Genomic DNA, 121,896 nt, shown 5'->3' on the forward strand with positions numbered 1-121,896 from the left:
GAAAAATAGGAAGAAACCTCAGGGGAGCAACAGAGGAGGGATCCCTTTCCAGGACAGACAGGCGTTCAATGGATGTTGTAAAAATGCCATTTTTAATTTTCCTAAACATTTAAGTAACTTTATTATGATTGAGTGATGGATTGATTGATTGATTGATTGATTTTGAAAATTGGAATTGAATAATAATGATCATAATGCTATTATTAGGCTACTGCTAAGAACTAGCATGCCCTTTAAAGGAACACTGTTATTTTATTATGTTTTGCAGCTGTTGTTGTCCACGTCTGTACACAGACTCAATTATAAGTTTAGTACTATTTCCTTTATCATAGTTAGGCAGTATTTTTGTACCACAACACAATTCATGTTAGCACATAAATTTAGAAAGTTAGAAATTCTTATAAGAGCAGCAAGGCGTACCAAGTCACGCAACAGCCATAGGAAGCAAGGCAAACATGCATTAGCCTACATGCTATGTGTCAATGTGTGTGAAAGTCATAATGGTCACACAGGTTGAGCATGATAGTGGTTGAGACTGAGGGTGTGTCTTGCTAACCGCTAAGGGTATCTTAGCAGCACAAATGTAATACCTGGTCATTAGTTCCACAGATATGATTAGTTCACTATGATAACATACCGTTTGAAATATGTGTGTGTGTGTGTGTTGCTTGCTAACACTAGATGCTGAAGACCAGCACTGTCCAATGTAGGAGTGACCGTGACATCAGCCTGGCTATGTGTGTCCGTTGGGGAGCAAGGGGGGTGGGGAGGCAGCCTGGATTCAGACCTCAAAATCTCATATTGTGCCAACAGTGCATTGAAAGATCGATCAACAACACTTGTGAACTCCTGGCGTTGTGTAATGCCCATTTACCCCTTTGAACATGCAAAATATTACATATTATATCTTTAAAGCCATAATAGATACAAATGGTAAATGTAAATATTCAATATCTATTGAAATGAACACTGTAGGGGGTGAACTCTGTAGTCTAATTGGAGCAAGCACCAGACCTTTTTTTTCCCCAGTCCACTAACCTTTAACCTTTAGCATTTTCTGTTATGCCCAGCTTAAAAACAGAAAAGGGTGCAACGTCGGGGGTTACCAACATGAATACTCTAGACCAGCCACATGTGGCTCCAGAGACTGCAACCTTAACTGTTTGACTACCTCTGGACACAATTCCAATTCTTGACTATTAGTTTGTCTATTCTTATATTCTGCTTTGGCTTTCAGTGTGCAACACTTGAGGGATCATATAATCAGGGACCTGGAATAAAATGTTTCCATGTCTGGGTGTTAGAAGTTATGGAAATATTTCACTTCAATTTGACTTAATTTTATTTTTTTTACATCATTATAGGAATTATTATAGGAATCCTGTTGCCTCCAAAACACACCCTTATGCAGTTACACACAGAGATGTTGAGCCATCCCAGAAATATCACTGGTGACACATTGGTCACCTCCCTGAGAGTGTGCCTGGGCCACTCTGACCTATCAGATGTTTTTCCACAGCACCCACAAACTGGAGGGAGACTGGACACAAGCTTTTAATCCCTGTTACTCAATATATGATCAATGAAGGTACACAACAGAGCACTCAGGTGAGCCTGTGCAGGAAAAAAGTGTGTGTAAACATTGCCATCTAGTGGACAATGCTGAATTCAAACTTCAATAAGCTCAAAATGTGTCCAAAGCTGTGTGCTGTGTTATAGAGCACATATGCCAAGTTTGATGAGATCCAAATTAATGGATCAGTTTTTCTAATTTGTGGCACCAACAACAGTTTCAAAAAACCTTGTCAGACATGTTGAAGGGACACCACATACACCACTTCTCATGATGACTGGACAAATGATGCTGGAGCTATGCAGCATTCTGTAACAGATCAGGCCATGTGTTCGTCATTCATAGTGGCAAATTATGTTTATATCTTTGGAATATACAGATATGCTTGTATCACATGTAACCTTTGTGGGTGTCAAATTTTAATAAATTAAAACTTCAAAAATAAGTCCATTTTCATACATAAATGATAACTGTACATTTGGACAAAAGCAGTAGGGTTTCAGTGCTATGGTCTTGAATCTACTATTAATAATAAACCAGGTGCAAATACAGATGGGTTAAAGACCCCAGAGGACTTGAACTTCTAAATATAACTTCAAAGTCCAAGTGAGGTTTAAACCAAATGGGAATGTTAAAGACTGAAAACTACCAGGGTCAAAAGTTCAATGGACATGTTCAAAGATTAGGATTTGATAAAATTTTAATAGTAGGAGACAGGTTCCAAATCTTGCATTCGTGAAAAACTGCTGTCCATATGTTAAAAATGCAACCGTAGATAGGCCCTGTTGGCATGCACCAATCACTGCTTAACTTTTGATTAATGTGGAGGATTTGTGCAGCCTCATATGGGCTGTCACTGCTGAGTGTGTGTGCCTGAATACCAGTGGTGACTAAGGCTGACTGAGGTATCTGATATTGGAGAATGACTGTTCAGGCACACAGATTTTACTTCAGTTTTTATAAGTTGGGTGGCATCTTAATTCTAAAATGCACTATGACTAAATACATATAAACACATTTGATAGTTTTCTTTTATTTAGACAACCCAAATAAAAGGCACATAAAACATTGCGCATGTTTATGTAATAATTTGACAAACATACATTTAAAAAATGTAGGAATGTTTGACCTTTCTGCTAATCAGAAAGCCTAGCCTCTCAATATATACAAAATTACCATTGTTAATGTTCTAATACAAAAGATTTATAAAAAGGTTATTTTATCTTTCACATCTATTGTAACTACCATATCCTTGGAACTAAAATAGTTTTATACAAAGATATACATTCAACTGCCTTCACAAGGGTCCTGGAATTTCCAATCCAAATTATTTTTTCCTTAAAAATAAAGAGATGTTCAATTCCACAAGAAATGTTCAGTTTATCACATTATTAATGTATCAAATTTGGCAAACAGGCTATCATAGTGTATTCTTATGTAAATGCATAAGGACAAAAAAAAGCTACACTAGTATTTTGTTTGAAACAAAACTTGGGAAAACGACAAACATGCATATTGCATTTTTCAGTACACAATGATTCAACTCAAAGAGCTGCAACACTGTCAAGATAACATGGCATTCACTAAAAAAATAGTTATGATTCGACAGCTTCAGTGTTTTGGGGCATGCAACTTTTGTCTCATCCCATTACTGTAATGGGCAAAAACTTGCATGTCATCAATAACTTTTGATGCCGCAATGTCACTGACTGATTCAGGCAGGCCGGAATATCTATTTACTGTGGTATCATCGCATTCATCAGTTGCATTACTTACTAAATATTCATTAGTGTTTTCTCAATACATCCACAAACTCATTGAGATCTCAGCTGCATAACTATCCAGCCTTAGACTCAACTGGACTTGTAATGAAATGTAAAAAGGTACAGTAATGTATATCATTACCGAAAACATAATTTAAATGGACGGCTACTTTTAAAAATCGATAATTCATGGACCCCTAGTCTCTAATGGCCTTCTAGCCAATTGTTTTAACAAAAATGCCAAATGATTTATGACGTATTTACAAAATAACATGGAAAACTCCAGGATCAAGGTACATGGGAAATAGAGTCAATTGAAAAGGAAATTAAACTGTTTGTAATGGACTTTTCTGAGAGTTTCCTGAGTGGAGGGTCCATAGGATCATGTTGGGGTTATCACAGATAAATGATGATAAAACAAAACTGTGTATTGAAGATTCAAACAGATCTATAATCAGTCACCATCATGATGACAATAGTAACCCAAAAACAAGGCCAAGCTATTCTGTCTTTGCGCCGCTAGATGGCCCTCAAGTGTGTGGGCTGGTTATCCTACACACTTCAGTAGACTCCAATTTGATTTTTGATAATACTGCTGTTCACCTATAAGCAGGATATGCTTTCAGTGCAAGACTCATTCCATTTTCACATCATGGAGAAATGAACACTACAAATAGGCATATTAAAAAACCAAAACAAACAACAAAACAGACCTTTGCCATCCCATACAAAAAGAAAAAAGAAAGGTACAAATATTTAATAGTCAACGGGACAGTGGCAAAATATCCACTTAAATGAAAAAAGCACAAATTAAAATGCGGATGTGAAAAAATATTAATATGACAACTGTACAAGTTAGTCACTGTACCTCAAGAGCATAATTTTCTATCTGTAAAAAAAGAGAAAAACTATAGCACTTTGAAAAAATATCCTTCCATGCAAGTGGAAGCTGCTGTCCCTTTTACTAGACTCATCTCCTATGACATTAAATAGTGATTAGCAGGCTATAGTTTAAAAAAGAAAAGAAAAGAAAAAAAGAACAACATACAAGTAACACCCAAAGCTTTGCAAGAGAACTTGTGAAACATTAAAACCAGCAATTCATACTTATTGCTTAAGTTTTCTTTCTCAGCTTACAAAGATAAAGGTGTGTTTTCCTAAGAAGTCCCTCGAGGGACTTGAGGAGGATCTCCTTTCCTTTCATTCATCAAACCCCAACTGTCATGATACAAGAAAGAAACAAACAAAAAAAAAAATCACAGTCTCGTCACCCATTAATTCACTACATCTATGTTTTACAGTTCTCCTGATTAGAAGATAAATCCTACCTGATTTCTACACAACTGCTCTGCCTCTCATGTCAGTGATGTAACATTAGCTGGGATGCAGCTGAGCTGGGACTTGGGGAGCTCCGACCCCGTTCACACAGCTCACGTAAAATGTTCACTTCAGTGTTTCGTGAAGCAAACGGGGCTTTAGGGGGGAGAAAGGGCTGGGCTCGAGGTGCAAATGATGAGGACACAAGTCTTTTACTTCATTTTCCCTTTCTTTCTGACCAGTTCGTAGCAGTCTTCCTCTTTACCAGGGTGGGGAAGAAGGTAAGACCTGGGACAGAAAAGGCATACTTTCCATCGGCCTCATGGCGATGTTGAGGGGCCCGGCTATATTCATAGGCATGGGAGTGGTTATTGCGACGGGGTGGGCGATGTTCATGGGCGCCGTGGCGGGGATGTTGACTGAGGCGATGTTGACGGGCCCGGTGATGGTGACCGGATGCTGGAGGCTGACCGGAGACGTGATGTTGACCGTGTTGGTGGTAATGTTCATTTGCGCTGCTATGGTGACAGGGTTGTTGCTGGAATTGCCCCGGTTCATCGCCGTGGTGACGGGGGCAGAAACGGTCACAGGTGTGGCTGAGGCAGAGTTGCAGACCTCGTTACCATCTAGAAAAACAGCAAACACAAGAGGGAGTGTTACACAGGGTTCACACAGTCTCCCGAGAGTAAAATTTGAGCCCTTTTCAAGCACTTTCAAAGTACCTACACCAAAATATACAGACTCTTTCGGCCTTTATCATCTAAATTGCAACACTGTGAAAAATACAGCTTACAGAATTCCATTATACCCACACCAATCAGTTATTAATTAATTAACATATTAACTTTGAGTGCTTATTTAATGCTACTAATTTCTAAGTATGGGACTGTTTCAAATATTAAAAGATTTTTTATATGAGTAATTATGTAGATGAAACACCAAATTATGTTGAAAATTGAGTATGTTTCAAGGAGTATATCTGAATTCAGGCATATTCTAAACCTTGAAAACATAATGGTTGAAATGAGTGAATTACCAAACTTACAAGATTTTGTATGAACCCAGGTTACAGTTTTGATGTGCTCTCCCAATGCAACTTGGATAACCAACACTCATTTTGGACATAAGGTTATATTTAGTTAACCATAGGAGGGAAGGGAGAAGGATACTGTTTTTACACTGAGGGATTACTTAGGAAAAGATGACAGCTAAATAGACTTTTAAGTTAATTAAATGATCATTCTTACTAGGCTGTAATGCATCTTAAGATTTTTATCACTGCTGGAGGATTGTCTCAAATGTAAGCCAAGACTTGAAAATACAACTTTAAACAGAATTACCAATAGCCAGACATAAAATTTCCTTATTTCAGTTTGATTGTGGGTGTTTTTGTAAGAATCTGCCACTTCAGTGTAGAAGCATTCCTAACATTGATTTTTTTTTTGTTACATAATGTGAGTCATTTTCAGTCTGGACAATTAAAATCCTGCATCCTGCTAATTCTAATGCAAATGCTATTCAATAATTGCCATCTATAGTGTTTTTTTTTCTTCAGGAATACATTAGCACCCTGAGCAAACATGCTGCTTGCCAAACTGACAGATTCCCAAACTGGGCATGGACAAAAGTCAAAATATGCAAATGAAGATGCTCCCTTTTTGTTAAGAGGAAACTCAAAAATAAAGATGCCACAATGAATCACACGATTATTGGAGAAGCCTGTTAAAACCCCGAAAAGATGGTAGAACATTCAACTTGCAGACAAAACCAGATTCAGGGTTTAAGGCAGGATATGATATCAGGCTTTTGCTTATGTGGTCATTTATGGCAAGTGCAACTACAGATTCTCTACAGTCAAACAGTGCCATACAGACCTAATAAATCAGCAGTATATATGAATGTGATCAGCTGCATCATGCTGTATTCATATCATAAGGGAATAGCCACAGGATGGACATGACATTCACTTAGTGATATATTTGAGTTCCTTTGTCACCATGAACCTTATGTAAACTACAGACAAAATAACCGAGCAGGTAACTTGTGTTGTACCATGACATATAATCAAAACTTCATGACATGAAGTTTTGATTATATACATTAATGTTGTGATATGACAGGTCTAACCTACCTTTGTTACAGGAGCTGAAGTTGTTCTGTCCATGAGTCTTTAAATGGCTGGTGATGTAGGCTGCACTGAGCATCTTCCCGCAGATGCTACAGGTGACCTTCCCTTCATGTCTGATCATGTGGGAACGAAGTCTGTCTTTGGTGGCAAAAGCAGAGGTACAGGCCTGCAGAGACAAAGCAGGAAAAAAAAAGGTCTTGATACTACAATTTCTAGGGCCACCAACCAGTGTGTTTATGCAGAAGCTGTTGAAGGCAGAGTGTGAATTAAAAGCTGAAGAGTTAGTGTTAAGTGAAATGATGTGTTGTCAGCGATGAGTCTGACAATTGGCAGTACTGACAGTCACTTACCGTTACTTGACATTTGAACGGTCTTTCTGAGGAATGCACATGCTTCACGTGGCAACTCAGGTGGTCAGGCCTGCATGGACAAAAGGGGAAAAAAAAGAAAAGTTTTAATTTTATGACACTGAGCAAAACTACCAAGGAACACTGCTTTCTGTACACCTCAGGGTACAAAAGGCAGCTGGAGAGATTCTATTTGTTAGTGCAGCCATTTTTCAAATTTTATTGTCATTTCTTTCTTTTTTTGTGAGAAGAGCACAGCAAGGGTAATTAGAGATGGATAAACTTTGCTGGGAAATTGGGAAACTCCACACATGATGCATACATCTCTCACTTTCTCTCTCCACCTGGAAAGTCAATCTTTGTACTGTTTTTGTGCAATTCCAGTACTTCTTTAATTAACTGAGAGTGGCACTGGACGATCCTGGTAGAATCATACTAAATTAAGATCAGTGGCCCCCACTACTGCAAAACAGATCATCACTGTTGGTCTGTCTCCCCCTGCTGTTATGCTTATCTTACGTCTTCTATGTCCTATTGCAGGCTATAGCCTAATTTGCAGACTGGACACACCTGGGCCCGGTGCCCCTGCCCTCTATAAGAATATGACTGGCAGTTTCTTTGTTCTCTCTTCTCTTTCTCTGTTCTATTTGCATTCCACAACACATTCAGTCCATCCATTCACTTACTGACTTACTCTGTCACTGATATTTTGCCAATCGTTCCACATGCCCTTATTCTTTGTAGTTTTATTAACCGAATACCCTTAACTCATGCACTGGTGTCCATTTTTTGTCCATGTCTTCCGTTTATGTCGGTTAAATTACACTTATGGTTGCATACTGACATGCTCTCCTTGCATTACTAGTGAGAGGATATGCCGAGGGGTAAAAAGGGTCCGTGGTGGGTTGATTCTTCATGCTCAATTGTGTGTGAATTTGAACTGGTTTTACTTACATGTAGAATACCACGCTTGGTACATTTTCCCACTTTTTTTTCTCAATATTTAGCATTACACTTTTTTTTACTGGGTCCTCACAATGACTGGGAATTGGGAACTGGGAATTTCTAGAATTCTGGTAATCAATGTTAATTGCTACTTAAATCTCATGAAAAACGTATGCATATAAACATAAGCAGACTGAGCCTGTGAACCACAAACTTAATTCAACTGATATGACTAATCTCATGAAGGCAACTAAATTACGGGCAAAGAGCACATCCGCCATCAGTCAAAAAAAAAAATTATTAATTAATTAAAAAAAAAAAAAAAAAAAATTATATATATATATGTACAAGTATGCTGTGCATAGCTAATGATAATGAGACAAAGTAAATAATGGTGTTAGTTATCAACCCATCTTCAAACAGTCATAGTCCTGATATTGTGCTTCAAGTAGGGCTGTCAAAACCATCAATACCTAGATAAATATCGATACTAAACATCTGAAACGGTTCCAGTACTTTTCTCCAACAGTATCAATAACAGTGTTTTCTCTATATGAAGGGTAAACCTTTCCACTCTGCCTGTGCCCCTTCATTAATATGCAATTTCCCCCCTGTGGTATCATAAAGTAATATCGAATAATGACATTTTCTCAGGTATTGTATCAAAGTTAGAAATTCTAGTATTCTGCCAACCCTTGCTTTAAGGTAAAAATGACTTCAATTATATTTTTTTAAAATCCCACGTATATTCCCATGGACCTCTCCACTTTGTAGCAGGTTTGATACCTGAGTTTCCTGTTTTCTTGTACTAATTTATGATCAAAATGTAGCTTACATGCACACTAAAATGCACGAAGGCTGGAAGAGGACCCTGACAGCAGCAGCCAGGTGATGTTTATGTGTGACAGATAGTTATGTCATTGCACATTCTGATTTTATTTTATTACTTCGGGGAAAAAAAAAAAATTTTTTTTTTGGTGTTCTAATATTAAAGCTGATGTTCAGCACTTGATCCAAGAAGTCTCTATGTCATACCACAGTCAAAGTAAATAGATTACAGAGGAAAACACACACTGTTCCTACAAATATCCATATACCAGTTATGGAGTTGTTTGTATAGCGATGGTTACAGAACACAGATGAACACAGCTACTCCCCTTTTGACCTTTACAGTGAAACTCCGGCATTCACAAATCCTGCTTGGCACAGATCCCTGTATGTCAGCTTGTTAGTTCTAGTGACGCTGTGAGCTGAATCATGTTAGAAACGCCATAATGGAATGAGTAAGGGCAACAGCACTGGCAGCTGCTCCTGAACCGGAAAGTTTCACGCTGCCGTTTTTTCCCCTTTTCATTTTTTTTCTTTCTTTCTTTTTTCACATAAATGAGAAGTGTCAAGTAGAATCTTCTCAGTGGTGCCACGAACCGGAATGTCTTTTTTTTTCTGGCCCACTGAGGAGAAGGACAGACTCCAGACAGTGCCTGCCTGCAGAACTGACTGAGAGGCAGTGACTCAGTGCCCTGTTATTCAGTCCCCATTCTCACTTTCCAGTATGCTGATGAATCTCTACCCCACGTCACCGTGTTGGAAGCCTGCCTAAAACGACCGAAACAGCAAAGTGCTAATGTTAGGGCTTGGCCAGAGTTCACCCAGTTTACTTCTGTATGAGCAACAGCAATGCCAGTAAACTCCCCACAATGTCATATTCCAGTGAACTAACTGTCTACACAAAGAACCCAATGTTAATGTGTGGACTATTTTTTCTTTATTCATCCCGCAAGTGAATGCCCTGACTAATCACACGTACCTGAAGAGGTGAGTAGATCATACAGTAGTGTAAAAGCTGGAAAAATCATGTCTATGGTGCTACGCTGTGACTGAATGAGTCAACACCAGGCGTGGAACCATTCACTTAAGTGGTGGGCTGGAAAATACCCCAGTATTGGAGGGTCACGGTTAGGTATGCTTTTGGTGCAACACGTTACAAGCTTCAGTGCTGGTTGTTGCATTCTTCATTTGATTACATAAATAAATGAATAGCTCCATAAAGAAATAAACAAACAAACAAACAAAAATTACCTCTGACTTAACATACCAAAAAATAGAAAATACATGTTGATGAATAATTATCAGCATGGTTACACACTATATTATAAAATAAATTTGAAACATTATGACACCCTAACCCTAATCCTGATTTGCCTCTGAGTCAATGATGGTAGATTGGTAGAAGGCCATACAGTCACCATCATATTTTATGTTAAGGCACTTTAATACTATAATACATTTAAGAATGACAAGAGGATTTTCTCTTAAGAAATGATGATGAGTTACGCCAAGATTTCAGTGAGCACGTTTACATGCACACCATATTCCTGTATTATTCAGAACATCTGCAATATTCTGGTTGCGCACGTGTCATGTAAACACGCACCGAACCCGATTAAGGTCATATTCCAGTAGGAGAGAATTCCGAATAAGACTCCTGGAATATGCCTGTTCCAACCGGAATATTGTGCCATGTAAACACTTTAATTGGAAAATGCCCCGCACTGGAATATTCAGTTACGTCTGCGCATGCGCGATTCACAATGAATCCTGTGGCGTCTTTGTTGCTATGGTTACTGCAAGCGGGGGGAACGTCATGGCGAACAGCAGCAAGAGCCAGGAGACTGCAGTCTGCCTTCAGCTAATGAAAGACTTAAATATCATGGAGTACAGTTGTCCCTCGCTATAACGCGGTTCACCTTTCGCAGCCTTGCAGTTTCGCGGATTTTTTTTAGTGCAATTTTGCTTTTTTTTTTTACTGGACTTATTTTTCTACGAAGGTTTGAACTTTGAGAGTGTTTATACACTTTTCTCAGACAGGCATTAACATTTTCTCACTTTTCTCTCTTGTTTAAAGTGTGTAGTGAGGGGTTTTACAGCCTTAAAACAACTATAATAATTGTAAAAAATAAAGATGACTACTTCGCGGATTTCACCTATTGCGGGTTATTTTTAGAACGTAACTCCTGAGATTAACGAGGGACCACTGTATATCGATGGGAGAAAACACAGAAATAGCAACAGAAGAAGAAGAAGACTTCTTCTTCTGTATTTCTGGCAGACCAGACGCCTATATGCGTACTGCTGCCCCCCGCAGCTGAGTGTCGCATTACGTAAGAGAGTGGAATACGCCGAAACACGGGAATATGCCAAGTAACTTATAAATGGAATATTCCAGTTGCCGCAGCGCAGTTATCTTAACCAGAATAATTGACCCGAATCGGAATTTGGTGTGCATGTAAACGTAGTCAGTATCACACTTCGTGTGTACGGCAGCCTGCATGAATTGAGCTTTGCAAATGTCACCGCTTGTTAGTTAATCATTGACTGAACAGTGTAGAACCAGTCCAATTGTAACAACAAAAAATATTCTGAAACAACTGCTAGTTTACATCTAATGAGGAAAGTTTTAGATTTAGAGATTGAAACTACATTTCAAATGCCTGGAGGGGCAGTCAGTGTGATGTTAAATAGGTAGACTAAGTTTTGTGCAAAATGTATTGGGCAATGCTAAGGACAACAAGAAGGGGCACAATGGATTTATACCACCATCTCAATAGTTATATGAACACTGGACAGTGGAGAAATATGAAAACTCTGTTGCCAGCAATCAAAAAGCTATTTACTCTTTTGCAAGCTAAATTCCCAACAACAAATTTTCCCAGCACCAAAAAGGCATAAGATTGGCACAATCAAGATATTAAAGGATTTTCATTTTTGCCCTCATCCAGTACTGATAATTCAAATTCTGTACAGTCCTGAATTTAAGCAAGTGAGCAAAGACCAATACGTTCTCAATGGATTGATATATTAGTTGCACCACCTGCAGAACAGGTACTTGTGTTAAATGTTGAGCTTACCTGGAAAAGCCTTTCCCACACACAGAGCACACGTAGGGCTTGTGGACTCCCCCATCATGAGAGCGAACATGGTAGGTCATACGGTCCTTCCTTTTAAAACGCTGCTGGCAGATGGGGCACTCGAAGGGCTTCTCATCTGAATGGGACAGCTTATGTCTGTTCAGGTGGTAGACATCACGAAAGGCCTTGCCGCACATCTCACAGCCGTGGTTTTTCTTGACGGGTTTGGCTGGCTTCTTGGCAGCGTTTGGCTGCGGCACATTGCCCATCGCGGACGGGGTCATGATACTTGTGCCTGAGGAGATGGAAGTGGTTGCTGTGGTGAGAATACCTGTGACCGTGGAGACGTAGGAGGGGTTGGCGCTGTTTTCTCGCGGCATGGTGGAGATCATGGGCACCATGGTGGGGGCTGTCTGAGCAGTCTTCTTGGGCCGTGACACCATCTTGATGCCCGTGTGGCAGGACTCATGGCGTCGCAAGTGGTAGCTATCACGGAAGGCCTTGTTGCAGTAGCCGCAGATGAAGGGAGTTTTGCTCTTGTGTTCCTTCTTTATCACAGGCACTGGTGGCCGCACACCCCCTCCGCTCGCCACATTGTCTTTAAGGAGATCGGCAGCACTTACAGGGGGCTTCTGGTCCACGGGAATGGGCAGGACTGGCTTCTGATCAACTTGCTCAGTTCCTGCGTTAAGGAGTGGCAGCAGACTGTTCTGAGCCACCTGGTGCTGGTGGTGGAGGGCTTCATTGGCCTGCTGCTGACACACACACACACACACACACACACACACACACACACACACACACACACGCACAAATGTTTTGGTGGGTCAAAAGTTATATCTCATTTAAGTGCAACTTATCCACTCATAATATATTAAGTGAAAAAAACTCATATTATTCTTATTCAGTCTCATTAGATTGCTTAAACAGATATGGATACATACAGAGGATTGCATGGTGACTGGACTTCTATGTAGTCTGCACACAGGCTAGTTATAGTGCACATATCACCAATGTAGGGGAAAGATTGGAGAAAAAGCAATGAAGACACTGATTTAAACAACAGTCAGTGTCCATTTTCAAACTATTGTGACCTGATAAAATCTGATCCCCTGAATGATTTCAAAAATCATGTCAAACAGTCAAGTCTTATGATAGCCATGTTAACAATAATGTTATTTAGCTAAATGATTTTCAGACTACTAAAAAGACAAAGTGGATGAGGGAGAAGGGAAAATACGTTCTAGTGTTGAAAGTTGCATAAACTAGGCTGTTTCCCAAACAAAGGTGATTCATGAACCTGAACACATAACACTCTTAGCCTACTTGCTCTTTATTATTACAAAAATCCAATAGCATGAGCTAAGATATACTGCAGAAACGTGCAACTTGACTAACAATACTGATTTAATGCGAGCGATAAGACATTACTGCATCCATGACAATGAAGGGTGAACATTTATTAATGTTGCATAAATGTCAGTCCAAAATAGGCCTGGATTAGTATATAGTATAGTATATAGGGAAGTATAGTGTACACCAAATATTGGGTGGTAGAAAAAAAAATTAATTTCAACCTAAGACAGCATGAATCCTTCACTTTGCATGAGGCTGTCAAATCCAATCCCTGTAAAAGGATTAACCTTCTGCAAAAATGTTAATGACACCTGTGTCAGTGGTTGAAAAGTTAGTCTGGAGTTCACTCCATACTGAATCACAGTGATGTCTGGGTAGCAACCTATTTGAAGTTTCATAAGAACAAGAAGCGTTATTGGTTAGTAACAGCAGGAGAAATTGACACCGGATATTTCATTAATGAGGTAAATGCATGGCGTGCCACTGATGCAGAAGAATCAAAATCTGCTGGATGAAAAATGATCCCATCATGATAGTGCTGATTCATCATGTGACTGCAAAGCATGCTTGCCAAATTAAAGGCAGGGTAGAGTGCAGTTCAAGTCTGAACAGCAGGGCACAAGCTCAGTTAAACAGGAGGAGGCAAGGTGTTTTCCACTGCAGTTCAGTAAAACACTTAAGTCCACACAGGCACCACAAAAAAACACACACACACACACACACACACACACACACACACACACACACACACACACACACACACACACACACACACACACACACACACACACACACAGCATGACTAGACAACAAGGATCAGAAATTAGCTTTTCTGTCGTGATTACATTGCCTCCAACATGCACAATTATCTGGTCTTTTGCTGGTTCAAACCACAGCCCACTATCACCACAACACAATGGGGAAGACGTGGTTTGGTACAATTAGTAGTAGCAACCGCAGGAAATCGCTGAGTGGGGTTTCACTCACATATGCTCATCTAGCTGTGTGACTAGGGACGTCAAATGCAATTTGTATGTCTTGCCACAGCCATGATCCAAAACAAAATCAGGAAATATTTCCAAGAGTGCTTGCTAAAATAATTTGGCAGTTTCAACTGAAAATCACTCATGGCGTTGCCAAGCAGTCAGACTGGGCAGGTTCCCTGCTGAGGGAGAAGGTTAGTGACGTCAAACTGTCAAGCAACCCACATTCATTGACATAAGGAGATAAGCACACGCAGAGCTGCAAATACTGTGTCTGCAGGGATGGATATTAATAGGAACTGATCAATTCAGATTAATTCAGATTCCTCAGTGATTTTGGCTGGACTTACAGCTTGAAACTAAGGTAACATGAGGAAAGAAATCTGCTTATAGGCTAACAATATATTTCTTAAGCACTCTTTTTGAAAAGTCCAACATAGTTTGTGAAAATGAACACACCCAACTGTTCTAAATGTGCAGTCCATGTACTGATACAGATAGAAGGCTCTGAAGCTATTCAATCTTAAAATCCCACCCCAATATTACAAGTGAGATCACATTTACAACTATTCATTCCCTGATAAAGTGGACACAGTTAAGACAACTGTGTTGTCTTCCACAAGCACAAAAGGGTAAGGTGAAATGGTTGACCTTTCCCTTTGAGGTTCAATCATCCATCCAAGAGGGCAAGCCAAGAAAAGAGTTGCAAGACGAGGAGGCAGAGGAGAGAGAAGAAAAATGAACCACACAATGTCCTCCTTATGTCATCTACCCTATTGTGAGAGACACAAATCCGAGCAGTGATGCACTCGGGACTCAGCAGGGGATCTTTGTATACACATCTTCACTGATTTGGCTCATCTATTCATGGGAAAGAGACATTGTTTATCCACACACCAGTCAGCTAAACTAGCTGTCATTCCCTCGTACCCGATGGGACCTGGGAACTCAATGAGAATGCCACCAAGCCCACCCAGCCATTTGTCTGAGCACCTGCTCGCACTCACCACCTTCCAGGATTAGTCATCATCATGCCAATACAAGCCAGACTGTTGGCACACCAGGGGTGGGGGTGCTCTGTGTTTGGGTGTGTGTGTGGGTGGGGGGGTTCCAGCCAGGAACCCTCTTTGTAAAGCTTGTGTACAGCAGACGTGGCAACTACAGACAGCACGGCCCTATACAGAGGTGCAGGGCCTGAAGGCTGCTGTGCCTTCATGCAGCTCTGACCATTTTGACACAAATGTGCTCTGACAACTGGGGTCGTTCCCTCATAAATAACATCAAAATGGAGGGAGTGGTGTCCTGATGGCTCCACGGGCCATTGTAGATATGAGCTACACTCATGGCCTGTGTCACGGTATGCACTGTCCCTCTTCCATCTTTGCTGTCACTCTCCACTGCTTGGCTAGTAAAGCAAATCCCCAATTGTTACATAAAAGTAAAATAAAAAAAAAAAATTGAAAATCAGAATGGCAGGCAGGAAAGGAGGTAACACTGGTGCCAAAAACAGCAAAACATAGCCTAACAGTCAATGATTTAGATTTTCAATGGAGGGGGAAAAAAATACAATTTCCTTGTTGTGCAAGACACAAACTTGTGCTAGTCAGTTCACCAGTTTTGTTTACCAGCTATCAGTCAACTACTTTTTATACATTTTATTTACCAGTCTGCTGGGTTAACAAGAGTTCTCACAAGTTCTCTTATACAAAGTTAAAAGCCTTTTGACGGTTTCTCACAGCCATCACATAAACACCGCAAGGATCCTGATAATTCACTAGTTGATGCTGTGGAATTTAAGCAGAGGTATTACAAATCTGGCAACAGTGATTAACATTTTGAAAAGAGATGATATTTTTAAAATATTACTCTTGCACATGGGATTCCTGGACAGGGTCATATACAAAGGGGTTATTTTGGCCTTTCCTAAGCTCTTTACCATGCCCTCCTGTTGCCAGCAACATTAAAATCAATGAGCAAAACCCTCCAGAGGTGAGAGGCGTTAAGCATGAGTCATACAGCAACCCACTGCAAGTATTCCTGTCAGGAACAGGGAACTGATACAAACAGTTGGAGATGTACGATTGTTTAAGATCCATAAAAATTATATCCCTACGAGCAAAAACAGCTCTCCTGTTGCAAGGAAACACCTCTGGACTGTAGCCCTAAACTAAGACTGGATTAAGGCAGTTTGTCCAACAAAACATTCAAATGCAATAAAGCCAGTAATGACAGACATTCTTTCCTGTAAACTGCAATCTAGTTGTCATGATATAACAATTCTTATTTTGACACCAAAGCCATGTTTTGTATTGCAATTTCATAAATTTTCCACAATTTATGAGCAATATCTATTTAAAAAAGTAAGTTAAGGACATACTATTGCCATATTTTTTTTTTTTTTTTTTTTTTTTTACATCAATGCTATGTTATCAAATAATTTTTATATAAATATACACCCATGTCATCAGTCTAAATCACAAGGTGGGGCTGTAAAAGAGAAGAGCATCTCATCCCCGTAACTGAGATGTCCTAAATATCCTGTATTTTTGCATCAATGACATCCTGATGTTGGGTATGGATACTACACACTGGCAATCTCCACACGAAGGAAAGGACTAATTTAAACTTAAGCTAAATATAACGCTTGCTTCTAAAAGCAATGAATGCGTGGTCATCCAGACAACGCTGCCCTCTCCAATCACAGACTAGCTGGTTTCCTAGACATAAATGTTGTGTGTGCAGTTTACTGAGATACTGAAATCCTGAAAAATTCAAATGTTTATGTCTTACTGTGATTTACAAAATATCAGATACTAGGACAGTAACATTAACGATAATATTTGGTACCATATTAGCTGATTTTTTAAACACTGCTCTGAAATCCTCTTCTTATATGCAAATGCAATTAGATGACATGACATAGTATGGGAACATACCTCTGTGGTATTCATCTATTAGTTTGTGTGGACTATTGTGACACAGTGATGTATGGTAATAATATAGCTATATTTTTATGCTTCTGAGGACATACTTGGAAACTGTATGATAATTTAACAAAAAATAAACTGCTACAATTGTCCTCACTGAAATATTTGGTAAGCATCTTTGAGAGACTATGAAAGTATGTCAGATTATACACAAATAACATTTTAAGGATCACTGAGAACAAACGATGCATGGCTACAGAAATGAGGGTTCAAAGTGGATTTTCGAAGGCCCAAACAATAATTTAATAATTTTGGAATGAACCTGGTGAAAACATACTTTGTGATGATGTTAGTCATACAAACTGCATCATATTCATACATCGAAGGTGGACGACATTCATTGTACAATTCAATCTGTTACTAAAAGGCCAATATTGGACAAACTGATGTACCAATACCAGTCTAACTTAAGCAGAAATAATGTCAACATCATGCTATTGTAGCTGGCTGCTGAACACACGACATGGGCAAGGGATAGCCACTGACTTGTTTAAACAGGTGTCCTGATAACATACATTCAGAGGTTCCAATAAACACTACTGAACCTTCCAGACCAGGATGTGGTATTGTTGCCGACGTTATTAAAAGAAAAATTGTACTCTTGCAGCCTCCTATGCTCAGCACCATGTGATGTTCAACACATTCCAGGAGTTTTGTGATGAGTGGTTTTACTTTGTTGGTGTTTGATGTTCAATACAGCTCAAACACATTTTGCTATCAAAAACCACTGTAACTGCGCTGGACATTTCAATTTGACTATGTTTGGCCAGTTTATCCACTGAGCTAAGACAAATGGTGCGCCAAATCACAAAAACAGCACAGTTAACAATAGCTATTTTTAAAGAGTGTTGATAAGTTTAAGGGCTGATTCTTCTTTTAAAAAGGTAGGTATTTTCGATATTTAATCTTGGTAAATCTTATCTATCTAAGTATAGCTGGCTAACCTGTTGAATGTCATCTGCTTGTTGTGGTCATCAGGATGCTTGTCAGCCAAACAGTTTGGCAAGTTAGTGTTACCGCCACCTTTATGTTGAAATGTCACATTGAATGCATAATCAACACTGTTTATACAGTTTTTTTGTTTGCTGTTTGGCCATCTTGGCCTGCATAGTGAGCCAGTGAGTCTCTCTTTGGGCTGGTTTTAGAAAAGAAGTGCAGACAGAAAGATTATGTTCTCACTTTTTCACTTCGGTTTTAACCATCTCACATTGCTAATGTAGGCTATTCCTCCACATCCAGAGCCAAATGATGATGATGATGATGATGATGATGATAAGGAAAAAGTAGAAGAAGACAAAGAAGAAGAAGAAACATCTAATATTCAACCATGTTCAATATTAGAGGCAAAAAGTTCTTTGATGCACCTTACTTGTCAGATGAAAAAGTTTGGGTACTTTTCTAAATGTCACAGCTACACTGAAGCAGAAAAATAAAGAAATATTTCAGTTTGACTTTCACTCAAGTTAATGAAAAAGAAATCAACACACATTAGACATATATCTACTAAAAGCAAGCAGACTGATCAGTGACCTAAAAGCATCCATATTCCAAAATTTAAATTAGGCAAACTTTAATGTATCTAAACTTTTGGCTCAGGCTGACTGTTGGTGCAGAATGGAAGCAAGAACCTTACAGTTATGTAAAGGACAATTATGGTTTATGAAGTCTGCCCATATAATTGCACCTCTTATCTGCACTAAACACAGAACTGCACTTCATTTTCCTTCTCTCAGACAAGTATCCATAGAAGACAAAAAAAAATCAGTGCCAGTCTGAATGTGAAAACTCACTACACTAAAGTTTCTCTCCTGTTGTTGTGTTTAAATATATTGTGCCCTTCATCCAAAATAAAAAGGTGTGATGATGCCATCAGCTATAAATACACCAAAACACAGACAATTTGATCAGACTGGTTGATGCAATACTTAACCCTCTAAATAAAAGTCATTAAAAATTAAATTTAAAATAGAGGCCAAGCACAGGACTCCAAACATGCAACAGCTGCAATGACCATGCTGATTTATGGAGAAGACATTACCAAGACTTTTTGCTGCCTACACCAACCAATCAACAGAAGTACAAGCATGCACAATTACATTCTCCTCTGAAATCCGCAAAATACCAAGCAACTAAAAATGTTAAGATGTTTGTGCTGACTCTTTGTGCTTCAGTATACATGGAAAAAAAGAAAAACATATTGCGATTGCCACTCTCACAGCAAAGCATGCCAAATACAGCAAACGACAGCGCCAGTGCAGCTTTTTCAGGAGGGACTGATGCTAAAAGGTGTGATTTCACCATTACAAGCCCCGCAACCAGTGTCACACAATGCTGAAAGAGTTTAAAACAACTGGCTGCTATCAAGGGCCATAAAGAAGTATCCGTAACTTTGTTAGAGATATAAATACCTTGAAGTACCATTCACATTTTTGTCGCTAGTAGTCTGGAGTACTAGTTTTGCCTCAGATACAGAAGTGGCAATGTTAACAACGGAAGATTTATGTTAGTTTCATCTTGTTTTTTTTTCTTTTCACCCCCACGCCTCTTTTCAGCAGCGTCTTAGCTGAGAAACCTCAAACCTCGCTACCATGAATATTCTAATTCCCTCCGACACTTTCACTGACACTAGTCTAACTTCTCCACTGTTTGATCTTCACTGCTTCTCCTGTGACGATTGCTCCAACAGGCGGTAATGACAGGACACAGGAGAAATCCCTCCATTTGTCTCCCCTCCTCATTCCATCTCAATGCTCCCTCTCACCAATAGTCTGACACAATTAATTAGTGCTACCTACTGTATAAACGCTAAGTTAGATTTTATAAGAACTTTTCAACAAACGCTTTGTACCTATGGCCGATCCCTGATACACAGTCCTTCTCTTAACCAATAATACAATCATAGGCTTTTAATGAAAACAGTAGCTATTATATTACGCCTGTGCTTCACTTGATAAAAAAAAAAAAAAAAACTCAGTAAACTTGTAGCTTTTGAACATGTCCGTTTTGATGAATAAAAACTAAAATGGAAATGTCTTTCTGTATGAAAGTATGAGTTATAAAAATACAATACTGCAGTTTTATTTTATTTACACAATGACAATAAAGGGTTCTAATTCTAATTCTAATACGTCTCTAATATGCAACATATAAGTAGCAATTTCTGTCAGAGGAACTTACTACAATAAGTATCTTGAAGGTTTTGGCTTGATGCAGACTGTAAAAGACAAACTTGAATAATGGCAACAACAAATTCAAGACAATTTTAACATCTTAAAGGCGATTTTAAATGTGAATGCTGATGAACAGCTGCAGAGTTCATTCAAAGACGTTCTTTACATGATGCCTAGACTTCACCCATGCACAATAAACTATAACATACTTTTTTCAAATGTGTAGAAATTTAATACATGACAACAACATAACTAAGATATCTTTGTATCCAAAGGGGGGGGAAAAGAGAGAGAGAAAGAGAGAGAGAGACGACCGTTAAAATTTAATTGTTTGGCGGTAAGATTGGGTTAGTATTCTTGCTTTCCAACCCAGTTTTATTTTAGTTTATTTATTTATTTATTTATCATTTTAACAAATGCCAGTGGCTAGGCCATGGCAAAAAAAAAAAAAAAAAAAAATCCCACTTCTTCAACTGAACAGTATTTCCCTCTCAACACATAATGAAACCACTAAACCGTGACAGATGTCGCAGCTAACGTTACATTCTCCACCGGATGAGTCACTTTCTGTCCGGTTTAATAGTTTGGTCAATTGCGTATGAAGCACGTAATCTCGGATTGCGAACAAATCTGTGCCTTTCGTCGCCAGTATTAGCAAACGTTGTGTGCATAGTTTGAATTCCTTTCCACCACGGTCACCAAAGTAAATAGTTGAGAGCTGCTGGCTGGCTGGCGCTGGTTACCAAATCGTGTAGCTCGGGCAGGCTAGCAAACAGAGCCAATTTAGCTGACCAAGTTTGGTTAACGCAGCTAAAACGTCGTTAGCCAAGTTGGCTAGTGAGGGACAAACCGGCTGAGGAAAGCGGAAAGTTCAACGCTGACTTGCGAATTGGCCGTTAGGTTATCAGCTGCTAATATTTACAAGTGGAGAAACAACTAGCATATGTAACATTTACTCCGTGTACATTAGCGGCGATAGCGAGTGTCAGCTATTAAAATGCTAATGTTAGCTAACGTTACATCTCATTATCAGACGACGAATGATCAAGCCTCCCAGTGAGAAAAAAAAACAGGTTTGTCTCGATTGTAACGGTGCAGTCCAGCCTTAACGTTACTTCATCTAATCCCGCATGTTTTGCTGGCTTTGATTTTGGCAAACAAACTTGGAAATCACTAAAAACAACAGAGTTGTCCGATATTAGTCGAAAATGCGTATCGTTCAGTAAAAATCAGCAGTTTCTTTCAGACATCAAGAGAAGAGAATTGATTTTTTTTCTAGCGTCATGCCCAAGCCTCACAGCTGGAAGCCAGGATTCATATACCATTGTTTTGCTTGGTTAGTTGATCAGAGCATTACACATTTAAATACTCGTTTTACCGCTAAGGTAACCGGTGTAATATTTTTTTCATTGTTTGACGAACTGTCCGACTCTTAAGTTCAAACAGGCAACTTACTTGAAAGAGAAACGTACTCCAGCTCGGCTCCATTTCCACACTTATAAAATTCTGTAGGAAACCTAGAAGAAGCCTACAACAAAGCAACCAAACATGGCAGCTGAAACAACTTCCGGTAACCTCAGGACAGAACCATTTCACCTACAATTTTGGGGGTGTGTTTAAATTTATTCTGTTAAAACATGGGTGTAATGTTTTGCACAACTCAAGAAAAAAACTAATGCGTGCCAGATTTATGACTAATACATTAAACGCCTTTTCAGATAATATATGGGGTATTTATACGATAACACACAACAACAGTGATTTATTTGAATTTATGTACACCCCTACAGATGGTTACTCTGGTTCTGCGAGGGGCATTCATTATAATCGACTACTGTCGCATGTGGGTAGAGTGATTGTGTTAAAGCAACACTGCCCCATTCATTTATTTGTCACAGATTTCGGATTCTATATTGCTTTAATCTACGATGAAAACATTTTCTCCTAAAGTTTGAAAAGTGTCCCAATTAAACAGAAATAACAAAAAACAAACAAAAAACATCCCGTGCACTGGATGTAACAGTTCCCCTTTTCATTCAGAACGAAATGGGCAGCAACAGAACAGATGAGTTTACAAGACGGACCTCAGCTGGGCCACAAAAGCACAAATGAAACACACCTGCAGGGGGAGGACTGGAATGCAACCCAGCATGTTCGTCATGTTTTTGCAATACACCCAAACAAACAAACAAACAAACAAAGATATAATAATGACAGCAAAAAATAAAGTTTATCCAAACATGGACAGTATGAACACTTAAAAATGTGTATTTATAATGCAGCATACACATAGTGCTGATATGGTCTATAAGTAATATTCATTATAGGTATGAGAGAGTAAAACCTGCATTCACACACACACACACACACACACACACAGATAGACAGATCGGTAGATAGATATGCGTACACAACTACACAACTCATAGTATCATAGAATACATAGCCTACTAGACGGTCACTATAAACTCACTATTTACGATCACAGACACACTATGTCACGGTATGAATATTACAGTCGTAGTGTTTATTATTATTATTATTATTATTATTATTATTATTATTGGAGGTAATTAGTAATGCAGTATATAGTGTTGAAACCATAAACTACAAAAAATATTCTTTATATGCCATCAGTGTAAATAAAGCTTACATGAAGTTACACTACTGACTGTAAACTTACCAAATCCCCAAATATCAAAGTCAAAATTCAGGACCCTCTCACTGTACATTCATTGCCACCACCTGGGGGCGACAGGACAACTTTTCCATAGATAACCAATGCAACTGCACCTTTTTCCTGACTTTGAGACTTCTTCCCCTTACTCTGTCTGCATGGGAGACACTACATTTGGTCAATCACAAGGGATTATCAGTTAATCTCCTGAGTTACTGGATGAGCCTTGTTTTCCACACTTTTTGAATGCGGAGTAAGAGATTTTTTTTTTTTTTTTTTTTGAAAGGTGACAGGGCAGTATGGAATTATGTTAAACCTTAGTGACTGTACACCTTTCTATGATCTTTCCCTGGCAAAACCTCTTTTTTTTTTTTTTTTTTTTTTCCCAACTTGGCCTTTGTAAGAGATGACATTATAAAGCCTGTTTCACTTTTCAAATGTATAATGCTGCAGTTTAAAATGTTACCAGATCTGGCCACTAATTTAAGTGACTAATTAAAATTTTGCTGTTCATTGTCACAGAGTGCAGGGTCAGTGGCAGGGCAGCACACCTAATTGAGATTTGTCATGCTTAAGGACAATACAGCAGGGTGGAGCCTTGCTAACATGAGGCCTGATGTTTTTGGAAGTTTAGCTAATAAAGTCAATCATTAAAAAAAGTTGGCACTCTAATCTATTTTGTGAAATATCATTGGCTCTACTTCTTACCACAGATGCAGCAAGATGCTAATGTAGGCAATTAGACAATATTAGCAGTGTGCTGGGCGGATAAGATAGCCAGATTGTTTGTAGATAGCCTAACTTAATGGATGCTAAGTAATACATGCTGTCTGTCAGGTCTCAAAGCAATACAGGGGCAGTCTGCTGTGTGGTAAAGTGACACCTCAAATGCCCTGGGCAGCCAAGAAAAAATACAGAGCCTTGGGACAGTTACAAGAACAGCAGGTAATGCCAAGTACCTGCCAGACAATTAAGTAATATGAGGTCAGTGTGCTCTGAAACTAAATATGTTGCAAGTCTCCCATCTGGGCTGTCCTGGTGGTTCACTTGGCTAAGGTTCATACCCATGTAAAAGTGACATCCATGAAGCACATCTGGCCAGTGAACTTTGCCACAATTCCTCTTATCTTAACCTCTAATTTTTTGTCATTGTAATAAAAGCAAAAATCCCAAATTAAAAAACAAAAAACATCTGCAGAGCATTGTGCATGAGTGTAGCAAGATTGCTGGGGCTACCCTAAATGACCTGCCACCCACCTACAAAAACAGAGCCATTAAGAAAGCCAGATCAATCCTAGATGATCCTAGTCACCCCCTACACTCAGAGTTCACACTGCTTCCGTCCGGCCGTAGATTTGTATCAAAAAGATGTAAGACCAACAGACACAAGAACTCTTTTATACCCACTGTCACTAGTTTTTTAAACACTATCACGACTGTTTTTTAACTTGTACGGTTCATTGGTTTGCATTGGTTTTATTGTTTTTTTTGTTTTTTTTTCCTTTATGTTGTATTTATTTATCATGTCCACTGTCTTGATGAGTTGTATGTCCATGTATGTATGGAGGAGTGTTCTCTCTGCTGGCTGCACAACAAATTGCCCCATTGGGGATAATAAAGTTACCTTGACTTGACTTGACTTGACTTAATAAATAAACAAAGAAATAATCGCCTCATGTAGACAAGAATAAACAGCTTGTAGCCATTTAAAAGTATTTGGACACGCAAGATGTCCAAGATGTTCTAAAGTATAAGCAGCTTCTGAGAAACAAAGGAATAGTCCTTAATGCAAGCTTCCAGTCTGCAAAGCAATACAGGGGCCAGATTGCTAGACAGCATGAGATAATGCATATAAAGAGAAAGCAGCATGCCAAAGTCACACCTGGCAACAGTATGAACATACAGTATAGCCAAACAATGTGTTAGATTCACAAAGACAGGATGACCACTCTGCAGGTAGCTAAAAAAAATACGATTAAATTGACAGCACCTACAGAGGCATTATAGCTTAAAAAAAAAAAAAAAAAAAAGATTTTTTTCTGTAAACCTGCATGAAACTACGCAAAATTCCCAAGGATAATAATTTAACTTAACCTTTCGATCTTTGATTTACTGATATAAGCCACATCCTTTTCACATCTGTATATTCAGTGTTATTGTTTTGCCTTTTTGTCACTGTGACCTATTAAACAGTTAGTGAGGTTAACTGTCAAAGGAAAGATTGGGGAGGCATTTTAACATTTCAGTCTTAAGATAGATAGATAGACAAATACAAAATAGCATCTTTGGCTGGTAACAGTGATCAAAAATGGTTTCACAGTTTCAATTCAAATTTCTAGCCAGTGAAAGGTAGGTTCAGGCCCTTGACAAAAGTAAAAATTGCGTATGATTGGTAATAGGTATTTAGGATTCGGACTTCACAGTTTTACATTTGGATTTTTTTTTTTTTTTTTTTTTAATTTGCCTGAGATTTGCAGGCATTTATCTGATCTCAAAAGTGGTCATTTTTGTATTACGGCTGTATGGGGTCTACGCATCAGGTTCTGAAGAACAGTAAAGTGCCTCAACTAAGATCAAATGTCATGAATCTAATTGCTTGAAATACTGGAGCTTTAAAAGTTAAAGTAGGTACAAGTGCATCAATGAATCTGTACTGAGGACACCCTTTCCAGTATGTTCTTTGAACTCTGAGCTTGACTGTGAATGGCTGTGCAGAGAAGGTGCCCCCCATTGTACATTTAAATCTTTGTCTCACTGTACATTGAAAGCCTTTGTTCACATACAGTGCAATGACTTTTTCAGATAGAGTTAGGGAATATGTGTGGTCAGCCCATTCTCCCCTCAACCAGCTCAAAAGACTCTAAAACGTCCAGTAACCGGTTCCACTTGAAAATATAGTTATGCAGATTGCTTCCTTTGATATTTTTCCAGCTTTGGATAGGAAAGAGTCAAATATTCCAAAGGTCGAAAGGTAAGCACCTCCAGAACTTTGAGGAAAACTGATTGATTGCCATCTAGGTTTTTTTTTTTTTCTTTTTTGTTGCATTTTTGAAAATACAGTAATTATTTTCTCAAAGACCTGCTAAATGGTGAGTGAAGGTTACACTGTATAAAACTTTGAGAATGACTTTATTGTTTGTGACCTGTAAATGACAGTTTAAATGAGACAGCATAGCATGACCTGTCACAAACGGGTCATGCTGTCTCATTTTTGTAACAAAAATTTGGCCAATATGAGAAATTTCTGGTTGCTCTCATTTCAGTGCAGTGCCTGCTCTTACATAATTATATATACAACACACAAAACACATAAAAAATACTTGAGAATAACTCTGATGCATTACATGGAAGAGATGGCTTGTACTGTACAGTATGTTACATACACATTCTTAAAAATCTATACTGAAAATATTATGGTGCACATGCTAGCTTTTGAAGATGTGACATATTGAAAAAGTCAAGCAGTGCATGTGGAAAAGTGGACACCCTTTGTATATTTAAAGAAACTATTCAAAACAATATCAGAAACGTCCAGATATGAATCGTTTGTCTTATTGTGACTTATGTGTTAATCCTTACTCTGGGTTCATTTCTGTGTCTTTCTTGATGAAGTGCTAGTGAATTTGAGGCCCTTTTTGTAATTGGTTTTAACAACTGTCTCAGGTGATTCAGTCACAAGTGAATCACAGCCAAGACAGATCGCTGTTCACAGCTGGCATTATCATGTGTCTCAAAAGCGTCTCTATTGGGCTCTTGTGATTGCTTTTGTGATCAACCTTGGATCTGTAAGAAGTACCTTTTTTCTTTCCTTTTTTTACTTTGATTCCCTTGTACCTTACTGCAGCTCCCTCCTGTCCTGGTTTCCCCTCACTTCTATAGTCCATTCTGTCACTATCTTCCCAATATTCCCCACTCACCATGTTATCTTTTTCTGACCCATTCACAAAGTAGCACTGCCCAGTCACTCTATTTTTATTTATTTATTTATTTTTGGGATTACCCGACAAAGACATCACCGCCTCACTACAAAAACAAAGCAGACTAGGTGATCCTACAATTATGACACATTAGTTTTCACACTACAAATGTGATGTTGGTCCATGCATCCTTCTCTACCTCCAAAGGTGGTTTGAGTGATGAGACCTCAATGATTATCCAAGACCTATTAAACTGTGTGCTTTGGCACTGTCCAGTTGTTACTGGATCACCCAAAATAGATGTTAAAACCAAGTGTGACCAGGGTCTGAGATGTGTCCTCAGAACTTGAATAGAGTAGAATGGACACTGAACTGTTTGCTGTAGTCACAGGGTAAGTTCAATATAAAATGGGGATTGTGGTTAGTTGCTACAGTGATGACACATGTATAAGATAGCAGAATGTGTCACACTTTCTTGTGAACTGAGAAGATATGTTGTGCTGTGGCTGCTTGCGGAAAAGTAGTGAATAAATGTTAATAGCTCCCACCAACTGGAACAAGGAAGTTAGCCTGATGTGTTGGCCACAGTTTGTTGCAATGTCAACAATTCACAAAAAAATGGCCACAGCTCATTCTAATTTGGATTGGAAACTATGTTCTACTTCTATTCAAGATCTATCGTTTTGATCATTTTTTATTTGATCGGTTCTGCTCCAAGTTCTGTAGATCCTTGATGGACACTTTGGAATGTGCCTATGGAGTGTTAAGGTCATTCTTCTCGTTTTCATCAACTGGATATGATTCCAGTTGATAATGCAGTTTGATGACAGAAATTGAATGGAGTAGAACGGTCATGGTTTTTGGTTTGGCTGCAAAAGTGACAGCTCACTCATAGGGGAGTACAACGTGTCATGCATTCTTGAGAAATGAGAAGATGTTGTGGTCTGTTTGCTCACTGAAAGTAGTGAATAAACAGTAATACTTTCCAACAACAGGAATGTGCATGTTAGATTGCTACAACGGCCACAGTTCTTTGCAATCGCAATTATTCATATAAAAATGGCGGCTGCTCTGACCATCCTGCTATATTGATTTGAAAAGGAGAATCCATTCCACTTTGATTCAAGTTCTATGAGTTTGATCGTGATTCAGCTCTTAAATGTAATATTCAGTATTGCTACTGTATATACTGTTTTAATTACCCTGTGTTTCCACAGAAATGGGAGACTGGTCCATTCTTGGCCGCTTCCTAACGGAGGTGCAAAATCATTCCACAGTCATTGGCAAGATTTGGCTTACGATGCTGCTTATCTTCCGCATCTTGCTAGTGACCCTGATTGGGGATGCTGTCTACAGTGACGAGCAGTCCAAGTTTATCTGCAACACCCTGCAGCCTGGATGCAACAATGTTTGCTATGACACTTTCGCCCCTGTCTCACATCTGCGCTTTTGGGTCTTTCAAATTGTTCTTGTCTCCACTCCATCCATCTTCTACATTGTCTATGTGTTGCAAAAAATCACCAAAGATGAAAAGATTGAGATTGAGAAAGTTCAAGTAGTGCCCAGGTGCCCACCTGCACTTGAAAGGTCCAAACATTCAGGAGAGAGGGAGGCAGCACTGGAAGCCAGCAGTCCTAAGAACATCCCTAGCAATGAAGAGGACTGGAGTTCACAGGATGGTGAGTGTGAAGAGAGGAGCCAGGTAGAAGAGGATATGACAGAGGTAGGGAAGGACCCAACTCAGCTCTCTAGCCAAGTACTACTCATCTACATTGTACATGTGGTGCTGCGCTCCATCATGGAGCTAATCTTCCTAGTAGGACAGTACTACCTTTTTGGTTTTGAAGTTCCTCACCTTTTCCGATGTGAAACCTACCCCTGTCCAACCCGAACTGACTGCTTTGTGTCTCGTGCCACAGAAAAGACCATCTTCTTAAATTTCATGTTCAGTGTCAGTCTAGGCTGCTTTATCCTGAACATTGTGGAGTTACACTACCTTGGCTGGGTCTACATTTTCCGAGTACTGTGCTTTGCCTGCTCTACATGCTTTGAGCCGGACAGGGACCGTGTGGAGCGGATGGCGATGTATCCGAATGACAACCCACTGCTGCTGCAGCTCAAGCACTCTTTGCGTGGCAGAGTTGTCCTGCAGACACCTCCTCCAGTGTCCCGGGAGAAGAGCAGTGGTGTGCCGACACACACCCCTGCCATCTCCTTTGAGACGGACTCAACACTAGAATGCACTTCGAAGAGAAACCCAGATGAGAAGGAACGTACCAAAACTAAACTGTACAATACGGCAAAAATGGGCAGAGGAAAAAAGTCATGGCTGTAATTCTTTTTAACTGTATTTTTCTTTTCTGTTTTATATTATTTTTTGTTTCCAGCTCTGAATACATTTGTTTATCAAAAGTGGTTTTCATTTTTTTTTAAAAGCAAGACCGTGCAAGCAACAATCCTTTCACGGTGGATCCATTTTCCATAAAGATAGAACTCAAATGTTTTATGTGCACATCACTCTACATTTTTTCCACAACACTAATAATATATGCAAATGTATACAGTATGTGACCATCTCATTTAGCTCTGTACCCTCAAAATAAAAAGGGAGAACAGTATGTCATTAGGACAGTGATTAACAATACAGTAAACAGTACAATGTAGTGCTTATTTGAATTAAGAGATGGCGACAGATTAAAGATTTTTAAAATGTATTTTATTGTGTCATATTGTAACTTTCTGATTTGGAGATCAATAACTTGTGCCGTGATTCCCACTGGTTTCTGACAGATGTCAATAAAGGTCATAAATATAATAATGTAAATCTCCTGTGAGGAGCTGTCAGCGAAATGCTTTTCAGCACTGTTGATTTAAACTAGCAACACACACCAACTGCTGGCGAATGCTAATGACTTCTGCTGCCAGTATCTCAGCAGGGACAATCAGTGATTGGCTTGTGAAATAGATGATACTGTCAAGACTTTTTTTTTCACATTGAGAAAGAACAGATGCGTCCAAAATTTGAGAAATCCTTTCTCCAACATCTTGTTCTTCCGTACATGACCCAGAAACATATGTTCACGCTGCTATGCTGCTATGAAAAGCTCAGAGCACAGATTTGAGTTGAAGGCTGAACTAGCCTTGACATAATGGGGTGCTGATTAGGAGAAAAACACAACTTGTAGATGAATATATATTTATAGTGAATAGGATAGGATAGGATAGGATAGGATAGGATAGGATAGGGTTGTATAGCATACAGGACAGGACAGGACATAAGATATGTCCTGACATGACATGGCATGGTGTGGCATGAAAGGACAGGGCAGGGCAGGGCAGGACAGGACAGGACATGACATGACATGGCATGGCATGGTATGGCATGGCATGGCATGGCATTGCAAGACATGACAGGACATAGTAAGATATGATAGGATATATACTGGATTAGAAACATTTTAGCATAATGACTAGTCATTCCTATTATTGGCTAACTCCTAACTGAAGTACCCATGAAGTCATAGCTTTACAACTGTAATAGCTCAATGATAACAATTTTGGTGACATCCAAGTCAAATTTCAACTGTGTAAGGGTCCTAAGCATGAATAAGAATCATTCTTTAATGTAATGATTCGGAGATGTTGTCATCTGAAGAGTGTGTTTATTTTGTATATATCACAAAAGGCAAGCATCATTGTGAAAACATACTGCAATGTTTTGCAAAACTGATGCATGCAGGTCTGTTATACAGTCAAATCAATGAATTTGCTGTGATTTGCTCATTCCTCCACCTGCTCTTAAATTGAAAGGTCAACACTGCTATTGTGAACAAGTGACATGTTAATCAGCAGGACTTATTTTAACCACCCAGTTCTGATTGGTGCTATGTTATAGGCTACTGAAGATGTGGTTAATATTTATTCTTATGTTTATCTTAATCATTATATTAATGAACTAAAGAATAATTATCAAACAAGCACAACTTGACAACTCTGATAGTTTGAGGTTGAGGGAATTATTCAGTTTTGTTTGTGTATAGAATTACTGATTAGCACTCCATTAATAGTAATTTATAAGCTAGGACAAGACCTAGACCTTCAAACCACATTAAATGTGAGTGGAAATGATAAAGCAGGCATTGTAACCTACAAAAGACTAAAACACAACGAGTGAACTGTAAATTGGTAACTAATTTTGGCTAGCTACATCTAATTCCCAGATATCTTTGTTACATCAATACATATTTTTTCAGTTGCTACTTCAGTATTGACAGCAGAGACAGAATCCTAGAGCTTGTGCCATAGTTCTGTATGTAGGACAAAAAGACGCACAATGAAAGTATAATAACAGTCAAACCCGTCTTATGTTGTTTCTCCCTGTCGTGCCCTGGTTCTTCTGCCTCTGAAAAACCGTTGTGGTTGTGACCCTGTGTCTTCAAGTGTTTTCACTTCAGTGTACAGGCTCTGAGGTGCTTCAGTCCAAACAGGATGTCAAGCGTCAAGTGATGATCTTAGTTATCCTGTTAGTTCTGCTACCAGTCACACATGCCAACGCTCCACATCTTTGTGTACTTCCTCTTTAATGGCCTTAAGCTCACCTGCAAGCAAGGGACACTTTTATTGTGGTAAAATACAAAGTAAAGATAAAAGGACTGGCAGCACTGTGTGTATGTGTGTGTGTGTGTGTGTGTGTGTGTGTGGTGTATGTCTGTTACCAAGTAAGAATGGACTTGGTATAGTGCACCTGATAATTTATTTTGTGGCCTATGTTGTGTTTATTTCCATGCTGATTATTTCACTAAAACGTAATTTAAATCCTTGTAGTTGTGTGATGTGTGCGTCTTTGCTCTTTATTGCTTCAAACTATTTCATTCCATGCTGAAAATTACATTTATTTCATGTTATTTCATATTTCACCCTCAACCCAAGCAGGTACACTTCTCTATTTTGCTAGATTATAAATATTTCAGGGAAATAGTTGGGGAAAAGTTTACCAAACTACCACTTCATAGTAAGAGACAATAAACTGTGATCTAACCATTTTTAACCATTTTGCATTTGCCATAAATTGAACTACATTTTAAAATAATTCCGCTCACAAAACGCTCGATGACTGAGAGTTGAGTCACATGGTGAGTACAGAGAAGTAAAAATTGGGAGAAAATGTAATCATAGCTGCATCCAGACCCCTGCCATGCAATCATGCACCTGCAGCGGCCTCTTGCGGAAAAAGACCACGAGGGGTCACTCCTGTGCGATGCACGCTAATGCAGCCTTCACAGACTGTGGGAAATATTACAATTTAATTTATTTAGCACATGGACGACCCAAATACCTCTGGGAAAGTTTGAATTTTCTAAGGTAGGCAAAGTGCCGAGATGTGACATTTAGGGGTGGACTGCCTGGAGTCATGAAATGGTGGGAAAAATTATATTTTTATCACATAAATTCTTTGGTATTCTGCGCACCTCATTAGAATTAGAGTATACCTCTATTTTAATTTCTTACTGAGATTTCTGATACCATATATTCGGTTTTCTTCTTCGTGTTGAAAGGGTGGCACATGCAATCATCAACAGCTTATATGCATAAAAATACAGATCACTGCACCTGATACAAATTGTGGCTGATTAATTACTCAGAGAATAAATGAGATAACATGATGCATATTTTTCTTAAATACATTTTATTTTATTTTAATAAATTAAAATAAAACAAACCAGTATTTGTGACAGAGCGCACTATTTCCGGCCACAAGCACCTGACCGCGCGCCGAAGTAGGAGCTTCCGAGAAGCACGTGAATGTATCATAACTACATTTCCTCGCACCTACTGTCAACTCCAAGGAAAATGCTGAGAAGCTTCCCAGTTGACACAACAGCCCTTCATCAGAGCAGTCACCCGTGTCCAGAGCTGGCGTCCGCACGGTAAGTCACTTTCTTGATAACTAATAACCTGTGTTGTTTCATATGAATTATATTTTTACACTCTTCATTGAAAGTGTTCACTAAAGCCACTGGTCCTATAAAGAATGAGGGCAAAGCAGCTTAAAGGGAGCGCATTACGGCCAAGCTCTGTAACAGACGCTACAACAACAAGCTTGTACTAGCAGCATGTGTGGGCTACAGTGTGTGACTTCAACCTAAAAAGAAAAAATAAAAATAAACATGTGTTTGCTTGTGTTAAAGGTTATTGAGGGTGTATTCCCTGAGCAGGTGGGTGGAAGGTCAGTTTAGCTGTAATGTTCATGTTTTACTGTAGCCTCTAGCTAAGGGAAGTGATTATGAATGGATTAAGTGTGAATTTGGTGGGTATGGTTCAAAAATACTGAGAGAGAGAGAGAGAGAGAGAGAGAGAGAGAGAGAGAGAGAGAGAGAGAGATGTGTACTTAGAGGCTCTGTTTCCCCTTTCCCTTGACAAGACTATGCAATGCATCTACAGGCTCAAATGTCAATTCAAAAACCTGATGTTTCCCATTTAGTGCCCATACACTACACACACTTTACACACAACTGCCCCTGTGTTACAGTGTTTTGGACTGAAAGATGTTTGTCAGGTTAAAAACTGATGATAACTGCTTACAAAATAATGTAAAAAAGAAAATATGACTCCCTACTTCTGAAATCAAAGGATGAAGAATAAAAGAGTACTCTAAGTGCTTTCATAGCTGTAATAGATTGCAGCCATAACATTGCCATTTGCAAGCTGCAGTAGGAAGAACACTGGCTGTAAATATCAGCAATTATGGACCACTTGAATATCTAGACTCAGTGTTCATCATCTAATCGGGATAAGTCTATGTTTATTATATTGTCCTGCTAAATTACAGGATTGTGTTATTCTCAAGAGAAATGCTTTCTTAATCCTCGCCATAATTTTTACTTTCCTATAGATTATGTTACAAGGTGTCCCCAACTATTGTAGATGGTTTCATGTCCTGTGCTGATTAGTATCTGACAATATGTTGTATGGGACCCTCATTCTGTAGGTGTAAACGATCCAGCCTAGAAAGAATCGCCAGAGAGGGCTCAGCATGTTTCACCTAATAAAGAAAGACAAGGACAAGGACAAGGAAAAGGATTCTGGGAAGAAGGAGAAAAAAGACAAAAAAGAAAAGAAGGAGCGGATGTCCCAGGCAGAGTTGAAGAGCCTGGAGGAAATGAGCATAAGGAGAGGTTTCTTCAACATCCACCGAGGGAGTTCCAAGAGGGAATCTAGGAGCAAGCTTGAGATTTCTAGTCCTATCCCAATTAAAGTAGCTAGTAACACAGAGCTCAGCCTGACAAACGTAGAGGTTGAACGCTTGGACAACTGCAGGACCCTGGGGCATGAGGGTGGGCAAATGAACACACCTACCCCTCGTGAGGATACCCAGGGAACTGAACAGGAGCCCCATCGTGCCTCTGTAAAGGAACGAGCGGCCAAGTTTGGTGATTTGGCCACAGCAAATTCTCTAGTGGGCCAGAGGCGCCTCTCATTTCCCCAGAGGAGCAAAGAAGACAAGCCCTCTGCACCGACTCCCTTGGGACAGAAGTCTTCCACATCTTCTCTTCACACAGAGGCTTCCGACCCACAGAGTAGGCAGGGCTCGCAATCGCAAGGTCCAAACAGGAGAATGGTCCATATTCCAGAGATGGTGGAGAAGACCTTCCCTGGAGCGGACCTACAGCTGCCTCTATTAGCGGCTCCACCTGTGCCAGATCCAAGGGAGTTGGAGGTGCAGCGACGCAACACTGGGGATTTTGGCTTCTCATTGCGCAGGACCGCCATGCTGGAGAGGCGGTCTGATGGCGGGGTGAGCCGACGTCTTGTTCACTTTGCTGAGCCTGGGGCTGGGACCAAAGATCGGGCCCTGGGCCTGGTGCCTGGAGACAGGCTGGTGGAAATCAATGGGATCAATGTGGAGAACAAGAACAGGGATGAGATTGTGGAGATGATCCGTCAGTCTGGAGATTCAGTCCGGCTCAAAGTGCAGCCTATTTTGGAGCTGAGTGAGTTGAACCGCTGCTGGCTGAGGACCATGCAGGACCTGCACAGAGGAGTCTTTGATGTGAGTATCACTGTGTTTGTTTGCGTATAGAATAGTATTCTGTCTGCTAACAGTAATAGGTGCTCATGGTGATCTAATGGGTTCTTTGAAAAAAAATTCAAGATCATGATCTTGAAATAGGCTTTAGATCTGATACTTTACCCAAATGAAAAGCAATACAGATGAAGCTGCCATGAGTGACACTTTTTTACTTTATCAAGTCCATTTTCAGTTATGAGCACCTCATAGTTGTGCCCTTTGTTGTGTTGTTTTCCATTACAGATTTAATGGTTTCAGTCTAAGATGAAAACAGAAAATCCACATTTTGTCTGAGAACATACAGGATGTGCCCAAATCAGAAAATTCATACTGCTTTTGTTGCAGGCTGACCATTGCACTTGTCATGTGTCTCTCTATTTGTTAGCAAAGTGCTGCTTTGCTCCTCAGTGATCTTCTCACAAAATAGGCTATGTTTTAAGGGTAGAATCATCAGCATTTCTGAGGTGCTGACTGGTTGTAGGTCTATCCAATTACATCCAGATGCATTTTGGTCTGCAACCGTTGATAACACCTCTTGGAAATCGAACATGAAAGCAGTAGTGACCAGGGGAAGGTGATTACATGTCAAAGTATGTCTGTTAGTAGTGGCATAACCCAACCTCTTCTGGTTTTTCCAGAAATAAGGTTTAATCAGGTAATGCCAAGTGTTTACATGAGTCACAATGCTACTGGAATATTTCAATGCTCCGGTCAATAACTGGAATACTGCACACATGTAAACATAGTCACTGTTAGCTAGAAAGGAAAGTCTTGAAAACAGGCAAGAGAATCGGATAAATTCAGGAAATTAATTTCAGATATTCTGAAATGAATATCTTCAAACAGAGCAATGTTCACAGTGCGTTGAGAAACAGCGGATGTGTCATTAAGTGCTTGCAGATCTGTGATATGTGGAATTTAAAAACAGTCATCGGCCTTACCTATTGTATGATTTATTCCCATTCCAAAAACTGTGTGTGCCATACATCAGTCTCATATCTGATGTTTCGCTTTCTTCTAAGTTTGTGGCTTTGCAGTCACCTGCTACAGTGGGCGAAGAGTGAAGAGTGTGAAAAACTATAACAATGCTGTATGACAATGATAATTTAGTGTGAGAAAGTGAGAATGTTTGAATAGAATTCATCCACTCCCTGCGATCCTTTGAAGGTGATGAAGGAGTTGCAGGTAATGAAAATTCAATCCTTGTCACTTGGATGATCATGTACACATATCTATATGAACATCATAAAGTTAATTTCTCAACTAGTGGACACAATTTAATCAAAGTTCTGAATTCAGATTCTCTTAATTTTTTTTTTTTTTTTTTAAATCCCTAACAGTTGATGAAGTGAATACTTACACACACACACACACACACACACACACACACACACACAAAAACAAAAACAAAAAACAACTAAAAGGTTACATAAACATGGCAAACATCTTATCCTCCATGAATGATGCACACACTTTGGGGGCCAATCCGTAATAAGATGCATCATCTCATGTGTCTCATTAAGTCCAGGGGTGTAGCAGTTTAAGTTTGACATTTACTTTTAGGTCAGTCAGTAGGTTACATATTAAAAAAATGTGATGAATCCTCCCTTAAAGTCAATCAAAATCATACCAGTGGTGTCCAAAATTTCATCTGAGATATCATTTTTGGGTGGACAGACCAACACGTATGTAGCAAAATGTTTTTTTGTCTGTTTGTTTAGATGCACATTTCTATAAAACCTATTAAAACCTAATTGAAATGACTAATTAAATGAATATAGACACAATCGCTGCACAGTACTCCAGGCTACATGCTAGGCTCAATGAGAAAGAAATTAAATGTATGTTAAATGTATGTTGTATGCTTGCATTAGGCTGTTTGATTAATGTGGTTTATAAGTGTTGCTTGAGGCCCATTATCCTGCAAGCTGAGTATGGTACAGTATGTAAGTATTTCTACAAGATGTGCCCTGAACTTGTATATGTTCCAATAATGTAAATCTTCTCAAATAGAAAATTCAACAATTTTAGTCCATAACTGATCATGTAACTGAATTGTCTTCTCAATATTTGTTTGCATGAGTCATCAGAAATATATTTCTGTTTCCACTACATCAAAGTGGTCAATTCATTTAGTTGCAACAATGCAGCAATTACAGAGTAACAAGTGAGCAATTTTGGCTCTAATTTACCACAGTGCCAACAATTTTCGCTCAGGTATTTTCCTGCCTTTCTTCCTCCATGATGGTCTAGGCTCTTACTGTGCTGGCACTTCTTTCTCACATAAATTTAACTGGGCTCTCAACTGGTCTCATGAATGTGTGCAATTGTAAAGCTTGCTGCTATTTTGATGATAGGTTTTTGGCACATTGTGCAGAGCACAGTGAGAATGTAAGACTCCTGAGAATGTTAAAATATGCACTACAGGGTGACTACAGAGTTAGATCTTGGACTGTTTTACATTCTGTGGCTCTGTTGTTTAATTTGTCTTTTTTTCATTTCATTTAATTGTTAGACAATCCCACTGTTATGTAGTTACATGTTCCAAAAGTCAGTCTTTTTATGTTTTATGGTGTTTGGAATGATACATTGCTTCTTTATTGGTTCATATGAGGCACACAGAGGCAGAGGGTGAAAGACGAGGTCATAGTTTCAATATCAAGAGCAGATTCTTGGGAAAATGTTGACTTTGATAGGAAGCTTTGCTATTAGGGCATTGATTATGCATGAATATGCCCTGCAGGCCAGCTGCAGGATTCTGAACAAGCCACAGTTTGGTAGAAGTAGCTACCGGTCAGATAAAATAACAAAACAGTCATGTAACCAGGAAGATACCAGTACATGTACAACTTATTGTGTATCCTTTTGGACAGATGGTGTTTAACCTTGGGAATGACTTCTTAGAGGCTAATTTTCAAGCCATATGGAGCTTTTCAAGTTTGTCGGGAAATTACTCCCACTTTAGTGTTCTTGATGTCTGCATTAATATTTTTGCAGTCGGTATGTGGCAAGGAGCTGATGACTTGTCTTTTGTTTGCACTATCTGTTTGAGAGAGAATGTAGCATCTAGTGTGTTCTTAAACTCCAAATTACATACATGATACACATGATACAAGAGTAATAAAATGTAATTGGCATTTTAAAAAAGTAAATCCTACCATGGACAATAGACTGTACATATTACTACTTTTACTCTGCAGTGTGTATAATGTATTTAGCAATGTTCTGTAATTGTGTGTATGAGCAGCTTGGTATACATTGTGGCCATGATGGATTACATCAGTGCCCCATGAGGAAATTATACTATGAAGTAACTAAATGGGTGGTGGAGAGCTTACATTCCTGTGGCTAAAAGGTGCAGTACATGCTCACATGTCTTGCTAGTCATTATCAACTCGAACATTAAAACTCCAAATAACCCAAAAAAACAAACAAACAAAAAAAAAACAGTTCTAGCAGAGTTTTCTAGAGTTTTTCTAAGTTTGAGTTGTCAGGACTTCATGGCGTTTAAATCGGTGATGAGGGATCCAGTGGATGGGGAGCTAAACGGGGCGGGTTCCCGGTTCAATCCCCAGCTCCTCCAAAGTGTGTCGAAGTGTCTTTGAGCAAGATACTGAACCCCTCACTACTCCTGATGGACAGCAAGGCACCTTGTATGGTAGCCTCCGCCATCAGTGTGTGAATGCGTGTGTGAATGGGTGAATGTGAGGCAAACATTGTAAAGCGCTTTGAGTGGTCAGTAGACTAGAAAAGTGATACAGAAATGCAGTCCATTTACCATTTATTTATTTAAACGTGAGACCAAAGGTGGGATTGCAACTTGTGAGATGTGATAAGCTTTTGCAAGGAGAAAGTGACCATACCCCTTCAGAGGCTTTATTTAGAGCAACAATGTCATCACAGTTAGTTTCAGTCAACAATAAAATGCCTAGTCTAACTATGCAATCCATCCATCCATCCATCTGTCCATCCATTCATCCAACCATCAGTCCATCCATCCATTCATTTTCCATACCCACTCATTTAAGGTCCTGGTGGCTGGAGCCTCTCTGCATCACATTCTGTTAAGTATAATTTTGTCATGGTACACTGATACTTTATTATATGGCCACACTCTATACCATGCTGCTCAGCATACACAGTACTAGAACACTGCTAAATGTGCACAGTAAATATATACATTCAGTATGTATAGTTTTTTGGCCAAAGCAGTGTGCTGAAGAAGATTGTCCACTGGCATATTTGTTTTTGCTTGATGAAATCCTTAGTTGATGCTACTGACCCAGGAAATTTGAGTATGGATGTGCAGTGTGAAAGGCTGATAAATTGACAGTAAAAAAAAAAAAAAAAAAAAAAAAAATAATAATAATAATAATAAAAAAAACAATGCTGGTCAACATTATGTTGAAACCATGGTCAGATTTGCTCCTTTGTGTGAAAGTTCAGTGTTTATGTGTCAGGCCACACCTTGTTTGGCTTGTTTTCCCTGCACAGGAATGTGACGTAAAAGGTGCACTGTACAAGGGTGGTGTTTACACAGTGAGACACTGCAGCAGCGACAACAGAGAAGCTAGTGATACCTGTGTGAATGCCTTTCCGAGGATTTTGTCTGGCAGTTGAGCAAATTAAATTAGCCTAATGACTTCACAGAACCCTGAGCATAATGCCATGTCATCCACTGTGTTGAACATAGAATATAAATACATGACATGATGACATTATAAGTTGTCAGCCTAATGAAAAGTGACTATGTAGGAGACACATACTGTTCCATGTGCACAAGTATGCATACCGTCATTTTCCTAGGTTGTGTGTGGGAGGGGCAGTTCTGCTCAAAATATTAAATGATAGGATCCGAAATGGTGGCGACTGTGTGCAGCCATCACCATAAAACAGCAGGTGTCTGCTTGATATGCTTATCTGTTGTGTTTGTCTGTCCCTCCATCCACTTCTCTTACCTGGGTAGCCATAGTGGCTGAATTATCTTTTTTAAATTTACTAGGAGTGATGGAGTGAGTGTCTACACAGCCAGAGACTATCTACTTCCCTCCCTAGAGGAGACACTTGTGTCCCTGCTCTACTTTGTCCCAGATACCACTGATTCTGATCATCATCGTTAGACAGGGCATTTGAAAAAGTAGAAAATGTGCATGTGAGAGTGACCTAGAACCAACAGCACTATATATAGTAGGTTATAATAAGATCTGGAGTCTTGGTCTCGATCTGTTCAACTCAGTCTAATGCTAAATGTGCATGCTAAGTATATGGGACTGACTTTAATATAACTGAAATCAGAATGCTGCTTTCTTTACCAACATGATCCATGTATATTCCTTGCATAAGATCAGTTTACTATTTATAATTGCATAACATGACAGTGTGATGAGTGAGCAGAGGAGCCTGTTATTGAGCAAAAACCTGCTATTCAGGTTTGGTTTCAGCAGTAAACCTTCTCCCTGTCTGCTTGTTTGTCTCTCTGTCTGTCTGTCTCCCTCTCTCTCTCTCTCTCTCTCTCTCTATCTTTGTCTCCCTCTGTCTCTTATATTTCATAATTTCAAGATTACCTTAAGATGGCTTGCCTTTAGGTTACACAATAAGCACTTCATATGTTTATTTGCTATCCAAAGAGTCAGTGGAAAGTAAATTCAGAGAAAATATATCAAACTTATCCAGTCTTCAGAATCTGGGTTTAGAAGTGTCTGAGCTATAACACTGGTCAAAAGTAGACTGCATATGGAGAACAGTCATTAGACCTCTTTGATCATCTTAAACTTGTTTGATTGTTCAAACAGACGTGTGATCATGATGTTGCTCATTTGGAGACCATATTGTCTTGATTGACTGTTTTGAGACAGGCAAGTTTACATTATTCAGGCATTTTATGAATTCATGTTGTCCAACCAGTTCACTTATCTTTTCTCAGCTGCATCCAGGACAAACAATTTTTCAATGGACCCCTGCATTAATTCTGGACCAAATTAGATTATATAATGGTTTATTTCTGGGCCGAGGACCAACAGCTTGTACATGGAACCTTTTGTCCATTGGGTGGTGGCCACTGTCCACACTACATGAGGCCAGAACAACTATTCTTCTGTTGTCATCTCTCTGTTGCTGTCTTTCCAAAACTGTCAGTGTGTTTCCTGCTTGGACTGGGAGATTTCTAGCACACATAGGGATGGGAATTTAGAATTGGTTCCAGTTGAGAACCGGAAGCGCAAGTCTCAGAGAATCAGAATTGTATGCATCCGAGCTTATCACTTTCTTTTATCAATGCTGGCATGGAGGTCTTCCGCCTAGGTCAGAACAGTTATCATCCTTTTGGGAATTGGGTTTTAGACCACCGCTGGATTCAGATCAATGATCAGATCATCTTTCCTTCCTGGTCACAAACCCAGCGAGCTTCCACATTCCAACTGTACCTGCATCTCATCTTCATGGTGTCCAGTAACTGTTGGGGCTTGATGCGTAAACGTCTATTGAGTCAATCAGATATTGGTTGAGTGCAGCTACTTTATATTTGAACTTAAACACCACTGAATTCAACTGTTTATTTAATAGTGCCTGTTTTAAAACAAAATTTTAAATCACCAGTTGTAACACACAAGGACTTAAAGACAGTTCTAAAGTTCTCTACTCTGTGGTTTCACCAAACCACTTGAAGGCAATTAGTTGCCCTTCTCTACAGGAAGTCTGCGGTCATAAATAACTGCAGTTGTTTAGTTGAGGTACAGTGCTGAATTACGGCTATTGTTCAAAACCCAGTATATATAATATTATATAACATAGTCTCACTTTTGGAATATTTTCAAAATTTAGACAAATCTTCAAATCTTGTTTAGCTTGTAGACATAAAGGGCAGGGCGATCTTAATATTATCCTTTACAAACAGAAGTGCATTAAAAAGTTAAGTCAGGGTAAATGACACATGTGATGCTTGCTATATGGGTATAATGTGGAGATTACATAATAATGCTAAAGCAACACATGGCATGAGTGAGCACTTACAGTCTATATATGTATGTAATTACACAAAAGCTACAAGCCTCCTACCTCGTTACAAAACTTGTCCACTTTGCTCGAGGATATCTTGCTTTATTCGAATAAGTGGATGAGACTGGTATTCACTGTATGAATGGATCTGTGAATCACCTCTGTCTAACTGGTGTTTTCTCAAACAGTATCTAGAGTTACTTATGGTTTTCAAGGTGGTAAGGTTAGTCACTTGATTGGCCCCTTCAGCTGTTCTGAAGCATCACCATATCAGACTGAGAAATCATATTACAGGGCATTCTCATCTAGTCTGTGGTGCAGATTGAAGCACTGTTGTAGCTTGACAACCATATACTTTATAAACAGATACATGTTGCTTTCTTCTTTATGTGTACCTTTATCTATTTGACAGTTATCTATTTTCCTGGGCCACCTTGTTAAATTCTATGATCAAGGATAATTATAGATGTGGCAAAGCTGAAAAAATATGTCGTAAGAGCTCTCTCATAAGTTTCGCACTGTACAGTTATGACTTAGACCTGTCCAGGGTGCCTATTTGCCTGCCCTCCAATGCATGCTGGGATGATTTCCAGTCACCCATGACCCCTGATTAGGAATAAGTGTGTATGGGAAATGGATGGATGGATGGCATAGGACTTAGTATTGCTGCATCTGTAGTGCATTCACAGTAGCTTGATCTTCAGCTCTTTTGTTGTAGTTCATAGATGGTCAATCAACATCACTTTTTCCATTTTGTAAACCTATCTTACATATCATAGCACATCACAGACAAGTAAAAGCAGGCCAAGACAATATTATCCCAGATTATGCCTTTCAAGAGGTAATTTTGCCTCTATACACTTAACAACACTTGGAAAGCCTGAATGCCAGAGGTAACAATTGATCACCTCAGCAGCTCATGACATTGCCAAAATGTTTTATCTAATAGCTGTTCATCCGTTATCCTCATCTCATGCATTTCCTGTCTTCCTGCAGACCAGACATGGTTTCATCATTAGGAAATTAGCAAATGGTTTAATCTCCTACCCAAGCTGCCCATTTAAATGACATCATCCCCATTTCCAGTGGGGTGATGCTGGCAGAGGGTATTAGCACAGGCCTGGATTAGAAAAAGGCGGGGCCTCTAAGGATAAGTGTAGAGCTGTTTGGTTCATGATAGACGCCATACTTAAGAAGTCATTTTATTCTGCCTGCCTTCCCCACTTCAGATGTGATTTAATGTCATTTTAATAGTAAAACTATGACCAGTTTTGGATGGGGTGTATGAAAATATTGATATACTTGAGTATCACAATATTATGTTTTGTGATACTGTGATTTGTAATTAATAGTTTACATGCAACGATTTGTAGCAGACAGAGGTTCATTTTGTGTTGTGTTTAAACCCCTGACTGCTATATAGCAGTGTCGTTATCTATCTTTAGCCATTTGACTCTTCCACTTCAATGTAACCACATAAAATGATGCAGGAAGAAGTAAGCACATGTGAGTTTTCCTAAAACTACATAAAAAAATAATCACAATATATTGCCTTTCTTACAGTATCACAATATATTGCAATATATTGAATTGAAACCCCTGTATCATGATTTGTATTGCATTGCCAGAGCCCTAGTTCTGGACCTGGTGACCACCCATGTTGGTTCTAATTTTGACAATTGAACTGAGAAAGTAACTGATTTGTTTGCAGTTTGATATGGTAAGGGAGGCACGCTTGCCGTTCTTGGGTGTGTGTCTGACTGACACAAGCTCTGCCAGTAACATGATGTTGACACTCGACAGGCACACCCTTACCTTGACATAAGCAGCAGCTTTTTTAATTGAACATCATTGTTTTTGTAACATCTAGCCATGGCGTGTGTGCATTTCATGCATACCTGTTCATTTAGTAGGGATTAAGAAAATCGGTCCTTCAGGTTAACTGGGCCTGTTTGTTTGTTTTCTCACCCTGTCTGTGTTTCTCCTCATTGTCACTCTCCATAAGTAATTTCTCTATGCTGCCATTCTTGTGTCTACCATAGAGTAAGGTTCTCACTGTGAATAAACAAATAAACAAATACATAAATAAATAAACCTTGTACTTTTGTCTTTCACACTGGTGCAGCATGGCCAGAGAGACTAAGTCCAACTGTGATATTACAGGCTGACAGGTTTTGTGTGTAGCCACCATGTGTCAATAATTAATTAAATGAACATTGCAAACTTCTCTCCCATCAAAGAAAGTTGTATGTTTTAAGTTATATTGCCAGTATTTATTTAGTTTTTTTAAAAGATTATATTTTCGGCATTCCTGCTTTATTTGACAGTCACAGTGGAGATAGACAGGAAAGGCAGAGGAGAGAGAGGGGGTGACAAGCAGCAAAGGACCTGAGGTCAGATTCGAACCGCGGTCGCTGTGATCGGGACTAAGCCTTGGTACATGGCATGTGCTCCTTACCGATGAGCCACCGATGCGCCCATCGCCAATATTTTATATATTGTAAAAATTTGTTTGGACCTTAAACAGAAACAGATGTCCATAAGTGATGATGTCATAAGGTTGGCACCCAATAAATCTTGCTAATTTATACTATGTTTTTCAACCAAAGTCAGTGATAAAATATAGAATATAAAGATATTCAAGTCATTTGACCAGTAAAGTTTCTTAGACCCATAAAAATATATAAAAATACAACAATATGCTGCAGTAGGCATGGGGCCTTTTCAGTCATCATTGGTTGTCACTATCAGGGTTACGACAGGTGCTTATTACCAACACGCATTTAATATTTTATACTGTCACACAATAGAATCCATCATCATTGGCTATAAATGTCAGGGTTACAACCGATGCCTGTCACTGACATCATGAGCATTTAATATTTTATACTTTCAAACAGTAGTTACCATGGAACCATTAAGAGTCAAAAGGGGATTTTGGTGAGAATAGTCTGTATGTGCTGCTAGGCCTGAGACATTTCCCTATTGGCTGTTCCATCCATGTGCCCAAATTTGTGCCCTCTGTTTCTTGGCCATTGCAGTTTTTTCAAGGAAGGTGAAGAAGTGTGTTGACCTCCTTTAACGCCCCCTCTGACAACAAAGCAGGGTTATTAAGTGTCTTAGCACTGTCATTTTCACTTTCTTCTCACCCCAAGTTCAACACATGTGACCCATAGGTGAGGTGACACCTTTGTCAAACTTTGCTGCTCCTAAAGCATGTTCGCATGCCCTACTTTTGGAAGAAGTTCTATGATTTTCAGGCCTATTTTCTGTTGCTGTGTAAAATCTGGGTCGTTCTCAACATCCTGGAATTTCAGAAAGCGGTCAGAGGACTGCAGAGTGTGAAGTCCCATGATTAATTTTTGCTGACTGTCCCCAGAGCATGGACGCTGGTCAGACATTTTCATGATCTCTGCTTGCCTTTATTGGAGTAGGCAGCATAGAGATTTTAATCTTAAAGAGACACTACGCGTAATGCCATTATTGAAATAAACACCTAGAAGTTGTGCTTTAAGTTAATGTTTGTTGTAGAATTTTATAGACGTGTTCTTTCTCTCTCTGTCTGTCCCTCTCTCTATCACCTTTTCTTCCTCGTGTTTTTTTTCCATTATCTATTGCTCAGTTTTTTGAAACTGTCTTGGATGTGTCAAAATACGTTTTTCATCTGAACCAAATTACCCCAGATAAATACGAGTCAGTGAAATGCAAGAAATACAATCAATCGTTGCAGGCAGGTTTTAACTGGGTCAGAGTCATCAGTGTTTAGGGTGTACAGAGTCCTTAATCTTTGGTTTGCCCTAAACATGTGTAGACAAACAACCCACATGGTGTGTCCCACTCACCCACTGTGGGGATTAGCAGACTGTGCTAGATAGAGCAGATAGGCAGTGTGTTTGGACATCCTCTATAGACTGGTGACATGGTAAACCTTAATTATGCTGTACTGCATGACTGTATGATGTTTTATAGTGGTAAGGCTTATGTTTGTATATTACACATTATAAAATAAACACTTACAATAGAAAACAAGCAATATACACCCAGAAAAGCAATGGAAAAACGCTGAATTTACATAGCTGGTTCTGCTGCTTTGGATCTCACCTCTCCTGACTTTTCAGATTAAACTAAACAGGTACCTGATTGCTGTGACATTGCAAATAAGAACTAGCCATTTGAAAATCAACCCACTAATGAGTTTATAAATGTGCCAAAATTGGATTAGCCCAGACTGGCCCTGGTGAGCATGCTGCTACTTTTCCATGTTTTCGTCCAGCGGCTGCACCCCTTGGCACATGCACCCAGTGAACTTGAGTGCCTTCCTTCAGGCACTGACACGTGCATTTGGCCCAACGGATATTATCACAGCATATTTTTCTCAAATTTTTTACTTGATGCTTATATCTTGAAACATGATTTTGATTGAGCAGTTGGTGTGATCTTACTGTTGTGATTCAAGCCATACACAGGCAATATTTTGCTAGTCCATGCCTCATTTTATACATCTTAGTGCACGTTAATTGGGAAATGTTGTTTTTGTGATGTTTCAGGGAAAAGTTTTGAAATAGGTCAGTAGTATGCCTAGAGTCCATACCTTCTCTGAAGTACACAAACCAGTGCATTTGCAGGTTTGTAGCTCCCTCTTGTGGTGTTTTCAGCCTGGTGAAACTGATGATGGTACATTTTCCTCCATTATACTTTGCACAATTACTACAAAGAAACTGTTGTGTAGCCTTTTCACTTAAGAGGTCTGTACTCTGTGGGTGTGAGTGTGTGTTTGAGCATACTTGAGTGTGTGCATGCACTACATAAAGGAAAAGGTTGCACTTTGATAGGTATTCTATGCTTTCTATGAACAGGTTTGTGCTCAATTTTGCAGCCAGTGTGCAGATAATAGTGTTTCCTCTTCACATTCAAGCTACTTCATGATATGCATGGCTTTTCTTACACAAGCTGCCATAGAGGAGGGTAATGGAACATTAAGAGACCCTCCATTTAGGTTCTGCTTTGTCAGGAGTGGGCAATTTTAGCACTTACTTCTGAACCATAGACCTTGGGACCACTTTCCATTCTCTTGATAGCATTAGCATGAATTTTATATCTGCCTCAAGTGGAACGAGAGCTCCCACTGCTTGTTCCACTGGGGAACAAGTTGCCAGAAAGGTAAGAAACTTTGTATTGCAGCTGGTGAGGGAGACTACCTCTCTGATCCCCTCTTACCATCAGATGTGTGGAGTGCCCAGCAGGGGATGAAACTGGCAAACCATGGTGGCAGAGGTAATTGCCCTGGTGCTGCAAGTTCTATTTATAGTGCTTGTGTATCCCAGCAGCTGTCCCCCTTCTATTTCCCCGCCCTGCATCTGGCATGCTTTGCCCACCCAGCTCCTATCACATTACCCCCCTCCTGCACCTCAGACCACAGCTTTACTGTGTTGATGTGACGTCCAGCCCGCGTGGTTGCCCTCCCACTCAACTTGGACTAGGAAATGTGTGCTTTCCCCAGACCCATGTCTAACCCCACCCTGCCCCTGACTGCACAGCACCAGTGAGAGAGGGAAGACTGGAAGGCTAACTAGACCTAGAGAAAAGGTAACAGCCTCTTGCGGTCTGCATGTGTGGCTAGCAGTGCGATCTGTTGGAGGTCTACATGCTTCGCTCGAGCAGTTCCATTAGGGCTCTGATTGCGTCTCAGAATGGCCTCCTTTGCGGGTGAAACTATTTATAGGAGTTGACTCTGATGAAAGCTGGGTCAGGCATGGTGAAACATGTTGCTGCGCAGTTCACTTCAGTATAACTCATTAATCTAGTCAGTCTATGGATCTATTTTTAATGTATCAAACTGAACATAAACATTTAAGAACTTCTATATCTACCAGAGTTCTAGTTTGGAAATTTGTGGAAGAAGCATGATGGTGCTTAATTACAAAGTGATATAATATTTAAGTTAGTATGAAGAATGTTTTTTTTACTCCCATTTATTCAACTGGTCCTTCGTACTATTTGCTGCATGTTGTTTTCTGTGCCTTTCTTTTTGTTATTTGCAATAATTGTATATGTCGTGATTGGCTTTGTGTCATCACTTATTATCATTATCATTATCATTATTATTAAATAAATGTCAGTGAGAACCAGGAAACTGCTAGGCCATTTGTTTAGGAACAACTTTTTGATCACATGAAAACTGAGTTTTCCCATTTTTAAAAAAAAACATCCAGACAAACAATTTCTATTTATAATAATGCCAGTGTGTTGGTAAAGGTAGAGGCTAGTGGTATATGTAAAGTGAAAGTAATTGCTGCTAACAGTATGGCTCATGAATCGGAACAGTGAGCTGAGTTTGTTAATAGATATTTATTAACATTTACCACACTATGATAAACCATAGAAACTACAAGTTAAAAATTTGCTTTGGGTCTTATTTGGAATGTGTCAGCCATGTTTTGTTAGCTCTTCATGTTATCCACATGTTTCTTCTAGTATGACGAAAGAAGGCTATCCATTTCATCCTGTTCTTCATGTCCTCTGTCCGTAGTGCTGCATGGTCCCGCTGTCCTGTTGGTATTTGGCCTATAGTGCACAGAAATCAAGTCCACAGTCCATCATTCACTCCTTAATTCACAATCCTGCCGTCCCTTGTCTCCGTCTCCCTCTCTCTACATCCCTCGCCCTTACTCTCCACACCGCCCAGTTCATCCCATGACTTCTGAGCTATCACCATGGCTTACAAATCACGCTTTTCATTCTGGGAGCATAAGGGAAGTCTTGCTTTATGTTTGTGTGATTTTGGCTTCACAATTCATGTCTGCACATGGTGCTTGATTTTGTTGTGAGATCTTTTCTTATCCACCTATATATGCTATAGTCTAAATCCACAGTTTGATTCCTTGTTTTGCTTTCCCTCATGTAGGTTAAAGTTGAGAGCAAGCCAAATGTAAGTGCCATTTAATCTACATGCCTCTGGGCAGTAATCTACATGATGCCAGCAGTTTTGTGTGCTGTGGTTCTAGACGGACTGCTGCAAGCTAAAGTCAATTTACTTATCAGGGGTTTGAGGATGATAGCTAGCTATCCAGTGAATCAGGGGAGAGGTAATAACAACTGTAGTTTTTAATGAATAATAATAAGCAAGGGCATTGAGGATTGAGGTAAATTTCCTTTGATTTAGTGTTCACTCATCCTCTATTCTGGTTATCATTTGGCTCTCTGTCTAAAACACAGCATCCTTTGATCTTTTCCAGTCATTGTGATTGTAATGGACATCCTGTGCCAATGACACAGACATTTCAAATGGATTTAGTGGGCTGTGTCGCAGTTATTGGTTATGCTTTCTCAAACTTGGACTCCACATGACACCCAACTGAATAAAATAATCTTGTTTCAAATGAATGATGAGGGAAACTTAATTAAATGAATTAAAGGGCGTAACCTACTTTGCAAGCCTCAATATTAAAGAATAGCAACAAATAACAATACATGGCAATACAAAAGCACAGAATGTAGGAGATGATATTAGATAGAAAAGTGATTTATTGACCAAACCAAAATGCGTACTCACATCTTCTCTTTCTTTTCTCATGGGGAATAATAGTTCTTAATGAATGAAGGTTGTAATGTATGCAAGTGGCAGTTGTTTTTATGCATTTCAGAATAATTCTTACTGAGTTTCAAAGTCCAGAATCTGCTGTTGAGTGTACTTATATCAGCCAGGGAAATAATCCTCACTCTGGTCTGCCCCGTTGTGTTTGTATCCAGTCTGATGTCGATAGTAGTCCGCCTCAGCCCATCAGTACAGCTGGTGTAGACACAGGGAGTGGCACACAGCCGACTACATCATCAGCTGAAGAATTCAGTAGTGACAGTGCCATGGGCGGCCCAGACACCCCAGGGGAGGGACAGGGTGCCAGCGGTAAGAAGGTGGTAAAGATTGTGAGAAGGGTTGTCAGGCGTGTGGTTCCTGGTGGGATGGAGGAGCAGAATCAACCCGCCACCTCTGATTCTGCCAAGGGTACCACTGTTAAGAACGCTGCACCCAAACCCACCAAGGCCGCCAACTCTGTGGGCAGTCAGGAGGACAAGGATGACATTTCCACAGGCCTTACCAGTCTCATGGGCAGAGGTCGAACCAAGGAGCACCGACCTCGCACCCGTACACAGGACCGCAAAGAGGAGAAAGATGAGGGGAAGCAGGAGGAGGAGATAAGAAAAATGGAAGAAGAAGAGAAACCTAAGGAAGAAAAAACAGAGGAGAACACATCCACGTCTACATCTACGGCCGCCCCTACACCAGTAAACTCTCCGCCACCAAAGTCCAACCCTCTCACCCCTCCAGCTGGGTTCATACCTGCTCCCAAATCCGACCCTTTGGCTCCTCCTGCTGGCTTCATTCCTGCCCCTAAACAAAATCTGCTGACTCCTCCACCTGGTTTCATTCCTGCCACAAAATCCAACTCCACGTCCCCAAAACAAAATCCCTTGGCGAGACCCACAGGTTTCATCCCTGTCACAAAAACAGACCCTCTGGCCCCCCCTGCAGGGTTCATTCCGAAACCCCGGCCAGTTGCTGTAAAGAAACTGGAGGTACAGAGTGGCAGATGTGCCTGTTTGCTACTAAACAATATTGTACAGCATGCTGTGTGATATTACAGAAAGAGTTCACCCAAACTACAGAATATTCCACTTAGGTCTAGTTCAGTATATCCATTCAGATAGTTTCTGTGTGAACTGCCAAGGTTTCCAGTCTGTTGGATGGATGTTTGTCTGTGGAGCTCAAACTGTCAAAAATCTACTGCTAAAGAACACTGACAAACTGTGTCTGTCCACCCTGAATTCTTACTCCTTCAGGGTAGATAGATACAGTTTGCAGGTGTCAGAAGGAAATAGTTCCAAACTAAACCCTTTTGCCCCAAGGATTGTGGAATATGTCAGGTATCTGTCATTTCTTTTGGAAAGAGCTGTCACTACTGAATTCTTTGCATGTACATTTTTGACAGTCTGAGGTCCTTAAATGAATGCTGATATTATTATATTGGAGTGAAAGGAGACAGCAAAGACTGTGTCTTTTTGTATTTTGGGTGAACCTTTCCCTTAATGTAGATATTACTTGTCTTATACATGCACCCTCCTCAATTATTTTTGCCATGAACAACACTTTCCACTTGAATGAACTTGCTTATGATTATGGATGACCATGACTTTTCTATTATGACTTGTATAATTAGGCCTCTTCTTAACCTTGTTATGAACAGTGTGGATGCTGTGGTGTATAAATTTGCCTCTTCTTACGTTATTTCCAGGTTACAAGTTGTTTCTGGTTTCTGATGAAAAGAGCCTTGATATAATGAAAGCACCCTGAATAACTGAGGGGTGGCAGGGTGTATCTGCCTGCTCACGACCAGGCTTCATCAGTCGGTATAAGGGTGTGCTCATGGTTTGTCCTTTGGGAGTCTGTCAGTTGCAATTGGTCTAAGTGCAGTGAGCCATGACTCATTACAGTCATCCTTTGCAGGTGTAGTCCTCAGGTTTTCTGCTGTAGCTGTAGACTGAACTTGAGGTTTTGGAGTTTATGATTAAGAAATAGGAATCAATATAAGAATTCAATGTTATTCCAAATGTCTTTCTTGTTAGCTGAGCAACCCTTTCGCCAAGCAGGGGCCAGAGAACCACACTCATTTGTGATGTATGAGGTCAAATCTGATGCATGCACAGATTTTGCCTATGACTCAGACAACTATGTTTAGCTGAAAGTAAGTTTTTAATAATTGTCTGAACTTTTACATCCAAAGCAATGCTATTTTATAAAATATTATGCACTGTTACAGACACATCCCCTAATTTTACTTAGCTAAGGTTATATTTTGCCCTGTTATTCAGTTTGTTTTTCTATCTGTCTGTTAGCAGGTTATCTTTAAAACATATGAATAGATATCATTTGGTGGGCAGATTGGTCTTAGGCTCAGGAAGAAGTGATGAGATTTTGGTTGTGATCCAAATTTGAGATTTCCACCATTAGACATGTTTTAGACATTAACAATGAAATGAAGAGATAGAGACTTGATTCCGTATCCTAACTATATTTCTGGGCTGAAGAAAACAATTTAACTTTTCCAAATTTAATTTTAAATTATGCATTTGAATGTTGAAAGAAACTGATTTCTGCTTAATGGCAACAGATGGTGCTTTGCAGAAGGAAAATTTTGCTTCTCCCAGTTGACATGCTCACATTAGGCTGCAATCTTAACTCAAAGATGATCCATGATGTGTCAGACATAATATGGACTTCATAACTATTTGGACAGCAAGACACTGTTCAGTATCTTCCTTTCATACAATTCTTGCTTTGGTATGAATCGACACAATAGCTGTGTTAGGGCATGGATTGCTTAAATTTGAAAGCCTTTTCAGTGTATTTCAACAGAGTAAGACTACATTAAATATTTAAAAATAATATTGCATGTTGTCAAGAACTCTTCATGTGCCATTTCTAGAAATCTGCAACCCATAAACATTATGAAACTTTTAATGTTTCACTTTTATCAGGTGATTCTCCTGGGATTCTTGCATCTGTATGAGGATTTGCTCATGATTATGCATCATAACTTTGTTACTGTCAGGCAATTTGGAACACATAGTTGGTTAAATACGCATAAATAAACAGGAGAGAATCATTTTACTGTAGAGCCTAAAGACAGGTATTTAGTTGCATACAGTGGTTTTGCATAGTTTTACTTACTCATTTCATGAGTGAATTAACTGGAAAATTTGTCATTATCAGTGTTAATGTCTTCCCTGTGTGTGTGTGTGTGTGTTTGTGTGTATTTGTGTGTGAATATTTGCATGTATTGTACAATTTAAAGGAGGCATCTTGTCTTTCTGTGGCCCCCAATGGTAAGCCTGCAACTATTGCACTGTCCCAGGTTCACTCTGCACATAATCGACAGGTGTGTGCTCCATCTTGCAACCACTATGCAAATAAGAGCCACTGTGCAGTTAATAACCACTCTGTAGATAATAGTTTGTGTTTCTCACATTCAGCATAATGCCTGGTATTATTTCAATACAGTGCTTTATTACACAATCTGTTGTAGTGTTTGGGAACAGAAGGTTGAAAAGTTGTCCATTCAGTTTTCTTAAACAGTCATAGCAGTTGTGTCTGAACTGTAGATCTTGCTCAGGGCTGTTTCATCCTATCTTAATTCTTTCCAGTGACCCATTTGCAATTGCTGGTCCTACTGTCCCTACTGTAGGTTCCAGAGCTGATTCCCACTGAGGAAGATCACAAGCGTGTGAAGAGGATCTTCACCATCAGTGGCAATGATGTAACTCGTTTTTCCCTCAGCTCTTTTGATTTTGTACCTGCTCTACCCAGGCTTACCCTGTGAGCTGCCTGCGTCAACCGCTTGCTCCCAACCAAGAAGGAAGTGTGTCCAAAAATGACTAGAGTCCACACGGGGGGGGGCTGGCTCATGCTGCCCAGCTGTTAACAGGCTTCCAATTACAGGGCTGCCCCATGTTGTTTGACACTTGAAATTTGAAGCAATACTGACTGTGCTGTGCTGTTCAGCTTTGAGCCCATGAGTCCAAGTCATAGAGTTACTGCCTTTGACTCAACATGAAGTCTTTGTCAACCCTTTAGCGATAGTAGAACTGGACTTGATATGTTTTCTTTTGAAAGTCACTTTAGGCTGTCTAGGGCGGTATGAGTTGGACTCATGTAGGCGTATCATGTGGGCCTGCTTGTTGATGTGTACGTTATGATGTTGTCATTAGGCATAATCAGTGTGGGTGGTTTGATAAAACTGATTTGCGACTTTTTGATCCGTAAACACTATCTTGAGTGGCATGCTAAGCGATTGGTTGATCGTTTTCTTCTTTTTTCCCTCAGAAACACTGGCATGAAATGATTGAGTGCGGTTGACTTGTACACCCTTTGACAGTATAACAGCTTCAGCTCACTGCCTCTTTGTTGTCTGCCTTTTATTCTTTCAGTAGCATACAGTACACTTCTTTGTTATTAGGTCCAGAGGAGCGCCGGCATTGATGTATTTTACCCTTTGGCTTTGTTTGACTGTTCAGCGTATCTGACTGTTTATTCTCTCAAAGTCTAGTCCACTGACACTTCTTCAAGGCGTCTCTCCTCATTTTCCCCCTTTGCCGTTGTCTCCTGCTGTGTCATGTCCTGTCTTGTGTCTCCCCTTTTGTTTCTCTGTGGTTCGTTGGATCTTGACGTGCTGCTGTCCTCTTTGCTGTTTGCATGGCTAGCCTGCCAGGGGCAAGAAATCCTCTCAGGTACAGCCTGCCTTCTGCCATGCCTTTCCCTTGGCTGGCCTCACTCCTTCGCCCTTGAGGGTGTGACTTTGAGTGATGGAGTGTAAGCTTGTTCTTCTCTACTGACCTCTCTGTGTGCTGCTTGGTCTGTGCCTGCTCGTTGTCTTTGTTCCCTCATCCTTCACGGCGGTTATCTCTGGGGTCATGCAGAGGGTCTGGAAACCTTCTGTAAGATGACATAACCCAGTGGTTCCCTGGCCATGTTGATTAACATGCACTTTTCAATCCCATGGACAGTTTACTGCAGAGCCTTTTGACAGCATAGATGTAGCCGCCATCTGCTTGCCTGTATCTGGATGTATCCCATTCATTACCAGTGAATATTACACTGTATTACAATTGACTGCGTATTACCCTGCATTTAAACCACACTGTGCACCAGTAATTCTATTAAGTGTGACTGCTAATATATGACTGTCAATAATTGAGTTCTATGCACCAGCGCCCATATACCTACATAATGTATTTCCATGCACCTTGTAATCCCTGCTGATTAACACCCTAGTACTATCATTCTGTTGTGCTGAAATACGCAAATGGCTTAGCATCAGTCACTTGCTCTACTGCTGTTTTCTTTCATTGCTTAATATTGTCCCTTTTTCACTCTCAACGCACTATGTCTTACTACTATTGCTGTGCACTGTTGTCATGTGCAGTGTTTAATTTGTGTCTAATTTTTACACTTGTTTGGAATGCACTGTGACCTTTCCTATTTTGTTTTCATGTCTTGTTTCATTGTGCACCAGTGAACGGTAATACAGTTGAGTTGAAGTGAAGTGAATGGGTTTGAGTGTTGAAGCACGTCACTAGTTATTGACTTCTCAGTTGACTCTTGCTCCTTCCCTTTTCCAGTCTAGGCCAGCTGCAGACCCTGTAGCCGTCCTGCAGGCAGCACACGCTGCAGCCACTCAATCTAAGGTCTGGCCATGGCTGTTCCTGACTGTAGTTTTGGTTGCATCTCCCCATGTTTCAAAGTGATATGTATTTGTGAGACAATATCCAGAGTTTTCTCTCTGTGTGTAACAAACCAGTAGCGCAGGTAGCAGGATGACCTCGTACTTAGTGAGGTCATCCTACAGTAGCAGTGCCTGGGTTTAATCCCCTCCTGTAGCCATACCTGTGGAGGTATCTTTGAGCAAAATACTTAACCCCTATCTGCTCCAGAGTCAGTGCACTAGCTGGGTGTCCCTGAATCCCAACCAGAGGGAGAAAAGGCAATTTCTTCCTTGGGTGATTAATAAAGCATATGTACAAAAACAAACAAACAAACAAATAAATAAATAACACTGAGAGCCAGAACAGGGATTGGCAATATATCAATCTTATATCAATATGAGACTAGGTATTGAGTGGGATTTTGGATATCGTAATATCGTGATATGACATAAGTTTTGTTTTTTCCTGGTTTTAAAGGCTGCACTACAGTGACAATTTTCTGAAGATTTTACACCAGTCTAGCTCTCCTACTATTTGCCTCTACCTGCTTGGTCATCATATCCATGTTACAAATAATTGTTAATCAAAAATCTCATGTGTAAATATCTTATGGAAGCACTACTTGCCATCCATACAGTCACTCATATTATTTCTTCACAACATTGATATTGAGTTTTCTGGTCATATCATGATATTTGATTTTGTCCATTTTGCCCTGCCCTAATTAAATGCACTGACCAAAATTTTTATGTCTTTTAACATAGTTATCCAGTGTATCTTTGTTATTCAGTGAGCTTGATTGCATTCCTCTGTGTTGTGACCCGTTGGTTTTGCTTGCTTAGAATGTCTTTTGTGACTTTTTTTTTTAATAGGCTATATGTATTTACTGGGTATTTTTACAATAACATACCTGTTGTGCACATGTCCGCACACCTAACACGCTCCACATGTCTTACTTTACCACACTTTTTACCGTTTCTTTTTGTTATGTATGTAAAGATTTACATGTATTTCCTCAACATCACTCCTAAACTGTGTCTTTTTCTGTCTGTGTGATGTGCTGGTTTTGTGCCAGTGTGGCATACTGGCATAACTTTCTCTACTGCTAGTGTGAGTTGGCTGTGATGACACATCCCTCTCTCTCCCTCCCTTCTGTGCAGCCCAGATATTGAGCAAATGGAATTCACTGATACAGAGGAGCATGCTCACTGACCTCTGGAGAGTGCTATAAACAGTAAAGATAGGCCCTCAAGTACTTTTTGTTTTGGCTGGTGGTTGAAGGACCTGAGTTGACATTAACAGCATGGCAGCACATTGGTTCACAAGCTGATACAGGAGTTCATGTTAGCAGGAACCCTATGCATATATTTGATTTAAGAGGAAATACTAGTCATTCTGCAGTCATCAGTTAACTATTTACCAATCATTAATTTCCAGTACATTACTGTTCTTAATGCAGAATGCTGTTTTCTCCTTGTTTTCAATGTGTTTAGACTTTTTCGTGTTATGAGTAAGTGAGTATTTCTCACCCTGTCTATTCACCAATTCTTACAGGTGAAGACTGAGGAGCAGATAACTGCAGAGAGGGCCTGGTACAATACCGAAAAAGTATGGCTCGTCCACAAGGATGGATTTTCCTTGGGTTTGTAATGACTTCTATTAATCTTAGTGGTATGATTCAAGGTATTTCAATTTAAAGAGTATTTTACAGCAAAGTGCAAACGTACTTTACTGTCTATGTTGGTTTGTCTGTGTCTAGATGACAGGTGAATGTAACTATAGAAAATAACCTAGATTTATTTTAAAGAATAGAAAATCTTTCTGATTCCATATCACAATAAGGCAAACAATAGACTACTTTGTCTTTCCAGAGTCTGTATGCAATTTGACCTACCAAGTTTTCAACACTGAACTCTTGTTTCATTATTATGGAACTTGCTCATTATTGAGGGTGACTCACCTGCCTCAGATTTTCAAGCATGTTTGACATGAGATGCAGGTTTTGCACTCAGGTTGAGATAATATGTCATAATAAATCACCTCTCCCCTGTTGAGGTAGCCACTCTCCTGAAGACGAAGGCAGGCAGTCTGCCAGAGGGGAAGGTGAAAATTCGACTAGAGAGTGATGGATCTCTATTGGATGTGGATGAGGACGATGTGGAGAAGGTAATTAATGTAACTCTGATCTTCATTCATTATCGATGACGAAGGGTGGCTGCTGGGTATGATCTCTTTTGACCTCAAACTACTCTAGGCAAACCCTCCGATGTTTGATCGAGTGGAGGACCTGGCCTCTCTGCAGTACTTGAATGAGTCAAGTGTGATGCACTCACTGCGCCAGCGGTATGGAGGTAACCTGGTCCACACGCATGCTGGGACCAACATGGTGGTCATTAACCCCATTAGTGCCCCCTCCATGTACTCTGAGAAGGTAGGCTGCAGCCTCTACATGTAATAGCACATCTCTTTTCAAATAGCTCATTATGTGGAATGGGAATAAACTTGCAAGGATGGAATATAAAATGGACAACCTCTTTGTCTTTTCCTTCTTTCTTTTGCCGTGTTCCTACCAGGTGATGCACATGTTTAAGGGCTGTAGGAGGGAAGACACTGCCCCACACATTTATAGCATTGCCCAGTGCGCCTACAGGAATCTCCTGACCACTCGTCAGGACCAGTCCATTGTCTTGCTGGGCAAGAGTGGAAGTGGCAAGACTACCAACTGCCAACACCTGGTCCAATACCTGGTCACTATTGCCGGAAGCACCAACAAAACCTTCTCAAGTAGGTTGAAATGGATCCAAACTTTAATTTATGAATTCAGAGCAGGTTGTTTTTAGGAAGTTGGTTGATTTACATAGCAAATGATTCTATTTATGGTTTCCTCCAAATGACTCACCTTTCTTTCCCCTAGCGGAGAAATGGCAGGCAGTCTACACTGTTTTGGAGGCATTTGGGAATGCCTCCACCTCTTTGAATGGGAATGCTAGCCGCTTCTCCCATGTTGTCTCCCTCGACTTTGACCCGGCAGGCCAGGTGACCTCAGCGTCAATCCAGGTACAGCCCAAAATCATCCCTGTGGTTCACCGATGCTGAATTTCCTGTCATCGGAATTTAATAGAGATTTATTATTATGCTAACTCCATTATACCTCAAAATTATACTTTGTCTATAAGAAATGGTATTGAAGATATTTTGGCAATATTCTATTCTGCCCTTTCAGACCATGCTTCTGGAGAAGACAAGAGTGACAAGAAGGCCAGAGGGAGAGTCCACTTTTAATGTCTTTTACTATCTGATGGCTGGAGTAGACAGTTCTCTGAGGTTAGGATGAATACTGTGCTAACATAGTAAAAACAGATTACAGTTCGTATGTGGTCTGTGTCTGCTGACACCACACTGGGGATTGAATTGCTTATTTTACTTTAATACATTGGGATGATGTATTGCTGTTTTTGGGGAATGCTTTGTCCTGGTCAGAATCTCTACCAGATTTCATCCCGAAGTCACAATGGTTTGGTTTTTGGCTGGCATGAGAAATTTGTAAACCCTCTTCCTTGCTGTAATTGTGACTGATCTGTGGTTTCTTCATCAGAACCGAGCTGCACCTCAACCACTTTGCTGAAAACAATGCATTTGGAATCATGCCTCAGGCAAAAGTGAGTACTACTTGCATTTTTTCAAATCATAGTTGCTTAGCAGTGAGAACAAAAGGCACCAATATCATCCAAGCATTTCTGCTAGGTTGTTTGCTATGATGTTGAGAGGTAATTGACTAGCATTATCTCAAAAATGAGAAATTGTAGAATGAATGAATTGTGAAACAAATATTACTTAGGAATGAATGTAGTAGGCCATGTGTACAGCTAAAAATCAGTGCACTATACATAAATACATGCTTGCTCACCTAAAATAACTCCAAAAATGCAGTACCTACTGCTCGGATTAATGATATCTGATTAAATAAAATTGTATGTATTAATTGATTTAGTAATTCCATAAATGCATCCGCAGTTTTCTAGAACTTTTTCTAACTAAAAGATCAGTCTTCTTAGGTTGGATAGTGCTAGTCACCTACTGTTGCTCAAAGTGTTTGCCAAAGAGTGGTACACAACACGAGGCACAGGGGCGGATCATGTACCAGGTACACGTGGATGATTTTTGTGTTTACGTATGTTCTCCTCACTTAAAGTGGCATTAGCTGATCTGTGACCCCTGTCTACCTCTGTCAGCAACCAAGGGATTGCAACAAAGTCGACAGGCCTCTGGCACAGATTATGGTGGCTTGTAACTGGCACAAATAATAAAGTCACCTTTTCATGGTAGTGGCAGTATAGGGTGGAAAGTGAGCTTTGAAAGCCAGTAGTATCAGCAGCTGGAAGAATAATTGTTGAGGTGTTTGTATGAATTAACAATTCTGTCAAACCCCTGGAGATCATTTTGTTTACTTATTGCACCTTTAGCTGGCAAGTTGATCAGTGGGTCAGTCTCCCAAAAACACATATTCCTTTAAGATACTGTATCTTGGGGGGAGATTTTTTTTTTATCCACATCCATTTATTAAGCACAAGCCAATTTTATTTGAATATGTGTATTATCTCCCAGTCTGAGGACAAGCAGCGGGCCTCCCAGCAGTTCTCCAAACTACAAGCAGCCATGAAGGTTCTGGGGATCGGCACTGAGGAGCAGAAAGCCTTCTGGCTCATACTCGGGGCGATCTACCATCTTGGGGCTGCAGGAGCTACCAAGGGTAAGACTGCTTGGCAAACCATTACTTATTCATGTGAGCAATATTCTATAATATAACATGTATATAGCAATAAAATACATATTACTTATTTATGTGAATAATAAAACATGTATATACTACTAATAAAAATACACTCAATAAACATAGTTTCATGTAGATGGATTTTTTGTTTTTTTTACATATAATATAACTGGTATTGTTTTTTTACCGATAAAAAGCCACATATAAATGGTTGCACTCAGTGCTTTATATGTTTAGTTTACATACTTTTACTGACAAAATGACTTATCAAAATCTAGAATATCATAGTAGGACAACAGAGTTCATCTAGCTAATGAGAGGTGCTATTGTCAGCCATTAATATCTCTGTTATTTCAACTTATATTTTAATATCATTTGATAAAATAGAGACTAGTGACCAAAACAAAAAAAAAACAAAAAAAAAAACAACAAAAAACAGATGCAGTCACAAAAACTCCCGTTGTACTGTGATGTATTATTTTCTCTATTTGCTCTAACACAGTCTGTCATGCAACTGCTAAACTGAGTTTGACTATGTATGTGTAAGTTATAGCAATAATTCTTGAGCAATATAACATTAATATTCAATCGCAGTGTCCACACTGTCAATGCAAAGGTAGAAATAACTAAAACGCTGGCTGAAATGCCATTCTCAGAGTCATAAGCTTGCCTGTAAACTCATCAGTGTCAAGCCAAGGTAGGTAACATCTTGTGTGTGATGCAAGACGGCTGTAATCCAGATATCTGAATTATGTATCCTCTACTTAAAAAAAAAAAAAAAAAAGTTTACTGTACAAGCTGTTGGTCGAGAGTAGATGAGTAGACGTTGCGCTGAAGAATAGCATCCGGGATATTTTTTTGGTTATTCAGGTACATTTTGTGGTTTGGAATTTACAGCACATATATCCATCAGACAAATTATATGTTTAATTGGATTTCAATTAGATCTGATCCTCTGGCATAATATATAAACCTTTGAAGAAGTTAATCAGGGTGGAAAGGCCTTTGTACTGTCTGCTATCATATTCATGATGACCTCTTCAGATAATCAAAAGCAGGTTTTGAAACACATGAGTTGCAATTGCAGGCAAAAGTACCTGAGGCTGATTGATAAGAGCAATTGTTTCAGCTCAAGGACAACAAGAGACCGACCAGATTTTAAGCTTAGGCTGTGAAAAAAACATCTTGCCTTGTCATATCAAGGCATCTGGGGACTCATGGAGGCAGCCGTCCTCTTAAATAGCAGGATCTGTTTCAATGTGTTTGAAGATATTTGTATGATGAAACCTAGAGCAAGATGTTTTTTTTGTTTTTTTTGCCCTCAAGTATTAGAAACAACTGTCTCTGCCTCTCACAGCATTTGGATCCTTTTATTCCAAAATAAGATCGCTCCCACTTGAAAACATTGACACTATCACAGAGTGATTGTTGAGTCCTGTGGGGTTACTATTAAAGTCGTGGTTTATCTTTAGCCCCTTGTTTACAAATAGCTCTGCCTTTAAGGGAGGAATAAGCTGGGCTTTTGAAATATTGACTGAAATTTCAGGGGCAAAACCTTTCCAAAATATAGTGTTTTGGAATGAAAGTCTTGAATTATTTATATCTAATGTTGACTTCTCAACACTGAACAGTCATACAGGAGATGAGGTGGGTTTTTTCAACCTCCTGGGTATTTTTATAGACTTCTGAATCTCTGTTTACTATATATTATTAGTACTTGACTCTTATCAGTCTGCTTTGGAAATTGAACATAAGCAAATTAAGGATATATAAAAAGTAAGGCTATATAATTAAGGATATATTTGATTTAAATAGAGCTTCATGATATGTCTTGTCATTATTGTTAGTCTGGAAACCATTAATAATGATGCAGCCCTTCTCCATTTCCAGTTTTTGACCTTGTTAACACATAATGCTACACATTATACAAAAAACTATAAAATACAGCATGAGTATTACCCCCAGCGGGTTACTCTGAATCGGTGGTTTTGGTTCACTCTAACAGGACATGGTAATTACCACTGTTCCCCTTCATTGGGCTGTCAGTCTTCTTGATAGCAGTAGAAAACACCATCTAGAAACTGTTTTAGAATTTTAAGCATTTTGTTTTTTAGTGTTTCATCTAATTAAGTGGCTGCCCTCATAGAGGACAGTTCCTATGAAGAAACAACACATAATAGAATGAAAGTTATGACCCACCATCATTACATTTTGCCCATATGGAATCATTCCATGATAATGCCCGAATCCTGGGTCTTAGCAATACAGAAACCTTCCAGTCGGACTTTATTAGTGTTGTGACTGCCACTTGCAGATGACATGCAGTTTTTTTTTTTTTTTATTGGCACTGCAGCTTCTTCATATAACACAAGAGGGCAGCAAAGATCTCTGTTCCAGCAGAGCCAGTAAAAGGGACCACAGCACATGAAATGAGCTTGTTTTATTTTCTCTTCGCACATCCTGTTAATGTCTTGTAAATGTAGATGTAAGGAAGGCTTACTCCGCGACGAGTGTGAAAACAGACTCAGCTATGTTTACCAGTACTATGGACTTTTTGAAGCAGCGCAGTTTTTCCCTCTTGATGTGCTTTGCTGGCATTTGCACTGTGGTGTCTATCAAAGCAAATATTTTAATGTCTTTTCGTCTGGTTGTCTTCACACCAATCTTGCTTATCATAATGAATAGTATGGGAGGAATTTTCAGAGCTGATGAAACAGACAGAGCCAACAATTTGCCTTTTGAAATCCCCCAGATTCTCTCTTAAAAGATAGCACTCCATGGTGGATTAAAACTGAAACTCAAACTCATATCTGCATGTTTTATTTATTTTTTTTTTATCTCTGTCATGAGATTAAAGTGAGACTTATGTTTCCCAACAGAGGTCTTTATCCAAATTAATTAATTGTGCTCCCTATGGATAGGGCATTGTATTTGATGTCAAGTTGATCAAGGACAGTTATCACTCAAAAATATAACTTCACAAAAGTTTTCTGATCTTTTCAAATATAAAATTTGCAGATACTTTAAAGAGAATATGTTTTTTTTTTCAGCTGCAGTTCTATGTATTGAAGCCACTAACATTGAGAACATGTCTTTAGTGTGTGTCCTATCCAGCTGTGTCACTGTCAGTTTGACCAGAGACATAATTCTACCGTGTTAGAGACAGGATTGTCACAAAGCGACCAGGCTATCCATGCGCCTGGGGTGGCTGGCAGAGGGACTAATGGAGGTTTTCATGCACGTGTCTCAGCTGGCAGGAAACAATTTGCACGTCATGAGTGGGCCCAGAAGGCAGCCTACCTGCTGGGCTGCACCCTGGAGGAGCTCTCCTCCTCCATCTTCAAGCACCAGGCCAAGGGCACCCTGCCCAGAGCCAGCAGCGTCCGCCAGGCTTCTGACGAAAATGGCACAGGAGACACAGGTACTCCACACACAGACCACATGCACAAACACACTCTTCTCTTCACTCCTCTCTTCACTCCTCACTGCCTCATGCTCTCCTTTCCCTCTGTCACTCTTACTCTGTTTGTTACTCCCCCACCCCCATACGTACATACACACACACACGGATGTATACACACACCTCTGCTCATCACCTGAGGGAAATTGCATGCTCTGAAGAAAGTTAAGCTTATCTAAGTGATGAATACTACAGCTTTACAATGGCTATTGACAGATAAGTACACACAATATATCAGGACAAGCAATTTTAGATCAGCTCTTCATTCATTGTCCTTGAACTCATAATTGCCTCACATTGATTTTCACACTTGTGCAGTTCCTCTGACTTTTATCAAGACTGCAGCACACTTTGAAGGACATGGGGATAAAGTCAGAAGTCTATCACAGTAGGGGTAGAGAGCGTTGACCTCTATTTCACCCTTCCTGTATCTGCGCTCAGACACTGACCCATGTGCACACACACAAACATACAGAGACATTCCCTCCGGGGATGTTAAACTCTAACTGTGTCATAGATAGAGAGAATGCATTAGGAAGGCTTAACAGGTGGCTATTGCCATAGGCAGAGATGTGGGTGTGTGCAGTTTGACCTAACCAATTCTGATGTACCTATGTGTGAAAGTCCCAAATTACACTGCTTTACAGGGAGAAAGTCAGAGCTACTTGGATACCTTATGCTTCAGGGCTAAATGTCACAACTGAGATATGCTTGCATTGTGCAGCCGATTCAAGTCAAATGTAGTGACCCTAGTTTAGCTTTTCCAGCTGAAAATTCAGAATTTCACTTAATCCTGTAATACCAGTGGTTCTTATCTGTTTTGATGATATGGATATTGTTGTTAATGAGCTGTTTTCTGTTTCTGTGTCTTACTGCTCCTCACACCAGGATCCAAGGCCTCTGCTATGGAGTGTTTAGAGGCTATAGCATCTGGGCTTTATTCTGAACTCTTCACCATCCTCATTTCCCTCATCAATCGGTTAGTCTGCCTGCTCTGTGCTCACCGGACTACAGCTGCCACATTTCTGCTGCTAGTAGACAATTATTAGTGTTTCTGATTTTGCATACTTGTATGTGAGTAGTTGTGTCCTCACAAGGATGGAAAGATGGTGAAAATTCTTCAAAGTAAGGATATTTTGTTGGTTTTGACTTCTTTAAAGGAACAGTTCCCCCAAAATACAAAAAAGACATTTTCACACTAAGCCCTAGTACAGTCTATTCATCCAGATAATTTCTGTGTGATTTGGTGAGGTTTCCAGTCTGTCAATATCTCCCCTGTCTCCCTTCACATGATGCCATCCAGCATCATGGTATTGGAGGCAAAGCAAGGTAAGGGAAGGCTTTATCTATATAGCACATTTCATATAACACGGCAATTCAATGTGCTTTACAGAGAAACAAAAATACAGAAAATAGATAAATGGGATAGGTATATTTTTATGGAGCTCAAACTGTAAAGACGTCACATTTTTAAAACCCTGTGAAGAACACCAACAAACTTTATCTATGAGTCCCAAATTCATACTCTTTGGCAGGAAACATTTGCCAACGAAACTCTTCGACCCTGAGAACTATTAATTTTGTTGGGCATCTGCCTCATTGTTCTTGGAAAGAGATGATGTCGAGTTTTTCACATGTAAAATGGCTTGAGCTCCACAAATAAATACCCACCCAGTTCCATTATGTTGGTAATGCCAAACGTACACCATATGATATCACCACTGATTCAGGTATCCCAGATGATGCCAGACAAATTTTCAAGATCAGAGCAAAAATGGCACGTCTTTGCTTGCGTAATGTGTGAAGGTCAGCCCGTCACATCCTGATCTCCTGAAGCAGTCTTTGTCCATCTGGGACATCCAGCTCATTTTCCAACATGTTAGAAATTTTTGTTTTTGTTCTTGTGGTGTGAGAGGGAAACAATGAGCTGATTTGTCACATTGGCCGAGAATACAAATAACTGGACATAAGTTACGAGAAAACATTTTGACACTATCTATGTTGTCCAGCAGTGTGGACCGAAAGTGGATGGAGATCTAGGCTATCTAGCTGCACACTTGTACATAGAGTGGACATGAAAACAGCTTTTCATGGAAATTTCTCACCTCTAATTCTCTTTGTAAAACTGACAGTCCCTCTTGGCCATGATGACCCAACCATGAGTGTGCCCAAACCCTAGTCCTTCTTCTTGTTCGTTGTTTCTGCACATATGAAAGAACTGAAAAACTGCAGCCAGTTGCTGATATTCATTGTTATTGTCATATTTGCCAGTGCACCAACTATTCTGAAACACTTGGCTCTCCGTATGGCTGGCTATAGTGCCACAAGGCCTGACCCACAAGCCTTCAATGTGTCGCAAACTTCCTTTTGAAATCAAGCACACTCGAGACTCTGCCAGCTCTTGTCGTTGAGTCTTATAATGTGCAAACTTTGCCACCTCATCCTGAAGTGTGTGAACTGTTCTGATGCAAGATGGTAATTTGGACGCTCGGTTGCTTGGATAATGTGAGATGTCCTGCAGCATTTGGTCATATAATCTGTGCCTGGCATAAGGTTACAGCAGACTGGAAACCATGCCAAATCACACTGAAACTATTTTGATGGATAGATTGGACTATAGGGGTAAATGGGAAATTGTCCTTTTTGTATTTAGGGTCAACTCTATCTTCAAGTTTATAGATCAAGGTTACAGAATCAACATAATCCATGAAGGTCACAAGTGCAGTTATTCAAATGTATATTAAATTACATTACATAAATGTGTGAATATATGTGTATTTTAGGGCCTTGAAGTCCAGCCAGCACTCCTTGTGCTCTCTGCTCATTGTGGACACCCCAGGCTTCCAAAACCCCAGACTAGCCAAGCGTGAATGTGGCGCCACCTTTGAGGACCTATGCCACAACTACACTCATGAGCGTCTGCAGGCGCTCTTTCACCAACGTACCTTTGTTCAGGAGCTGGAGCGATACAAGGAGGTGAGGACAGGTGCAGTGTATGCACTGTACAGGCTCATTCTCTGTTTCTTTTTCATCCTAACACTGTCTCTATCGATCAGTTGCTGTCTCTCAGATACATCAACTCCAATAGCATACTTGTTCATACATCAAATACACTATCCCTCCCACCTGTCACAAGCAGTGACAAGTCAAAGTTGTTCATGTGTTACACCTCCTCATCACTGATGCCAGTCTGCACCTCTCCTGCCGAGATCAAAGTGAAGTCGTTCACAACTGCCTTTGGGTGACACGCCCTGCTGCACAGCAGTGGTGTTGCTCCCTGATGAAAAATAACACCCTATTCTTTGTCTTTCTCCCTCCTGTCCTCCTAGCACCCCTGTCTACTAATACTAACCCATAATAAAGGGGGAGAATGATCGCTGCAAACCCAAGATTCAGCAGCATATATACGCTTTTGAAATAGCTCCAGGATCAGTCATTTTTTCTCCTGCAAGTGGTATTTCTTTCAAATTTGATTGCTACAGTGCAGTTCTCTCTCTGCACGTCCCAACTCTAAACTCAAAAAATATTCTTATTCAAAACTCAAAATGCTAACACTAACCAGAAATCTTGACAATATTACCATTAATACTGGGAACAGGGATCCTGGGATTTCCCACCCACATTCCCTCCCACATTTTTGCCTGGGAGAAAGGAAGATGGAGAGAAATCAAATATTGCATAAATCTATGTGGTGTAATGCTAAATCATCAGTGCATTTTGAAAATGTAAGAAACTGAAAATATAAAAAAGACAGACACGTTTGATTGTATTACACACAACAGTAGTTGTTTACATGCTGAGTGACCATTGAGAATTAAATACTGATGACAGCAGTTATGTGGATGGTTGTGTCTCTTATGTCTCTTCTGCATATTCTGTAGCAGACAACTCATGTGGACTCCTTCCAAGTAAACTAGTATATTGGCATCTAGATGAGCTACTGCAAGACACAACTATTTGCCAATAAATTAGATTGTTATAATCAAGTTTTGGTGGCCCAGATGTAAACTTATGTAAAAGCAATACAGAAAACACAATTTAACGCTACTTTTCACAGTCATCCTAAACAGTGACACTTCAGTAAATGAAAATGAACGTGGTTTCAGTACATACAGAATATTATGCAATAACACATCTAAGGATGTTTTCATCCTTCATTTTTTAATTTTTTTCTGTTCATTCTCCATTTGATGTATTTTTCTCTCCATGGGTGTATTTCAGGTGATGTAACTGTAAGGTTTGCAGCTATGCACCATAAGGGTTGTCCACTTTTCCCATGAACTGGGATGTGGTGCTTGAAGGCATTGTTTTCTGATGAAAAACAAGCAAGTCTTCTTGGCTGTTTGAGGAATCTGATGGCACACACAACAGCCGGAGTACACTGGACCGTACCCAAAGCCACCTTTTCCAAGCGGACTCACGCAGTGTTCGCACTAATCAAACAAAACCTGGACTTTGGGCTAATCGGATCCAGGCCCCAGTCCCAAATGTGAAAGCTCCCTTAAACTCCTGCCTCCATTCACCCATTCAAATTTTCATGGCTGTTTTATTTTTTTCATACTCCACTATTTGTGTTTCTGGCTCCTCTGGGATAAGCAGTTTGAGTAAAGTTAGGCTTAGTAATCCCATAGTTGAGCATCCCCGATATGTCGGTAGCTGACCAGTGATAGTTACAGTACTCGTACAGTACTCATACAGTGCTCATGCAGTTCAAGGCAGTTATTACTTCACAGTTAAGCTTAATAAAGGAGACTACAAACTACAAATGAAAAAGTTGAGCAGTATTCTTCATCAATGAGATTTTAATTGTTTTCAGCTAATTAATATCTGCCCCCCTGGACTGTGTGTATTTTTTATTAAATTGTATTTTTATTTATTTATTTATTTTTTTATCATTTTTATCATATTTAGCATATGTAATTAACATATATTTTTTTAATGAGGATCACAAGGCATTGAGCACAGGGCTTCAAGCTGCCATTCATGCTCAGATCCAAGTGCAGATTAGATCTATATATAGCTTTTCCTGTATTGCGACTAAAGTCTGTAATTGCATGATTTTAAAAACAGAACTCTTAAGAATATTATAGCAACATTGTGTTTCCAGGAAAATACACTTTTTCCTTGTAAATGGACACAGTGATTATCACGTTCTGCTTATAACTGCGTGATTAGCAAAAAAAACTGCAGCGAAGGTCATGTCATCCTTTGTCAAACTCTCTGCTCACAAGAGGCAGGAATATTTGTCATATCCACATTTAATAGAAAAATTTCTGGAGGCCGGGCCCTCTCCTACAGTGTCCACTTATTTCCAGTGTCATGGAAATAGACATATAGCCACAGTGTTAAATTCCAGTCTCCTTTTTTAGTACATCTTACACTGTACTCCCACCATACCCACCATTCCTTTGCCTTTGTTTCCTTCCCAGCAGTCTGTTGTTTACTCTCTGCTTACTCTCTGTTCTGCTGAATTTATGTCCCTTGTTTCTTTCACACTTTTCTGACAACCTGCAAAAATCTCCATCTTAACAAGTGATTCTGTCGCATATTCAGTGTTAAAATTTGTGTTTTTCTCAAAATACATAAAAAAACAACTGCCAGCTGGATGAGATAATTCAATTTGTCTACAGTGCAGTTTCACTTGTTTTAGAATTTTTTCTTGCGATGCTGAAACAAAGTTATATATGCTGAAACAAGGCGGAATAAGGTAGATTTCCCAATTAGTATGAGGAAAATGACAGTTGATTAAAAAAAAAAAAAATCTGGAAACAACTTGATTAATTTTGGAAACAAGTGACATTATCTCATCCCACTGGCAGATTTTTTTTTCACTTGTTTCACTAAAACGAGATTTTACAACTGAATATGGCAATAAATGACTTGTTAACATAGACGTTTTTTTGTAGTGTTAAAAGCATTTCATAAATAAATATGAATTGGCCTGAGTTTATTTCAGCCATTTGTCCTGATGAATAATCACCCAAGATTTTCTCAAAACAGCCTCAGTGTTGATCAGTGAGTAAACTTGTAATTTGGAAAAATGTGCTGTCTTTTTCCTTCAATCAACAACATCATTAGTCATCAGTCATTAAAAGAAATCTGTCAATCTGTCTATCTGTCTTCCTCCAGGAGAACATCGAGCTTGCTTTAGATGACACAGAGCCCAGCTCATTTCTGTCTGTAGCAGTGGTAGACCAAGCATCAAGCCAAGCACTGGTAAGAGGAATATTTTAGTTTCTCTGTTATCTTCAGTTCTGTCTTTATATTACATTTCCCTCTTGCATAGTCACTTATTTTCCCTGATATTTCCACCCAACAAATTGCTGCCGGTATAATAGCATGCCTCTGAATCCCTCAGCAGTTCAAAACACCCAGGTGACTCACATCCCTTTCATGATCTATTTTCAAAACACCCTTAGTGTATTCAAGATACTTCCAGGAGTCACAATGAATCTATTGATAACGCACGCACTGAAAGTTCTGTCGAGAATAACAATTGTTAATTTGTTTGGGTCTGAAGTTTTCTTTATTAGTTTTTAGATATTGAAAGGTGTTGTTTGACAGAGACAAGAGAAAGAGAGGGTAGGAGCAGGAAAACAAAGGTTAGAGAATTGACTTCCGTAAGGAAAATCGATGTTCAGCCTTTGCAGTGTGTGCTCTGTACCATGGAAACAGAAATGGCACAGTTTAGAATGCCGTAGATCACTTTGTTATAATTTCAGTGTGTCTGGTTAGAGAGCTTTACCCCAACCTAATGGGAATCATCAGAGGCAATGAGGCATTGTGCATCAGAATGAAAAACTAAAGGCAAGAAAAAAAGGCACTAATTCTTTAAAGGGTTTTCTAAACTCAACTCCAAATAATCTGCTTTTTAGAATGAAAATGATACTCTGATTTTGATTTTTGTCACCAACACTTTTTCCTCCTGTTGTTGCTCTGATGTCTTTTATCACAAACGGTCGCAATGCTCAGCTCAGTACAAGCCTCATGTGTCTCCTCCAAACTGATAATCTGTGTTGTAGTTTCAGCCAGGGTAGTTTGCACAACTGATAAGGATGTCAGCAATTTATTTAATCTCATATTCACCGAGGTGTCCAACATCCAGATAGCTGGTAAAACAGCTTTCGGTTTTGTTGCTATCTGTAGATTCAAGTATTGGTTCAGCATTGATGCAAGTAGTAGCAATGCTCGCTGAGCTAGTTATCTCAATGTGGAGTGTGCTCTGTCCACAGCTTGTTATCATCAGCAACACAGTAGTGGTTCGTTATCATTCTCTTTATCTAAAAAGTAAGGACATGTAAATTATTGACAAGTGTGTAACAGCTGAGGTAATGCACAGCTATCCTTATTCTGAAGGTACATATGGCAGCTTATATGAATATTATGCTTCCATTCAGTAAACACGATGCCCACGTCCACAAGAACCACTTCATGTGGATGCCCATCTCAGGAGTGTATTTTACTTTCTTATTGCACTTGTGTCTCAGTGTTCCTATTAATTAGCTGGATTACCATTTAGTCCCTACTACCCAACCACTCGCCTTTTGTTGCAGTTTACTTATAAGGAAAAGCTGAATTAATGATGCTGTTACAGTGATAATTACTGATGTGGGCTACTCAGAGTGCAGGGACCATGAATGCTTTAGAAACTTTGAGCCCTAACTCTAGTAATAGGTCCCCACCAGCTCAAATGGAAAACCAAAACAAAACTATACTATTACCTTTTGATGAGAGGTACTTTTTTAGTTAGATAACATTTTAATGAAACTCTGAATGCAGGGGCCAGAATTCGGTGTTTGGAGGTTGATTGTCAGAGTCTGTCACACGTAATAAGAGCCTGTTTTTGCATTATGCAGAACGCAGACAAACAATAAAGACTGAAATTTCCTCTGGCTCATCGATGTGTTCCCTTTAAATAGATGAGAAAATTTAATGGTCTTGCTTTGAGGCAGAGTTATTAGTAAAGAGTGCGCACCGTGTGGGTGAGAGTCTTAGGTTAGATGAAAAGCAAGCAAAAGACCCTTGTGGCAAGGTGTTTTTCTGTTTGTCTGGTGAGACAGCCATTCTTACTCATATACCGGTGGACTGCAGAACCGTTAAAACATGCTTTATAAAGCAAGACTTTTTCAGGCAGACCTATTAGAAGAGAGTAAGTACAGCAAAGTTAAGCTGTGATGAATCACAGAGTTAGGATGGAAAGCTAGCTAAAGGTCCTTGGCACAGTTTTCTGTTCATTTTGGCTCATCTCAGTTAGTCCAACTCATGTACTTCTTCTTCCTCATGAAGCAAGTTAAAGATAGTCAGGGTATCTTTGTCATCACTGGCCTCACAAAATCAAACAATGGTGATCCTGGTTTACTGGTCTTATGAAGGTGGTTATCAGCTTGCTCTGTCAAACCAGGATTTTCAAATCTTGTCATGATAGTGCTCAAATAAAAGATGCAGGGTTGGTGCCAAAGAGCTAATCTCATGCAACATGAAACAATCAGCAGCAGTGTATTTAATATGAGATAAGATGAAACTATTGATCACTGTATGGAAATTATGCCGTTGTAGCAGCAGAGGATTCCGCTGGGAAAAGGAAAAAAGTAAAGCCCCTGACAAGGATATAAAAAGATGTAATATTAGAAAATAATAAAAGGTAGGCCTATAGACTATAAATAGTTATGGGACAATTTGAAAGTGATATAGACTATAAAAGTGGGTTTGGAAAAGAAGTGGATTACTATCATTTGTGTTGTTTAGTGAAGAACAGTTTATTATAATGAATAAATATGAGCAATAGCAAAGCATTGTAACAGTGCAACGCAACACTGTTGCTGCTGCCAAGACTAGAGAGGATTACCGCAGGAAAATTACAGATAGTGTACTGTGGAAATAAAGGGGCTTATCATTGCCGGTCATTAAGGCCCAGTGGTCATACTTTCCACTGATACCATATTGTGTCATCACACCGGGGCTGTGAAAGATTTTCTGCTAAGCTGGTCTCCCCAGGGCTGTGGTGATAGTATATAGGTGCAATATATTGCATTAATCACTGCTGGGAATCCTGTTGAAAGAGTTTCACCTCACTTAATATATAAAACAGTTTAATCTCAATGGGATTTTCCTGGTAGAATAAAAGTTAAATAAAATTTAAAAAATAATATGACAGTAGATTTAATTGATAATTAATCACTATAGCCAAATAATGTAAACTAGCTGCTTTTTAATAAAAGTTATATTTTGTAGCCACAGTGATTAAATGACCTGGAAACACCTCAGACATTTATAATATCTCTGATAAAATAAATCTCCATGGAAAGTTATGTTGCTGTTGCCCTTTGGTCAGCCCTTCTTATTATCAGTTACTTCATCCATAAAATGAATTTTGTTCATTTTAGGTTTTTTAGATTACATTTTTGCAGCAAAGGCAAGTTTATCCATGGATCCATGGGATTTTCTCAGAGTGCTGATGCCATTTTTTCCAGAGAGCTAATTAGTGGGGAAGTGGGCTTTCTATAAGTTTCTATAAGTTCTAGTAGCTTGAACAAAACCTCATTCACAGCAGGTTAGCAATGTAGTGTGTTACCATGGTGATCAGCCCTGCTAAAAAGTGACCCACCTGTATGAGACATCAGACTGAATCGAAAAGTTAGCCCACTCACTCTTTAATCTCTGTGTCTGTGTCTGCGTGCCTGTGTGTGTGTGTGTTTACCAGGTACGGACAGTACGCACAGATGAGGCACGGGGCCTGTTGTGGCTGATGGAGGAGGAGGCACTGCAGCCTGAGGGATCAGAGGAAACACTGTTGGGACGCCTCTTCAGCTACTATGGACCTGCTGAGGGAGAGAGTAAAGGTGAAGAGAGGAGACACACACACACACACACACACACACACACACACAGCCAATACAGAGCACATAACAAAAAAAATATCTCCCTCTGATGGCACTACAACAACATAATTTGTGTTAGTAGTCAAAATGAAAGAAAAAAACGATAAAAATAGAGATTATGAAACAAATTCATACAAATATGATTTATGTCACATCATTTGTATAGTCACCCAACAAATAGCATGCTGTAAATACACCTAATGCTTCAGATAACCTTTCATCCCTTTTGTTGTGACATGAAATACAGTATTTGTGGATTTTGTATAATCTGTTAGATCAGCACTGTTTTTTTACTCCCATTTTGACAGCATAACCTCAGTATATGTCAGTTAAAAGCTAGATAAACTGAAGACTTTTCACCTCCTCTTACAATGGTTTTTGAAACACACCACAGTCCCCCCACCACCATTAAAGAATTTCCTCTGTCTTAAGGACCAGAAAAATTTTGCCTGCCATTGCTTTTTAGGTCAAGCACATATCTCGTTACAGAATCCTAGCTTTAGTGATCACCCAAGCTCTACATTTTATCTTCACTTTCTTTGGTGAATTATAGTACCTTAATTGTATCACAGAGAAGAATGAGGCCTGCATATTGATAGTAGATCATACAGAAAACACTCTCCGTCATAGAAATCATTGGTATGTACTACAAAATGTACTACAAAATGTGACTTGCCAAGGTTACAGCCTGTGGTCTATTAAAATTCCCCCAAAATAACTCACTGGGGTCCTGCAGTGAAAATGGGATAGTGTGTCCCCATGCCCTCCAAAAAGACAATCCAAAGCGTTTAATTCATCCTTTTTTATGTACGCCAGATTTGTGCTTTTGTCTGTGTTTTTACTATTTCTATCTCTTTGATATTGTCTTACATACCGTGCTTGAGCCATACTGTTGCTCTGATGACAGATTAGCCCCATGGATTTAAACGGGGTGCATCATCATAAAAGCGACATCCTAATGGGCCTGTTTGATGATGATTGATGATCAGTGTATCAATGGACTATGAACATTTTCCTAAACTCATCTGGGTCAAAATGAATGGTAATAGTCTATGACACACTTATATGAACTTTGTTAGTACTAATGAAGGAGTCCTCACACTGTATAGATGCAAAGAAGCATCTGTCTCCGGTGATCCGATCACAAGTGGACAGTCGAGACTGATCAGTATTCACAGCTAGCATTATCGTCTGTCTGAAATGTGTCTCCAGTGAGCACTTGTGATTGGATTTGTGATTGACCTCAGACCCCATCAGAATTACTTTTTCCATTCTCTTCTTACTTTAATTCCTCTGTACCTCACTCCTTCTCCCTCCCATCCCCTCTTCCTCCTCACTTCTATATTCCATGCTACTGCTATCTTCCCAGGTTTACTCACTCATCCGATTCCTTACATTCAGCCCACTGACAAAGCAGTTGTGCCTAATCTCTTTATATTTTTGATAACCTGACAAAAATGCCGTCATGTCACTGCAAACATAAATATTATTGAAGTTTGAATTTCATGCCATTTGTCCGTTTTCTCAAATGCTTCTTCCTTGCACAAAGTGGCCAGGTGGTCCTTTGATGTTGTTGGGGATGCATCAGGATGCTTTAGCGTTCACACAATAAGTGCAGTGTGTGGCCCAGTGTGTCACTGATCAGCTCTGAAGGTGGTTTAAGTGACCACATCAAAATGTCCACCTTGTCCACATGTGTAGTTTTTTTCCCCACATCGGTACTTAGCACTGTCTTGTGAAGCGGATGTCAAAAACAAGTGTGAAAAAGGTGTACCTATCAAAAATTTCCCTAAAATAACTGTGGTGAAAAGGTGACTTTAACCAGCCAGGCAATCCTGTAACTACCCTCTCCTATTTACATCAGGTCACACTTTTCTCCTGAAAAGTGAAAGGGCTCATCATTTCCTGCTGGGCCACAGTCACGGGACCGACTGGGTAGAGTACGATGCCCGCGGGTGGTTGAACCACGCCAAGCAGAATCCTGCCTCGGCCAATGCTGCAAGCCTTCTGCAGGACTCCCAAAAGTAAGCATTACATTTACAGGAGGAGTCTATCTTAAATGGATGGTATTTCTCCATTATTATTTTAGTAGATTGTTGTCATGCTACAGGCCTGGTCTGCCTGTTTCAGGAAGAACATCAGCTCTCTGTTTATGAGCCGAGCGAGTGGAGCCACTGTTCTGTCCGGCTCCGTTGCTGGCCTTGAGGGTGTTTCACAGCTGTCCTTGCGGCGGGCCACGAGCATGAGGAAGACCTTTACCACAGGGGTGGCTGCTATCAAAAAGAAGTCCCTGTGCATCCAGATAAAGCTTCAAGTGGTGAGTGGAGAGGCTGGGACAGCAATTGGTATCTGAAATGAGGCCTGGGGCCCTGGAAGTGGAGCAGTCTGAGGACGGACCTTGGATTAGGGCTAATGTTATAGTTTGGATGGGATCATAGCCAGGATTGGGGCTTAAACTAAGGCTTTGGAAATGAGACTATGGTTCGTGGTGGCTTTGGGCCTGGAACTGAAACAAGGGCCAGGGCCAAGCAGGTTTTTGGAACTGGATTGCAGATTTTATCATCTGTCGTCCAGTGTTTTCATAGTGTTATTGGGTCTTTTAATAGGCATGGCCATTCTCATGCAGAATTAAGATATTAGATTTAATCCCTGTGAATGTTAAACACACACGTTAGCTAAGGATTCTCGTTAGATATAATATTGTTAGATGTGCATGTCAGAGCCAGTATGTGAGGATGTGCATGCTGTGATTAATGAGCCAGTGATTATATTTAGATATGCCATTAGTGGATGATATTGTCTTGCTGTTCCCCCGTTTCCACCAGAGTCCTTAACCCACTTCTGTCTCCTGCAGGACGCTCTGCTTGACATGCTGCGGAGGTCCAGGATTCACTTTGTTCACTGCATGCTGCCCAAGGCCGATGCCCTTAAGGCTCTGAGTGGATCCCTGTTCAAAGGAGGGGAGGGCGAGGCTCAAGGTGAGAGTGGAGATTCCAGCTTGATGCAGCTTGACGTAGCCTTGCTTCGTGCTCAGCTCCGTGGCTCCAAGCTGCTCGACACTCTCCGGATCTACAGGCAAGGTGAGCTTTCTGAGTTAACTGTTTTCCCAGGACAGATATGGAAAAAGAAACCTCTGCCAGCACTTGAGCCTAATAGAGACATGGTTTTCCTCAATGACACTATCAGCACAGTCCCACAACATGTACAGAATTTAATGATGTTGTTCCGTTTTTGCCCTCACAGGTTACCCCGATCAAATGGTGTTCTCAGAGTTTCGCCGACGTTTTGATGTGCTGGCTCCACATCTCACCAAGAAACATGGAAGAAATTACATAGTGAAGGATGAGAAGAGGGTGAGTCAATCAGAGATGGAGAGTAAAATCTACACCTCCGTCTGCAACAAAGTACACTGAAGATTAATGTTGTGTAGAGACAGCTTAATCTCACCCCCTTCTGATTTGTCAGCAGCCGCAGAGAAATAAACCGTCATTCATCAGAGCTATTGTAATGATCTAATCAACTTAACCTTAACCGCATCATGACTGTTTCCACAGCCAATCAATATTTAGTTCAGACAGAAAATGCCTGCTAATTGCATTGTGCTGTAAGGCTCACACAGTAAAAGTATATGTGCTTATCATATTTTGTATTCAGCGCATTAGAAACCAGCCAGTATGGTTTTCTCCTAATGATTTGACAAGAAAATGCTTCACTAGTGCGCTGACTTTGTTTTAGATATATGAAAAATGGCACAATATAATGGGGTTAGTGGTTTGTGAAACACAGCCTTTGGAGGGAGCTTGCTAATGAATGTTCAAGTTAGAGGTTACCAATCAATGAAACTGTGTTGTCTGTTCGTCCACTGCAAGAGAAGCCGTGTTTGGAGTGCACTGGAGAGAAAAAAAATTACAAAAGCTTGTTTTTAGAGGGGAATGAGAGAGAGTGAAAGAATGGGGTTAAGGGAGAGAAAAGCTCTTTTCCCCTGTGTCAGTGTATTGGGGCTGAGTTTCTGTGGAAACACTGGCAAACAAAAGCCCCTCAGTGCTCGTGGCTAACCTCTCCTGGTGTAATCTAGATGTGGTCTTTCAGGCAGGAGACTCAAGTGGAGAGAGAAGGCCGAGAAAAAAATTCACCTATACACGGGCTGGTAGGCGGACAGGGAGAGGCCGCAGGCCGGCAGACAGGGTACCTCTGTATGCATTCAAGGCAGTGATGGCGCCAAGGGCACCAGGGGGTCTGGAGGAATAAGCCGGGAGCAGGTGGATTTTAATTGATTTGGGGTGGGGGTAGTGATCTGGAAGGCCAAACTCTCCTGATTCCTGTTTCTCTCCTGGATGTACAGCGGGGAATGGATTTGAAGGAAAAGGCAGAGTTGTGCTGTCCATTAGTTCAGGCTGGCAAGATGGGGGATCTTTGGACCACTGAACTGATGTGGTGTCAGTAGAAAGTCCCAGAGGATCCAGGGGTTGAAGGACTAAGATTGTGTGTGCTTGTGCTTGTGTACATGTGTGCATTTATCCAGGCTGTGGAGGAGCTACTGGAGTCCTTGGACTTGGAGAAGAGCAGCTACCACATGGGTTTGAGTAGGGTGAGTATTATGACAAGCTTAACATACATCCTGAATAAACGTCCTTTGTTGTCCTAACCTCACCCTCCTAACGCTAGCTCTAACATCAGCCAACAAAGAGCTACATTATTCAGCTGTTACTATTCCAGCATTTTTAAAACCATGAAAGATGCTTCTTGTCTTCTGGAGAGCATCATGTCCTTTATTACCGCTGTCTCTCCTTTAGCAATGCTTATCATCTTTTCTTTGGAGAGTTGCCAATCATTCCCTTATATTCCAGTCTTTTAGCAAGTGGCTGCCCGAGAGGCATGTCTTTCTCCTGCCCTGCTATGTAACTGTAATTTCTCCTTTATATTCATGTCATTAGAGCAAATATTTGCAAGTGATGGTCCTTGCTGTTGTTTTTCGCCACGGCAGTCGTAAGTTAATCACAGTAAACATTGCCTGAGATACTGAGGTCTAATCCCATCAGCTGGAAACTGGCCATCAGCCAAATAGGAAATCAAAGGAGTCAACAATGTGCAAAACAATGGATCTTATGCTCCCAGATATGTGCAATTTACTGGGCCCTATTAAAACACAAGAATTGAGTGTGATAGGGTGGCAGCTGTACATGCAACCAGAGTTTGGAGGGTGAAATTGGCTCAGAAGTAGACTAGTGGAAAGTCGGCCATTCACAAAGCATTCCAGTGGCTTCTTAGCAACCTCTGTCTCGCCAGCATGCCAATTACACCAGCCCCACATATCCTGATGGCAGTGGGATCACAGCTCCTGATAAGATAAACTCTGCCATCACAGATACACATATGTCTAGAAATAGCATTTAGTATGTCCGTTATGAGGAAATCCACATTCTCTTTAAGTGGTATGTGCTATAATAGGCAGGCATTAAGGAATGATCTGTGTTATCACATTCACTCGCCCAAGCTATTTAAAAAATAATATCCATTCATGCTACTGAATGCATCACTCCTCCCTACTGGTTTGCAGATTTCCCTGCTCAAAGCTGCTGTGTCATTTCAAGCTTCTGCTCTGCTAACGGATCACATATGGGCTGGGTAATTCATAAGGCACTGGGACATGGGTAAAGAGACCTTGGGTGGAGACAGTTCTCCCATCATCATCCATCCCTTTTAGTAGCTTGCTGCTGTCATATCTAAAGGCTTTCTCTGTACCTAATCCACGTGAGGTATAGACAAGCCATGACGTGATCTGCTTTCCATTGCCCGTTTAACCATGTTTTACCTTTGCCCCATATTAGAAGCAGACAAGGCTGATTGTCCGAGATAATAACTTAATCACAGCTTTCTCGCTTAGATAAGACTCACTTGTCTATGGATTACACTGTTTCTTATTGATTTACTGCTTCACTGCGTTTATTTACTTTTCAACTCAGTGGTGTGCAATGTTGCTGCTGTGCTTTACACCAAGCAGGGCCTCTGAATCCCATTTTCCCCTAGCTAGAACAAGCATTCTCACACTAATTTTGTCCTTTACCGATGAGTTAGATTGATCTTGAGTGTTTTTTCTTTTTCTTTTGTGTGCGTGTGTGTGTGTGTGTGTGTTTTGTTTCAGTTGTTCTTCAGAGCTGGCACCTTGGCTAAGCTGGAGGAGCAGAGGGATGAACAGACCAAGCGTAATCTAACCCTGTTCCAAGCTGCTTGTAGAGGCTACCTGGCACGGCAAGCCTTCAAGAAGAGGAAGGTAGGCAAGATGTCATGACTTAACAACAGCTTGCTGTAAAGTCATGGGTGTGTGAGGAGGAAAAGGTGAACCCAAACACTTGAAAAACATGGATGTATATTTCAAGGATATTTCACCTGCGTCATCATATGAATAAGAGGAGATCCACTTGATTCACTTAGATATGTTACAAGTAGTCCAAAACACAAATCACAACACTAATACCATGCTAATACCAACACTGATATCATAATTTGTTTGGAGAAAACAAATTCTTTGATATTTGCAACAGGAAAAAAGCTGTATCAAAGTCCATTTTGCTTCTTAACAGGATTTTGTTCTTATAAAGTAGGTAAAGAATGTGAGTTTCAGAAGCTTTGTTGCCTTGGAGTCCTCCAGGAGTCCAGAGTTTGTTGTCCAGAGTTAATTTTAGTGCCTGTTTGCTCTGCTCTCAGAGTGGAGCTAACTAGCCCCGCTGTAAATCTTCAGCTGATTACAGATGCTCTCTAAATCTGTCAGCCTAACCCCTCCCTCCCTCCCTCCACCTTGATCTGTCCAATCAGCATTCCCACGGGGATTTGATGGTGACATGTCCCTTTCTGTCACCATCTCATCGATCAGCTTGCCTTAAATGCAGCCCTGTCATATGTGCTGCTGACTCACACCTTTCCGCTTCACCCTGCCTCCATTTTTCTCCCACTGTGGTGATGAGTCCATTTTTCTGGACCTCATATGCGTCCTCCTGTGATATATGGAGCCCGGCGCTTTCTCCTCTCTGTGATTACTATTTAAGTGAGCATGCGGCTTAAGCTGGGTAGTGTCAAACCAGGAGAAACAGAAGTGCCCTCCAACTGTATGACATGGTCTTACTGAATGGGCATCTTGTTTACTTGTATATTATGCCAGTAAAGCCATTAGGACATTATCTTTGACATCAATTTATATTAAATATGACTGTGTTTTTTTGGTGTTTTTTACTGTTAATGTTTGCATACTGTGTTTTGGATTTATTTTATATTATTATTATTATTATTATTTTTACCTCATAAGCAGCTTTTGAGGAATAGGTGTTATTTGAAAATTGGAATCTAAGAAAGTCCAATGTATTCCCTCTATTTAGTTCAAAGGTCATTATTCACACACTGAGGTAGGCTAACAGCCTGGCGCTTCTTAATCTGCTGGAATTGGAGGAAAATCAACAGCGAGGAACCAGGCAAGATTGCTAGGCAGCTGTACTATTACAAAATCCATTAGCAAAGAACATTTTCTTTCCCTGCACCCTCCCACGTCTTCCTCTGCAAATGTATCTATAATAGAAAGATAAGATTCACTTTATTTTATCTTGTAACTCATTGCTTCTGAAATACAATTCAGGTTGGCGAGGTAAGATGTAGTACGCAATTATGAATGTGATGAGAGCTTGCAGAGCAGATTCTATCAAGTCAGGAATAAAAGATGCTCTGGTGTATCAGTGTGCGTTAACTGTCGTAGCGCTTTCAGGGTCTTACCCTTGGGTATCAATTAAGTTTAAAGTTCAAGTTTAGTTCATCTGTTCTTTGAATGCAACTTATTGCAGCTTAACACACAAAATTACCTAGAATTCTTTACATTTGTATACTCAGCACTTATTTGCTAATGAAGGCGTTCTTAAGTTTATTATTTCTGACCAGTCTTTAACATCACAGCATATAACTGTGAAGGAATCAGTCCATCTTGTTGATTTGTAATCAAATTAAAAAGCAGACATTAACACCAGTCTCTGTTGTGAAATAAGCTCTCACAAAGCCATCTCTTATGAAAAAAACTGATCTCGACTTGCTGCATTACCTCTTACATCATGCGCAACATGAGCTGACTTCAACTTGTCTCTTTTGTAGGGATAGGTTCCCAGATTTTCAACCAATTGCTATTCCTTGCCATTTAAGTATGAGGTGTGCAACATTCAGATTTTTGTTCATTTTGGATTCATACATTTTCTGGAGCTGACAGTAAAAATTCCCCTCATCTTGAACCCATTTTTTCTTTTAATTCAACAAATTCAGACATTTCTTTTGACAGCTGTTGATAACACTTTGATAATACCAGAGGACAGTATGGATCACTTAAGAATTAATAAGTGATAAGTATTAGTTTCACTGCAAGAATCTCCATTTAGTCTCATCATCAGTATTAAAATCTTATTTGTCGTCCAAGTGGAAAAATCAGCTAGTAGAATTAGGTAATCCACTTGTTTCAAATGCAGTTTCAAATGTTTCAGGAATCTTTCTGGTACAGATATATTGAAACAAGACAGAATAAGGCAGATCAGACCACTAGTAGCAAAAAATGACACTTGTCTCAAGAAAATTATGGAAACGACAATTACGTCCATTAGCATTACAAACAAGTAAAATCTCATCCAACTGGGAGATTCTTTCATTGTTTTAAGACAATGATGATGTTTTACACCAAATATGAGAATAAATGACAAATTTGCTGTTTCAGGCTTCAAACCATTCTCCACATATCCCATTGTAACCCACTGTAGGGCCCTGCATTGTGCAGGTGTTTACTGTGTTGGATCACCACAGTTAGGGCTACTGTAGATGGATTAGACTGCAGTCTTTATCCAATGATGGGTCGGTCTGAGAATGTGACCGCTCATAGGTTTTAGATTTTGTGTCAAGCTACAAAACTAGGACAAACGACATGATCTTGTGGAGTGGATCAATATAGTGCACAATATATTTTTCATCTGGTGACATTAGACTTGAGCCATAGTCTTTACAGTATACTGAAAAGTGTATCAAACCCTTAAAGGTCAGTCTGCTGTTTCAGGCTTCGAACCATCCTCCACATATATAAGAGAAATATAAGAGATTAACATGTGAAAAAAGTTCACTATAGTGAAATGAAAAGTTAGGTGCTATGCAGTGGTTTGATGGTGGGGTTGTGTTTATCCCTTATCACAGTCATGATACTGTAGCAACCATTGCATGTATATGTCATTGAAATGATTATCTTAAGGACAAATACAATATGCTGAGGGTAAAACATATTTTTTCCCCTCTGAATCTAATTCTTTTTCTTATCATTCCCGATCCACACTCTTGACACCAGAGTAATTGAACAGAGGCAGGTAGTGGTATATTAGTGACTGAGTTTCATTGCCCTTTCTCTCCATGAATAATATTTCTGGAGTGTGTTGCTATCCATTCTTAGAATAATCATTGTATAATAACATCCACTTGTGCCCTTGCTGTTATCCCATTGTGAAAATTGATTGGGCTCCCATGCCTCTTTCACTGTGTGAAGTATCTAGTCTTAGCAGGGTAGATGTTAATATGCCTCTGGAATACTGAGGATCAGTTCTGCTAAAGCCACTCAGACACTTGCTGGTTGACGTATATATGGCTGTGACATAGACAGCCACAAGCCATGTTGACTGATGCTCCCTGGCATGTTAACCTTGCGAAGCTGTGCCAAGCGTACTATGTGACATTAAATGACAAAACAAAAATTTCACTTTGAATTTTTTTTAAAGACCATCTTATTCTTAAGGGGACACCATGACATTTTGAAAGTCTGTTATGTTTCCTCAGCAGGCACTCGCCACATTGGGAGTTTTGTCCTTCAACTACCATACAAATGGCTTTTTAGTTTTGTAAGCTATTTGTATTGAAATTGATGTAAAGCTGCAAGTGTGCAAGTCAGCTTTTGCCCAGCAATACCAATCCTTTTGAACCTTTTCCTCCTCATTGTGGCAATGTCCAGTGAAGAAATAACAAAGGTTCAAAATTTTAAGATATACCTCTAACAGACAGGTGGCACAAGAGATTATCATGTTACTTTGAAATATGCAAAATATTATCTATGCACACAAGTCAGTTAAGCGTTATGTGCAGTCTTAAAATCTTGTTTTTCTACAAATGAGACCAAACAAGACAGATATCTGCCAATGGGATGGCGAAATCTCACTTGTCTCCAATGCCAGTTTAAATAAAGTGTCATTTTCTAATCTGCCTTGTTGCTTCAACATATTTATGCTTGTTCTCAGGAAAAAGAAGAAATCCTTAAATCCTTAGAAAGTGAAATTGCATTGGAAACAGTTTGGATTAATTCATTCTGCTGGCAGAAAAAAATGCTGTTAAAACTACGTACGAGACAAAATAAGTTGTTGAGGTGTTTTTTTTTTTTATTATTATTATTTATTTCGTTTTATGGATTTATTTATCTATTTTGCAGTGTATACACAAAAACAGAGGATAGCCTAAAATTCCTCCCAAAGTAAAGGCTCTGTAGTGGTGTTTTTCTTGCTAATGTTTTGGTCCTTTCTATCCTTTTAAAAGCCTATAGCCACTGTCCATTAGCAAGGCAGTAGTGCTGACCTCTTCTGTAATTTGACAATTTATATGGGAATCCCTGGGAACTGAGAAGACATCAGTATGAAGTACGAGCTTTATGTCAGATCTGGGCCAAAGCAGGACCAGGTGGTGGAGATGGCACTGATCCTGCAATTAAATAGCTCTCAGATGTATACAGACTTGCGTGTGCATGCACTCACCCACTCTGTGACTCACCTGTGTCACCCTCAAGTATCTGTGGCGTATTGAGGCAGATGGGGTAGACTGAATACCATGTCTTTGTCTCAGTCTTGGCGCACAGTCCTAATTCATGTCACACTGTCTTGGAGTTGTCATACCCTCTCAGTGTGATATGAATAGCAATTTGTTTATCCACGGTGTTCAAGTACTATAATCTTTTGTTTGTTTTATAGTCATTATAGGCTAAATATGACAAATGGCTTCTGTTTAAATCTTCTGCCGGAGATTTGCTGCATTTTACTGCATGTTAAAGCTTTCACTGTGTGACAAATCCTAATTGGTCATAGAGACTACCTTCAGGGCAAAATGTACCTGATGCTGAGAATTGTGTTGCTCTAATTGGGTTTGCCCATAATCTGCTGCTGCTAGAGATGCTCATGCATAAGCAGCATGGAAATCGTGTAACACTTGGAATTAGCTGCCAACATGTTTGATTTAATTAATCAAAAATTAGCTTCCAGCCTTGAAACATGCTCAGTAGAAACTCTCCAGAGAAGGCTGGCAAAGGCCTGCTTCAGCTACTAACTGTATTTGGGCAATGAGCAATGCGATGCCTTTTCCAAATCTTGTTCATCACTGCTGACAATTTTGTGTTAACATAAGAATAGTACAACATTTTCTCTAGTTGGCATTGACAATAGCCTTTTCGATTTTCCTTTTTTTCTTTGTCTGTGGCCCCATCGACCCAAACCAGTTAATTTATGGTTCAGAGACACTGCAGCTTTTAACCTCCTCTATGTTAGTCTATCCCTTTCCTCTCTCAATTCAAAGGTGGGGAGGAATCCACCCCCATACACAATATTTATACAGTCCATGCCCATTCCAATATTTTTACACTGTCTTCATATGTGCTGTAATATTAAAGTCATATTATTATTATCTCATATTATTAATGCTGTTCCACTGTATTACTTTACTTGTATAACTTTAGAACTTTACCCTCTCTTCTATCACCCACTTCAAGGTTTGTCACTCACCACCACACACTTTTAGATATCTTTATTTTTGCCCCTTTCTTTTCTTGTTTAGCCATATTTTATGCATCTTCTATTTGTCGTAATTGAGAGTCACTTCTTCTTAAATACTTCTTAAATATACCAAGAAACTAATTCTTGGAAGTAGCGTGTTACACTATCATACACTCAGTCTTGTCATCTGTGCACATTTGGGTACATTCATGAATGTTTGCTTGTGTGCTTGCTTGTGTGTGTGTGTGTGTTTGTGTGTGTGTGTGTGTGTGTGTATGTGTGTGTGTGTGTACAGATCCAGGATCTGGCCATCCGGTGCATCCAGAAGAACATCAAGAAGAACCGTGGTGTGAAGGATTGGCCCTGGTGGAAGCTCTTCACCACCGTTCAGCCTCTCATCAAAGTCCAGCTCACCGAGGAAGAGATGCGTGGCAAAGACGTGAGCCATTTTTCCATTCCTCTCAGTCAGACCACTTCTAATCCCCCCTGAAAAATGCACAGTGTTCTGCCTCAAGGTTGCACTTATTTCTTGTAGTAATTTGTATTCATTTTTTGGCCTTTTTTCCTGTGTTTTAGGAGGAGATCCAGCAACAGAAATTGAAGCTTGAAAAAGTGGAGAAAGAGCGGAATGAGCTGAGATTGAACACTGATCGACTGGAGAGCAAGGTGGGTCCCTTTGGTTCTTATGCTGGGTGCATGGGACAATCACTGAGACAGGTGGCTGTGTTATACCTTTTCAATTTATCTGGAGATTTGACTGTTTATTTGTACAGGAACAGTGAATGATGTTTTCCATTACCTCCTACACTCATTTCAAGAGTTTCATTCTGCCTCTGCCTTTGATTAGCCTGGTGTTTGTGTGTATGTGTGTGTGTGTGTGTGTGTGTGTGTGTGTGTCTGAGCATCAGGTTTTATAATTTGGCTTGTTTCAGTAGTTAATTTTGATATAATTTTTCATTTTTATTCAGTTTAATTTCAGTTACAGGCGCTTGCAAAGTGGGTTTGGTGGTTTAAATGTAGTTTTTTTTTTTTTGTTTCAGTTCTGGTTTTATTAATTTTAGTAGTGATGGTGTAATCATAAAAATTAAAATGTATTTAAAGTGATTTGTCAACACATCTTCAGCTAATTTACAGTTGGAATCACTTGGTTTCAAGCTGCACAGGTTAAATGCACTAGAAAACCCCAAAGCGACCTGAATTTGGACCATTTAGCGCAAAATAATTCCAAACAGGAGTTTCACATTTTCTAACAGATATTTTCAGTCAGCACTTTCACTGAGAGAAAGAAGTGGTCATGGGGGACAACCAAAGTCAGTTTAGAGGATATTGCCATCTTGAGTTGTCAGTGTTAATGTAAGTGTAAATTAGCCAAATATTCTCCACACAAAATATGACACCAAACATTGTTGGGGATATCATAATGTTGTGATATGGTGTTGTCTTTTCCTGGTTCTAAAGACTGCATTGCAGTAAAGAGATGCAGTTTTCTGAAATTATTAGCCCGTTTTAGCTGCTCTATGATTTGCCTTTACCTGTTTTATCATCATATCCACATTAGTAAGATTATTTATGAAAAAGCACTTGTGTACATATCTTATGAAAGCATCAATAGTCATCCCTACAATATTGCCACAATACTGAGGGCAAAGAATTTGGTTAAAGATATTTCAATATTTGATTTTGTCCTGTATGACTCAGCCCTATGAACAAGTTCAGACAATATACTGTCACACATTGCTACTGTAGAAAATTACATCCATGGGCTTGCACAACAAGAATCATGATTGAAGTAAAAATAAAAAAGTACTTACGGTATATGGAGGTGTTACATAATTTATATTTGCCTAGGTAAGGAATCAGCTTAATCAAATTGTTGTCAGGAGGTTATCAGAGAAAGAGCAGTCTTGTCTACTTGCATTGTTTGTTTGTGTGTCATATATATAGTTGTTTACTTAAGGCTAACTATGATGAAACCAGCTCCTGCTATTAAGTTATCCCTATTGGCTGGAAGTCACGATTTTTCAAGGTAACATCAACAAGGCTACACTGCATGCTTGCAAAAGTAACTATTCCACATTCCTCTCTTTTGATGTTGACATTGACCTCCATGGAAATGCTATCACTTTGAAACTACTGTAACAGTGAAGTTATCATTTCAGCAACAGCAAAACACCCTCATATCCTGGGATGGTCCACTTTTATGGGGGTAAAGGCCACCAAATATTTTAGGTTGTCATGAGGGGTCGCAGTATCTTCCAAGGCAGTGTACCTCCAGCCATACTTTTACCCATTCACTGTCTCTCCATCAGACAACAGCTTTTTGGCTTCTGCTAGCTCCAGTGTTACTTTGTAGGAGGCATCAAGAGAACATTTTTGTATTGTTGTAGCTTTTTTGGAAAGTCTCTGCCGCTTAATTTACTTTATTTTAACATGTTTATTGATGCCAAGTCTTGCAGCACCAGTGTGTTTATCAGAGATGTCTCCATGGATGCTGTTATAGTGCTGGTTAATGTTATCACTCACACAGTCTGAAAACACATCAAACACTGTGGTCTACATTTGAATTCTATACACAGGGTTTCCATTGTCAATTTTTCTATTGCTCATGATGTCTTTAGCTCTCCACATCACAAAGTGGTGGGCTATGTGCGCTATGACCTCGGACCTCCGCTGACAAAACATAACATTATATGTAGACACCTGCTGGTTGAGATTGACCTACAGGCAGTGCCATCAAGCTACGTGGTGCCCCCCTACTAGCCAAAATGAAAGCAGTGATCTTTAAAGTAAATGAGAGTCAAAATCAATTTTTTTTTTTTTTTTTTTTCTCCAAATTTTGAAATTCACCTGGGGGCTACAAAATGAAGGTCAGTGGGCCACATGTGGTCTGCCCATGTCTGTCTTAGACCTAGCCGTAAAAATATGCCTAAATCTCTGTAGCAACTGCAGTCTGACACAAATAACTGGCAGTAATTATACTGACTGTATAGCAACAAAAAAAGGCTTGAGATTAATGACTCATTGAAATAACTTGTGTGCTGTAGCATCAGTAAAGCAAACTCTAAGCTAAAAGTGAATAACCAATGACTGTGGGAGTTGTGAGAAAATATATGGTTGAATAGCTGAACTTTTCAAAAGATTTATGAACATACTGAAGTGTTTGTTGTCTGATGTGGTACGTACATGTAGTCCAGTTCCATTTTTCTTCATCTTTTTTCTTTCTGTGTACAACATCTTTTAATACCTAAAGCCCTTGATTAACTGACTGGTGTAAGTTCACAGCGCAAACTCTCTCAGGATAAACAGCAGACTTCTTGTAATTTTGTACCTGGAGGTAATAGCACAGAGCAGGCACAACTGAACCCCTTGAAGGAATAAATTACCAATAGGTATGGGGAAGGCTGGCTTCAATTATGGCCAGTCAAATCAGCTCCTCTCATTACTTTTAAAATCTTTGCGCTCCCCCACTGGCGCACTGACAGTTGTGTAATGAATGAGGATGATCCAGACGGGCGTCTCACAACAGGAGGCTGATGCTCTTGTCTGGCTGGAGTCCTGAGTGGTGAGTGTGTTACACCATGTATATGCGTCTGTGGGCAAATAATGCCCCATTTTAAGCTGAATTCACATTTCTTTAGATATTAGTACACATAATTTTTTTTTAGAATGACAGTGATTCACAGAGTAACGAGATGCAGGTACAACTAACTAGTACAATGAAATTTGTTTCCATTATTTGGATGGCTTCATGTACTTCATTTTAAGTACATTGTTATACCCCAGTGACTATGCTGAGGAAATGTATTACCTGCTAAGACATTTGGAAAGTCTTAATTTTTAATTTTTTTGACAATGTGACAATCCAGATTTCACTGCAGTGGCTTGGCAAGGAAGCCGCCGCCCCTTAATTTGATTGACGTCTAAATCGCAGATATTTCAGATAATCACAGCAGACACACATTCAACCAACAGCACATCACGAGTACTACAACTGCTGAGATAGCCAACATAAGAATAACGCTGTGTCCACATTGGTACAAAATGCTTTCTCTAATGCTACTTATCTTCACCAGTCAAAAACATTGCCAGTATTAATTAATTATTACAAGTAAGAGTTGTAGTTGTGTTTGCAGACCCTCATTATTCAATAGTGCCAGTATTTTAGTCTTAGTGGCTGAAAATTTTGTTGGTCATCTTTAAATGATTATTTAAAACCTCACACATTATATTCACGTAGTCATTGGCTGTGCTCACACACTACTGCCACCATTGCCAGTAATGTGAGAAATCCAATGGGCTGACAAAGCCCGCTTATAGTACATGATTACATTAAGTGACAACTTTGAATAATAATGTCTGAAGTATTCCGGTTATCCAGTAAGGATTTGGAAAATTCACAGAATTTGGGGAATTTTCTGTTGTTTTACCAAAACAATTACAGTCATGATTCTGCACTAGCACATCATGTTGTTCACCATTATCATAGACCCATATAGAAATTGCAAAATACCATGTGTCAGGTGCTTCTTTAGAGGAACCTAATGGAAAGAAAGAGATGAGTATGGACCAAGGATTAGTGATCTATGAGTTCAATGATGCAAGGTGGAGACAAAATCATTGCATCCTGTGTGTCTCCAGGATGTCACTGCCCACTCCCTTTACCCCTAACGGCAGCACTGGGTAAACTCTGAAGCACCAAGCCAGCTTGGTGTGCACAAAAGTGCAGTAAAAGAAATTTTGTGTTGACTTATTTCAGAGGTTTGCTAGATTTATTTAAAGGACCCACACTGGATGAGATGTGCACAATTACGCAGCACTTTGGTAGTTGTGGTGTGTAATTGCTTGACACTCCACATCCCTGAAATTACAGGCTGCAGATGGAGTATTCATACCTGTCTTCCTGCCTTAAGATGGCTGCAAGGATTACATCAACCGAAAGGCAAAGCCCTCATAAATCCTACAAGCAGTTGTGGATGACAGATGTTGGTAATAATCAGTGCTAAATCAAGCCCCTACAGAGTGTCGTACATGCATTATTGCTTTAATTGCATTATAGAGGTGCCAGTCTTCAACTTAACAGAGACTCAATTTGATTCATGATTCACTTGTAATAATTTAAGACTATTCATTTTGATTTTTAAATCACAGTTGATTCTATTCAGGACTTTTAGACAAATTTTTATGTTCATTAAATAAAAAAACAAACATGCACAATAATGGTAGACTTTCCTTTTTCCTTTTGAAATGTGAACAATTAGAATAATTCCTTTAACATTAATTCTTCTAAAAAGCATTATTGACTCAGGCTGAAGTTAGAGTGATTAATTCCATTTATTTATTTTAGCAGACTGTTGCAGATCGATGCAATGAATGGATTCTTACACCCTTATTGGATTATAATCTCATTTTTAATGTGCATGTTTTCTGGTTGACAAATTAAGTAAAACAGACAAGTATGATGCATACAAAAGGGGTGATTTTGGAGAGGTCTATTTGCCTGCATTACTACACCAACTCAAGCCACAAAACTAGGACAGAGTGCCAGTGTTTATGAAGAGACATGGTCTGAGTAGGTGGAGGTGCAGTTTTGATAAAAAGAATTGTCAAACACCAACCTGATTTATATTGACATTCGCCTCTAGTGTGCTCCCCGGCAATTTCAGAGCCAGCTTTGTCATGGCAATGGGTGCAGGTGGAAAAAAATATGCTTGTGTCCATCAAAATTGCTACTTGTTCACCGCATTGTGTTTATCCCTTATCTACAGGTATGGTGTCGCCGTTTGCCGCATAGTTATAACCTCATTATACAGCATAATAATCTTTGTGTGTGTGTGTGTGTGTGTGTGTGTGTGTGTGTGTGTGTGTGTATCCAGATCACAGAGCTGCTGGCAGAGCTGGCTGATGAGAGAAACACTGGTGAGTCAGCATCCCAGTTGCTGGAGACTGAGACTTCAGAGAGACTTCGCCTGGAGAAGGACATGAAGGATCTGCAGGCACAAACAAGCACACACACACACACATACACATACACACACACACACACACACACACACACGCGATCACTCACCAATACTAAAATATCACAAGTTCTGCTTTATATATATTTCAAATGAAACAAATGAAATGTTTTCTTCTTCGGTGAACATGTGAACTGTAGGCGAAGTTTGATGCCATGAAGAAGCAGATGGAACTACAGGAGATAGAGGTGATGGAAGCTCGGCTCCTCAAAACATCAGAGCTCAACGGGGAGATAGATGATGACGATGATGATGCAGGTCAGTTCCAGTCCCAGCATTTCGTCATTGTTAGCAAGACAAATGGTTAAAGCAGGGACCAGAGGCCCTGGCCCTGAATCCATCACACGATTCACTGTCTGCATTAAAGGTTCACTATGCAAAACTGTGGAAGGCTGATTTAGTGAGGACTTTTAGACTCAGCTGACAAAAATTCACCCTCAGTACACTATTTAAAATGACTGAAGTGATTGGATGTTATAGTGGTATAGTGGTATACAGTGGTATTTGTTGGTCCATGCAAGTGTAATAAATCCACAAAGTTTGGTTCATTAATTCCTTCCCTGTCATGAGAGCACGCGCTTCACATCCCACATTCCAGGCTCAAGCGTGACCATCGACAGCTTTCTGACAATGAGGGCGGACAGAGACCTCGGAGAGAGCAGTCAGCCTATGATGGCGGACACTGTCTGGGCTTCTGGCCATTGCAGATAGTCCCTCTCATCCACTGCGCAACACTATGGAAGCACAGGAACATGTCAACTCAGACTATCAGAAACTTAGATTATCTGTCTAACCATCTGTCTGTCTAACTCTCCATCTAGAACAGAACAACCACATTTGTTTTGGTGTCACTTTTAGTTCACTATTCCGCCCCTGGTTTCCAAAATGGCAAAACTATTTCACGGCGGAAAATAATCTTTATCTACTTCATTCATTTTGGAACAGTACACTCCTGAATCACTCACATTTTCACAAATGGGAAGTAGTTAATGCACCAAACTTTGTGGTTATGTTACACTTGCACAGACCAACAAGTACCACTATATGTGTAAAAATCCAAACTATCATTTTAAGGTTTGAATAGATGTAGAGTGAGATTTACTGCACCCCAGATGACGGCCCTTGATATAAAACGTACCGTAACATAATCCGAGATTATTATTATATATAGGGGCAAGACATGGACAGATGGGATGTGAATATAACGAGTATAGAATAGCTGATGATGTCATACATCGTTGTATACAGTGTACTGTACCACTTAATTCTTTTTCTTCAAATCCTATTCCATCTCAGTAGTCAAAGCCACTCTAATCCATCCATCTATCCGTCCAGTTCTGAAATTAGGAGAAGACATTTCTCTGTCTTTGGAATCACAAACTTGGCCAACAGTATTTTCAAACATTTTTTTGTAAGTTCTCTATTTACTTTACCTAGTGTCACCCTCAGCAGCTTGCCTAAGCCTGGCTAATGGGCAGTCCAGTTCTGGATACCAGAGGCATAATTTACTGATCCGTTCATACTGGCATTATGTGCACAGTTTGAAAATTCTCCCCTACACTAATCGCAACTGTGGGAATGAGAGAACGAGAGGCTCTGTCTGACTGGTTCAGCAGGAGACATGACAGTAAGACTGGGTCACATCTTGCATAATTGTATTAAGTGTATTTTCTAAGTTTGGGATTTACAGCTAGGGGATTATGATGTTTGCTCTCAGGCATACACCCTGTGCCTATTGCTTTCCAGTCTCCCCCTGCTGGGAAAGAGAGCGTCTACTGAGACTGTATTATCCTTAAGATTTTTTTCTCTCCTGTGTCCCCTCTCCCCTTCAACCCACCTCAGCAGACAAGCCATTACAGAGTATATCAGAATTCCTAGATGAATGAGAAAATAATCGTCGGGATCAGAGCTGGTGGCCCCGCAAGTTGTCATTATGCTATATATATGCTAATGAGCGGCACTGATGGAGGAGCGGGTGTTGGTATGTGAAGGGGAAATGGACAGCTTGTGAAATGATAAGGCTTGGAAATGAACCTAAACCTGAATGTCTGCCTGGCCACTGTTATAGTTCTGATAGCCTCTGACAGCTCCAGAATTAGGGTCGGCTAAGAACTGTGGAGAGTGCCACTTAGACATGTCCTGCTCTAACTACTATTATGATGTGCTCTGAATTTTTACCTCAGGTTTATCCAAGATTATAGCTGAAACTTAAAGTCTGCTTTGTAGTTTCCCCGTCGGAATTTTTTGACCTCATAAGGTTGGGATTTGATGAAAGAAGTTTTATTTCATGAAAAGATTATATTATTTCAGTCCTTGAATGTGATAAGCAGCACAGGCAGTACAGTACACTCTGTAATCCACAGCATCCACTATTTCAGAGCTCTTGAGCCTCTTCCTTTATTCAGCCCCATAGTCTTGCATTAAAGGCAGAGGACGCCCAAATGTCACACAGACATTTTCTGAACAGTGTGTCTATCCTCCAGGAGGCGAGTGGCGGCTAAAATACAACCGGGCTGTTCGTGAAATGGAGTTCACCAAAAAGAAACTCCAGCAGGAGTTTGAAGACAAGCTGGAGACGGAGCAGCAGAGCAAAAGACATCTTGAGAGAAGGGCAAGGCTCTGTTCTATTATTAGACCATTAAAATATCCAAGTCTGTTATTGTGAACACAGACCCACAGCCTGTTACGTGTGATTTAAGGACTTTTGTCACTATAAATTTCATAATATCCACATGTACTGATCTGCCATTAAAAAGGAAAAAAAAAGAATAGTAAAAAAGAATGAGCATGTGTGTCCACGTGTGTGCGTGTGTATGTTGCAGCTGGCTGATTTGCAGACAGATAATGAGGATGTGCAGCGCTCTGTGCAGCAGCTGAAGAAGAAGTGCCAGAGACTGACAGCAGAGCTGCAGGACACCAAGCTTCACCTGGAGGGCCAACAGAGCCGCAACCATGAGCTGGAAAAGAAACAGAGGAAGTGAGCCCAAACAAGCTATCTATCTGTCTGTCTATCTATCTATCTATCTATCTATCTATCTATCTATCTATCTATCTATCTATCTATCTATCTATCTACTCATGGGCACACACAGCAAAGATAACATATTGCTTTTTTCTCCTTGAATGACTCGGTGCAGATGTGTTGACCCACCCTGGAGAAGAAGAAAGTTTTCTTTAATTTGAATAGCAACTGAGATGGTCTGTAATCTGTGGAATTGCATTAGCTGAGAAAATGACTCAGACTTTAAGCACTTGAGAAGCCATCGCTGTGGCAGAATGTGATCTCTCCCCTGTGGCTAATTGAAGATGCTCTGTGGGTGAAATTATTTTCAGCTGCGCTTCACAGAGGAAAAAAAAAAGGGAATTACAGCGAGCTGACAGCATGAAACACTTAGCTGTTAAGTTCACCAGCCATAAGTGTTTCTGCCCTAGACAATTCAAGAAAACATTATTATGCACATTATTACAACCCAATTCTAAATTGATGGCTAATGAAAATGGATAAGATTTGAGGATAAAACAGAGGCAGTGCTTTACTCATGTTGGTCTATGGGGTGTGTACAGTCTGATGGCTCCTCCTAAACTCAAACAGCTTCTAATAACTAGACATGGGGTTAGTTACGCTGGCTTAGACAGTGAATGCTTTGGAAAAGAATTTCCTGGATCTAGCATTTTTTCGTTTAAAACAACATCCAGACAGATACTGCATCATTTTTCAAGATCTCGACAAATCATGATGACAAACCATTTATACATGTAGGTATTTATCACACTTCCCAGTGTTGTATTGTTTAAACTTGGCATACACTTGGCGCTGTGTCTAACCACGTAAAAATGCGTAAAAAGTGTAAATCATCTGAAATGTGATTGAAATCCCAAGAAGATGATAGGAAATTGCACTGAAATTGGATCCAAGGCGCATTTGAATTCTGATTAATCAGGTTTGATCAATCAGATTTCAGACGCTTCTTGAAAGCCTCTGGGTATGTTTACACTTGTGTGGCTAAGCACAGTTGGATAACTCATGATGCATTTGCCTACTGTAAACACGTAAAAGTCTCTTAATGAGCAAATGAGTCCACATGACTGATACACTCATATCTGTTACAGGAAATTCTCAAAGAAAGAAGTCCAGTTTACAACGGATAGTAGCTGATTACTGTAACATCTTAATCTTTTGTAGCATCACATTCCATTAAGCTACATGTGCATATGTGTGTGTGTGGATGTGTGTGTATGTTCCAGATTTGACCTGGAGCAGGGCCAAGCTCAGTCCGAGGTACAAAGAGAGAAGAGCCAGAGGGAGAGGCTGGCTCGAGAGAAGGACTTAATGACCGGCGAGATGTTTAGCCTCCGCCAGCAGCTGCAGGTGGGCTGCACAACACACCCTTGATATACTCTAATGGACAGAGTGTCTGCTTATCACATCTGCATGACATAACTGGGCTTCTCCGTTCCAGATGTGTGTCTTTAGTGCGTCTCTGTGCTTCACCACCTGCAGGACAAGGACATTGAGCTGTGTGCGGCAAATGTGAAGATGCAGCAGCTAGATATGGAGCTCCAGGATCTCTCCTCCCAGGAGTCCAAGGATGAGGCTTCGCTGGCAAAGATCAAGAAGCAACTTCGCGACCTTGAAGCCAAGGTGAAGGACCAGGAGGAGGAGCTGGACGAACAGGCGGGAACCATCCAGATGCTGGAGCAGGTACAGTTTGGATGAAATACTGTCCAAGGGGAGTGATGTGGTGTTTCCCCAAAACAGCTCATTCAACATAGGAGATAATTTCCCTCTTACCCCCTATTGCAATCAAGCCATCCAAAGTATAGTACGATTTGGTGAGGTTTCTAATCTGCCACCCAGCAGCCCAATGCAACAGGGCTGTATGGATGTTCATTGTGGCAGAACAGAATAGATAACCGCCATGATCCTCGGCCCTCGGAGTGATGAGTTTCATTGGGAAATATTTCCTGCCAAAGTACACGTAAACAGTATGTATCCGCCTCTAATTTGTAAGTGGGAAAATATCCCCTTTTGTAGTTTAGGTAAACTGTTATTTCACGTTAAATGCAGTATGGGAGGGCATTTGAAGAAGAGTTTAAAAAAAAACAACAACAAAAAAACCCCATAGCAGTAACCTACTATCCTTATATTCTTAAAGAAGTACCATAATGTATCTGAATTTTGTTCAAGTAATCATTTTGTGGGCACAAGTGCAATATTTATTACAAGTGGTTGGTTTCTCATTTTGAACATAAACGAAAAACAAACACACTGAAGTTTCGGGTTCCCAGTTTTTCCCCTGTGTGCTGTTATTTGTGTGTATTTTGTGGTGTCCATGTTTGTGTTTTTATTCGCCTTTGTTACTGTATGTGTTCCCTCATCATGTCGACAGGCTAAGCTGCGGCTTGAGATGGAGATGGAGAGGCAACGGCAGACCCACTCTAAAGAGATTGAGAATAAGGATGAAGAGGTGGAGGAGATCAGACAGTCCTGCAGTAAGAAGGTAGGCACTGCTTTTTCACATTTATTGTCACATTTATAATCTACCTGGCTTTTTTTCTGTGCACAACCTCTCCATCTTCAACTAAAAATATACTGCACCTGGCCTGGTCAAGGTTTCATAGCAGCACTGAGGAGCACTCATTTTTATTCACAAATTGTGTATTGAATTTTGTTCTTGCATGTGTCACATCTTGAACAACTGGCAGGGTAATTTCTATGGTATTTTTATGGTGCTCATTATGATTATGGCTTACACAATTACACTGAAGTTCTTGAATGTGACTTTTGGTGAAAATAGCAATTTGGCTGGACTGCCAATATTATTTTTGTTATGGTAGTTTCATATCATATACAAAACAATCATTGAAAAAGAAAAACTACAAATAGTTAGTATACATGTGCACTTCAAAGCTGAGTCATGACAACCATAACACTCCTAAAAATGAATTATGGGTGTTTCATCTGCACTGAGATATTCCTGTTTTATATTTTTTTCTTTTCAATTTGTAATTATGGCCATCAAATTTGACATCCTGATTTTAAACAAGAGACTTTTTGTAATCCTGTGTCACTGCGGTATTATGAAGTATTTTATATGGAACGTAACATTTTGTGTATTTGTAATGCCGCATATAGCAAATTTAAATTGGCAATAAATTCCCAAGTATTTGGTTATTAATCATTATGAAACAATAAAATGCTGACAAATGTATCCACTGAAGAAGTGTTTTGATGTGCAGATTTGTGAACTATTTTAGATATCAGGCAATTTGAATATAGTAATGACAAAATCAACAAAAGAGAGAACACGAAAACTATGTATTTGTGTCAATATACAACATATAAAATTTCTTTTTGCCAAGATAAAAGATTTTTTCCCATTCATCTGTGATGCCTTGTCTTGAATTCTTTTGCCACATCTAGAAACTTTGAGGTCTCTGTTACTGGCATCTGTTTGCGTCTGACCTGTGCGAGCAGCTGTGTCGTACAGCATGATAGATGATGTGTTGCGTCTGACTTTGTTTAGCAGCGGTCATCTGTTTGCACGTCCTGACACTCTGTTCATGTGTCCTGCAGCTGAAGCAGATGGAGGTGCAGCTGGAGGAAGAGTATGACGACAAGCAGAAAGTCTTGCGTGAGCGAAGAGACCTGGAGTCCAAACTGCTGAACGCTCAGGACCAGGTACTCCCATCACACTGCCGCTCCTCACTACAGAACAGAGTGTGCCACTTCTTTTGATTGGAAAGGGCTGCTTTTGAGTCCTGTGGCGTGCTATAGGTTTTGATGTGGGATTGAAAAAAAAAAAAGAGCACATTTGACAGTACTTGCTGCAGTGGAGTGTTTTGTCTGGCAGGTGAGCCATAGGGATGTGGAGACAGAGAAGAGGCTGAAGAAAGACCTAAGGAGAACCAAAGTGCTACTGGCTGATGCCCAAATTATGCTGGACCACATGAAGAACAACGCCCCCAGCAAGAGGGAGATCGCCCAGCTCAAAAATCAAGTACACTGATCAATTAACTGTGCATCAAGAAAATCCTTAACCATAGCTTCACATTGGCTAGTAATGGTAGGAATACTACCCTTTTCCACCAGAGCAACACAGGAACCTTTCTGAGGAACAAGGAACCTTTACCCCACCAGAGGAAGTCCCTCTTATTGCCCTGGGGGTTGAGTTCCTGGGCCACAAAACAGCAACAATAAAAACAAGCAATAATTAAAATCATACTGTATCAATAGCACTAAAAGACAAAAACATGCCAAATGTAAAGATCAGTAAATAAGTAAAATAACTCCACATATGAAACAAAAATAGTAATCTACAATGAAAACTGCACCCAAAGTAGTGGGGGCAGTCAACATGAAGTTTTAGCATTGTGCATCCTTGAATGATTAAACCTATGAGCAGGCTATTTTTAAAACAGCAGTGAGAAAATGGAAACTCAGTCTATTAAAACATAATTTCATCGCTCAGAGATCATTGAACCAGTAACTTAGAGAGAAACATCCAGCTTGTGTCCGTTTGAACACCGTGTCACAGTCGATCTCCATCGCTCTAGGTCTTATAGCTCTTGTACCCTCAAATCTCTTTTTTTTACCTTTGCGCATCTCATCTCCTACAGCCAATGTAACACCACAGTGGCACAGAGGTAAATAATAAGGAACATTGAGTGTTCAGTGCTTTGCTGTTGAAATGGAAATGACTAGACGCCTCCTCCTTAACACATACACGAGAGCTTAGGCTTCTACTTTTGCTCTGGAGCCGTCTTCTTAGGGCAAGACCCAGGAACTTTGCCCCACAAACTCTTGGTGGAAAAGGGGCATAATTATGTGACATACTGACTAGTCCTAGTCAAACACACACAGACTATATAAACTTACCTTGATCTCAGCGTGTGAAAAGTCTGTCCAGGCTCATAAATCCTCAGTCCTCTGCATGTCCCAGTATTTTAGTAAGATTTGGACATATCCTTGACCCTGGCCTCCTAATGTTTGTCCCTCACCCCCTCCAACCTTTCCTTCCCTCCTGTCTCTCACAGCTGGAAGAGTCAGAGTTCACTTGCGCAGCTGCAGTGAAAGCTCGTAAGGGCATGGAGATTGAAATAGAGGACTTACACATCCAAATGGACGATGTGGTCAAAGCCAAGATGTCGGTGAGTCCAACACAAACTGTTATCCTGCACCCAAATTGTTGTGAGCATCCACATGTGTGGATAGTGTGACACTGCATAGGAAGATTGAACAGCACAGACTGCTTTCAAGTTGTGTCACTCACCAGAGTTGCCTAGAATGTTAAACACATCCACACATACCTGTTTCAACATCCATAGGTTGAATGTGTGTTATCATCAGTCATGTGTATTTCATCTCTAAAATCATTTTAAGAATGTTTCCATCTAATGAACGAATTATATAGCATGCATACAGTTTTTTGTATTTTTTTTTGCCCAGGAGAAATAGCTTTATGTAAATATGTTTTGCCCCTCTCCTTTTGATGAGCAAATTAAACCAAAAGGAAAACATCAACAAAAATGTTTAATTAATAGAGAACTTGTGCCTATCAAATTTCCCCTCTTCAAAATGCAAAAGGGCAGTGACATTAATATGCATACATAATCCATCCATGGTGGAGTATTGAAATAATAAATGCCCTTTGGCATATGTCTCATTTCAACATTTTGCTGTAATGGATAAATAAGCTTTGTTGAATGTTTTTTTTTTTTTCCATCTGCTCATTAATGGCTGTCTCATGAGAGTACTGCCTGCATTTCAGAAATGTAGACTGCGGATGTTTGTGTCTCTAGGGACGACACACAGAGTGCTGTGTGCCTGTGCTCCGCTTGTTAATTGCTGCATTTATGACGAGGAAAGGTCTTGTAAATGTCTCAGATTAGAGGATGCATGTTGAGGGCCTGAGTCTGTCTCTCCTGAACAGAGAGGATGAACTCTGAATAGTACATGCCCAGTGTACTGCACTGGCTGCACTTTTCCCCGTCTAAATGAGCCAATTGATTATCTACAATTGGTCTCATCCTCCAGCCAGAACCCTGTCCAGATTGTGTTTCATTGCCATTAGAAGAGATTCCAGGACTGCCAGGGCTTGGCCAGCTAATGGCCATTTATCATATTAAGTAGCTCGTGAATAAACCGTGCCATTCTGTACTGAAATGTCCTTCCTTCTCTCTTTGTCTCCCAGCTAGAGGAGCAGGTTAGCCGTCTGCAGAGGGAGAAGAATGACCTGCAGTCCCGTATGGAGGAGGATCAGGAAGACATGAATGAGCTGATGAAGAAACACAAGGCTGCGGTCTCCCAGGTAATCTGGCCTACCAACATCACTTCTACCTGTTTGATAGTCTACATTCGATAAACCACTGAACCACGAGTCTGTCACCTACTCTACAAGACCGGAAGCTCTGGCCAGCAGTTATCAGTGTAATGTGGTTACTTTATTCAGTATCGAGCAGTGTAAGGAATTAAATTTTCAAATTTGGTAATTACATTACAGTTACTCTTCCTATAACACATATGTTACTGTGGTACTGGCCTTTTCTTTCCTTTGTTTGGTTTAATATGAGTGGGTTACATAACGTGCATATGTTGCTACAAAGTAGCTGAAATAATTAGTCAATTGATCAGTTCAATTAATCAGAAAATTAATCGATTATAATTTTTACAGTCAATAGATTAGTTATTTATTATGTAAAAAAGCCAAACATTTGCTGATTACAGCTTCACTGAGATCACTAAGATTCTAAGATTAGCTCACCTTTATCTGTTCATGTCATCAAATTAATACTTTGTTTTTTGGTGTTGCTGGTCAGACTGAGGAGGCCGCTTTAAGGCATCACTTTGGGCACTGGCTCTTACCATGATAAGTAATTTTTAAAAAAAATACCAGATTAATGAAAAAAATAATCAGTAGATTAACTGGCACTCTGCTTACTTTTAGCCGTTGGATGTATTCCAGTTACTTTAAACTTATTTTTTTCTTTTGTGTAGTTGTTCTTTAGACTGTTTGCCAGGGTGATGTGCAAAGTCACACCACACAGTTTAGCTGAATCTTGGCTGCGCCTTTGCAGACTTCATTTAGTAGAGCTAAATACTGGCATGTGTTTGGTCAGGAGCTCTACTTTGTTCTCCTCATTCAATAAAGGGGATTAATTTAAGATGTCTGTCCACATCAATCGTTTAAATGAAATAAAAGCAGTTAGGGCTGGAGTATTTGGCCATGTAAATCCAAGCTAATACTATTGCTTTTTTTTGTCAAGGGAGTAACGGATATGTAGGTAATGTAACTAGCTATGAATTGAATTTCCTGTTGAGTCACTTTTTAAAGTTACTCAGCTTTTTAAAGTGACTCAACAGGATATTCAGTTTTCAGTAAATTCAGAAACTCAGTAAATAATGAGTAATGTATTACATTTTCTGAGTAACTTGCCCAACGTTGGTAATCATCTGTAGAAAATGATAGTATGATTAATGGACTGTGACCCAACACCAGAAATAATACAATTTGCTTTTTTCTGTGTATTTAGCTTAACACATTGGGGAATACCATATCTCTTTACATTACCATGTTGCTAACATGCTGTTTTTTTCTCACGTAAATACAAATGCTTTGAGATGAGATGTAAAAATCTGCTCCCTTCCAAATACTGTACTCTATGTGCTGTGCCATTATTTGCTGCCATCAGAGAGAGAGAGATGCAATCTGTCCTACAGCAGATGACATGAATTACACATTATTTGGCATAGCTGCATTATTTTCTTTGAACCCTTGACACTGAAAGTGCAAACATTTTTTTCCACAGATAATTGAATTTTTAAAAGTATATTCTCTCTCTCACTCTTGCTCTCCCTCTCGTTCTGTCTCTCTCTCGCTCGCTCTGTATCTCTCTGTATCTTTTCTTTCTGTCTCTTCGCACACAGACACACACACATTCACAGGCACACACTGCCTCCTCTGTATACTGACTTTATCTATGTGTATGTGTGTGCATGCTAGTCTGCCAGGGACTTGAGCCAGATCAGTGACCTGCAGGCCCAGCTGGAGGAGGCCACAAAGGAGAAGCAGGAGATCCAGGAAAAGGTACAAGAAAGTATTCAAGAGAACTATAGCTGCCTGGAAGGAGACCGCACGCTGCCTCAAGTCTTCCTTCTGATTAGACCTCTACACTTGGCAGACTTTCTCTGATTATTGTGACAAAAAATGCTGGTTCTTTGTGGCGGCATTTTCTCAAAACTTCGATGCAATTTGCATTCAAGTGGTGGGAATCAGTAAAAATTCAAATCAGGGGAAAAAAAAAACTATACTTTTGCTACCGTCTACAAAGAAAGGGTCATGCTCATGAACCCAGCAACTTGTTTCCATGGCTTAACAGATTAATCCAAATTAAAGCACTTGCTTTGTACTTAACTCTGACCTTGATGCACCAGCAGTTTGTCTCTGTTGTTGTTTTGGTATTGCAGCTGAAAAGTGAAGTTAACATTTTGCTCGTGATCCACTGCAGCATTTTTATCTTCACTTTTGTGTAAAATATGAAGACAGTATTAGATAAATGAAAGTTTTTTTTTCTGGTTTTCATTTTACAAATGTAAAAGCACCATCATTAGTTTGGCTTGTTTATTTACAGGCCGATTCCACCATTTGATGTGGTAAAATGAGATCACTGGGTGAAATCGCAAGACTTGATTTGGTCATTTTATGCAAAAGTGTTGAAAAAAATGCAAGCTCTCTCAAATATTAATGGGTTTGGTTGAATTTACAACGCTTCTGCTGGTGCTATTATTGCAATGAATTGCAAAATCCTCCTACTCACACTTTAATTATGGCCTCTCAATACTTGCCCTCAGAGGAGTCATACATGCAATGTCTTCCTCTTACTTATCATGCAAAGACCTCTATATTTGCTAGTTTCTTTTCACATTTTGCACACACCATACTTTTGGCATTATTAAAGACCTGCATGCGAACGCAGCAATAGCCATCTAAAGTGTCAGACTTTGGAGTGGTTGTCACATTTCCAACAGGAGGAAAGCATGCCCTCTTTGGTAATATCAAAGGAGAGCTCCAAACCTCCTTGACTCAGATGCAGAGTCCGTCATTTGGTGCGATGCTGCACTTTGGGTCAGTATTCATTATGACATATCTTTCTCCCTTTTATCTGACAAGAGAAAATTATTCAGATGGAACAAGTGTGGCACTGATTTTCCCCCTCCACAAAACCTGTGAAATAACTTTGTCAGCCTGATCCACAGCTTGTCCTTCTGTCCATTTGTGGCACATGGGGGCTTATCTTAGTTTATCATTAATGACTCATGACTTGAAACACTGTACTACTATGTACCAACAAAACAGCTGGACTAACTGTTTACAAGAAAGGTGAAAAAAGAGTGTTTTCATTCACTTTTAACATCAGTAGAGAGTATTTGTAGTATTCACTTAAGAGGAGCTGGAGAAACAGAGGTCAAGGAGGAGGTGTATACTGAGCAGAGCACCTCAGGGAGTGATGATGACCTGTGTGCGTGTGTGTGTGTGTGTCTGTCTTTCTTTTAGCTTCATTCACTGCAGAGCCAGCTGGAGTTCCAGGAACAGTCCATGGTGGAAAAGTCTCTCGTGAGCCGCCAGGAGGCCAAGATCCGTGAGCTGGAGACCAAGCTGGAGTATGAGAGAACACAGATCAAACGCTTAGAGGTGAGATAATCCTTTCTGTGTTGTGTAATGTGATAAAGGTAAAAGACATGCCTGGTGAACTAGTACATCTAAATTTGACATTTTAAGTTACTACTAATAAAGAGGCAGATGTAGAACGAAAGGGTAAAATGTCCAGCTCCAAATCTGTGAGGTGCTGGTTCAATAAAAATCCACCAAAGAGTAAATGTTTGATCTTGAGTAACTTGGTCATTTCTTGCCCACAGTACACACAGAAATGTCAATAGCAAGGAGGGGGAAGTGGGCAACTTAGCACCATTGTTCAAACTACAATGCCATTTCAAAAGTGAACAAGGGGTCCGACTATGTTTGACGAGGAACAAGCTTGTGAGGATTAAGGTAGAACAAAAGAGCAAATTTGGTATCTTAAGTGGAATTCCCTTGACACTGTCTGTGTGAGCTGTGTGAGAGGTAGAGGTCCACCTTGTTGTTCCCAAGGTCTCATGTTCCCAGGACCCTCCCTGAATAGATTTATTTTTTTCCAAACTGGGAAAAAGTTCCTTCAGTGTAATACTTTTAAAAACTGAAAACAGCTTCATGTTGCCACAATCCTACGTTCCCTCATCATATAAAGAATAAGAATAACGTCCATACCTCTGATACCTCTGTTATGTTAACAAAATGCATAACCTGATTTGAAGGAAGCATAGGGCACAGGTGGTGATTTGATAAGTTAAGTTGGAGAATATGGATAATGCAGCAATCTCCAATGGGTCACCTGACTTTGAGAGTGTGGACAGGGTAGAGGACAGTGGTTATGAAAAGATGGATGGGGTAATTATCCTTCAGTAGAAAAATATATTAAATGTGCAGTTTGGCTGGTTCTGGTTCTCCACCAAGATGGAGAAAATGAAATGTGTGTTGGTGAAGATAGTAGATAGACATTGTAAGATATTGTAGATAGGTAGCTATTGTTTTGTATGTTGCAATTCCATGTATTTGGCCAATGGTCAGGCCAGCACTTATACCATCTTTGTCAAAGTTTTGTCATTTTAATTCTAAGGTGTGGCTTAATCTATGCTTGTAAACACATCTATTTAAAACCTTCCCATCACTTAGTAGATTTTAGTTCAGGTTTACTCTAATGTGTCTATGGGGGCAGCTATCTGAAAAACCATTTCAGATATCCACTGAGCATCCACTGTAAGATAATGCACTTTTTGTTAATATACAAGAGGTATGGACATTTGCCTTCTTTTTCGTTGAATGAACATATCATTGAAGAAAGGGGCTGCTTGCAGTTTGAAAGAATTGCATTGAGGGGCCATAAGACTTTGGGAACAAAGGACTTTAGGAACATAAGACTTTGGGAACATAAGACCTTGGGAACATAGGACTTTGGGAGCATAGGACTTTAGGAACATAAGATCTTGGGAAAATAGTACTTTGGGAACATAGACACACTCCTGAGAAGTTACCCCATTCAACATGGTTTCCCCTTAGAGCCTGGTTGCCCGTCTGAAGGAGAACCTTGAAAAGATAACGGAGGAGAGAAACCAACACAGCGCTGCAGAGAACCGGGAGAAGGACCAGAACAAGCGAATGCAGAGGCAGATAAGGGATCTGAAAGAGGAGATGGGAGAGCTGTCCAAGAAGGAGGCTGAGGCCAGCCGCAAGAAGCATGAACTGGTGAGGGCTCGGGAACTTCCAAAAATGTGGTGGCGAAATTGTTTCACACTTGACGCAATTACTTGGAATTTATATTGGAGGAGATGACCATGCTTCTTCTTAACCATGATCCATTCTCCAGGAAATGGACATTGAGAGCCTGGAGGCAGCAAATCAGAGCTTACAAGTGGACCTTAAGCTGGCCTTCAAGAGGATAGGTGACTTGCAGGCTGCCATCGAGGATGAGATGGAGAGTGATGACAATGAAGACCTAATTAATAGGTACAGCAGACTCTCAGACCCCTTTTAAACTAAAACCCCACTACTTTCTAGGATTTAAACTCAGAATAAATAGTTTAACCCTTCATTTCACGCATTCTGTACCCTGCAACAGCCCTGAGTAATTGCTGACTTTGGCTTCGATCAGTATAGGTGTAAAAGGGTCCCCTGCTATTTTGTGACTTGTGTAGGTACGATGATACAGGACATGCTCTAGATTTTAGGAAAGCAATTCGGTGTAAATCAAACCTGGGTAAAATATATTTTGGATTTGAGTCTGAGTCATGTCCAGAGTGTAGCTGTAATGGGGCAGAATGTCAGAGAAAACACTTTGTTTCAGTGAGGTTAGAAGTTTGTGACACCAGTTAACCTGGAGGTCAAATATGCAGACCTGATGCAAACGGCAAACTCAGTGGTAGTTTTTTTTTTTTTTTTGTGACGTAGCCCCAGATTAAGAAGAGTAAGAGTAGAATTTCCTATCTATCTATCTATCTATCTATCTATCTATCAGATAAATTAAATAAATAAAAGTGCCATTAGTTTTCTCCATAGAAAGGCAGGATTTGATTTGTGATTGCATGTGTAACCAAAGCACTTTTACACGAGGGTCTTAGCTACTGTCTGCAGTATTCACTCTGGCCTTTCTTTATGCAAGTTGCAAGAAAGCAACCAAATGAGAACTGCTAATTCTTTAAGCAGTCTGTCAGTCTTGAATCTATGAATTATTTTCATTCCCCACACCTTTCCTGTATCCGTTTCTCTCTTACCTCTGTTTTTTTACTCTTTGTACTGAGACTGTGAGTCATTCCACTGTGTCTCTGGTTCCCAACTAGCGTAGTTCTTGCCTGATTTAATTCAGTTTCTTGCTCCTGATCTTTTGTGTTTTTGCTGGTTTTCCCAGGTTGGTTATTCCTTCCCTCTGCTGAAAGGTTGAGGGTTAGACTAGTTCTTAGCCCTCTGAGGTAAACACAGTAATAATACAGAGCTCTAAAAGGACAATATATGCCCTGGCTCCGTTTGAGAATGAGGGCAGGAACAGCATGAGTTGACTTACCGAGTCCCTGCTTCACAATGCACTGTACCTGTGCGTGTGTGTGTGTGTGTGTGTTTACTTGCTCTTATTTTGCTCTTATCTGTGTATCTCACTTTTTTAATGTTTCTCTTTTTTCCTCCCCTTCTTTTGTTTCGTGTCTTCCTCACTTCTTGCAGTTTACAAGACATGGTGACAAAATATCAGAAAAGAAAGAACAAAACGTGAGAACAGAAAATGCATCCTTTGTTTTAGTCGTGGTGGTTTTCAAGTTGTTTTCTCACCCATTTCACCCACGAGAGAATAATGCAGTATTCCTGAATTTTCACAGTTTGTGTTATTCACAATAACAGTGTGATGAGAAGAAATTTGGAATAGAATAGAAAAGTTGCTCTAAAAGATATATTTCTCATAACATCGTATTTAAAGGATACTGGCGTTTGTAAAGTTTGTTTCAATTTTCTGAGTTGCCCCTCTACTTAACATGACTCCTGCTGGCGTCTGCAAACCATCTGGGCTTGTGTTCCTACCTTGCCACCACTCATTTTTGTACAATGTAAGAAACAACGTCCACAGACGTGAGCATTGCCTGAGGTAGATAATCCATAAACATGAAGCCTTACTTTGAAAGTCTTAAACAGTGCATTTTTTTCTAGTTGTTTCTGTTATATTATTCTTTTTATGTTACGCTCTGCTTACACTTGCAGGTGTCAGGTATTGAATTTTAGTTTGCACATTCATGTCTTTATTTGGGGAATCTTTGTTAGTCGGGACAGATCATTTCAAGCTAGGTTTAGTCGGTATTTTAAAAGCAACAAGAGACAAGTAAATGTTTAAAAATCAAATTACATATGGCATGCTCTGTGGGATTAGTTGTGGAAATGTAAATTACATGCAGACAGTAGTAGAGGGGCTATAAATCTAAATGACATTGGTATTCTCCTTTACTCGCAACAAGGCATTGCAGAGTAGCATAATGTATTACATTGTCAGATACTGCATCATTGTCTCATTGAAAATGATCAACCATCATCCTTTGCTTGATTTGAACAATCATCAGACACCTTTTCTTACTAAATTTCAAAGTAATATTTACAGTCCTCTGATGCCACAAAATAATTTCCATTCTTGTTTGTGCCTTCCACTTTTCAACAAAATGTACTGATGTATTGGGAATTACGTATGAGCTATTCCCAGGTTCAAATTGCTGTAGCAAGTCCTTCAAACAGACTCATCAAATTTTTTTTTTTTTGCAATTCAATATATAGAGTCCAGTAATGACTATGCACGCTGAACACTGAATAGAGGCAGTCTCATTATCGCTGCCCCTCAGCAGTGTATTAAGGATGTGCTACAGGATTTCAATTTTCACTGCAAAAAAATATCCATCTTCACTCTACAGCAGCATCGCATTTCAGAATCTTATTTATTCTAAAAGGTGAAAAAAGTCTGCTTGTGGGGTGAGATAACTTTACTTCTATATAACAGAAATCAACTTTATTGATTTTAACTTGTGATTATCCTGATACGAGTGAAGTGAGCTGACTTAATCTGCTCTGTTTTGACAGGGTTGCTATGGTCCTGAAAATCCTGGAAAAGTCACACAATTTAAAAATGTGTTTTCCAGGCCTGGAAATGTTCTGGGAAATGATAAAATATCCCTACATTTTTGGAAAAATCATGGGAATTTTTCTGTGACAACTATGGCAGTCTTGACAACAAGAGCTATAACCTGAGAGGGGAGAGCAATTAAGATATAATGTCCTCATGTCATTCTAAGAAACCAGATGATCAGAGTCAAGAGATGTGGTGGTTGCAATGAGATGTATTTTATCTGTGCTGTGATTCCACCACCTAATTGTGAAGGTTGCTTTACTCATTACACTGCAGACATGCAGTCATGAAAATTTGGTACATGGTCATGGAAAAGTCATGGAAATGTTTCGGAACTGAATTGGCAAATAAATGTAGAAATACTGTGCTGAGATATTGACAATTGTTTGTAGAAAATTCATGAAACAAGTGAAATTACATCAAAAACACGTGATGTCCCACTGACAGAACATTTTAAGAGCTATTATTTTCTGTAAGAAAAAAAAAATCACAGCTAGCAGTGTTCAGCACTGTTATTTTTCTATATTACAAAGATTTCCATTTTGTCTTTCTTGTGCATGTTTATTCATTAATTGTGAATGCTATATGCATGTGTCCTAACAACTGCAGAAAAAAAAAAAAAACACTTTCCGACTGACTAAATCCCATTTGCTTTCGGTTTTATGCAATGATAGCAATTTAATGCCATGTTCAATATTTTAAACATCATCGTCAGGGCATAATAAAGGAATGCAGTCTTCAGTTTGTAGCAGACATACCCTTTTATGATTTCATGCTTCAGCCTCTGATTGCTTCTTCAAAGACACATGGCATCCCACTCTGTATGAATCAATGCTCGTTGTTATCCATTTTTCATTAGGCAACTCGTCTGCATCAGTGCTCACTCTATTTGTGCAGCTCAAGGAAAAGAGAACTGATTTGCCATGTTTACTTAGTAGATTTTTTCCTCCCTTAATGCAGAAGCAATGTGGATAAACAATAATGGAAGGAATGTCAATATTTTTTTTAATGACTGCTTTGATACAAAGACTACAAAAGCAAAAAACCCTTACTGTACTGAGTGATAATGTAAAAATAGCTATGTTACATGAGAAGGTCTTTATTCATAATAGCCTTCTCTCAGCAAACTATCATCGCTGTATTGTCCATTGAATGTATCTCCTCCAGTAGTGAAGTTCATAGCTGAAAATTTACAATAGGACTATGGGTGTGCAGTGCAAACTGTGTAAATACTTGCATCAATACCCTGGAATTGATATATCTTTTTTGTTTTCCTACCAGCGTCTGAGATAAAATAATGTTAATTACAATGTGCCAATTATCCTACAAGAGAATATTTTGCACCCCATATAGATAGCATAAACTGATCCTGTGTGCTCTGTTTTCACCCATATGTAATCCACATATGTTGAATAAGAGTATGAGATTGGTAGGATCTACCAGAAGTGCTAAAGTGATAGGAACAAGCCATACATGATTTGATGCTGAGTTTAAGTATTTGTGACAAAGATTTACAACCAGTGGAGGCCGACTGTCAGAGGCAATTAACGTCCACCTCTGAATTCTTGGGGCTTGTTTGTATCTAGGAGCCTCAGGACTGGTTAGCTAGTGGTGTGGGGCCAAGGACAAATTGTTTGTGACACCATTTGCAAAGCACTCAATTGCAAGGCACCTTTTATTTCGTGTGTATGTGTACGTGTGTGTGTGTATGTGTGTGTGTGAGCGAGTGAAAGAGGGTATGAGAGGGAGAAAGAGAGAGCATGGAGTGTTTACTGTGGATAGGTCGCAATATGTTGGAGTGTGATGTATCATGTTACATAAAAGTCAGAGCATGTATTGTGGAGGTGAGTAACAGTGTCAGTTACCCCCACATTTAACCAGCTGTGAAACAAACCTCCCACCTCAGTATCACAATTCCATGACAGCGCTACAAGACGTTGATCCCCTTATCCATGTAATTCCTCAAAAGAAAAAAATAGAGCTCAAACTTGTTCCATCAGAGTTAGCTCATTATGATTTTATCTTCAGTTCAGATATTCCGTATCAATATGTATTTATCTTCCCATAGTATTGTTTAACACCATTTAGCTCCTGCAGTGTTTAATGTTCATCCTTGAAGCAAGCTTGTGAACCATTTTCCTCCTTTGTATATAAGGTGTATTCATTAAAAGCCAAACATAAACTCACCATGTTAGGTTGCTGCTTTATGAAGCACCTTTCAAATCAAATTCAGAAATGAGCAGGTTCTGCAGACACAAAGAAAATAAAATTAGGCCATTTAGCCTTCATGGGATCGTCATTACCCTGTGCCAAAAAAGCCTGGCTGGAAGGTTGATGACGAGAAAGCTAAATAATGGCTAAAAGGCCAATGTTAATGCTCATAACAACAGAAGTCCTGAGAGATACCATTCAATCCACAGTAAGAATTGGAGGCTTCTCTCATTCTCAGCATATGTGCTATCTCTCTCTCTCTCTCTCTCTCTCTCTCACTCACTTTTTCATAATACACTTCCCCTGCACACCCACACACCCACACATACCTTTTTCAAGGTAAAAAAAAAAAGGAAAAAACTTGGGGCTTTCTCGCATATCACCAAAAGAGAAGGGAGGGGGGAGAAGACACTTTGTTCTCTGTGTAAACATGATTGAATGTGTGACACGTCACCTAGTGACAAAGGAAACGGTACTCTATTCACTGGGAGATCTACGTCGCTGGCATGTTAATATGTGGACAAATGACAGAGCTCAGCAGTCTGGCTGTCATCTCAGACCTCTTCGAATATTGTGTTTGCTCCTGATAAGCATTTTGCATCCTGCTCCAAGCATCTGATAGATAAGCTCATCCAAGAAGAAAGATCCGTTACCTGCATTGGTATTTCTCCTGTTTGAATAATAGTAAACTGACTTTAGACACTGATTTCATTATATCTGCCATGCAGTGTTAGACAGGGCAAGTATTTGAAATTAATGAAGCATGCCTCTTTTGAAGCTGCAGTGGGTAAACAATTAATTTTAATTAATTGTCAAGATATAACTTACAGTCTGTCATGAATCATGAGGAAATGAAAAATGAAATTCAGAAAACTCGAAAACCCTGCTGTCACAGAGACAAGGTTGTGCACTAATGTTTTAAAAATCTAGCTCTGAAACAAACAAAAAAAAGCAACATGGCATTTGTATTTTTCTTTCCCAGATGGCCACAGCTTATCACAGTTGTGCATGTCAAGTGTAGCTTAGAGGTTTAGAACATATGCAACTGTTTAGCATGAAATGCAAATCAAATTGATTTTTACACATCATGTAGCCAAATGGAATACAGCGGCTAGCAAGGTGTTGTTGATGGTGGAGGTGGTGATTTCTTTGAAAGAGATGTGCTTCAGTTCACAAACACATTTTGCCCATGATGGAAGTATCGACTTGCAGCTTATGTCTTCTCACATTTCCTCGTCCCTACCTTGTCCCTGAAAATTAAATCCAGCAGACAATGGGATGTATAATTCAGAAATTTCACCTTGGATTTGAAACGAATCAACAAGAATCAACCTTATCCAGGTGGTATCTACCATACTTTTGAACGGGGCCTTAGGTCTCTGTATAGTGATTGTTACTGTCAGTCCCGGGGATAGAGGGCCATCTCACTGGCTCGACTCCAGTAACAGTCTCCATGAACAGGTTACATGCCACACACACACGCTAGCCACCCAGACCCAGCCAAACAAGTTAATTAGGCCTTCAGCGCTTCATTTACATTCTGCTTGCTGAATGCATTTTTTTGCTCAAACACTTCCATTGAAGGCACCTTGGATGTTTTTACAATTACTGCAAGACATAGCTGTTGCTCACCTGTAGCCTGTCTGGATTGCCTGTGCCTGATCTTGATCAAAATATTTTATTATGTGTGAAAGAAAACAACTATTGTTTGACTAACAAATAAAATCTGTCTGCATCTGAAAACTAACAATTGTTAGTTGTCCTCCATGTATGATTCATCTGCCGGTATTGCATTGTAAAAACATGTTCATCATCACAAGTCATTTAGTCACATGTTCTGTTTTACAGTCTCTCTCAATTGAACTTTACATTGTTTCATTGTATTGACACAAAGTAATTAAGGCAGGCCTCTTCACAAGTATCAAAAAAAAATCTTTGATTTAGGAAAATTCTTGGAACAAATCATTTTTTCATTGAAAACAGGCAAAATGATCTGAACCCACTGACAGCTGGCATTTTTTTAAACCTTGTGTTAAAAAAAATATATGATTTTAAAACTCCATGCTAGATTAAATGACTTGATAGGATGCACATTTTTGTTGTGTTGTGCTGTAGTCTCTGTCTACAGTGATGGATACTTCTTACTAACTCATGCTGATTTTGTTTCTTCACAGTGGGGATGAGACAGAAACGGACTCAGAGGTGGAGGACCGTGTGGATGGAGTTAAGTCATGGTTGTCCAAGAACAAGGGCTCCACGAAGACTCCGTCAGATGAGGGCAGCCTTAAGAGCACCAGGTTAATGCTTTCATCCCATTGCATCATGACATACCACCACCACACATCTCTGTGGTTACATAGTGATAAAGCTATCCTCATTTCCAGTCCTAAAAAGGCCCAGGATTACTTAGGGCAGTGAGCAACAGAGGGATGGGTGTTTCATATGATTAGGTGTCAGCTCTCTCTCCCAGTCATCTTTCTAATGACAGGAGGCGGCAGGGGGAAGCGGCTGCTGTCAAATTTATTGAAGTGGCTTGTGGCCAGTTGGCACAGCTGCTAAATGGCCCCTCTGCCACAGTTAGATGGATCTTCTCACTGGCTGATTACCTCACTTTCTATATACATACCGGCTATAGCCATAGGTAATTTATATAGCTTGTCTTCTGTGGCTCTTCTGGTTCCAAGGAGAGAATGAAAATGACAAATTCACAATATTGCAACATCAGGGTAACTTGTGAAGGCACAGAAATATGAAGTCCCAGTTACCACCTATCCTAAGTTTTGAGAGTCAGTTAAAACCATCTGGGTATTATGGTGTTGCATGTTGTTGAAAGTTGAATATTACGAAGGTTTATTCCTGTTAAGTTCAAGTTCCTTATTTTTTTCTCTCCCTGTCTCTTTGTTGGTTGTGTCTGTGGTGTCAATTTACTTATGTAACTCTTTAGATGCGCAGCAAATGTAGATGCCAAGGAGGTGCAAGAAGGTAAGGAGAAGATGAATGAAGTAAGTAAAGAGGGGAAAGAGGTAGAGCAGAACCGGTCAGTGTCTGTCATGAGTTCCCTAAGCTACAGGAAGCGCTCCAACCTGAAAGACTCCATAGGTGGAACAGGAGATGATAGTTCCTTGTTCAGCACTCTCAAAGAACAGACAGACACAGTGGACCACTCCTCTATTCGTAAGGCCAAGTCAAAGTCCGGAGAGCTTCAGGAGGACAGGAAGAAGAGCCAAGCACAAGAAGACTTGGATGACAAAGAGTCTGTGATCTCCCTGGCCTATTCTGAGGCTACCAGCAGAGCCAGGAAGGGCATGGAGTGCCGCTGGACCTCTCGCAGCAGTCCTGAATTTGACAAGGACTCCAAGGTGTCTTCTCTGGCTCCCAGCAGGATGTCCACCAGAAGGGGCATGTTGGACATAGATGATGACAGTAAGTCTACCATCAGCAGTGTAAGCCACACTAGTCCTCGATCCCTGCACCGGAGCACCTCATGGAAAGACGAAAGACGTAGCAGCTCACGCTTGTCCGTGGCCCGCAGCTGTGGCCTCAGTGAGTTTGGCCTCTGTTTGGACGATGATGATGATGATGCCCGGAGCGTGGCCTTTAGTGAAGCAGGTATTTCATCTTACAGTCCCCGCTCCCTCAGCCGTAGTTTCTCCAATCCATCTGAACCACGCTCCTCAGATGGCAACCCGCCAGACACCTCTGAGATTAAGTCAGTCACTCACCGCAATTATCTGGACCCAGACTTGGAGGCTGCCATCAACGAGGTGCTGAGCTTCAAACCCATCAAGTTCAAGCGCAGCAAACTTGATGAATCTAGTGATGAGGAAGAGGAGGAGAAGAAGGGGGCAGGAACTGAGAACAGTAAGAAGAGAGGAGAAGACGAGGGCCTTGGGTCCAGCCTGCATCACTCTGCATCAGGCTCTGCTCTGGACTACAGTAGTCGTCCATCCAGCAGCTTCAGCACCAGCAGCTCCCGCAGTCACAAGGCCAAGAAAAAGAAAGTTTCTGAGTCGGACAGCTCCTCTTCAGATGAACGCCACAGCAGTAGGAGCTCCAAGGGAAAGAAGGGCAAGAAGTCTAAGAAGGGATCTAAGAAAAAGCAGAGTGAGTCAGAGGATTCCTCTTCTTCTTCCTCATCTGAGTCCTCCTCCAACTCCACCATCTCCTACCGCAGCTCCAGCAGTGTAAAGAGGGCTCCAGTTGCTGCATCTGATGATGAGAAGGGATCTGCATCCAGTAAGAAGGAAACAAAAAGGAAACAGAAGAAAATGGATAACTTGGTGATGAAGTACCTCTACAAGCCCGACAGTGACTAATTTCAACAGCAGAAGGTGATGCTTGGTGTGATGCTAACCCAGGAGCCCGGATTGATCTTTTTTTTTTTCACTAATTTAACACATTAACCCAGTCTTTAAATCGTTAGGCACTTGTAGGTGATGCTGTAAATTATGTCAGAGACATTAAGGTTGCTTTGTATAATAATGGATTTGTCCTTGGTGTTTTTTAAAAAAAATCATACTGTCTCATCATTGGTGCCACAGTAAAGTATTATTTGCAGCTACAGATTTCCAGTCATTGAACATAAACAGCAAGAATCTTTGTGCAAGCATTTAATTCTAGACATTGTTCTCAAAGGTTGCCACATTTTGCTGTTGCCAACATTTAAAAAAACTACAATAATTTGTGCCTGTCCTCTGTTATTTGCATACCCCAGTCTATTCAGTTCTATTTCTAATGGCATCATAAACAACTTTGAAACACTGCTTGCTTGAGAGACATAGTTTGTCACTGCAAAAAAGAAGCAGAGTATTAATATATCAAAGATTACTTATTTGCTTGTATAGTGTTGTTGCCTTAACTTTCATGTTTCTCACCCCCTGCCAACAGAAATAAACTGGGGACTGAAATGGTCCCCATAAGACATACTGATGCCAGTGTTGTGAATCAGTGTTAATCTCCTGCTTCTGTTTTGCAAATATAGACTATCTCTGCAAGTGTGAGTAACTCTGTGAGTTGTTGTTTATACTGGTAGAAATAGGCTGGTAGAGAGTGGCATCTGGAGTGACACAGTCTCAAGGCTGTGAGTACGTGACGGTGATCAGCACTGTTCTGCAAGTGTAAACAGATGTTGGCAAAAGTAAAATTATAGGAGTTTTTGCCTTAGCATGCTAAGCGATAAGAGTTCAGCGAACTGTGACACACCTGTTGACACAACTGAGCATGACCCTCAGCTGTATCATAATTTAAAAGATACACTTAAAGTGAAGTTTCAGAAAAATTAATATTTAATATTCATTGTATTATTCAACAGTGCAGCATTAAGAGCCATGGTACATGTATTCATACAATACATACTCTCCAATAAAACTATGAATGTTGAGGTCATTCCCAGTTCACTGAAAGCATGATGGTGAATGATGAGACACTTACCTAGCTAATCTGACTTACCCGGCACCATACCAAAGACATTATGCAAACCATTATGCAATATCGCTAATGTTCATGCATGAAAAGTGTGAATGTTTGACTCAGAAAGCCTTTGACTCCCCTGTGTGATATTCACACTTGTTGAGAGAGGAAGTAGCTGTGACTAATTTCTTCTGGTGTTGTCATATGTTCTCGTGGCTTGAGCCCTGGTGAATGCTGTGTGTTTGTGTTTCATCCGGGACTGGACTTCCACGGTGCATTGCTGTTGTGAGTGCAGTCCCAGATGACTTGTAGTGAAGAGTTAGATATGCATTTCAAGTGAGGATGCTGGGCTTGAGGCAGAAATGGCTTGTAGAAGGTGGAGCATGCACATCAAAGAATATATATTTATACAGACATATAGATAGATATCAAATTTTTTTTTAAATTGACAATATTGTAGTCCATAATCAATCTTAGATGTGCAGGCTCTCCCTTCTATTGTTCTGCATTGAGCCAAGCATCCACGGTTGATGTGCATATCTTACTCTTCCATACATGTCATCTGAGACTGCACTCACACCTGCAATACACCATGGACCAAGAAAGTTTGCAGCTGCATCATTTCCCATATATTCATAATAAAAAGAAAAATGAGTGGGGAACCAAGCCACAATAATAATAATAAAAAAAAAAAGTATGCATAAGCTGCACACAGTTTATACAACATGTTTACAGATGCCTGACAGAGTGTGTTCACTGGCTGCCTAAAATGTTCACCGTTGCCCGCTCCATATTTTTCTTGGAAACACTTTGTGCTTCCGTGCATTGCTGTTTCTACTATATACAGCCTACTAATGATGTAATGGTGTGTGTATGTATGTGTGTGTGTGTGTGTGTGTGTGTGTGTGTGTATCTTCACCCCTGTAGCCCTCCAGTGTACCGGAGACACCTGAGTCTTGGCAGATCTGATGGGGAGGATGAGGCAGACACTGGTTCCAGCAGCCAGTCCCTGAGGCCGAGCAACAGTGAAGACAGATTGACAGAGACCACAGCGTAACCCGGGCTCAGGTCGCCTCTCTCCACCGACACCAAGCACACAGGAGGGACACATTCCTGTTCCCCAGCTCTATCACCACATCCGTACGTCACTTCTCAACCAGCAAGCAAGGCCAGCTACTTCACGAGGCAAAGACTAGGGGAGATGCAAAGAGAAAACATGATTGTACAATCATTCTGATTATTTAGTTTGGGCGTTTTATCATATTTTACAGGTTTCTGCGTGCCTATTCAAAATAATATTGCTTCTGTGGCTACCTATGTTTTGTTTTTTATTTAATTCAATATAAAGTATTGAATCAGTTAGTTAACACAGAACAGCAGAGTTGAATTCCATTAGCATATTTTAAGTGCTATCAGTAAAACTTCTTGCCACTGCTTTATTCAAAAGAACTGCTTTTCAGGCTAATTTAAGCTCTCCCCTGCACTGTTGTTTGAGGACTATTCAGATAGCTCTGCCAAGAGGATTTAGATAAGCCCCCTCTGACCAGACTTCCTCAAGAAGGTCTGACCAACTATTAAGACTTTTCTTATCTTTCTCCCATTAATGTGGACTAGTGCTGCAGGAGGAATTAACCTTTTTTTTTTTTTTTTTTTTTAATTTATACTCTTGCTTTAAGTTTACAGTATTTACATGTGACAAGGTTTTGTTCCAGAATGAGATATCAACCATTTGATTAAAGTCATATCCACTTACAAAATTATTAACGACATGAAAGTGAAATTTATTTTTGTGTTAAGAGTGGTGAAGTAAATTTAATCTAAAATTGTGTATATAATACAGGATCTACTGGTATTTATTTTAGAATAAAATCCTTCACATAAACTCCAGATTCTAGTGTAATAATGTTTGCGGAAGATAGTTTGAGAAATCTTCTGTGAAAATAAAGTTTTTTTGTCGTATGCCTGGTGTAGCTGTAAGTGGAGTGCATGTTGGGATGCACTCGGTGTGGCTCTTTTTAAGGCTCAGATGTGGCTCTGCCCACTTGTGTCATGTTTGTTGAACTACAAAGGGAATGTACTTGTTTGCCTAGCTTTCCAGAGAGCTTTTTGCATCCTGTGTTAGTCATTTGTTTGTGTGTTTAAGTGTGTGTGTGTGTGTGTGTGTGTGTGTGTGTGTGTGTGTGTGTGTGTGTGTGTTTTTCTGTTTGTTCATCAAAATGTCGTCTCCATCATTCAAGGTGGAGCGAAACAAAACCAGAAAGTAAAGTTTTGCTGTGGGACAAAAGAGAATCCATGACCTTGTCTCAGCTTGTCTTTTGTCTGTCTAGATGCAAACACACACACACACACACACTGGATTTCTGTGTGACAAACTGACAACGTCCTTTTAGTGTTAAATCCTCTATGATCCCTCAAATTTATATTGTCATACTGGATAACTAACTCTTTGGACATTGATATTTTAGTTGCATATTCTGTTACTTTGGATGTCATAACGCAGATTGTCTTGAATTGAGGGTGTTTTTGGCCGTATGAGTTGAAACATTAAAATAGCTACAGTCCTTTTAGTCCAATTTCAAGTTGCCAAACACTGACAGCCAAGACTATAATCATTTAAGTGGTGTTTTATTTCTTTTTATTAGTATTATTACTTTAAATAGGCAAATTTCAGACATGCAAGACTTTTATTGGACCGTAAATACCACCTCTAATTGTGTTGCTGAGCTTTGATGTTTTTACAATTTGTGTGCATTTTTAATGCATTTCTTACAGAATGCTTATAGAATTTTTTTGAGGCATCATAGAGAAGTTATCCACCTTAAAATCCATATTTGCAATGTATGCTATTGATAGGGAGTGATTTAATGAGGACCCTCTCCTTCCCTCCTTAACATTAAACAGGAAATTTATCAGGGAATAATAAATGTCAGAGAGGTCCAAATGAAAGCTCAGCTTCATAACAGGAGCTTGTTGATTTGAGGAGGCTGGACTCTTGTTTACTTGCGCTCATTTACCCACCCGTGCTCTACTTTACTTCTGTCATAGAAGAGTGCCAAAAATGCCCTCAAATTAAATCTGACGTTCTGTTAATAAAATTCATTACCTTTGTGTAATTTCTGATCTAAAGTGACAAGAGCAGCAAAACTGTCAGTGTGTTGCTGTCCAGATACATGCAAAACTGACTGGATATTTCTGTATTTGGCCTTATGGAATGGTAATGATATCCTTAGATGATTGTGATCTTATGAATTTTAAACTGTATGTAAATTAAGCGTATATACAGTATGTGCGTGTGTGTACTGTCTGCTAGTGTGCAAAGAAAATAAGCTTCAAGTGTCTGGCTTAATATTTGCATATCTTCTCAGAAGAAGCTTATCTGCATATCATTTCTTATTTTCTCATATTTCCTTTGCTTTAGACATGAATAATAATGTGGGACACAGGACACTTTGATGTCAGTGCTTCAGAATAGAGTTTTGTTAAATGAAAAAAAAAAAATACTGTACCTCTCGTTGCATGTAAGATGGAGTTGCTGGCTTTACACATTTTGCTTGAAATGTTTGTATAATTCATCATATTTCAAAAAAGCCTGTCTATTTTCATTATTGAGCAAATCACCATTTGTGATATGAGTGATTTTTGAGTTAGTTTTTCAGTAAATAAATTCAGCTGTTGGTTTACAGAACAAATGTGGGCCTGTTTTAATTGAACGGAACAGCATAATTTAGATGCAGATTTGTGTTGAATTCATCACCATGAGAAAGCAGTTGCAGGGAATCGGAGAAAAGAAGGTTGGACAGGAAGGCAGGACATTTTTAGCAAAACAAGTCATTGACGCGTTTGATGAATTTTAGCTCATCTACCCCGGAGCCGCTTTTCATCATACGCATACGTTTTTTCCCAGGAGGCGACAGGGGGAAACAAACAATTCATTGAAATGATTAATTCTGAGCAGTTGGAAAGGCAGATGAATCAGTGAACATTGCTCACAATACCTTGCCACAGTTGGGTAGTTAACATTACTGCGGTGCATCTACGCTGTTCAAGACTAAGCTTGGAGCAAATTCAGTGAGATCAAAAAACCCAAGAGCAAGCGCTGCCTTCCTCCCCACATCAGTCTCCCTTCTACACAGGTGAAGCTTACCTAGATTCAAAGGGATTGATGGTTTTAGATTACCACCTTGGTTGACATTCACACTCGCTCTGTTTTGCTTTAAAGAATCCCCTATTTATCCAGCCAATCTGTAATCCTCATTCCCATACACAACCTGTTCTGTGCTTCACTCTGTGCCAGGGAGCTTTTGCAGTAATTTCACTTCACTTGCGTGCATCCTCTGGGTGGCTGCGTGTTTCTGCTTAAAGGCTTTCCATTGGGTGGCAGATTAAATTCTGCTCCAGATTTTACTTCTTTCGGCGCTAACACTGTTTCACAAACCACTGGAGCAGGAAGTCATTAGCTCGACAAAGGCAAGCAGCGCTGTGTTTATGGTGCCACCCTCCCTGTTATTTAGATGGAATGGGTTGGCCACACACATCTACCACTCCAAGTTTCATGTTGCTCTTCCATGGATAGATTTGCACTGTTTACTTATAATGCAACTGTATGTGAATGTGTCTAATTGTAATCTTGGCATGACTGTGAATATGATTTTCTCTTTCTGAGTGGAAAATGAGTATGTTGTCCAACATATGCTTCACATCTCTTTGAATTTGTATGAAATTGTGTGCTTTCTTTACACATGGAAACCGCTACACTTGTTCTTTTCTTCTCTAACAGCCTCCTGCCACACCTTTCTTTGTGCCAATTGACAAAATCCAGTTTTGCACCTTTTAAAATTACAAAGGAGATGGAGAGCAGCCAAACTGGGCCTGGGTTGACTCTTAAATAAAAACGAGCTCGCTTTAGTGTAAGCAGCTCTATGTGCCAAATTCACATTCACATTTTGACCTTGGTTGGAGGCCACTCTACAAGGCAGTAAAACCTGTGGTGGTGCAGTTATAGGGGAGAATGTGTTTACCAGGCATCATCCTCAACTATTAGTGCTCCCAGTTTTCTGCTGGTTGCCTGCTGTCAATAATGCACTGATTGGAGGCTCTGGGACACAGCCTGCAGGGACCAGGTGAGGAAGCTGGATTCATTTGCAATTCTGAGATGAAAAAGTGCAGCAGAGTGTGCTGCCTGGGCGTCTCTCTTTGTTTGCACATATCATTTCCACTCTAATGAACACCGCACAGTAGTGGGCCCTTGTAACAAGGCTCAAAGGTAGGCTCAAACATTGTTTACATTTTGCATAGGTCTTTACAGGGCCTGGGGAACAATGAAAGCATTTTCTCTCTTCCTGTGTGGGACTTGGGATGAAAGCGAATCAGTTTTAGCACCCATAGAGACAGGAAATATTTGATTTAATTTTTATGCCATTCCTCATATCCAAGCACACTGTAAACCCTGAAAACAAATTGCTGAAACCCTTGGAGTGAAAAAAAGGAAAATTTCAATGTTGGGAGTCTTCTCTCTATCTCTGCTCCACAGTAAGCAGGTGGCCAAAGCCTCCCACCATGCTCAGTGCTGCTCAGTGTCCCTGCCAAAGGGGAGTTGTTGTTGTGTGTGTGGGTCTGTGTTTGTGTATGTGTGTGTGTGTGAATGAGATTAAGACCTAGGATTCTCGGACGGATTTGTGAGTCGAAGAAATGGTCCTTCCTTATGTTTTCTGACAGTGGG

General features: G+C 39.9%; 3 protein-coding genes across 6 annotated transcripts; 2 read left to right on the forward strand and 1 right to left on the reverse strand.

The window, feature by feature from the left end:
* Positions 1-2,436: 2,436 nt before the first annotated feature.
* On the reverse strand, positions 2,437-22,029 carry vezf1a (vascular endothelial zinc finger 1a). 2 transcript variants are annotated; one of them, XM_030069571.1, is made up of 5 exons: positions 21,933-22,029; positions 11,982-12,733; positions 7,132-7,201; positions 6,785-6,947; positions 2,437-5,279 (listed from the first exon to the last, which is right to left on the reverse strand). In XM_030069571.1, exons 1-5 carry the CDS (start codon positions 21,963-21,965, stop codon positions 4,915-4,917), a joined length of 1,383 nt encoding a protein of 460 aa, XP_029925431.1. In that variant the 5' UTR covers positions 21,966-22,029; the 3' UTR covers positions 2,437-4,914. The 2 variants fall into 2 exon arrangements, with proteins under 2 accessions (XP_029925431.1, XP_029925430.1); XM_030069570.1 differs by having other exon boundaries at positions 11,982-12,736; positions 21,933-22,019.
* A 6,261-nt stretch (positions 22,030-28,290) lies between these two features.
* LOC115371729 (gap junction delta-2 protein-like) lies at positions 28,291-29,406 on the forward strand. The gene has a single exon (XM_030069212.1). It carries the CDS (start codon positions 28,291-28,293, stop codon positions 29,404-29,406), a length of 1,116 nt encoding a protein of 371 aa, XP_029925072.1.
* Positions 29,407-32,883: 3,477 nt separating this feature from the next.
* Positions 32,884-119,862, forward strand: LOC115372106 (unconventional myosin-XVIIIa-like). 3 transcript variants are annotated; one of them, XM_030069839.1, is made up of 41 exons: positions 32,884-32,998; positions 34,060-35,121; positions 56,944-57,031; positions 57,449-57,555; positions 57,644-57,820; positions 57,963-58,173; positions 58,304-58,446; positions 58,613-58,713; positions 58,985-59,048; positions 59,995-60,139; positions 63,411-63,581; positions 64,509-64,599; positions 66,404-66,596; positions 69,750-69,836; positions 73,321-73,459; positions 75,363-75,522; positions 75,629-75,815; positions 76,353-76,578; positions 76,742-76,851; positions 78,021-78,086; positions 79,641-79,769; positions 85,595-85,738; positions 85,876-85,965; positions 91,173-91,292; positions 91,457-91,574; positions 93,800-93,927; positions 94,139-94,293; positions 95,562-95,685; positions 95,818-96,018; positions 96,707-96,817; positions 97,894-97,998; positions 98,171-98,317; positions 99,354-99,467; positions 100,511-100,627; positions 102,320-102,403; positions 103,871-104,008; positions 105,470-105,655; positions 105,777-105,916; positions 107,123-107,167; positions 112,943-113,065; positions 117,105-119,862. In XM_030069839.1, exons 2-41 carry the CDS (start codon positions 34,105-34,107, stop codon positions 117,232-117,234), a joined length of 6,132 nt encoding a protein of 2,043 aa, XP_029925699.1. In that variant the 5' UTR covers positions 32,884-32,998; positions 34,060-34,104; the 3' UTR covers positions 117,235-119,862. The 3 variants fall into 3 exon arrangements, with proteins under 3 accessions (XP_029925699.1, XP_029925697.1, XP_029925698.1); XM_030069837.1 differs by lacking the exon at positions 117,105-119,862 and adding an exon at positions 113,713-117,067; XM_030069838.1 differs by lacking the exons at positions 107,123-107,167; positions 117,105-119,862 and adding an exon at positions 113,713-117,067.
* Positions 119,863-121,896: the final 2,034 nt, after the last annotated feature.

The sequence above is a fragment of the Myripristis murdjan genome, chromosome 14 (assembly GCF_902150065.1).
Source record: "Myripristis murdjan chromosome 14, fMyrMur1.1, whole genome shotgun sequence".
In the NCBI taxonomy this organism is placed as follows: domain Eukaryota; kingdom Metazoa; phylum Chordata; class Actinopteri; order Holocentriformes; family Holocentridae; genus Myripristis; species Myripristis murdjan.

Excerpts from the sequence above, each read along its gene's own strand:
- vezf1a (XM_030069570.1), bottom strand. The coding sequence starts at position 21,965 with ATGGAGCCGAGCTGGAGTACGTTTCTCTTTCAA. Across the intron at positions 12,737-21,932 it reads GGAGTACGTTTCTCTTTCAA|CAGCAGGCCAATGAAGCCCT; the intron begins GTAAGTTGCCTG and ends TGTGTGTGTCAG. Across the intron at positions 7,202-11,981 it reads TGTGGGAAAGGCTTTTCCAG|GCCTGACCACCTGAGTTGCC; the intron begins GTAAGCTCAACA and ends TTGTCCATGCAG.
- LOC115371729 (XM_030069212.1), top strand. The coding sequence starts at position 28,291 with ATGGGAGACTGGTCCATTCTTGGCCGCTTCCTAACGGAGGTGCAAAAT.
- LOC115372106 (XM_030069837.1), top strand. The coding sequence starts at position 34,105 with ATGTTTCACCTAATAAAGAAAGACAAGGACAAGGACAAGGAAAAGGAT. Across the intron at positions 58,447-58,612 it reads TGACCTCAGCGTCAATCCAG|ACCATGCTTCTGGAGAAGAC; the intron begins GTACAGCCCAAA and ends CTGCCCTTTCAG. Across the intron at positions 99,468-100,510 it reads TGGTCAAAGCCAAGATGTCG|CTAGAGGAGCAGGTTAGCCG; the intron begins GTGAGTCCAACA and ends TTTGTCTCCCAG.